At 52.2% G+C, this 143,363-nt stretch overlaps 2 protein-coding genes and 1 long non-coding RNA gene across 7 annotated transcripts; 1 reads left to right on the top strand and 2 right to left on the bottom strand.

Annotated features, from left to right (window-relative positions):
• The first annotated feature begins 46,024 nt into the window (after positions 1-46,024).
• Positions 46,025-56,490, top strand: LOC132382823 (uncharacterized). Of its 2 annotated transcripts, none has more exons than XR_009508463.1 (3): positions 46,025-46,043; positions 47,938-47,967; positions 56,275-56,490. It is a non-coding gene; the product is annotated as an uncharacterized LOC132382823 (long non-coding RNA). The 2 variants fall into 2 exon arrangements; XR_009508462.1 differs by lacking the exon at positions 46,025-46,043 and adding an exon at positions 55,904-55,963 and having other exon boundaries at positions 47,937-47,967.
• Positions 56,491-56,791: 301 nt separating this feature from the next.
• Positions 56,792-123,964, bottom strand: LOC132383222 (integrin alpha-X-like). Its single transcript, XM_059954125.1, has 30 exons — positions 123,383-123,964; positions 122,760-122,874; positions 120,341-120,447; positions 119,923-119,996; positions 118,407-118,521; positions 111,289-111,419; positions 110,469-110,614; positions 108,819-108,972; positions 107,860-108,010; positions 106,021-106,097; positions 102,611-102,731; positions 101,795-101,937; positions 100,688-100,828; positions 98,745-98,948; positions 98,136-98,266; positions 93,603-93,760; positions 88,978-89,129; positions 80,324-80,455; positions 80,063-80,136; positions 79,032-79,173; positions 71,066-71,173; positions 66,888-66,967; positions 64,004-64,087; positions 63,090-63,162; positions 61,689-61,796; positions 60,738-60,827; positions 60,401-60,514; positions 60,050-60,157; positions 58,507-58,617; positions 56,792-57,451 (listed from the first exon to the last, which is right to left on the bottom strand). Exons 1-30 carry the CDS (start codon positions 123,420-123,422, stop codon positions 57,362-57,364), a joined length of 3,474 nt encoding a protein of 1,157 aa, XP_059810108.1. The 5' UTR covers positions 123,423-123,964; the 3' UTR covers positions 56,792-57,361.
• Positions 123,965-126,430: 2,466 nt separating this feature from the next.
• nfatc2ip (nuclear factor of activated T cells 2 interacting protein) lies at positions 126,431-141,345 on the bottom strand. Of its 4 annotated transcripts, XM_059954127.1 has the most exons (11): positions 141,290-141,345; positions 140,717-140,845; positions 140,447-140,581; positions 139,826-139,966; positions 139,583-139,661; positions 132,611-132,731; positions 131,671-131,760; positions 131,322-131,490; positions 128,920-129,064; positions 128,459-128,553; positions 126,432-128,069 (listed from the first exon to the last, which is right to left on the bottom strand). In XM_059954127.1, exons 1-11 carry the CDS (start codon positions 141,299-141,301, stop codon positions 127,893-127,895), a joined length of 1,293 nt encoding a protein of 430 aa, XP_059810110.1. In that variant the 5' UTR covers positions 141,302-141,345; the 3' UTR covers positions 126,432-127,892. The 4 variants fall into 4 exon arrangements, with proteins under 4 accessions (XP_059810113.1, XP_059810110.1, XP_059810111.1 ...); XM_059954128.1 differs by lacking the exon at positions 140,717-140,845 and having other exon boundaries at positions 141,290-141,331; XM_059954126.1 differs by lacking the exon at positions 141,290-141,345 and having other exon boundaries at positions 140,717-140,954.
• Positions 141,346-143,363: the final 2,018 nt, after the last annotated feature.

The following is a 143,363-nucleotide window of genomic DNA, read 5'->3' as shown; positions in this document are numbered from 1 at the left end:
CACTCTCCAGGACCAGGTATCGGACATATTGTCCTCTCACTCTCCAGGACCAGGTATCGGACATACTGTCCTCTCACTCTCCGGCACCTGGTATCGGACATATTGTCCTCACACTCTCCGGGAACCAGGTATGTGACATATTGTCCTCTCACTCTCGGGGAACCAGGTATCGGACATATTGTCCTCTCACTCTCCGGGAACAGGTATCGGACATATTGTCCTCTCACTCTCTGGGACCAGGTATCGGACATATTGTCCTCTCACTCTCCGGGACCTGGTATGAGACATATTGTCCTCTCACTCTCCGGGAACAGGTATCGGACATATTGTCCTCTCACTCTCTGCGACCAGGTATCGGACATATTGTCCTCTCACTCTCCGGGAACCAGGTATCGGACATATTGCCCCCTCACTCTCGGGGATCTGGTTTCGAACATATTGTCTTCTCATTCTCCAGGACTTGGTATTGAACAACCTGTCCTCTCCTTCTCAGGGGCCAGGTTTCAGACGCTCAGATCTCCTCTCTCTTCTCCAGTATAAACAGTTAATGTAGCTTGCCGCTGCTGTTACATTTTCCTGCCAAGCCATCCTCAGCTGTCCAGACAGAGTGACTTTCTTGGCAGCTGTCGACAGTGAAATAAATGGTTCATTTGGATCATATCTCATCCCTAGTAGAATGAGCGTGTTGTTCCTCTACGTCACCCTTTGGCTTTGACCCACCCTTAGGAAGGTGCCTGCTCCAGGGGGGCCAAGTCCAGGGAACTGATCCGATGTACAGAGTCCTAGCTGGGGTTGTGAGATTTGTACATGTATGCATGGGTTATGGGAGGACAGGTGTTCAGACTTGAATATATATATATATATATATATATATATATACACAGACACTCTCACACAAGATTCAAGATTGTTTAATATCATTTCCAGTAGCCAAGTGAATGAAATAGTTGTTACTCCGGATCTGATGTAGCACAGAAAAACTTAATAAGATATAGAACAAAATAAATATAAATGAATAAGATAACTTATATAAATTGATTGTATGTCCATTAAGTGACACGCACAAGCCCCTGCACACCAACAAACACTTGGGCATACTTCAATACATATTGATATATAATCACCGATAAAACACAGATGTACTCGTGTACATGGAGTGTACATGTAGTTACACACAAACATATACACATACCGATGATACACACAGATTCACACACATACAAATATTTACATGCATACTTCAAATTACATGTTCACTTTGACATACATGTACACATTTAAAACACGTGTTTATCAATGTACACGTGAACACATGAGAGTCCTGGGTTGGATGTCCTGATCAGTTAGGAAGGTGAAGCGTCTCCCATCGCCTCTCCTGTCCAGGTGTAGTGATCGTCACAGGACCACAGTTTCTCCTGTCTCGCCAGAGGGGAGGCCACTCACATGTGGCCTCTTCAACACCACTGTGCCTGTAGCAATGGCTTCACGTGGCGTCCCTGTTCTTCCTGAATTTGCTACGCTATGATGTGGTCGACTGTCCAACGGTGTAACCGGGCTGATCACCCTGGGAGAAGGACATCTCCAATTCCAAACCCGGGTAGATGGGACTCGTTAGCCTTGCCAGGCCATCTGTCTCGGGGGAGGATAACTGATACTCATCCTACAGCCTTGTGGTCATTGCAGTGGAACATTCCCCCAGCCTAGAGTGGAATTGGTCCACGTGCACCAACCCTCACTATCAGCCTGTGCAGCGCAGGCAGGAAGAAAAGTTCTGCAGTAGTGGAGAACTTTTTCCCTCCTGAGTTTCGCAGCGAAGAACCAGCCAGCAGCAAAACTCTATCTGTGTCTCTTATGATCTTATAAACCTTTATCAGGTCTCCTTTCAAAGTTCAACATTCAAATTTATTATGAAAGTACGTACAGTATATGGTATGTCACCATGCACTACCCTGCCAATCATTGTCTTGCAGGCATTCAGAGTAGAACAGAGAAGGAATAGAATCAGTGAAAAACTACAAAGACTGACCATCAACCAACGCGCAAAAGACAAACTGTGCAAATAGGTCAATAAACAAGATTCTGCAGACGCTGGAAAACCAGAGCAACACACACAAAATGCTGGAGGAACTCAGCAGGTCAGGCAGCATCTAGGGAAACATATAAACAGCCGATGTTTCGGGCTGAGACCCCTCAAGGAGGGGAGAAGACACCAGAATCAAAAGCTGAGGGGAAGCGAAAGAGGACAAGCTAGAAGGTGATGGGTGAAACCAGGTGGGTGGAGGAAAGGGTTGAAGCAAGAAGCTGGAATGTGATAGGTGGAAAAAGCTGGAGAAGAAGGAATCTAATAGGAGAGGAGAGTGGTAGGAGTGAGGGAGGGAAGGAGGAGGGGCACTAGAGGAAGGTGATAGGTGGGTGAGGAGAAGACCTTTAATGGGAAAGAATGAAGGAACCCGCATGGGTTTCCTCCCACAGTCCAGAGGAGTAATGGTTGGTAGGTTAATTGGTCATTGTAGATTGTTCTGAAATTAGCACCAATGCAGTCATCAATGAAACACAAATGCATAGCCCATAGGTTGTGTATTTGGTTCAGTGTTAATGTGAATGAAGTCGGGAGCCTGGTGATTCAGAGGTAACAACTGTTCCTGAACCTGGACATGTGGGTCCCAAGGCTTCTGTACCTCCTTCCTGATGGCTGCAGTGAGAAGAGCGCATGTCCTGGATGGTGAGGGGCCCCTGATGATGGATACTGCTCTCCTGTGACAGATGCTCCTTGTAGATGTGCTCAATGGTGGGCAGGGCTTTTCCTGTGATGAACTGGGCTGGACGTTTTGTCGGCTTCGCTGCGGCCACTCCAGAAAGATCAACCCAAGTTTGTCCGATAACTCTTTCCTTCTAACTACGTTACGTTCTCTAATCAAGACAGCATCCCGATGAAGCTCACCTCCACCCTCTCTAAAGCTCCACTTTATACCATTCCCATAATGGGGTGACCAGAATTCAAGTTCAAGTTTGATTGTTATGTAACCAAACACATTAATTCGGGCAAATGAAATGGAGTTCCTCTGGGGCCAAGGTGCAAATGTACCAACACACAACACATATAGTTACAATAGCAGAAAAACATAGTCACAAAATGATATATAGTCCAAGCCCTGAGTGTTATGGCCTGTAAGAACAGCTCAGCACACGCTGGTGCAGCCGCAGACGAATGCAATGCAGCTGGTCTTCCGCTGAGCAAACACTGGAGGGCAGCACCGATAACAGGGACCCCCCGACCCAGTGTGCCCACAGAGGCCTCTGCTCTCTCCCACTCCACCTCTGGAGTCTCCTCCCCTGGGTGGCTGCAACAGGCGGCCCTGAGGCATAGGGGTCCCACAGGGATCTGTGCTGGGACCGATTCTTTTTACGTAATATGTCAACGATTTGGACAATGGAATTTATGGCTTTGTTGTAAAGTTTGCAGATGATATGAAGGTAGGTGGAGAGGCAAGTACTTTTGAGGAAGTAAGCTACAGAAGGACTTCGACAGATTAGGAGAACGGGCAAAGAAGTGGCAGATGTAAGACAGTGCTGGGAACTGTACTTTGGTAGAACAAATGAAAAGGCTGACTATTTTCTAAATGGAGAGAAAATACAAAAAGCTGAGATGTAAGGGGACTAGGGAGTCCTTGCGCAGGATTCCCTAAAGGTCAATTTGCAGGTTGAGTCTTTGGTGAGATAGGCAAATGTGATGTTAGCATTCATTTTGAAAGGACTAGAATATAAAACCAAGGATGTAATATTGGAACTTTATAAAGCACTGGTGAAGCCTCACTTGGAGTACTGTGAGCAGGTTTGGGCCCCTTAGAAAAGATGTACTGAAACTGGAGAGAGTTCAAAGGAGGTTCACGAAATTGATTCCAGGGTTGAATGGCTTATTATATGAAGACCGTTTGATGGCTCTGGGCCTGTATTCAGTAGGATTCAGAAGAATGAGGGATGACCTCATTGAAACCCATTGAATGGTAAAAGACTTTGATGGATGTAGAGAAGATGTTTCTGATGGTGGGACCATCGAAGACCAGAAGACACAGCCTCAGAATAAAAGGACATCCATTTAGAACAAAGATGAGGAATTTCTTTAACCAAGGAGTGTGAATTCATTGCCACAGGAGGCCATCTTTATGTATATTTAAGGGCAGAGCTTGATAGATCTTTGATTTGTCAGGGCATGAAAGGATACAGGGAGAAAGCAGGAGATTGGGGCTGAGGAAAAATGGATCAGCCATGATGAAATGGTGGAGCAGACTCAATGAGCCAAATGGCCTAATTCTCTTCCTATATATAATGGTGTTATGGGCTTATGAAGGCCTGGTCTGCCAAACAACCAAGGCAACGCAACTCTCCCACTGTTGGTCTTTGCCAATGAATCAGAGAACCAGACCTACAGTGTTCTGCATTACTAATATCCAATAGGGTCTTGCGATCACAATACAAATGTCCGAGACACCAGTTTGCACAATTTGCTGAACCGCACACTGCCTCTGACACTTTGTCCCTGTGTGGCCGTACTCCAAACCGCCTCCTCATCTTGCCTCTGACACTTTGTCCCTGTGTGGCCGTACTCCTCGTACTGACTCTGGTTCCTCTGCTCCTCTGTGGCCAAACTCCAAACCGCCTCCTCACCCTGCCTTTGACACTTCATCCTAGGGTGGTTGTACTCCAGATGTAGCCTGACCAGGGTTTTATGAAGCTGCAAATTGTATTTATGTATCCTTTGAGAATTACAATCTTTGGTCAAATTTACAACCAAACTAGAACAATCGTAAGAAAATAACGATTGGTGGAAGCAGCTGATAGTGTCCTGACAACACCTTACCCCCAGTGTCAGCAGTTCTGACTGACTGCAGGAAGAGGAGGGCGGTGGGGCAGTACTCGTGCTCCTGTCTATGTTAATAGTGCTGAGGTTCAGAACTTCATGATCTTAGGAGTGAACATCACCAATATCCGGACCTGGTCCGACCAATGTCATGGTCTAGAAATCTCACCAGCACCCCTACTTTCTCCAGAAGCTGAAGAAATTCAGCGTGTCCCTTTTGACCCTCATCAATTTTTAACAGAAGGCATCCTATCTAGATCCATCATGGCTCGGTACAGCAACTGCTCTGCCTGTGACCGCAAGAAATCACAGAACGTTGTGGACACGGCTCAGTGCCCCACAGAAACCACCCTCTCCTCAATAGACTTTGTCTACACTTCCTGCCACCTCAGTAAAGCATCCAGTCTCCACAGACATTCCCTGTTCTCCCTCCTCCCAGCAGTGAAAAGATACAAAAGTCTGAAAGAATGTTTTACTGAGTTCAAGGACAGTTTCTACCTGCTGTTATTAGACTATTGACAGTCCCCTGGTATGATAATCTGAGGGCATAGGTTTAGGTGAGGGGGAGAGATATAATAGGAACCTGAAGGGCAACTTTTTCACATAGAGGGTGGTCTATTTAAGGAATGGAGGGAGTGGTTGAGGCAGGAACATTAGCAATATTTAAAAAACATTCGGACAGGTACGTGGACAGGAAAGGTTTAGCCGTTATGGGCCTCGCTTGGATGGGAATATTGGTTAGCATGAACCAGCTGGGCCAAAGGGCCTGTTTTGGTGCTGTCACTCTGTAGGTACAATTTTCCACATGTGAGAGTGCTATCTCATTGCAAAGACTGCAATTCTTAAGTTAAATTTGAGAAATCATTAAATTGAACAATGGCTATATTTCATGAGGAGTTTGAGGAGATTTGGTATGTCCCAAAAGACTAGCAAATCTCTACATATATTTGGTGGGGAGCATTCTGACTGGTGGCTTCAGTGTCTGGTGTGGAGGGTCCACTGCACAGGACTGTAAGGAGCTGCAGTCATTTCCATCATGAGCACCACCCTCACCACCATCTTCAAGAGCCGACTCCTCAAGAAAGTGGCACCCATCCTCGAGGACCCTGGCCATCTGGGACATGCCCTCTTCTCGCTGAGGAGGTACAAGAGTCAGAAGACCAGTAATTCAGGAACAGCTTCTTCCCCTCTGCCATCAGATTTGTGATAGGTCCATAGTCCATGTACACGCTCTCACTACTCTTTTTCAGCACTTTTTAATAGTACAGTAATTTTTTTTAAACTTACAGTAATTTTTAGGTCTTGCTCAGCCCAGCTGCCACAAAACAAATTTGACAACATTAGTCAGTGCAATAAACCTGACTCTGATTCAGGAATTTCAGGTTTAATTATTCTCAATAACGTCACATTCCTATTTGAGGGCTTGGTTCCAAGAAACAAGGTCGTTCTCGACATGAAACATCTTCTGTTTATTCCTCTCCATAGGTGCTGCCTGGTCTGCTCAGTTCCCCCAGCATTTTGTGTGTGTGTTGCTCAGGGTTTCCAGCATCTGCAGAGTTTCCAGTGTTTTGGAGACACGGGTTTCTGAGTTGGGACACCCCATGACCTATGTGTCTGGAAACAGAATGGATGATGGTGGGCAGATGGAGAGGAATCACTATCTCCTTGGCTGCGATGTAAAACATCTGTAATTCATCAGGTGCCGAACATGTTCCAGTTGGACCCACCCTCCCTACACAGCTCTGGCACTGGCATTGAAATGGGAGCCAAGAGAATGCTTCATTCCTGTTAACGAGCTGACATGTCCCTGACTGGGGTGGTGGGGTCAGACATAGAGTGAATCTCCCTCCTCACTGACCCATCACACACTCCTGGGGTCAGACACAGACTGAAGCACTCTCAACACTGCCCATCACACACTTCCGGGGTCAGACACAGAGAGAAACTCCTTCCAGACTGAGACAGAGTGAAACATTCAGAATTCCTGAAATCCTTTAGAACAGAAGGGTGTGTGTGTGTGAGTGAGACAGAAAATGGGAGAGAGGGAGACAGAGTCAGACGAGGATTCAGCCCAGGGGGCAGGATCTGGACATGCTCCACCCTGGAGTCGTGGAGCCTGAGTGGGTGGACCTCTCCCCGGTTGGCCAGGGCGGGGGATTGAAAAGCAGCGGTGGCAGCTGCAGTTGAGCTGGCTGTTCAGGAGCTGAGAGGATCACAAGTCTCTCCCTTGTCCTTCTCATCGCCATCCGTCTGAGGAAATGATGGTGTCCACACACTGCCTCGTGCTCTGTCTCCTCATCCTTGCCCGATCCTCCCTCCAGAAAGGTGAGCCCAGGACTGGTGAGGAGAGAAACGTTGCCTTGTTTTTACTGTGCACTGTACCAGCAGTTATGGTCGAAAAGACAATAAAAAGTGACAACTTGAGAGGTGGGAGAGGGGTATAGAGTGTCACTTCAAATCCTGAACTACGAACATGGAGATCACATCCTTACCAGTAACTATGTGGGAAATTGGCAGTGTTGTGCAGGCTTGGGTCTAATGTGAGAAAAGGAACAGTTCTGGGAAAGACTGGAGGGAGTGATAAGTCAGGGAAGTGGGAGAAGGTGGATGGGAGACGGGAAAGGGGAGGTGGAAATGGGACGGGGGAGGTGGAGAGATGGGGCAGGGGAGGGGAGAGACGGGACAGGGGAGGGGAGAGATGGGACAGGGGAGGGGAGAAACGAGAGACAGGACGGGGGAGGGGAGAAACGAGAGACAGGACGGGGGAGGGGAGAGACGGGACGGGGAAGAGGAGAGACGGGGCAGGGGAGAGAGGGAGACGGGACGGGGGGATGTGGAGAGACAGGACGGGAAGGGGAGACAAGACGGGGAGGTGGTGACGGAACGGGGGGGTGGAGACGGGACGGTGGAAGCGGAGAGACGGGATGGGGGAGGCGGAGAGTCGGGACGGAGGGGTGGAGATGGGACGGAGGGGTGGAGAGATGGGACGTGGGAGGTGGAGACAGGATAGGGGAGGTGGAGATTCGGGACGGGGGTGGGAGATTGGGGAGGGGGCATTGGAGAGATGGGATGTGGGAGGTGGAGACAGGACAGGGGAGGTGCAGATTTGGGACGGGGGTGGGAGATTGGGGAGGGGGCATTGGAGAGATGGGACGTGGGAGGTGGAGACAGGACAGGGGAGGTGCAGATTTGGGACGGGGGTGGGAGATTGGGGAGTGGGCATTGGAGAGATGGGACGTGGGAGGTGGAGACAGGACGGGGAGGTGGAGAGTCGGGATGGGGGGGTGGGAGACTGGGAGGGGGAGGCGGAGAGATGGGACATGGGAGGTGGAGACGGGACGGGGGTATTGGAGACGGGACGGGGAGGTGGAGAGTCGGGACGGGGGAGTGGGAGACTGGGGAGGGGGAGGTGGAGAGATGGCACGTGGGAGGTGGAGACAGGATAGGGGGAGAGACAGGACCCGGGGAGGAGAGTTGGGACAGGGAGGATATGGACTCAATGGACTGAGCTATGGAGAGAGGTTGGACAGACTGGGATTTAATTCTTAGTGCACGGCAGACTGAGGGGACAATAATAAATTAACCAACATTCTATATTCGGGGGGAGATTAAAGGCAGACGCCATACTGATGGGATCTTTGTCTCCCTACAGGGGTTGGACCATTGCCTGATCGAGTGATTACACCCCAGATAGGTTCAGATCTGCCGAGAATCACTGTTCCAAGTGGAGATCGAGGTAGGCAGATCAGGCAGGAACACGGTCAAAATCTCACACTGAGTAACTGGCTCATGCTGTGGATCATAATGTAGACCCGGATGTCAGATGTATCCAGACTATCACTCTAATTGATGGAGGAAGATTCCTCCTCACTGTACTGTCACACACTCCCGGGGTCAGACACAGAGTGAATCTCCCTTCACACCGTCCCATCACTCACTCCCGGGGTCAGACACAGAGTGAATCTCCCTCCACACCGTCCCATCACACACTCCCAGTGACAGACACAGAGTGAATCTCCCTCCACACCGTCCCATCACTCACTCCCGGGGTCAGACACAGAGTGAATCTCCCTCCACACCGTCCCATCACACACTCCCGGGGTCAGACACAGAGTGAAGCTCCCTCCACAACTTTACAGCACATACTTCTGTGGCTACATCGTTAATAAAAGTGTTCTCTTCCTCTCCTTGAACTTGCTAAAGGATTCCAAAGAGTCCCCTTGATTAACAGTCGACAGGATGGGAAAGCACAGGTATCTGTGGGCTGTGAGAGGGTATTTGCTGAGTGGGGTAGATTGTCTCTGGACTGTGGGAGGGGATTTGGTGGGAGTGGGGTATTGGTGATGGGGGAGATTGTCTGTGTGCTGTGGGAGGGGAATTTTCTGCACCATTTCCTTACCTACACACATGAAACCAGGAGAGACCGCCACCCAGGCTTTATTTTGGGCCTTGTCCTAGAGTTCCAGGGGGAGGGGGAAAGGTATGGGCAGGGTAGGAGAGGGGAGAAATCCCGGTGAGAGAGACAGAGATTTCTCACTCTGAAATCTGTCTGAAACCTTGATCTTGTCTCCGCAGGGTATGTGATTCCTAATGGACGTGTCGGCCAGGTTCAGAACGGTGAGTTGGTGGGTGGAAAGAGAGGGAGGGGGAGATGAAAGGGCAGAGGATGTGGGAGGAGAAGAGAGGGTGGGGCAGAGGGTGTTTAGGGAAGGGGGTTTGGGGAGTGGGATTAGGGGGAGTGGGCTTTGCGGGAGAGGGGTTTGCTAGAGGGAGTGGGGAGAGGGGGAGTTCAGGAGGGGTAGAGTGTGGGAAAGAAGGGAAGGGGTATAGGCTTCAGGAGAGGGTAAAGAAGGAGAGAAAGGGAGATAGAGAAATGGGGGAGAGTGGGAGAGAGCAGGAGGGAGGGACAGAGATGGGGAAAGTGGGAGGGAGGGTCAGAGATGGGAGAGAGGGAATAAAGGGTAGGAAGTGGAGGGGAGATTGGAAAAAGGATAAGGGAGGGGAGAGATGGATAGGGAGGAGAGAGGGAAAAGGAGGAGAGAGAGAGGGAGAGAGGGAGAAGGGTGAGAGTGAGAGAAAGAAAAGGGGAAATGGTCCAGGGAGTGTGGAATGAGACCATGGCCTAGTTTATCATGTACCTCCAGGTACTCCGAACCACATACTTAAGAATTGACTCCAATATCTTCCCAACCACTGAGGTCAGTCTAACCATCCTAGAATACGTACACGATGCTGGAAGAACTCAGCAGGTCAGGCAGCATCCATGAGAAAAGAGTAGCCAATGTTTCAGGCCAAGATCAGGATTTTCCATCCTGGTCAGGATGAAGTGTCTCGGCCCGAAACATTGGCTACTCTTTTCTCATGGATGCTGCCTGACCTGCTGAGTTCTTCCAGCGTCATGTACGTATTCTTTGATCCACAGCACCTGCAGTTGTATTTTTGTGTTTTAACCATCCTAGAATCTCCTTTCTTCTGTTTCTCACCCTTCTTGAAGAGTGGAGTGAAATTTGCTATTTTTCAGACCTCTAGAACCATTCCAGAATCTGGTGATACTTCAAAGATCATTAGTAATGCCTCTGCAGTTTCTTCAGCCACCCTTTTCAAAACCCTGGGGTGTGAACCATCTGGTCCAGGTGACTTCAGATGTTTCAATTCCTCAAGAACCTTCTCCCTAGTAATGGTAACCACACTTTCATAACCCAACACTCTGGAACTTCCACCACACTGCTAGTGTCTTCCACAGTGAAGACTGATGCAAAATACTTCAGTTCGTACGCCATTACATTGACCCCCATGACTTCCTCTCCAGCATCATTTTCCAGTGATCCAATATCCACTCTCACCTCTCATTTATATTTCACGTATCTCGGTATCCCCTTTAATATTATTGGCTAACTTACTTTTGCATTCTATCTGTACCTTCTTATTTGCTCTCAGTTGGTATTTGAAAGCCTCCCAGTCCTCTAACTTCCCTCTAATTATTGTTCTATTATATGTCCTCTCTGGCTTTTATGTTGGGTTTGACTTCTCTTGTTAGCCACAGTTTTGTCACCTTGCCTTTAGAATACTTCTTCCTTTTTGGGATGTATATATCCTGTGCCTTCCAAATTGCTTCCAGAAATTCCAGCCATTGCTGCTTTGCCATCATCCCTGGCAGTGTTCTTTTCCAATTAATTCTGGCCAATTCCTCTCTCATGCCTCTGTAATTCCCGTTATTCCACTGTAATAGTGATACATCTGACTTTAGCTTCTCCTTCTCAAAATTTAGGATGAATATGATCACATGATCACTTTACCCCTAAGGGTTCTTTTACCTTAAGCACTCTAATCAATTCTGGTTCATTGCACAACACCCAATCCTGAATAGCTGATCCCCTAGTGGCCTCAACCATGAGCTGCTCTGAAAAGCCATCTGAGAGGCATTCTAGAAATTCCCTCTCCTGGAATCCAGCACCAACCTCATTTTCCCAATCTACCTGCATATTGAAATCTCCCATGACTATTGTAACATTGCCCTTTTGGCATGCATTTTCTATCTCCATTTGTAATTTGTTGACCGCATTCTTACTGCTGTTTGGGGGTCTGAATACAACTCCCATCAGGGTTTTTTTTATCCTTGAGGCAATGAATGATTCAACACCTTCTGACCCTATGTCACCCCTTTCTAATGATATAATTTCATTTTTTAACCAAAAGTGTTACGCTACCTCCTTTGTCTTCCTGCCTGTCCTTTGGTTACACTGAGTATCCTGGGACATTAAACTACCAGATATAATCTTCTTTCAGCCATGATTCAGTGATGCCCACAACATACTTGCCAAACTGTAACTGTGCTACAAGATCATCTACCTTATTCCTATACTGCACACATTCGCATATAACACCATCAGTCCTGTGTTCACCCTTTTCGATTTTGTTACCCCCTTTTACATTGCAACTCATCCTGTTGACTGCAATTTTGCCCCATCATTAGCCTCTCCTTGCATTACACATTGCCTCTGTTTGTACACCAGCTACCTCATCTTCAGCATTATCAGTTCCCTTCACCCTGCCAAATTAGTTTAAACCCACCCGAACAACTTGCCTGTAAGGATATTGGACCCGCTCGGGTTCAGATGTAACCCGTCCCTTTTGTACAGGCCATACTTCCCTCAGAAGAGATCCCAATGATCCACAAATATGAAACGCTGTCCCCTGCACCAGTTCCTCAGCCAACTCATCCTATTCTTACCCTCACGGGCAGCAATCCAGAGATGAGTTCTCTGAAGGTCTTATTTCTCAGCTTTCTACGTACTCCCTAAAATCTCTCTTCGGGATCTCCTCACCTTGACCATCTATGTCACTGGTGCCAAAATGCATCAAGTCTTCTGGCTGCTCGTCTTCACCCTTGAGAATGTCATGGGCCTGATTCGAGACATCCCTGATTCTGGCAGCAGAGAGGCAACTTACCATAGGGGTGTCTGTCACACCCACAGAACCTCATCCCTGTTCCTCTGACCATGGAATCTCCTATCAACACTGCAGTCCTCTTCACCCCTCTGCTCTTCTGAGCCACAGCACCTGACTCCGTGCCAGAGACCAGTCACTGTGTCTCCTCCCAAAAATTTGTTCCTCTCAATAGAATCTAAAGTTGAATACCTATTTTTGAGGGGATTGGTAAATAGAGAGCCACACAGAGTGGAATCTTACACAGAAAGGGGCTCACAACGTTGTCCTGGATGTCAGTGGATCATCACTCTAACTAAATGAGGGACTGTGTGAAGCTCCCTGCACACTGCCCATCACACCCCGCCGAGGTCAGGTAGAGGGTGAAGTATCCTCCACGCTGTCCCATCACACACTCCCGGGGTCAGACACAGAGTGAATATCCCTCCACACCGTCCCATCACTCACTCCCGGGGTCAGACACAGAGTGAATATCCCTCCACACCGTCTCATCACACACTCCCAGGGGTCAGACACAGAGTGAATCTCCCTCCACACCGTCCCATCATTCATTCCCGGGGTCAGACACAGAGTGAATCTCCCTCCACACCGTCTCATCATTCATTCCCGGGGTCAGACACAGAGTGAATCTCCCTCCACACCGTCTCATCACTCACTCCCAGGGTCAGACACAGAGTGAATCTCCCTCCACACTGTCCCATCACACACTCCCGGGGTCACACACAGAGTGAATCTCCCTCCGCACCGTCCCATCACACACTCCCGGGGTCAGACACAGAGTGAATCTCCCTCCGCACCGTCCCATCACACACTCCCGGGGTCAGACACAGAGTGAATCTCCCTCCGCACCGTCCCATCACACACTCCCGGGGTCAGACACAGAGTGAATCTCCCTCCACACCGTCCCATCATTCATTCCCGGGGTCAGACACAGAGTGAATCTCCCTCCACACCGTCTCATCATTCATTCCCGGGGTCAGACACAGAGTGAATCTCCCTCCACACCGTCTCATCACTCACTCCCAGGGTCAGACACAGAGTGAAGCTCCCTCCATACTGTCCCATCACACACTCTCGGGGCCAGACACAGAGTGAAGCTCCCTCCACACCGTCCCATCACACACTCCCAGGGTCAGATCCTTAATAAAAGTGATCTCTTCCTCTCCTTGGACTTGCTGAAGGGTTCCAAAGAGTCCCCTTGGGTGATGGTCGACAGGATGGGAAACCACTGGGTGAGTGTCCGAGGGCTGTGGGAGTGTATTTGGTGATGGGGGGTGAATTGGTTGATGGGGGGATGTGTCTGTGGGCTGTGGGAGGGATTTTTTTGCCCCATTCCCTAACCTATACACATGTTCGTCCCCCGGAGAAGGAAGGATTCAAAGGTGGGAAAGGGGCCACGGTGGTTGACAAAGGAAGTCAGAGACTGCATAGCATTGAAAAAAAGGAAGTATGACAGAGCTAAGGTGAGTGGGAGGACAGATGATTGGGAAATTTTTAAGGAACAACAGAACTTAACTAAAAAGGCAATACAAAAAGAAAAAATAAGGTACGAACACAAGCTAGCCAGGAATATAAAGGAGGATAGCAAAAGCTTTCTTAGGTATGTGAAGAGAAAGAAGATAGTTAAGAACAATGTTGGGCCCTTGAAGAATGAATTGGGTGAAATTGTTATGGGAAACAGAGAAATGGCAGAAGAATTTAATGATTACTTTAGATCTGTCTTCACTTGGGAAGACACAAGCAATCTCCCAGATGTATGGATGGGCCAAGGACATAGGGTAACAGAGGAAATGAAACAGATTGAGATTAGGAAGGAAACGGTGATGAGTAGACTGATGGGACTGAAGGCTGACAAATCCCTAGGTCCAGATGGTCTGCATCCTAGGGTACTAAAGGAGGTGGCCCTGGAAATTGCGGATGCATTGGTAATCATTTTCCAATGTTCCTTCGATTCAGGATCAGTTTCTGAGGATTGGAGAATGGCTAATGTTATCCCACTTTTTAAGAAAGGAGGGAGGGAGAAAACAGAGAACTATCATCCTGTCAGCCTAACATCAGTAGTGGGAAAGATGCTAGAGTTCATTATTAAAGATGAAATAGTGACATATCTAGATAGCAGTGGTAGGATTGGGCCGAGCCAGCATGGCTTTACCAAGGGCAAATCATGCTTGACTAATCCGTTGGAGTTTTTTGAGGATGTAACCAGGAAGTTAGACAAGGGAAATCCAGTGGATGTAGTGTACCTCGATTTTCAGAAGGCATTTGTTAAGGTCCCACATAGGAGATTGGTGGGTAAAATCAACGCTCAGGGCATTGGGGGGAAGATATTGACATGGATAGAAAACTGGTTGGCAGATAGAAAGCAAAGGGTAGTGGTGAATGGGTGTTTCTCGGAATGGCAGGTGGTGACTAGTGGGGTGCCACAGGGCTGGGTATTGGGACCACGGCTGTTTTCGATTTACATCAACGATTTAGATGAAGGCATTGAGAATAACATCAGCAAGTTTGCTGATGATACTAAGCTGGGTGGCAGTGTGACTTGTGATGAGGATGTTAGGAGAATTCAGGGTGACTTGGATAGGCTGAGTGAGTGGGCAGATACTTGGCAGATGACGTTTAATGTGAATAAGTGTGAGGTTATCCACTTTGAGAGTAAGAACAGGAAGGCAGATTATTATCTAACAGTGTAGAGAAATACAAAGAGATCTAGGAGTCCTTGTTCATCAGTCAGTGAAGGTGAATGAGCAAGTGCAGCAGGCAGTGAAGAAGGCTAATGGAATGTTGGCCTTTATTACAAAGGGAATTGAGTACAAGAGCAAGGAAATCCTTTTGCATTTGTACAGGGCCCTGGTGAGACCACACCTGGAGTATTGTGTACAGTTTTGGTCTCCAGGGTTCAGGAAGGACATCCTGGTTGTAGAGGAAATGCAGCATAGATTCACAAGGTTAATTCCCGGGATGTCCGGACTGTCTTACGCAGAGAGGTTAGAGAGACTGGGCTTGTACACGTTGGAATTAAGGAGATAGAGAGGAGATCTGATTGAAACATATAAGATTATTAAGGGATTGGACATGATAGAGGCAGGAAATATGTTCCAGATGCTGGGAGAGTCCAGTACCAGAGGGCATGGTTTGAGAATAAGGGATAGGTCATTTAGGACAGAGTTAAGGAAAAACTTCTCCCAGAGAGTTGTGGGGGTCTGGAATGCACTGCCTCGGAAGGTAGTGGAGGCCAATTCTCTGGATGCTTTCAAGAAGGAGCTAGATAGGTATCTTATGGATAGGGGAATCAAGGGATATGGGGACAAGGCAGGAACCGGGTATTGATAGTAGATGATCAGCCATGATCTTAAAATGGCGGTGCAAGCTCGAAGGGCCGAATGGTCTACTTCTGCACCTATTGTCTATTGAAACCAAGTGACACCCCCCACCCCAGACTTTATTTTGGGCCTTGTCCTAGAGTTCAAGGAGAAGGGGGAAAGAGGAGGGGTGGTTTAGGAGAGGGGAGAAGTCCCGGTGAGAATGGGAGAGATTTCTCACTCCACAATCTGTATGAACACTCAATCTTGTGTCTGCAGGGTTCGGGATTCCTAACGGATATGCTGGGCAATATCGGAACGGTGAGTTGTTGGGTGGAGAGAGGGAGAGAGGGAAGGGCAGTGGATGTGGGAGGGGAGGGAGGGGGAGAGTGGGTAGGCAAGGGGTGGGGGAGAGCAGGAGAAGTGGAGAGTGTGGGAAAGAGAGAATGGAAGGGGAGGGGTAGGAAGTGAGAGAGGGGGAATGAGAGATAGGGTGGAGGTCCGAGAGTAGAGAGGGAGAGAGAGACAGACATTCAGGGTAGAGGGCAGAGGGTAGAAGAGGATGGGGTAAAGAGGGGGGAACAGTAAGAGGGAGATGGAGCAGGAGAGAGCGGGTGAGAGTGAGAGAGATGGGGGGGAGAGTGTTGGGGGTCGGCGGAGGTCGGAGGGGGGTCGGTTGGGGAGAGAAGGTTGGATGGGGGAGAAAGAGGATTGGAGGAGGAGAGGGAGAGGGGGGTCGGAAGGGGGAGAGGGTTAAGGGGGGGAGAGGGTTAAGGGGGGAGAGAGGGTTGGAGGGGGAGAGAGAGGGTTGGGGGAGAAAGGGTTGGGGGTGAGAGGGTTGGAGGGGGGAGGGTCAGAGGGAGAGAGGGGTCCGGAGGAGGAGAGAGGGGTTCGGGGGGAGAGAGAGTCGGGATGGGGAGAGAGAGGGTCAGAGGGGTAGAGAGGGGGAAGAGAACAGTAAGGCAGACGAAGGCAGAAGGAGAAGGGATGACAAGTGTGAAGGATAGAGAGAGAGAGAGAGAGAGAGAGAGAGACGGGTGGACAGGGTAGGGGAAGAGAAAAGGGAGGGAGAGGAAGGGGAAGTGGAGAGAGTTCAAAGAAAGTGTAGTGAGAGAGATGGGGTGGGGGAGTGAGAAAGAGTAGGGGGAGAGGCCCAGGGGAGAATGGAACGAGAGGGGAAGAGTGGGGAACAGGTAATGTCAGCGAGAGGGGGAGCAGGAGGGGGAGACGAAGATCGAGAAGGTGAGAATGAGGAAAGGGAAGAGGTAGAGAGAGGTGGGTGATGGCAGAGGGTGAAGGCCTGTATACGCACTGGAAGTGGGATAGTGGGTGCAGGAGTGAGTGGGTGAGAGGAGAGAGGGGATGGAAGGTAGAGGGAGCAGGGGAGACTGAGGAGAAGGGAAGAGGTACAGGCAGGTGAGGGAGATGGGGAGAAATGAGGGAGTGGATGAGATGGGGAAGAAGTGGATGAGGTGGGGGAGAGGAAGTAAGAGGTCAATAATGGGAAGGGGAGAGATCCACACAGAGTGGATTCTCACATAGAACCAGGCTCACAGTGTGGTTTATAATGTTGACCCGTCAGTGGGTCATTACTCTAACTAACTGAGAGAGTGTGTGAAGGGAAATTCTTCCACACCGTCCCATCACACACTCCCGGGGTCAGACACAGAGTGAAGCTCCCTCCACACCGTCCCATCACACACTCCCGGGGTCAGACACAGAGTGAATCTCCCTCCACACCGTCCCATCACTCACTCCCAGGGTCAGACACAGAGTGGATCTCCATCCACACTGTCCCATCACACACTCCTGGGGTCAGACACAGAGTGTATCTCCCTCCACACCGTCCCATCACACACTCCCAGGGTCAGACACAGAGTGGATCTCCATCCACACTGTCCCATCACACACTCCCGGGGTCAGACACAGAGTGAATCTCCCTCCACACCGTCCCATCACACACTCCCGGGGTCAGACACAGAGTGAATCTCCCTCCACACCGTCCCATCACACACTCCCGGGGTCAGACACAGAGTGAATGTCCCTCCAAACCGTCCCATCACACACTCCCGGGGTCAGACACAGAGTGAATCTCCCTCCACACCGTCCCATCACTCACTCCCGGGGTCAGACACAGAGTCAATCTCCCTCCACACCGTCCCATCACACACCCACAGGGTCAGATCCTTAATAAAAGCGTTCTCTTCCTCTCCTTGGACTTGCTGAAGGATTCCAAAGAGTCCCCTTGGGTGATGGTCGGCAGGATGGGAAACCACTGGGTGAGTGTCCGAGGGCTGTGGGAGTGTATTTGGTGGTGGGGGGTGAATTGGTTGATGGGGGGGATGTGTCTGTGGGTTGAGGGAGGGTTTTTTTTGCCCCATTCCCTAACCTATACACATGTTCATCCCCCGGAGAAGGAAGGATTCAAAGGGGGGAAAGGGGCCACAGTGGTTGACAAAGGAAGTCAAAGGAAGCATTAAAAAAAAAGGAAGTATGACAGAGCTAAGGTGAGTGGGAGGACAAATGATTGGGAAATTTTTAAGGAACAACAGAACTTAACTAAAAAGGCAATACGGGGAGAAAAAATGAGGTACCAACGCAAGCTAGCCAGGAATATAAAGGAGGATAGCAAAAGCTTTTTTGGGTATGTGAAGAGAAAGAAAATAGTTAAGAACAATGTTGGGCACTTGAAGAATGAATTGGGTGAAATTGTTATGGAAAACAGAGAAATGGGAGAAGAATTTAATGAGTACTTTAGATCTGTCTTCACCAAGGAAGACACAAGCAATCTCCCAGATGTATGGATGGGCCAAGGACATAGGGTAACAGAGGAAATGAAACAGATTGACATTAGGAAGGAAACGGTGATGAGTAAACTGATGGGACTGAAGGCTGACAAATCCCTAGGTCCAGATGGTCTGCATCCTAGGGTACTAAAGGAGGTGGCCCTGGAAATTGCGGATGCATTGGTAATCATTTTCCAATGTTCCTTCGATTCAGGATCAGTTCCTGAGGATTGGAGAATGGCTAATGTTATCCCACTTTTTAAGAAAGGAGGGAGGGAGAAAACAGAGAACTATCATCCTGTCAGCTAACATCAGTAGTGGGAAAGATGCTAGAGTTCATCATTAAAGATGAAATAATGGCATATCCAGATAGCAGTGATAGGATAGGGCAAATCATGCTTGACTAATCTATTGGAGTTTTTCGAGGATGTAACCAGGAAGTTAGACAAGGGAGATCCAGTGGATGTAGAGTACCTCAATTTTCAGAAGGCATTTGTTAAGGTCCCACATAGGAGATTGGTGGGTAAAATCAACGCTCAGGGCATTGGGGGGAAGATATTGACATGGATAGAAAACTGGTTGGCAGATAGAAAGCAAAGGGTAATGGTGAATGGGTGTTTCTCGGAATGGCAAGTGGTGACTAGTGGGGTGCCACAGGGCTCGGTATTGGGACCACAGCTGTTTTCGATTTACATCAACAATTTAGATGAAGGCATTGAGAATAACATCAGCAAATTTGCTGATGATACTAAGCTGGGTGGCAGTGTGACTTGTGATGAGGATGTTAGGAGAATTCAGGGTGACTTGGATAGGCTGAGTGAGTGGGCAGATACTTGGCAGATGACATTTAATGTGAATAAGTGTGAGGTTATCCACTTTGAGAGTAAGAACAGGAAGGCAGATTATTATCTGAATGGTGTAGAGTTAAGTAAGGGAGAAAAACAAAGAGATCTAGGAGTCCTTGTTCATCAGTCAGTGAAGGTGAATGAGCAAGTGCAGCAGGCAGTGAAGAAGGCTAATGGAATATTGGCCTTTATTACAAAGGCAATTGAGTATAAGAGCAAGGAAATTCTTTGGTGTTTGTACCGGTCCCTGGTGAGACCACACCTGGAGTATTGTGTACAGTTTTGGTCTCCCGGGTTCAGGAAGGACATTCTGGCTATAGAGGAAGTGCAGCATAGATTCACGAGGTTAATTCCCGGGATGTCCGGACTGTCTTACGCAGAGAGGTTAGAGAGACTGGGCTTGTACACGCTGGAATTAAGGAGATAGAGAGGTGATCTGATTGTGACATATAAGATTATTAAGGGATTGGACAAGATAGAGGCAGGAAATATGTTCCAGATGCTGGGAGAGTCCAGTACCTGGTTTGAGAATAAGGGGTAGGTCATTTAGGACAGAGTTAAGGAAAAACCTCTCCCAGAGAGTTGTGGGGGTCTGGAATGCACTGCCTCGGAAGGTAGTGGAGGCCAATTCTCTGGATGCTTTCAAGAAGGAACTAGATAGGTATCTTATGGATAGGGGAATCAAGGGATATGGGTTCAAGGCAGGAACCGGGTATTGATAGTAGATGATCAGCCATGATCTTAAAATGGCGGTGCAAGCTCGAAGGGCCGAATGGTCTACTTCTGCACCTATTGTCTATTGAAACCAAGTGACATCCCCCACCCCAGACTTTATTTGGGGCCTTGTTCTGGAGTTTGAGGAGAAGGGGGAAAGAGGAGTGGTGGTTTAGGAGAGGGTAGAAGTCCCGGTGAGAATGGGAGAGATTTCTCACTCCACAATCTGCATGAACAATCAATCTTGTGTCCACAGGGTTCGGGATTCCTAGCGGATATGCTGGGCAATATCGGAACGGTGAGTTGTCGGGTAGAGAGAGGGAGAGAGGGAAGGGCAGTGGACGTGGGAGGGGTGGGTGGGGGAGAGTGGGTAGGCAAGGGGTGGTCGAGGGGAGGGGGAGAGCAGGAGAAGTAGAGAGTGTGGGAAAGAGAGAATGGAAGGGGAGGGGTAGGAAGTGAGAGAGTGGGAATGAGAGATAGGGTGGAGGTCCGAGAGTAGAGAGGGAGAGAGAGACAGACATTCAGGGTGGAGGGCAGAGGGTAGAAGAGGATGGGGTAAAGAGGGGGGAACAGTAAGAGGGAGGTGGAGCAGGAGAGAGTGGGTGAGAGTGAGAGAGATGGAGGGGGAGAGTGTTGAGTGTCCGGGGAGGTCGGAGGGGGAGTCGGTTGGGGAGAGAGGGTTGGATGGGGGAGAAAGATCAGAGGAGGAGAGGGAGATAGGGGGTCGAAAGGGGTAGAGTCAAGGGGTGTGAGAGGGTTGGAGGGGGATAAAGAGGTTCGGAGGGGAGAGAGAGGGTCGGGGGAGAGAAAAGGTCGGGGGCGAGAGGGTCTGAGACGTGAGGGTCAGGGGGAGAGAGGGGTTCGGGGGGAGGGAGAGTTGGGATGTGGAGAGAGAGGATCAGAGGGGGAGAGGGGGAAAATAACTAAGGCAGACGGACGCAGAAGAAGGGGTGACAAGTGTGAAGGATAGAGAGAGTGAGTGAGAGAGAGACGGGTGGACAGGGTAGGGGAAGAGAAAAGGGAGGGAGAAGAAGGGGAAGTGGAGAGAAAGTGTTGTGAGAGAGATGGGGTGGGGGAGTGAGAAAGAGTAGGGGGAGTTGCCCAGGGGAGAGTGGAACGAGAGGGGAAGAGTGGGGAACAGGTAATGTCAGCGAGAGGGGGAGCAGGAGGGAGAGACGAAGATCGAGAAGGTGAAAATGAGGAAAGGGGAGAGGTAGAGAGAGGCGGGTGAGGGCAGAGGGAGAAGGCCTGTATACGCACTGGAAGTGGGATAGTGGTTGCAGGAGCGAGTGGGTGAGAGGAGCGAGGGGATGGAAGGTAGAGTGAGCAGCGGAGACTGAGGAGAAGGGAAGAGGTACAGGCAGGTGAGGGAGATGGGGAGAAATGAGGGAGTGGATGAGATGGGGAAGAAGTGGATGAGGTGGGGGAGAGGAAGTAAGAGGTCAATAAAGGGAAGGGGAGAGATCCACACAGAGTGGAATCTCACACAGAACCAGGATCACAGTGTGGTTTATAATGTTGACCCGGATGTCAGTGAGTCATCACTCTAACTAACTGAGAGAGTGTGTGAAGGGAAATCCTTCCACACCGTCCCATCACTCACTCCCGGGGTCACACACAGAGTGAATCTCCCTCCACACCGTCCCATCACACACTCCCGGGGTCAGACACAGAGTGAATCTCCCTCCACACCGTCCCATCACTCACTCCCAGGGTCAGACACAGAGTGGATCTCCATCCACACTGTCCCATCACACACTCCTGGGGTCAGACACAGAGTGTATCTCCCTCCACACCGTCCCATCACACACTCCCAGGGTCAGACACAGAGTGGATCTCCATCCACACTGTCCCATCACACACTCCCGGGGTCAGACACAGAGTGAATCTCCCTCCACACCGTCCCATCACACACTCCCGGGGTCAGACACAGAGTGAATCTCCCTCCACACCGTCCCATCACACACTCCCGGGGTCAGACACAGAGTGAATGTCCCTCCAAACCGTCCCATCACACACTCCCGGGGTCAGACACAGAGTGAATCTCCCTCCACACCGTCCCATCACTCACTCCCGGGGTCAGACACAGAGTCAATCTCCCTCCACACCGTCCCATCACACACCCACAGGGTCAGATCCTTAATAAAAGCGTTCTCTTCCTCTCCTTGGACTTGCTGAAGGATTCCAAAGAGTCCCCTTGGGTGATGGTCGGCAGGATGGGAAACCACTGGGTGAGTGTCCGAGGGCTGTGGGAGTGTATTTGGTGGTGGGGGGTGAATTGGTTGATGGGGGGGATGTGTCTGTGGGTTGAGGGAGGGTTTTTTTTGCCCCATTCCCTAACCTATACACATGTTCATCCCCCGGAGAAGGAAGGATTCAAAGGGGGGAAAGGGGCCACAGTGGTTGACAAAGGAAGTCAAAGGAAGCATTAAAAAAAAAGGAAGTATGACAGAGCTAAGGTGAGTGGGAGGACAAATGATTGGGAAATTTTTAAGGAACAACAGAACTTAACTAAAAAGGCAATACGGGGAGAAAAAATGAGGTACCAACGCAAGCTAGCCAGGAATATAAAGGAGGATAGCAAAAGCTTTTTTGGGTATGTGAAGAGAAAGAAAATAGTTAAGAACAATGTTGGGCACTTGAAGAATGAATTGGGTGAAATTGTTATGGAAAACAGAGAAATGGGAGAAGAATTTAATGAGTACTTTAGATCTGTCTTCACCAAGGAAGACACAAGCAATCTCCCAGATGTATGGATGGGCCAAGGACATAGGGTAACAGAGGAAATGAAACAGATTGACATTAGGAAGGAAACGGTGATGAGTAAACTGATGGGACTGAAGGCTGACAAATCCCTAGGTCCAGATGGTCTGCATCCTAGGGTACTAAAGGAGGTGGCCCTGGAAATTGCGGATGCATTGGTAATCATTTTCCAATGTTCCTTCGATTCAGGATCAGTTCCTGAGGATTGGAGAATGGCTAATGTTATCCCACTTTTTAAGAAAGGAGGGAGGGAGAAAACAGAGAACTATCATCCTGTCAGCTAACATCAGTAGTGGGAAAGATGCTAGAGTTCATCATTAAAGATGAAATAATGGCATATCCAGATAGCAGTGATAGGATAGGGCAAATCATGCTTGACTAATCTATTGGAGTTTTTCGAGGATGTAACCAGGAAGTTAGACAAGGGAGATCCAGTGGATGTAGAGTACCTCAATTTTCAGAAGGCATTTGTTAAGGTCCCACATAGGAGATTGGTGGGTAAAATCAACGCTCAGGGCATTGGGGGGAAGATATTGACATGGATAGAAAACTGGTTGGCAGATAGAAAGCAAAGGGTAATGGTGAATGGGTGTTTCTCGGAATGGCAAGTGGTGACTAGTGGGGTGCCACAGGGCTCGGTATTGGGACCACAGCTGTTTTCGATTTACATCAACAATTTAGATGAAGGCATTGAGAATAACATCAGCAAATTTGCTGATGATACTAAGCTGGGTGGCAGTGTGACTTGTGATGAGGATGTTAGGAGAATTCAGGGTGACTTGGATAGGCTGAGTGAGTGGGCAGATACTTGGCAGATGACATTTAATGTGAATAAGTGTGAGGTTATCCACTTTGAGAGTAAGAACAGGAAGGCAGATTATTATCTGAATGGTGTAGAGTTAAGTAAGGGAGAAAAACAAAGAGATCTAGGAGTCCTTGTTCATCAGTCAGTGAAGGTGAATGAGCAAGTGCAGCAGGCAGTGAAGAAGGCTAATGGAATATTGGCCTTTATTACAAAGGCAATTGAGTATAAGAGCAAGGAAATTCTTTGGTGTTTGTACCGGTCCCTGGTGAGACCACACCTGGAGTATTGTGTACAGTTTTGGTCTCCCGGGTTCAGGAAGGACATTCTGGCTATAGAGGAAGTGCAGCATAGATTCACGAGGTTAATTCCCGGGATGTCCGGACTGTCTTACGCAGAGAGGTTAGAGAGACTGGGCTTGTACACGCTGGAATTAAGGAGATAGAGAGGTGATCTGATTGTGACATATAAGATTATTAAGGGATTGGACAAGATAGAGGCAGGAAATATGTTCCAGATGCTGGGAGAGTCCAGTACCTGGTTTGAGAATAAGGGGTAGGTCATTTAGGACAGAGTTAAGGAAAAACCTCTCCCAGAGAGTTGTGGGGGTCTGGAATGCACTGCCTCGGAAGGTAGTGGAGGCCAATTCTCTGGATGCTTTCAAGAAGGAACTAGATAGGTATCTTATGGATAGGGGAATCAAGGGATATGGGTTCAAGGCAGGAACCGGGTATTGATAGTAGATGATCAGCCATGATCTTAAAATGGCGGTGCAAGCTCGAAGGGCCGAATGGTCTACTTCTGCACCTATTGTCTATTGAAACCAAGTGACATCCCCCACCCCAGACTTTATTTGGGGCCTTGTTCTGGAGTTTGAGGAGAAGGGGGAAAGAGGAGTGGTGGTTTAGGAGAGGGTAGAAGTCCCGGTGAGAATGGGAGAGATTTCTCACTCCACAATCTGCATGAACAATCAATCTTGTGTCCACAGGGTTCGGGATTCCTAGCGGATATGCTGGGCAATATCGGAACGGTGAGTTGTCGGGTAGAGAGAGGGAGAGAGGGAAGGGCAGTGGACGTGGGAGGGGTGGGTGGGGGAGAGTGGGTAGGCAAGGGGTGGTCGAGGGGAGGGGGAGAGCAGGAGAAGTAGAGAGTGTGGGAAAGAGAGAATGGAAGGGGAGGGGTAGGAAGTGAGAGAGTGGGAATGAGAGATAGGGTGGAGGTCCGAGAGTAGAGAGGGAGAGAGAGACAGACATTCAGGGTGGAGGGCAGAGGGTAGAAGAGGATGGGGTAAAGAGGGGGGAACAGTAAGAGGGAGGTGGAGCAGGAGAGAGTGGGTGAGAGTGAGAGAGATGGAGGGGGAGAGTGTTGAGTGTCCGGGGAGGTCGGAGGGGGAGTCGGTTGGGGAGAGAGGGTTGGATGGGGGAGAAAGATCAGAGGAGGAGAGGGAGATAGGGGGTCGAAAGGGGTAGAGTCAAGGGGTGTGAGAGGGTTGGAGGGGGATAAAGAGGTTCGGAGGGGAGAGAGAGGGTCGGGGGAGAGAAAAGGTCGGGGGCGAGAGGGTCTGAGACGTGAGGGTCAGGGGGAGAGAGGGGTTCGGGGGGAGGGAGAGTTGGGATGTGGAGAGAGAGGATCAGAGGGGGAGAGGGGGAAAATAACTAAGGCAGACGGACGCAGAAGAAGGGGTGACAAGTGTGAAGGATAGAGAGAGTGAGTGAGAGAGAGACGGGTGGACAGGGTAGGGGAAGAGAAAAGGGAGGGAGAAGAAGGGGAAGTGGAGAGAAAGTGTTGTGAGAGAGATGGGGTGGGGGAGTGAGAAAGAGTAGGGGGAGTTGCCCAGGGGAGAGTGGAACGAGAGGGGAAGAGTGGGGAACAGGTAATGTCAGCGAGAGGGGGAGCAGGAGGGAGAGACGAAGATCGAGAAGGTGAAAATGAGGAAAGGGGAGAGGTAGAGAGAGGCGGGTGAGGGCAGAGGGAGAAGGCCTGTATACGCACTGGAAGTGGGATAGTGGTTGCAGGAGCGAGTGGGTGAGAGGAGCGAGGGGATGGAAGGTAGAGTGAGCAGCGGAGACTGAGGAGAAGGGAAGAGGTACAGGCAGGTGAGGGAGATGGGGAGAAATGAGGGAGTGGATGAGATGGGGAAGAAGTGGATGAGGTGGGGGAGAGGAAGTAAGAGGTCAATAAAGGGAAGGGGAGAGATCCACACAGAGTGGAATCTCACACAGAACCAGGATCACAGTGTGGTTTATAATGTTGACCCGGATGTCAGTGAGTCATCACTCTAACTAACTGAGAGAGTGTGTGAAGGGAAATCCTTCCACACCGTCCCATCACTCACTCCCGGGGTCACACACAGAGTGAATCTCCCTCCACACCGTCCCATCACACACTCCCGGGGTCAGACACAGAGTGAATCTCCCTCCACACCGTCCCATCACTCACTCCCAGGGTCAGACACAGAGTGGATCTCCATCCACACTGTCCCATCACACACTCCTGGGGTCAGACACAGAGTGTATCTCCCTCCACACCGTCCCATCACACACTCCCAGGGTCAGACACAGAGTGGATCTCCATCCACACTGTCCCATCACACACTCCCGGGGTCAGACACAGAGTGAATCTCCCTCCACACCGTCCCATCACACACTCCCGGGGTCAGACACAGAGTGAATCTCCCTCCACACCGTCCCATCACACACTCCCGGGGTCAGACACAGAGTGAATGTCCCTCCAAACCGTCCCATCACACACTCCCGGGGTCAGACACAGAGTGAATCTCCCTCCACACCGTCCCATCACTCACTCCCGGGGTCAGACACAGAGTCAATCTCCCTCCACACCGTCCCATCACACACCCACAGGGTCAGATCCTTAATAAAAGCGTTCTCTTCCTCTCCTTGGACTTGCTGAAGGATTCCAAAGAGTCCCCTTGGGTGATGGTCGGCAGGATGGGAAACCACTGGGTGAGTGTCCGAGGGCTGTGGGAGTGTATTTGGTGGTGGGGGGTGAATTGGTTGATGGGGGGGATGTGTCTGTGGGTTGAGGGAGGGTTTTTTTTGCCCCATTCCCTAACCTATACACATGTTCATCCCCCGGAGAAGGAAGGATTCAAAGGGGGGAAAGGGGCCACAGTGGTTGACAAAGGAAGTCAAAGGAAGCATTAAAAAAAAAGGAAGTATGACAGAGCTAAGGTGAGTGGGAGGACAAATGATTGGGAAATTTTTAAGGAACAACAGAACTTAACTAAAAAGGCAATACGGGGAGAAAAAATGAGGTACCAACGCAAGCTAGCCAGGAATATAAAGGAGGATAGCAAAAGCTTTTTTGGGTATGTGAAGAGAAAGAAAATAGTTAAGAACAATGTTGGGCACTTGAAGAATGAATTGGGTGAAATTGTTATGGAAAACAGAGAAATGGGAGAAGAATTTAATGAGTACTTTAGATCTGTCTTCACCAAGGAAGACACAAGCAATCTCCCAGATGTATGGATGGGCCAAGGACATAGGGTAACAGAGGAAATGAAACAGATTGACATTAGGAAGGAAACGGTGATGAGTAAACTGATGGGACTGAAGGCTGACAAATCCCTAGGTCCAGATGGTCTGCATCCTAGGGTACTAAAGGAGGTGGCCCTGGAAATTGCGGATGCATTGGTAATCATTTTCCAATGTTCCTTCGATTCAGGATCAGTTCCTGAGGATTGGAGAATGGCTAATGTTATCCCACTTTTTAAGAAAGGAGGGAGGGAGAAAACAGAGAACTATCGTCCTGTCAGCCTAACATCAGTAGTAGGAAAGATGCTGGAGTTCATTATTAAAGATGAAATAGTGACATATCTAGATAGCAGTAATAGGATTGGGCCGAGCCAGCATGGATTTACCAAGGGTAAATCATGCTTGACTAATCTATTGGAGTTTTTCGAGGATGTAACCAGGAAGTTAGACAAGGGAGATCCAGTGGATGTAGTGTACCTCGATTTTCAGAAGGCATTTGATAAGGTCCCACATAGGAGATTGGTGGGTACAATCAAAGCTCAGGGCATTGGGGGGAAGATATTGACATGGATAGAAAACTGGTTGGCAGATAGAAAGCAAAGGGTAGCGGTGAATGGGTGTTTCTCGGAATGGCAGGTGGTGACTAGTGGGGTGCCACAGGGCTCAGTATTGGGACCACGGCTGTTTTCGATTTACATCAACGATTTAGATGAAGGCATTGAGAATAACATCAGCAAGTTTGCTGATGATACTAAGCTGGGTGTCAGTGTGACATGTGATGAGGATGTTAGGAGAACTCAGGGTGACTTGAATAGGCTGGGTGAGTGGGCAGATACTTGGCAGATGATGTTTAATGTGAATAAGTGTGAGGTTATCCACTTTGGGAGTAAGAACAGGAAGGCAGATTATTATCTGAATGGTGTAGCGTTAGGTAAGCAAGAAATACAAAGATATCTAGGAGTCCTTGTTCATCAGTCAGTGAAGGTGAATGAGCAAGTGCAGCAGGCAGTGAAGAAGGCTAATGGAATGTTGGCCTTTATTACAAAGGGAATTGAGTACAAGAGCAAGGAAATCCTTTTGCATTTGTACAGGGCCCTGGTGAGACCACACCTGGAGTATTGTGTACAGTTTTGGTCTCCAGGGTTCAGGAAGGACATCCTGGCTATAGAGGAAGTGCAGCATAGATTCACGAGGTTAATTCCCAGGATGTCCGGACTGTCTTACGCAGAGAGGTTAGAGAGACTGGGCTTGTACACGCTGGAATTAAGGAGATAGAGAGGTGATCTGATTGCAACATATAAGATTATTAAGGGATTGGACAAGATAGAGGCAGGAAATATGTTCCAGATGCTGGGAGAGTCCAGTACCTGGTTTGAGAATAAGGGGTAGGTCATTTAGGACAGAATTAAGGAAAAACTTCTTCTCCCAGAGAGTTGTGGGGGTCTGGAATGCACTGCCTCGGAAGGTAGTGGAGGCCAATTCTCTGGATGCTTTCAAGAAGGAGCTAGATAGGTATCTTATGATTAGGGGAATCAAGGGATATGGGGACAAGGCAGGAACCGGGTATTGATAATAGCTGATCAGCCATGATCTTAAAATGGCGGTGCAGGCTCGAAGGGCCGAATGGTCTACTTCTGCACCTATTGTCTATTGAAACCAAGTGACATCCCCCACCCCAGACTTTATTTTGGGCCTTGTCCTGGAGTTCGAGGAGAAGGGGGAAAGAGGAGGGGTGGTTTAGGAGAGGGGAGAAGTCCCGGTGAGAATGGGAAAGATTTCTCACTCCATAATCTGTATGAACAATCAATCTTGTGTCCGCAGGGTTCGGGATTCCTAGCGGATATGCTGGGCAATATCGGAACGGTGAGTTGTCGTGTGGAGAGAGGGAGAGAGGGAAGGGCAGTGGACGTGGGGCGGGTGGGTGGGGGAGAGTGGGTAGGCAAGGGGTGGGGAGGGGGAGGGGGACAGCAGGAGAAGTAGAGAGTGTGGGAAAGAGAGAATGGAAGTGGAGGGGTAGGAAGTGAGAGAGGGGCAATGAGAGATAGGGTGGAGGTCCAAGAGAAGAGAGGGAGAGTGACATTCAGGGTGGAGGGCAGAGGGTAGAAGAGGATGGGGTAAAGAGGGGGGAACAGTAAGAGGGAGGTGGAGCAGGAGAGAGCGGGTGAGAGTGAGAGAGATGGAGTGGGAGAGTGTTGAGTGTCCGGGGAGGTTGGAGGGGGAGTCGGTTGAATGGGGGAGAAAGATCAGAGGAGGAGAGGGAGAGAGGGGGTCGGAAGGGGAAGAGTCAAGGGGGGAAAGAGGTTTGGAGGGGGATAAAGAGGTTCAGAGGGGGAGAGAGAGGGTTGGGGGGAGAAAGAGTCGGGGGCGAGTGGGTCATGGGGGGAGGGTCAGACGGAGAGAGAGGTCCGGAGGAGGAGAGAGGGGTTCGAAGTGGGGAGGGAGAGTCGGGATGGGGAGAGAGAGGGTCAGAGGGGGAGAAAGGGGGAAAATAACAGTAAGGCAGACGGAGGCAGAAGGAGAAGGGGTGACAAGTGTGAAGGATAGAGAGAGAGAGAGAGAGACGGGTGGACAGGGTAGGGGAAGAGAAAAGGGAGGGAGAGGAAGGGGAAGTGGAGAGAAAGTGTGCAGAGAAAGAGTGTTGTGAAAGAGATGGGGTGGGGGAGTGAGAAAGAGTAGGGGGAGTTGCCCAGGGGAGAGTGGAACGAGAGGGGAAGAGTGGGGAACAGGTAATGTCAGCAAGAGGGGGAACAGGAGGGGGAGACAAAGATCGAGAAGGTGAGAATGAGGAAAGGGGAGAGGTAGAGAGTGGAGGGTGAGGGCAGAGGGAGAAGGCCTGTATATGCACTGGAAGTGGGATAGTGGGTGCAGGAGTGAGTGGGTGAGAGGAGCGAGGGGATGGAAGGTAGAGGGAGCAGCGGAGACTGAGGAGAAGGGAAGAGGTACAGGCAGGTGAGGGAGATGGGGAGAAATGAGGGAGTGGATGAGATGGGGAAGAAGTGAATGAGGTGGGGGAGAGGAAGTAAGAGGTCAATAAAGGGAAGGGGAGAGATCCACACAGAGTGGAATTTCACACAGAACCAGGCTCACAGTGTGGTTTATAATGTTGACCCAGATGTCAGTGAGTCATCACTCTAACTAACTGAGAGAGTGTGAAGGGAAATTATTCCACACCGTCCCATCACACACTCCCGGGGTCAGACACAGAGTGAATCTCCCTCCACACCGTCCCATCACACACTCCCGGGGTCAGACACAGAGTGAATATTCCTCCACACCGTCCCATCACACACTCCCGGGGTCAGACACAGAGTCAATCTCCCTCCACACCGTCCCATCACACACCCACAGGGTCAGATCCTTAATAAAAGCGTTCTCTTCCTCTCCTTGGACTTGCTGAAGGATTCCAAAGAGTCCCCTTGGGTGATGGTCGACAGGATGGGAAACCACTGGGTGAGTGTCCGAGGGCTCGGGGGGGGGGTGGATTTGGAGGGTGGGGGAGAGTTGGTGACTGGGGAGGATAAGAGCCGGACTGGTCATGGGGAGAGAGAGAGTGAAAGAGAGGTGGCAGCGGAGAGGGAGTGGGGGAGTAATGAGTCTGGGTGGTGGGGTAAGTCAAGTCAAGTCAAGTCAACTTTTATTGTCATTTCGACCATAACTGCTGGTACAGTGCATAGTAAAAACTGAGACAACATTTTTCAGGGCCTTGGTGTTACGTGACACAGCACAAAAACTAGACTGAACTACGTAATTAAAAAAAAACACAGAGAAAGCTATACTAGACTACAGACCTACACTGGACTGCATCAAATGCATAAAAACAGTGCAGGCATTACAATAAATAATAAACAGGACAGTAGGGCAAGGTGTCAGTCCAGGTTTCGGGTATTGAGGAGTCTGATGGCTTGTGGGAAGAAACTGTTACATAGTCTGGTCGTGAGAGCCCGAATGCTTCGGTGCCTTTTCCCAGACGCCAGGAGGGAGAAGAGTTTGTATGAGGGGTGCATGGGGTCCTTCATATTGCTGTTTGCTTTGCGGATGCAGCGTGTAGAGTAAATGTCTGTAATGGCGGGAAGAGAGACCCCGATGATCTTCTCAGCTGACCTCACTATCCGCTGCAGGGTCTTGCGATCCAAGATGGTGCAATTTCCGAACCCGGCAGTGATGCAGCTGCTCAGAATGCTGTCAATACAATCCCTGTAGAATGCGATGAGGATTGGGGGTGGGAGATGGACTTTCCTCAGCTTTCGCAAAAAGTAGAGATGCTGCTGGGCTTTCTTGCTCTTGTCCAACAGATTCGAGGCTTTAACTCCCTTTGAGGGCAGGAGCGGGGACTGTGGGGAGGATGAGCAACCTGCCCATAGCACCCTGGAGTGGGGGGCCATTCCAGAGGGGGGAGTCAATAGAAATGTTGTAGTAATAGGGGACAGTATCGTCAGGGGGTTAGATAGGGTTCTCTGCAACCGAGAGCGAGAGTCCCGAAGTCTATGTTGCCTGCCTGGTGCCAGGGTTAAGGACATCTCTTCTGGGCTGGAGAGAAACTTGCAGTGGGAGGGCGAGGATCCAGTTGTCTTAGTACACGTCGGTACTAATGACATAGATAGGACAAGGAAGAAGGTTCTGTTACAGGAATATGAGCAGCTCGGGGTCAAATTAAAAAACGGAACCTCAAGGGTAATAATCTCTGGATTATTACCTGAGCCACGAGCAAATTTGGCTAGGTTAAATAAAATTAGGGAGTTAAACGCGTGGCTCAAAGACTGGTGTGGGAGAAGTGGTTTTTGTTTCTTGGGACACTGGCACCAGTACTGGGACAGGAGAGAACTGTTCTGGAGGGACTGGCTTCACCTGAACCGGGCTGGGGTTGGTGTCCTGGCGAATCATATAACTAGGGCTTCAGAGAGGTCTTTAAACTAACTAGTGGGGGGGGGGGAGAGGATTCTAGAGAGCAAATAATTAAAAAGACAATGGAGAAGGTAATGGATGTAGGTAAAAGTGGAGGAATAAAAAGACAGAGTGTGTCAGGAGGGGAAAGAATGTACGGAGATAAGCGTAAAGTTGTACAAAAGGAAAAGGTAGGAAATAAGTGTCAAACATATTTGAAAGTCCTTTATTTGAATGCACATAGTATTAGGAATAAAATTGATGAGTTGATGGTACAAATAATTACATATGGTTATGATATTGTGGCAATTACGGAAACATGGCTGCAGGGTGACCAGGACTGGGAATTAAACATACAAGGGTATTCGACAATTAGGAGAGACAGGCAAGAAGGAAAAGGTGGTGGGGTGGCTATGTTAATAAAGCAAGAAATCACTGCAATAAAGCGAAAGGCTCAAAGGATCAGGATAACGAAACAATTTGGGTAGAAATAAGAAATAGTAAAGGGAAAAAAGCAGTGGTGGGAGTAGTCTATAGGCCTCCAAACAGCTGTAACTCAGTTGGTCGGAGCATAAATCAGGAAATAGTTGGGGCTTGTAATAAGGGAACAGCTATAATTATGGGGGATTTTAACTTTCATATTGACTGGACTAATCAAGTCGGACACGGCAGCCTTGAAGAAGAGTTTATTGAGTGTATTCGGGATGAGCTCCTTGAACAATACGTTACTGAGCCGACAAGGGGGCAAGCAATCTTAGATCTGGTCCTGTGTAATGAGACAGGACTAATAAAAAATGTCCTAGTAAAGGATCCCCTTGGAATGAGTGACCATAACATTAGAGGATGAGAGGATTGGATCTCAAACAAGCGTACTGAACTTAAATAAAGGAGACTATGATGGTATGAGAGCGGAATTGCTTAAGATGGATTGGGAAAATAGATTAAAGGGTAGATCGGTACTTGATCAGTGGTGTATATTTAAGGAGTTATTTTACAACTATCAAGAAAAATATGTTCCACTGAAGAAAAAAGGGTGTAAAAGGAAAAATAGTTATCCGTGGCTAAGTAAAGAAATAAAGCAAAGTATACGACTAAAAAGAAAGTTATATAAGGTAGCTAAATCTAGTGGGAAGATTGAAGATCGAGAAGCTTTTAAAGATCAGCAGCAAATAACAAAAAGATTGATTAAGAAGGGGAAGATAGATTATGAAAGTAAATTGGCGAAAAACTTAAAAGCAGATAGTACGAGTTTTTATAGTTACATAAAAAGAAAAAGGGTGGCTAAAGTAAATGTTGGTCCCCTAGAAGATGAGACCGGGAAATTAATGGTAGGGGACATGGAGATGGCGGAAACGCTGAACAAATATTTTATATCAGTTTTTACAGTAGAGGACACTCAAAATATCTCAATGCTGGATAAACAGGGGGCTCTAGGGGGAGAGAAGCTAACTGCAATTCAAATCACCAAGGAAATGGTACTTGATAAATTAATGGGACTGAAGGTGGATAAATCCCCTGGACCGGATGGCTTGCATCCTAGGGTCTTAAGGGAAGTGGTGGTCATAATTGTGGATGCATTAGTGATAATTTTTCAAAACTCGCTGGACTCAGCAATGGTCCCGGCAGATTGGAAAAATGCTAATGTAACTCCTCTATTTAAAAAGGGCAATAGACGGAAGGCTGGGAATTATAGGCCAGTTAGCCTAACATCTGTGGTTGGCAAAATGTTGGAATCGATAATTAAGGAAACAGTAACAGAGCATTTGGATAAACATAGCTTAACAGGACAAAGTCAGCATGGCTTTACAAAAGGGAAGTCATGTTTGACAAATTTGTTGGAGTTCTTTGAGGACATAACATATAGGGTAGATAAAAGGGAACCAGTGGATGTGGTGTATTTGGACTTCCAAAAGGCACTTGACAAGGTGCCACACCAAAGATTATTACTTAAAGTAAAAAATCATGGGATTGGGGATAATATTCTGGCATGGGTGGAGGATTGGCTTTCTAACAGAAAACAGAGAGTTGGGATAAATGGTTTATTCTCAGACTGGCAGTTGGTGACTAGTGGTGTTCCGCAGGGGTCAGTGTTGGGACCCCAACTCTTTACAATCTATATTAATGATTTGGAGAAAGGGACTAAGTGCAACGTATCGAAGTTTGCTGATGACACAAAGATGGGAGGGAGTGTAATGAGTGCGGAGGACATTGAAACCCTGCAGGGGGACATAGATAGGCTGAGTGATTGGGCAGACACTTGGCAGATGAAATATAATACTGACAAGTGTGAGGTCTTGCACTTTGGCAGGAAAAATAATAGAGCAAGTTATTATCTAAATGGAGAGAAACTGGAAAGTGCTTCTGTGCAAAGGGATCTGGGGGTCCTGGTGCAGGAAACACAAAAAGTTAGTATGCAAGTGCAGCAGGTGGTCAAGAAGGCCAATGGAATGCTGGCTTTTATTGCTAGGGGGATGGAGTATAAGAACAGGGAGGTCTTACTGCAGTTGTACCGGGTATTGGTGAGACCACACCTGGAGTACTGCGTGCAGTTCTGGTGTCCATATTTAAGAAAGGACATACTGGCTCTCGAGGCAGTGCAGAGAAAGTTCACTAGGTTAATTCCGGGGATGGGTGGGTTGATGTATGATGAGAGGTTGAGTAGATTGGGACTCTACTCATTGGAGTTCCGAAGAATGAGAGGCGATCTTATTGAAACATTTAAGATCGTGAAGGGGCTTGATCGGGTGGATGCGGGGAGAATGTTCCCAATGATGGGTGAAACTAGGACTAGGGGGCATAATCTTAAAATAAGGGGATGCCGTTCCAGGACTGAGATGAGGAGAAATTTCTTCACTCAGAGGGTAGTGGGGCTGTGAAATTTACTGCCCCAGAGAGCTGGGGAAGCTACTACACTCAATAAATTCAAAACAGAGATAGACATTTTCCTGGATAAAAATGGCATTAGGGGATACGGTGAGCGAGCAGGTAAGTGGACATGAGGCTAGGTTTAGATCAGCCATGTGATTTCCTGGGCCAGTTTTCGATAGCCTGGATGGGTCGGAGAGGAATTTTCCAGATTTTTTCTCCTCAATTGGCAAATCGTTTTTTTTTTCCCCAGGTGATCACATGGGTTTGGGCGGGATGAATAATAAAATAAAATGGGCGGCATGGTGCCCTGTTGGTTGGCACTGTTGCCTTGTGGGATTCGGTGATAACTAGAGTTAAGATTGGATCAGCCATGATCTTGTTGAACGGCGGAGCAGGCTTGAGGGGCCGATTGGCCTACTCCCGCTCCTATCTCTTATGTTCTTATGTTATGTTCTTTGCTATGGAGCTGGTGTTGAGGGACCAGGTGAGATTCTCTGTCAGGTGAACACCAAGAAATTTGGTGCTATTTACGATCTCTACCGAGGAGCAGTCGATGTTCAACGGGGAGTGGTCGCTCCGTGCCCTCCTGAAGTCAACAACCATCTCTTTTGGCAGAGAATCTGTGATAGTCTGTGGAAGTGGGAGGGGATTCTTGACCTATTCCCTTACCTGCACAAAACCAGGTGACCCCCCCCAACCCCAGGGCTTTATTTTAGGCCAAGAATGAGAGTTCCACAGGGAGGGGGAAAGGGTAGGAGAGGGGAGAAGTCCTGATGAGAATGGGAGAGGTGTCTCACTGTGAAATCTGTCTGAATACTCACTCTTGTGTCTGAAGGATACGGGATCCCCAGTGGATATGCCAGGCAATATCAGAACGGTGAGTTGAGGGGGACTGGAGTGGGGGAAGGGGACTGGAGCGAGGGGGGGCGCGTAGAGAGTGCAGGGGAGGAGGGAATGGAGGCACAGAGAGAGCGGGAAGGAGAGAGGGAACAAGACACATGGGAGAGGGAGGGGAAGGGGAGGGGAAGAGAAGGAGGGTAAGGGTAGGTGGAAGGGGAAGAGAGGGTGGAGCAGAGATGGTGAAGGAGAGAGAAATGGAGATGCGGGGGGGCTAGAGATGAAGGGTGGGAGAGGGATAGAGGAAGAGTGAAGAAGAGGAGGAGAAAGGGGAGGAAGTGGGGAAGGGAAGGGTAGGAGCAGGAGAGGAGTCACGAGGAGAGAGAGAGAAAAAGAAATGGCAGCGGGGAGCAAGAGGGGTACAGTGGGTGAGAGCGGGCATGATGAAATGGGGAGGGCGGAGTGAGGAGAGGAGGAGGGGAGGGAGGGAGAAGGAAGTGGGTGGGAGCAGAGAGAGGAGGGGAAGGTGTGATGGGGGGATGGGGAGAGTGAATGAGGTGGGGGGAACTACTTTCTCCCCCTCCCCATCTCCCCACTCACCTCCTCTCCCTCCCCATCTCCCCAGTCACTCCTTCCCCTCCCCATCTCCACACTCATTTCCCTTTCCCCATCCCGCTCTCCCTCCCTCTCTGTCTCTCTCTCTCAGACACACACTCACTCACTCTCTGTAGAGGGGTACAAGCAGAAAGTAGGTGAAGTGCATTAGAGGGGGAATGGGACAGTATGAATATGCAGGGCTGAAGGGCCTGTTCCTGAGGAGTTTAACCCTGTACTCTCAGAAGGGATTCTGTACTCTACAGAAGGGATTGGATGGACAAGCCTCCTCCCTCAGTCCCCATTTCACCCCCTGCCCCAACACTGAGAGAACTGTGTGCTGTTCTGGTTATTCTGATACAGGAAAGAAGCCATGAAGCCCAGGGTCAGACACAGAGTGATTCTCTCTCCACACCATCCCATCACACACTCCCAGGGTCAGACACAGAGTGAAGCTCCCACCACACCGTCCCATCACACACTCCCGGGGACAGACACAGAGTGAAGCTCCCACCACACCGTCCCATCACACACTCCCAGGGTCAGACACAGAGTGAAGCTCCCACCACACCGTCCCATCACACACTCCCGGGGTCAGACACAGAGTGAAGCTCCCACCACACCGTCCCATCACACACTCCCAGGGTCAGACACAGAGTGAAGCTCCCACCACACCGTCCCATCACACACTCCCGGGGTCAGACACAGAGTGAATCTCCCTGCACACTGTCCCATCACACTCTCCCGGGGTCAGACACAGAGTGAATCTCCCTCCACACCGTCCCATCACACACTCCCAGGGTCAGACACAGAGTGAATCTCCCTGCACACTGTCCAATCACACACTCCCGGGGTCAGACACAGAGTGAATCTCCCTGCACACCGTCCCATCACACACTCCCGGGGTCAGACACAGAGTGAATCTCCCTGCACACCGTCCCATCACACACTCCCGGGGTCAGACACAAAGTGAATCTCCCTCCACACCGTCCCATCACACACTCCCGGGGTCAGACACAGAGTGAATCTCCCTGCACACTGTCCAATCACACACTCCCGGGGTCAGACACAGAGTGAATCTCCCTGCACACCGTCCCATCACACACTCCCGGGGTCAGACACAGAGTGAATCTCCCTCCACACCGTCCCATCACACACTCCCAGGGTCAGACACAGAGTGAATCTCCCTGCACACCGTCCCATCACACACTCCCGGGGTCAGACACAGAGTGAATCTCCCTGCACACTGTCCAATCACACACTCCCGGGGTCAGACACAGAGTGAATCTCCCTGCACACCGTCCCATCACACACTCCCGGGGTCAGACACAAAGTGAATCTCCCTCCACACCGTCCCATCACACACTCCCAGGGTCAGACACAGAGTGAATCTCCCTGCACACCGTCCCATCACACACTCCCAGGGTCAGACACAAAGTGAATCTCCCTCCACACCGTCCCATCACACACTCCCGGGGTCAGACACAGAGTGAATCTCCCTGCACACCGTCCCATCACACACTCCTGGGGTCAGACACAAAGTGAATCTCCCTCCACACTGTCCAATCACACACTCCCGGGGTCAGACACAGAGTGAACCTCCCTGCACACCGTCCCATCACACACTCCTGGGGTCAGACACAAAGTGAATCTCCCTCCACACTGTCCCATCACACACCCCTTTGGCCAGATCCTTAATAAAAGTGTTCTCTTCTTCTCCTTGGACTTGCTGAAGGATTCCAAAGAGTCCCCTTGGGTGATGGTCGACAGGATGGGAAACCACCGGGTGAGTGTCTGAGGGCTCTGGGGGAGGGGGGATTTGGGAGGGTGGAATTTGGTGGGTGGGGGAGAGTTGGTGACTGGGGAGGATAAGAGTAGGATGGGTCATGGGGACAGAGAGAGTGAAAGAGAGGTGGCATTGGAGAGGGAGCGGGGTAATAACAAGTTGGGGGGTATGTGGTGGCTGGGCAGATAATCTGTGATGGGGCGATAGTCTGTGGAAGTGGGAGGGGATTCTTGACCCATTTCCTTACCTGCACAAAACCAGGTGACCCCCCCCAACCCCAGGGTTTTATTTTATGTCAAGAATGAGAGTTCCACAGGGAGGGGGAAAGGGTAGGAGAGGGGAGAAGTCCTGATGAGAATGGGAGAGGTGTCTCATTGTGAAATCTGTCTGAATACTCACTCTTGTGTCTGAAGGATACGGGATCCCCAGTGGATATGCCAGGCAATATCAGGACGGTGAGTTGAGGGGACTGGAGTGAGGGGAGGTACTGGAGGGAGGGTAAGGGGAGGTGGGAGAGGAAGAGAGGGTGGAGAAGAGATAGTGAGGGAGAGGGAAAAATAGAAGGCAGAGAGGGGGTGAGAGAGGGAGGGAGATAGAGCGAATTAGAAGGGGAGGAGGAGGGAGGACGGGGGAGAGGGAGAGGAAGGTGGGTGCTCCTTCAACCGTCACAGCCGCTCACGTTCATTGGCTCCCTCAGCCTGTGCCTGTGGTATTTCTCCACATCTAAACTGTGACCGGGTCGGCTGGGGATGGTTCCCAGTGGATCAGTCACTCCCTATCCCCACTCCTGTCCGAGCCTTACTGGGGATCACACTGCACAGGGTGCTCAGCTGTGTCAGGGCTTTTAACCCCTTCGCCAGCCTCCCTCCCTCTCTCCCTGGCACTCGGTGCAGTTTCTTGTGGTCACACCTGGAGCGGTTGCGATGTGCATCTGGGTCAGGTGTTTTCTGTGACGCATCGATAAAGATTGCTGAGGGTTGCTGCCTGCTGAGGAAGCAGCATACTGGGGAGCTTTCTGGGCCGCGGTGACAACGTGGTTGGACCAGGACAGGCTATTGGTGATGTGTACTCCCGGGATCTCAATCCACAGATGAATTAAATGGGTGTGTGCACTGGGACCTGAGGGGTGAGATATTTCTCAATGAGAGTGGCTGATATTGGAACGAGCTGCCAGAGGATGTGGTGAAATTGGATACGGTCACTTTCTTTAAGAGTCAATTGGACAGATTCTTAAGCAGGTAACTTGTAAAGGGGTACAGGCAGAAAGTAGGTGAAGGGTATTAGAGTGGGAAAGGTGGCCTCCACGTTGTGGTATCGGATGGTCACCCTGGCCCCTCCTGCCCCTTTTGTTGCGAGAATGCAGTTAGTGGAGTTTTTCTGGGGTAACAGGAAACACTGGGTCTCTGCAGGGGTCTTGAGTCTCCCAGTGAGAGAGGGTGGACAGTCGCTGGTGTGTGTACGTACGTGACGACGGCTCTCCGCCTCAGGACTCTGCAGAAATTCCTGTATGCCGAGCACCCTTCCAGGTGACATGTGTTGGTGACATTCTTCCTCCAGAGGGGCTGCTGTCTTCACGGAGAGATGCAGCTACCACTGGTGGGCATCAGCTGTGCTGCTTTGCGGATTCTGCCCACCTTCTATCAGGACCTACTCCTGGAACATGGTTGCCGCAAGCCGGGAATCCCCTCCTCTGGCAGAGGGCAGAGTCCTGGCCGACCCTTGCCCTACCTCAACAGACGCGGATCAGGTGTGTAGACCGACTCAGGCCGAGCTGCTTGTCAGGCCCAGACCCTGCAATCTTATCCGAGAGCCGAGTCCACACAACTTGAGCCATCTCTCCTCGACACCCACAATCCCATTCAGGGATGCAAGTAGGAAGTATCTGTATGGGCTGCTGCTCCACACCCTCCACTTCCCTTGTCCACCATCCTGACATGCCATGGTGGTAGATCTTTCCACCCGGAGGTGAGGAGGGTCCCTACTGGAAGTCCCTTTACGAGGGGGTTCTTCCCATGCACCTAGGGGATCTCGGCTGGATGGTGCTGCATAGGGCGGTGCCTTGTATTAAGTCCTTTAGTTTGTACACGGATCTCCCACCCGCATGTCACTTCTGTGGGCTGGAGGAGACCGTGTACCACGTGTACCTGGAGTGCGTGAGGCTGCAGCTCCTTTTTGCGTATTTGCGTGGGCTGCTTCTCGCTTTCTGGTTGCACTTTCGCCCCATCCCATTTATGTACGGTCATCCAGTAAGGAGGGGGCATGGAGGGATGATGACGTCCTTGTTAATTGCTCCGTGGGTCTTGGAAACGGGTAGCAGGAGGATCTGCCCGGGCAGACTGCCTGGCAATGTTTAGGGGGTACGTCTGTGCCTGGTGTTACGAACCCCGTAACTGGGTCACTTACCAGCAAAGATAGAGAGGTCCGTTGAAGTCTGATGATATGATTTTTAACAGTATTTATTAGTAAAAATACACAAAAATAATATCAATGCAAACATACAGATAATATACGTCGTCAATAATAAATCTAAAAGTGCGGGTATAATAATAATCAATAAGAAATAGCTCTATCGTTGTCTAGGGGATAAATGTATTGTCTGATGGAAATATAAAAGTCACTCAGTTGATTCAGGCTGCAGCCTTTGGTTGGAGTCGAGAGAGAGATTTTGAGAAGCTTGCCGATTCCTTTTATGATTTCGATCTCGAGTCTCGTTGTCGTGGCCGTTCACTTGTGGCCTCTCCTTTAGCTAAACCGTTCTTCCGTGGTGAGGCCGCCACCCCAGGCAAGGGAAAAGGACGCACACGAGCCCCCACCGGCTGTCGCTATTAAATGCTGTCACGGGATTTCTAGCGTTTCTCCTGGTGCGTCTAAAGGGGTTGTTCCCCAGACCCCTCTTTTATCCTTACTCACGGGGTCTCAGATGTCAATCAGGTTGGGATGATGCAATCCCTCAACCAGACCACTCTGGTCGTCCCCGAGGGCTTCAATGAATAGTACCTTAGTCAATACACAATAGACAATGGCCGTTATCAGTGGCTTTGTTTCGCTGAGGCCAGGACACATTCCAAAACCTTGTGGATTCTCTCTCATTTCCTGGGTCCCAGACCTGAATTAATAGCGATCTTGCGATTCTCAAAGAGGAGGGGGCGACTTTGTACCCTTCGGCCCCTCAGAGTTGTGGCACATTCGTAACACTGGGTAAATATTGAAAAGGAACACGTGCAGTCTACGGCGACCTTCAAGGTGTTCCGGGACCGTTGGGCTCCATGGGGTGTAAATGCCATAATTGATAGAGATGGAAACATTTTGGTTTAATGTGCTTTGTCTATTTGTAATGAAGTAATTGTGTTAGTCACTGTTTTGTATATATTGTATAACACCGAATTTGTAATAAAGGAAGTTTTGTTAAAAAAAGGGGTCAAATACAGAGTGAATCTCCCTCCACACTGTCCCATCACACACTCCCGGCGTCAGACACAGAGTGAATCTTCCTCCACACTGTCCCATCACACACTCCCGGGGTCAGACACAGAGTGAATCTTCCTCCACACCGTCCCATCACACACTCCCGGGGTCAGACACAGAGTGAATCCCACTCCACACCGTCCCATCACACACTCCCGGGGTCAGACACAGAGTGAATCTCCCTCCACACCGTCCCATCACACACTCCCGGGGTCAGACAGAGAGTGAATCTCCCTCCACACCGTCCCATCACACACTCCCAGGGTCAGACACAGAGTGAATCTCCCTCCACACCGTCCCATCACACACTCCCAGGGTCAGACACAGAGTGAATCTCCCTCCACACCGTCCCATCACACACTCCCGGGGTCAGACACAGAGTGAATCTCCCTCCACACCGTCCCATCACACACTCCCGGGGTCAGACACAGAGTGAATCTCCCTCCACACCGTCCCATCACACACTCCCGGGGTCAGACACAGAGTGAATCTCCCTCCACACCGTCCCATCACACACTCCCGGGGTCAGACACAGAGTGAATCTCCCTCCACACTGTCCCATCACACACTCCCGGGGTCAGACACAGAGTGAATCTTCCTCCACACTGTCCCATCAGTCTCCTGGGGTCAGATCCTTAAAGAAGTGTTCCCTTCCTCTCCTTGGACTTGCTGAAGGATTCCAAAAGGTCCCTTTGAGTAATGGTTGATAGGATGGAAAACTACAGGATGAGTGTCTGTGGGCTGTGGGAGGGGATTTGGTGGGTGAGAGGAGAGTTGGTATTGGGGGAGTGTGTCTGTGGTGAGGTGTGGGGATTCTTGCCCTGTTCGCTCTCTCCCAACTCCTGCACATATAAAACCAGGTGAATTCCAGGCTTCATTTTGGGCCTAGTCCTAGAGTTCTAGGGAGAGAGGGGAAAAGGGCAGGAAAGGGGAGAGGTCGCAGTGAGAATGGGAGAGGTTTCAATCTCCAAAATCTGTCTGAACATTTGATCTTGTCTCTGCAGGGTATGGGATTTCCAGCAGATTCACCGGGCAATATCAGAACGGTGAGTTGGAGGGTGGAGGGTGAAGGGAGAAGGTAGGGGGAGAGGCAAGGAGAGGGAATGGGATGGAGAAGGAGAAAGGGTATGGGGGAGTGAGGGTAGGGAAGAGGTGAGGGAGGGAAGGAGAGAGAAGAGGGATGGATGGAAATTGGAAGGGAGGAGTGGAGGAGCAAGAGAAGGGAGGGGATAAGGAGAGGGGAATAGGGGAAGAAGAAAGATGGGAAGGGAGGAGAGAGGGGTTAGGGAGGGGGGAATGAGGGAAAGAATGGTTAGGGAAGATGGGAAAGAGGTGGAGGAAGGAAGGGGAAGGGGTAAAGGAAGGAAGAGAGAATGGGAGGGGGTACGGGAGTGAGGGGAGGGGAGGAGGGGATATGGGAGGGAGGGGAAGAAAGGGTATGGGAAGAGAAGGTATGGGAGAGGGGAGGAGGGGGCATGCATGGGAAGGAAGGGGTAAGGGAGAATGGAGGGAAGTAGAGGGAAGGAGGAATACCTGTACCCTTCAGAACACATTTCCCCTCTACCACAGGTGATGCCATTGGTCGAGGGAAGCTGGCAAAGGCCCCCGGTAGGTGATCAAGCTACTTGCCCAGGGAAGGCAGACTCCCATTCCCTGCCACCCCCACTTGTGGGGTGAAGCTGCCATTTCCCCATCACACGGTGAGCCCTCAATCCCAGGAATCCCTGGTACATGGCAGCCTGAGGAGGCTTGTTTGGGACAGAAGGGCAGTGGCTGAGTGGTGGAGAGGGGTGGGGGGACAGGGTTTATCCACTGAGGTGGAGGTTTTATTAAGGGGGGCCTGGAGTTTCCACAACCTCATCTACCAAAATGGAGACGGCTCGTTCTGGAGCCTATGAGGTTTTACTTGACGTCATCTTGTAAGGGATTGCTCATCTGCCTCGTAAATATCTGATTGCTCCCTGAGTCCACATTTGTGGGAGTGAATGCCAAGGGCTGAGGTCTTCATTCCCCATCCTAACTGGCTGTTCCCTGTCCTCACGCAGGTTATGGGAGTGGGGGCATCCCACTGCCAGGCATGGTGCAACCAGCCTACAGGAATGGACTGGCCAATGGGATCGGTAATGGTAATGTTGTCCTTCACCGGTGCTGTAATTGAATGAAAGGATATCCTGAGCCCTGATCCATTGACCTTACTCTTACAATGAACTATAACCCCTGAACCTTAACTATCCCAAACTAGAAATCTTGATCCTTACCTGTATCCCAACCTCTTCACCTTCCCTTCACCCTCAAAAACTTACTTACCTCACCCTGAACTCAACCCATGTCTTAACGCTGAATTTTCACCCCTCTCCTAACCTTGACCCCCGTCTCTCTGAGCTCAACGCGACTTTAAACCTATCGTTGACCTTGAGGAAAGGATATGAGGGAGAGGAGGAAAGAAGAGGGTGAGGGAGAGGAGAGAAGAAGAGGGCAAGGGAGGGGAGGAAAATGAGGGAAGGAAAGGGAGAGGAAAGAAGAGAGGGTGAGGGAGGGTAGGAGTGGAGACAGGGTAAGAAGGGGAGAGAGGGGAAAGAAAGGCTGGGAAGGGGAAGGGTGGGAGGATAGGAGAGGGATAATGGGAAGGAGGGGGAAGGATAAAGGGAAGGACAGGGGGAGGGATGGAGGGAAGGAGAGGGAGCGTGGGGAGGAGAGTGATGGAGGGAAAGAGTGGAGAAGGGGGGCAAGGGAAAAGGGGAGGAGGGACATATTCCGTGCCGTCCCTTCAAACCTCCTGTTCTCTCCCTCTGCCACAGGTGACGCCATTGGCCGAGGGATGTTAGCAAAGGCCCAAGGTAGGTCGTGGAGCTGCCTGCCCAGGGAGGTGGCCTCCCTTTCCCTGTCACCCCCATTTGTGGGGTGAAGCTGCCATTTCCTCATCACACGGTGACCCCTCAATCCCAGGAATCCCTGCTACATGGCAGCTGGAAGAGGCTCATTTGGGAGGGGAGTGCAGTTGTGGGGAGGGGTGGTGGAGAGGGATGGGGCAACATGGTTTACCCAGTGTCATCTACAGAGATGGAGGAGTCCTGTTCGGGGGAATCCCTGGGGTTTTCATGACCACATCTACCAAAATGGAGGAGGCTCATTCCGGAGCACCCTAGGGTGTATCTGACATCACCTACTGAGGGTTCCCTGCTTCTGTATCAGTGAGGCACCGAGGAAGCGAATGCTGGGTTTGAGGTCTCCCTCCTCCTCCCTCACTGACTGTTCCCTGTCCTCACTCAGGTTACAGAAACGGAGGGGTACCACTGCCGGGAATGGGGCCACTTGCCTACAGGAATGGGCGTGTTGTCAGGAATGGTAATCACACCTAATCCATTGACCTTACCCTAACAATGAACCTTAACCTGGACCCCTAGACCTCAACCTATCTCGAACTAGAAACCCTGACCCTTACCCATAACCCAGAATCCCAACCTCTTCAACTTTGCCTCACCTTCAAAGACTTGACCTTAACTGACCCTGAACTTTCACCCCATGTCCTAACCCTGAACCCTGTCTCTCTGAACTCGACTTCATAAGTGGAAGGCAGAGGGAGAGGAGGTGAGGGGTGGGGGTTGGGGAGAGGGGAAGAGACACAATGGGGAAAGGAGTGGAGAGGGAAGGAAGGGAATAGGGAGGGGGAAGTAGGGAGGAGAGGGGAGGCAAAGAAGGGAGGGAGGGGGAAGGAGAGGGAGAGAAGGGAGGAAGAAGAAGGGAGGAGAGGGTGAAGGGAGGGAGGAAAGGAAAGAAGGGAGGGAACGAATGGTGATAGGAATGTGTAGAGGGGAGAGGGAGGGAGGGGAGATGGTGGGAGTGGGAGCCAGAGATGCAGGGAGAGGAAGGAAGGTAGGGGGGAGGAGGAGAGAGAGGAAGGAAACAGGAAGAGGAAGGGAGGGAGCAAGAGGGATCAATTCCATGCCAAGCCTCTTCATTCTTCCATCTTCAACAGGACCGCCCAGTGATGCGATCAGCCAAGGGAAGTTGCCAAGAGCCCCAGGTAGGTCATTGAGTGGCTATTTGTCAGGGGTAGAAGCATCACTCCCCTCACCGTGTCGCCCCCCCACTGCAGGGGAGTCTGTCATTTCTCTGTGACTCCAGGCCCCCTTTCTCACTGGTGCACGACAGTGCCAGGAGGAGGCTCAATGGTGGGTTGTGAGTCTGTTTATCTCCATCTTCATTGACAGAGGTGGAGAAGGCCTGCTCAGGGTTTGGGGGCTTGTGAAGCTCTGGGTTTTGTCCAGCCTTACCTACTGAGGTGGAGGGGGCTTGCTCAGGGTGGGTAGGGTCTCTGGAGTTTACCAGATGCCATCTACTAAAATGGGGGCGGCTCATTCAGGGCGAACCCTGATTTCACCCAACATCATCCAGAGAGCTCACAAGCCATCCTGCCTGGTCCCTGGTGACCTTTCCCTGATCCCAGGGATGCCAAGGGAGGAATCAACTGGATCTGAGGTTTCCCTCGTCCTTCCCTCACTGACTGTTTGCTGCCTCACCCAGGTTATGGAAATGGGAGGATCCCACTGTCGGGCTTGGTGCAGCCTGCCTACAGGAATGGACTGGTCAACGGGATCGGGAATGGTAATGTCTTCCTCCACCTGCGCCAGGATCCCATGGGTGGATATCCTGACACCCTGACCTTTCCCCAATCTGACCTCATACTTTTAACCTTAAACCTCTGACCTTGCCCTACCCTTGAACTGTAACCCTGAGCTCCTACTCCTTGGCCTTAAATGAACCCTAACCCCTTAACCTTATTGTAACCTAACAAGTAATGTTTTTGACCTTAATTCAACTCAAAATCCTAATCCTTTGACCTTACCTGAAACCCAAAAGCCAAACCATGAACTTAGCCTGGCCCCAAATCCTTGATATTAGCCTAACCTTGACCCCAAACCCCTTGACCTTAACCCCAACTATGACCTCTGATTCTTAACCTGAGCCTAACACTATCCACTTGACCTCAACCTTGATGTCAACCCCTTGAACTTACCTAAATCCTGTGCCCATGAACTTACTTAACCTTAACCCCTTGGCTTTACACCTACCATACATCTTGCCCTTACCTTAAACATGACCACTATCCTTGAGATGAGCCTAACCGTGATCTCTAAAGGCTTGACCTTAGCCTGCCTGCAAACCCCTTGACTTTACCCTAACCTTGATAACTAACACCTTTGACCCTAGCCTCAAACTGACCCCAAAGCTTTTGACCATAGCCTAACCTTGAACCCTAATCCTTGACCTTAGCCTTACACTGACTTCTCATGCCTTGACCTCAGCCCAGTCTTTGTCCTTACTGGAACCCTGAACCCTTCAATCTAACTCTTTGAGTTTATGAACCGTAACCCCTTGACTGTACCATTTCCATCTTGATCTTATCCTCATCTCTATCTTTGACTTTAGCCTATCCCTGACCCCTTGACGTTAACCTAACGCTGACCTACCATTCCTTCATCTTAAACCCGAAAGCTAACCCTTCAATCTTGAACTTACCTGAAACCATGAATCTTAACCCCCTGAGCTTGACAACCACACTCTCACACCTAATGGGTGCGTGGTCCTCGCATTAGGACCACTAACCCTAACCCTCTCCACACAGCTGATGAATCCAAAGAATCGGCAGGAGCTGAACTCAACACAACACTGTCTCGGGGCACTGCCTCGATTTTTCCTCGGGGTTTACTCCTGAAGCCTTCCCCGTGAGTGGGTATAGTTGCAAAGCAGCAGAGGATTGAGATCAGAGTTTTCCTTGCCAACCCTTACCATAACTTTAACCACCCTTGCTGCATTCTTAGACCTAAACCCTTTGACTTAACCTAACTCCAAGCCATTGAGTGGAACCTACCTTTGAACTATAACTTCGTGACCTTATCCTAATGCCAGATCATTGACCTGAAAACTACACCCAAAGTATAACCCTTAACCCTGGCTACAATTTGAACCCCAGGTCCTAGACCTGACCCTAATACAGAAACCTATCTACTTGACCTTAATATAACCCTTGACCTTATATTAACGTTAAACCAGTGGGATGTAGATTAAGTGGGGGGGGAGTCAGTGTTGGGGGAAGAGGTGTCTGTAGGCTGTTGGGGGGGGGATTCAGTGAGTGAGGGAGTGTAGGTGCATTCAAGGCATGTGGGAAGGGATTCAGTAGGTGGTAGGGGGGGACAGTGGGTGATTTGAGAGAGAGCGCCTGTGGGCTTTGTGAGGGGATTCAGTGGAGGAGTGGTGAGTGTACACATGGGCTGCGGTGGGAGACTCTGTGATGGAGGAGAGTATCTTTAGGATGTTGGGGGAGGGAGACTCGGTAATGGAGAGAGTGCCTGTGGGCTTTGGGGATAAAATTGGTGATGGGAGAGAACCACTGTGGGTTCTGGGAAGAGTATCTGGGCTGTGGGGAGAGAATCGGTGATATGGGGGGGAGGGGAAGTGCCCATGGGTAACACTGTATGTCCTGTGCTTTCTACAACAGGTTACATTTCTCCAGCTGCACGCAAGACTGGTAAGTGTAACCACCTTCCATCTGCCACCCACACATTCTCTCACTCCCTCTCTTTGTTATCAGTTCAAGACACTGGGGGCAGGGACGAGGAGAGGGAGTGAGGGAGGGTTTGGCAGTGAAGGAGGGACTGAGTGGGTATGATCCTCTCATGGGCGAAGACTCACTCTGGGTTCCTGGGCCCCTCCCGAGGTCCTGACACTACAATTGCCTGGAGACTGCAGGTGACTCCCAGTGGCTCCTTGGTATCCGAGAGCGGTGCTGATTCCAGATTCCCAATACAGTGACTGTTCCCAGGGGATCAGGGTGTGAGTGTGTGTGTGTGAGTGAGAGTGAGTGACTGTGTGTGTGAGTGAGTGTGTGTGTGTGTGTGAGTGTGTGAGAGTTCAAGTGCGTGTGAGTGTGTGAGAGTGAGTGAGTGTGTGTGATTGTGAGAGTGTGAGTGTGTGTGTGAGTGAGTGTGTGTGTGAGAGAGAGAGTTCAAGTGTGTGCGCATATCTCCGTCTATGAGGACTTATGCGCAGGATAGATAGATACCAGTGTCCGTGTATTTGTGTCTGCGTCTGTGTGAGTGTGTGATGGGACAGTATAGAGGGAACCTCAGCCTGTGTCTGACACCAGGAGTGTGTGATGGGATGGTATGGATGGAGATTCGCTCTGTGTCTGACCCTGGGGGTGTGTGATGGGATGGTGTGGAGGGAGATTCACTCTGTGTCTGACCCCGGGAGTGTGTGATGGGACGGTGTGGAGGGAGATTCACTCTGTGTCTGACCCCGGGAGTGTGTGATGGGACGGTGTGGAGGGAGATTCACTCTGTGTCTGACCCTGGGAATGTGTGATGGGATGGTGTGGAGGGAGATTCACTCTGTCTGACCCTGGGAGTGTGTGATGGGACGGTGTGGAGAGGGATTCACATTGTCTGACCCCGGCAATATGTGATGAGATGGTATAAAGGGAGATTCATTAAGTGTCTGAACTATGAAGTGAGTGAAGGGATGATGTGGAGGGAGCTTCAGTCTGTACGTTTGCAATGTCGCATTAGAGCTGTACAAAATGTCGGTGAGACCACACTTGGAGTACTGGTTTTCCAGGTGTAGGAAGGTGGGATTAGGCCGGAAAGATTCTGGGATTGGAGGGCTTCTGTTACAGAGAGAGATGAGACAGGGCTGAAACTGTTTTCCCTGGAGTGAAAGAGACTGAGGTGTGGCCCGACAGAGGTTTGTAAAATCACAAGGGGTGTGGATAAGTATTGTGGTCATGGTCTCTCTCCCCCAGGAGAGGGGAGTCTAGAACGAGAGGGTACAGCTTTAAGGTGAGAGGGGAAGTTTTTAAAGGGGCAGGTTGCCACACAGAAGACAATGAGGATATGAAACGAACTGCCTGAGCAAGTGGGAGAGGCGGCTACAATTAAAAGGCACTTGGACAGGGTCATGGGAAAGTTTCAGAGGATATGGACCAAATGTAGACAAGTGGGATAAGCTGAGGATCAGTACAAATGAGCTGGGCTAAGGCTTTTCATTCCAGGATGAAGGAGATGTCTTCCTTTTTTAAACAAAGGGGCTTCCCTTCTTCCACCATCAACTCTGCTCTCAAACACACCTCTCCCATTTCCCGTACATCTGCCCGCCTCCCCACTCAGGATAGGGTTCCCCTTGTCCTCACCTACCACCCCACCAACCTCCAGCTCCAACGTATAATTCTCTGTAACTTCCGCCACCTCCAACGGGATCCCACTACCAAGCACATCTTTCCCTCCCCCACCTTTCTGCTTTCCGCAGGGATCGCTCCCTATGCGACTCCCTTGTCCACTCGTCCCCCCCAATCCCTTCCTACCAATCTCCCTCCTGGCATTTATCCTTTTAAGCGGAACAAGTGCTACACCTGCCCTTACACTTCCTCCCTCACCACCATTCAGGGCCCCAGACAGTCCTTCCAGGTGAGGCGACACTTCACCTGTGAGTCGGCTGGTGTGGTATACTGCGTCCGGTGCTCCCAGTGTGGCCTTTTATATATTGGTGAGACCTGACGCAGACTGGGAGACCATTTCGCTAAACACCTACGCTCAGTCCGCCAGAGAAAGCAGGATTTCCCAGTGGCCACACATTTTAAATCCACGTCCCATTCCCATTCTGATATGTCTATCCATGGCCTCCTCTACTGTCAAGATGAAGCCACACTCAGGTTGGAGGAACAGCACCTTGTATTTCGTCTGGGTAGCCTCCAACCTGATGGTATGAACAGTGGCTTCTCTAACTTCCGTTAATGCCCCTCCTCCCCTTCTTACCCCATCCCTGACATATTTAGTTGTTTGCCTGTTCTCCATCACCCTCTGGTGCTCCCCCACCCCTTTCTTTCTCCTGAGGCCTGCCGTCCCATGATCCTTTCCCTTCTCCAGCTCTGTATCACTTTCATCAATCACCTTTCCAGCTCTTAGCTTCATCCCACCCCCTCCGGTCTTCTCCTATCATTTCGCATTTCCCCCTCCCCCCACTACTTTCAAATCTCTTACTATCTTTCCTTTCGGTTAGTCCTGACGAAGGGTTTCGGCCCGAAACGCCGACAGCGCTTCTCCCTATAGATGCTGCCTGGCCTGCTGTGTTCCACCAGCATTTTGTGTGTGTTGTTGTTTGAATTTCCAGCATCTGCAGATTTCCTCGTGTGGGCTGTGCAACAATCTAGAACCTGAGGATGAAGAGATGTCCCTTTAAAACTCGTAACAGTCCAACACAGGCCCTTCAGCCCATGATGTTATGCTACCCCTTAACCTTCCCTGAGATCAATCTAACCCTTCCATCCTGTATAACGCGCCATTTTACTTTCAATCAGCTGCCTTTCTAAGAGTGTCTTAATTGTCCCTAATGTATCTGCCTCTACCACCATCCTTGGCAGTGTGTTCCACACACCCACCACTCTCTGTATAGATAATAAACATATCTCTGATCTCTCTCATAAACTCTCTTCCACTCATCTGGATGTCCTCTGTTGTTTGTCATTGCTGCCCGGAAAGAAGTGTCTGGCTCTCCACTCCAATTCTGCCTCTCACTATCTTGTCTGCCTTTGTTAAGTCACCTCTCATCCTCCTTTGCTCCAAAGAGAAAAGCCCCAGCTCACTCAACCAATCCTTAAAAGACATGCTCTCTAATTCATGAAGCACCTTGGTAAATCTCCTCTGCTCCCTCTCTAAAGCTTCCACATCCTTCCTATAATGAGGCAACCGAACTTCACACAGTTTTCCTCTGGTCTAACTAGGGGTTTAGAGAGCTGCAATGTAACCTCATGGCTCTTGAACTCAATCCCTCAACTACTGAAGGGTAATATATCATAAGTTTAACACCCCCAGCAACTTTGAGGGATTTATGGACCCCTGGATCCCCCCCGTTCCTCCACGCTGCAGAGTCCTGCCATTAACCCTGAACTCTGCCTTCTAATTCGACCATCCAAGGTGAATCACTTTACATTTCTTCGGTTGAACTCCATCTGCCACCTTTCAGCCCAGCTCTGCATCATATCAATGTCCCATAGTAACCTACAACAACCTTCTACACTGTCCACAACACCCCCAACCTTTGTGTTAATTGCAAAATTACCAACTCTCCTAATTTACTTTGAACTTCATCCAAGTCAGTCATAAAAACCACAGGGCAGTGGTCCCAGACATCACTAAGTCACCGACCTGGTAGAATACGTAGCGTCTACAACCACCGTCTGGGTGAGCTTATCCAGACTCTACGTAGCCGAGCTTTCCTGGATCCCTATGCTCTTGTCTTTCTGAATAAGCCAACCATGGGGAACCTCATAAAAACCCTTTACTAAACCCACACAGCACATCCACTACTCTACCGTCATCAATTTGTTTTGGGATCTCCTTGAAAAAAGTCAACCAGCCTCATGAGGTACAGTATGACCTGCCCCTCACAAAGCCATGCAGACCCTCATAATCATCATTATGTGCTGTCGTATTGATGTGGGTAGTTACGGTCTTATCCATGACCATGGCTGTCCTGGCAGAGTTTTCCATTGCCTTCCTCTGGGCAGTGTCTCTACAGGATGGGTGACCACGGCCATTTTCAATACTCTCCAGAGATAGTCTGCTTGGCATCAGTGGTCATATAACCAGGACCTGTAATATGCACCAGCTGCTCCCATGGCTGCATGCAAACCTGATCGGGGAGGTGGGGGGGGGGGTGATAAACAGGTGCTACACCTTGCCCAGGGGTGACCTGCAGGCTAGCAGAAGGATGGAGCGCCTTACAACTCCTTTGGTAGAAATGTATCCCCAACCCATCACCCAGTAATCGGACCAGAGATGGGGTATTTCCTCTGCCAGAGGGTGGTGAATCTATGGATTTCACTGTCACACATGGCTGTGGAGGCCAAGTCATTGGTACTGGTAAAGGGGTTGAGGATCATGGGGAGAAGGGTTGGTCAATAAAAATCAGGTGTGACTGAAAGGATATCATACTCGGGCCAAATGGACTCTGTTACTTTCTGGTCGCCTCACTTATAGGAAGCACGTGGAAGCTTTAGGGAGAGATTTACCAGGATGCTGTTCGGTCTGTTGAGTGAGCGATGGCTTCTCTCTCTGGATGAAAGGAGGATGAGAGATGACTTGATAGAGGTGTGCAAGATGATAAGAGGCCCACAGTGGATAACCGGAGACTTTTTCCTTGGGTGGAAATGACTGATGTGAGGGAGGATAACTTTAAGGTGATTGGAGGAAAGTATAGGGGGGGATATCAGAGGTAGGTTTTTGTTTTACTCAGAGTGGTGGGTGTGTGGAAGGTGCTGACAGGGATAGTGGGACAGGCAGATCCATCAAGGACATTTCAGAGACTCTTAGGTAGGCCCATGTATGATTGAAAAAAGCTGAGGGCAATGTAGGAGGAAACGGTCAGATGGATCTTAGAGTAGGTCAAAAGGTCGGTGAGAGGCCTGTACTGCGTTTTTATGGGATATGCACTGTACAGGCCTCGCCCCACCCTAGTTGCCCCAGGGTGGGGCTGCTTCCTCAATGAACCACTGTTCTGTTGGGCAGGGGGAGATGGGATCCACCCCACAGTGCAATCAGGGTGATGGTGAAGGTAGGGTGAGATACTTTGCACTTGGGATGGGGTGAGGGTTCAGAGGGCAACTTCCAGGGGGTCTGTAAGCTTCTGTCGCCCTCGGAGAGGGGCTGAGTAAGGAGTGTTGGTCTTGGAGGTGGGTCAGACTCTGTGTTGGTGGAGGTGGGTGAGCTTCCCATTGAGGGTCTGTTGTGTCCTGGGTCGAGTCAAACCTCTTGCGTGTTATGGAGACTACAGAACACAGAAACAGGCCCTTCGGCCCACAATCCTATACTGGACTGAGTTAATGCCCATGCTCCAGTTTACACTGTGGTGACAGCTTCCCAGAGGGTGGACATCACCAACAGCCCGTCCATGTCCAGCCACCTAGACGCAACTGCCCCACTCCCTCAGGAGGCTAAATAAATTCAGCAAGTCTCCATTGACCCTCATTAGTTTTTACTGACTCACCACAGAACCATCTGATCTAGATCCATCGCAGCTCAGTACGGCAACTGCTCGGCCACAACCGCAGAGAGCTGTGGACACAGCTCAGCCATCCCAGAAACCAGCCTCTCCTCCTGCCTCAGTAAATGCGGAACAGCACAGGGACAGCCCTTTGCCCCACAATGTCATGCTGAATTAATGAAACTAGGAATCAAACCCCTAACTAAACAAATCTCTTCTGCTTCCATTCCCCGCACATCCGAGAGTCTCTTTAACACTTGTCCTCCACCACCCCCCCAGGCTATCACCAGTCTTCGTATAAACACATCTCCTCTAACCTCTCATCTTATACATATACCTTCTGACATTGGACATTTCGACTCCAGAGGGAAAGTACCAGATGTATCTATGCCTCTCTTAATCCTACAAACCTCTCAGATCTCTCCTCAGCTTCCATCGCTCCAGAGAAAACAACCAAAGCTTGTCCACCCTGGTGAAACACTTCTGCACTCTCTCAAACTCCCCACACCCCTTTCCTATAACGGGCTGATTGAGTTGCAATATCCTGGGATAGTGGGGTGTGTCCCGTCTCACTCCCTACTTCATGAAACATTTCAATTCCAGCCTGTGAAGCGACTTGGATCCGCTCCAATTTGCCAATCGGACAAAACAGGTCTGCTCAACCCTGGAATATCCGGACAGCAAAGATGCATATATCGGGATGCTCTTTATCGACTACAGCTTGGCATTCAATCCTATCATCCCCTCAAAAATAATCAAGAAGCTTCAAGACTTTGGCCTCAATACCTCCTTGTGTAATTGGATCCTTGATTTCCTCACTTGCAGACTCCTGTCTGTTCAGATTGGCAACAACATCTCCTCCACAATCTCCATCAACCCAGGGGTTTGCACAAAGCTTTGTGCTTAGTCCCCTGCTCTACTCACTCTATGACTGTGTGGCTAAGCACAGCTCGAATGCCATATTTAACTTTGCTGACACCGCTGTCATTGGTCGAATCAAAGGTGGTGACGAATCAACTTATAGGAGGGAGGGAGATTGAAAATCTGGCTGAGTGGTGCCACGACAACCTCTCACTCAATGTCAGAAAGACCACGCAGCCGATTCAGGAGAAGGAAATCAGAGGTCCATGAGTCCGTCCTCATCGGGGGATCAGAGGTCTGCAACTTTAAATTCCTGGGTGTTACATTTCAGAGGACCCGTATTACGAAGAAATCACGGCAGCACCTCTACTTCCTTCGTTTGCAGAGATTCTACATCTAAAACTTTGACAAACTTCTGTAGGTGTGTGGTGGAGAGCATGTTGACTGGATACATCACAGCCTGGTATGTAAACACCATTACCCTTGAATGGAAGATCCTACAAAAAGTAGTGGATACGGCCCAGTAAAGCCCTCCCCACCACCCAGGACCTCTCTCGCTGCTGCCATCAGGAAGGGGGTACAGAGTGTCAGGACCTAAACCACCAGGTTCAGGGATGGTGATTACCATTTAGTTCTTGAACCAAAGGGGACAACTTCACTTGCCCCATCCCTGAAATGTTCCTATAGCCCATGGAGTCACATTCAAGGGCTCTTCACCTCACGCCTGCTTATTTATTTATTTATTTATTTATTATTGTTTTTCTTTTTTATTTGCACTTTGGTTGAACACCCAAGTTGCTGCAGTCTTTCACTGATTCTGTTACGGTTATTATTCTATGCAGTGTGCCCACAAGAAAATTAATCTCAGGGTTGTGTATTATTGTACTTTGATCAATGATTTACTGTGAATGCCCCTGACCAACAGACGAAGCAGAGGTAATTGGCAGTGCATGAATCAACCCCACCCGGGAAGTGGGGAGTGCTCGTCACACTCCTGACCTGTAGATGAGGGAGGGGAATGGGGTGGATGTGGAGTGAATGGACCCACCCTGCCCAGGGTAAAGGGGAATGTTCCGACACACTCCTGACCTGTAGATGAGGGAGGGGAATGGGGTGGATGTGGAGTGAATGGACTAAACCCATCAGGGGATGCGGAGGAAGGAGAAGAGAAAATGGGAAGAGAAATAGTTCCTTAGAAGTGCTTTTAGTGAAGGGATCTCTGGGCATCCTGTCTCTCAGCATACGTGTCGGGAGAGTTTTACCAAAGAAGAATGGTTGCTCATCACAACTGTTGTACAGGACGTTCAGCCTACTTTAGGTGAAATATTGACTATCAGTATGTTCAGAGGGTGGGGAAACAATGGTGTGCAAGATGCTCCGTCCCTGGGGGAGGATTGGAGGGCTGGGCAGGATGGTGCGTTCGGCACCCCATCTCTGGGGGCAGGGCAGAAGGGAGAGGACGGTATGCCCGAGTGGGGTAGGTGACAGTGTGTCGATCAATGCCTGGACCCAGGGGGTGGACATTGTTGTTTACTGTTTGTATCCACCTTTTCCCTTTGCCCTTTCAGGCCCAGGTCAAGCCCCATATGGATTGGTACAGCCCCAGTACGGACTCCAGGGAGGCTACAGTGAGTGTGGGACAGAGGTGGGGAAGGAGGCGCAGAGGGAGAGAGGGAGGGGGGAGAGAGGGGGGGATGGGGAGAGAGAGAGATGGAGAGGAGGGAGAGAGGGAGGGGAGAGAGGGGGGGGCGAGTGAGGCAGTAGAGTCGACCAAACTTATGCGGAAAAGATTTGCTCGCACTTCCACTCTCCCTCTGGGATCTTGCCATGTGTTCACCACCCTTCCAACCTGCCTTTGCCTGTCCCCTCCTGCTCCCCGGGCCCCCATCAGAGCCTCCTCAGCCTAAGTGAGCTTGCTGACCCTCTGCCCTCTCCACAGGCTGCCCTTCTGGGAAGTGCTCCTACCCCGGCGCCGGGAAGAAGTGAGAGGGGTGATGGGATCCGCGGAGTGAGCGAGAAAGGCTGCGAGATACCCTGCACCCCTTCGCCGTCTCCTGCCGGCATCGTGACTTTGTGCTCACCTCGCTCCCCAGCTCCGTGTTAGGTAGACGTGTGTGTAATCTTGCTTAAGCGCAATGCTTTCTTGCTCTGGAGATTCTCCCGCACCCACCTCTCTGCTCCAGGATGTCCCACGCTGCTGGGGGCCGGGAAGGAGCTCGTCTCGTCTCGTCTCGTCCATCCTGTACCCGTGCAGGAGCAGTGCCTCGCTCAAGGACACACACGCTGAGGCTCGAACTAACGGCCTTCAGATCGCCAGCCCAAAGCCTGAACCACTCAGTCTGGGTCGAGCACTCGAACCCCGACTCTCCGGCCTCTCGAGGGTGGGGCAGGACACAGAGCGGATGGGAGGGGGAGCTGTACTGTCAATAAAACTGCATCACAACCAGAGGAGTGTCTCCTGTGTGTTTATTCAAATCTTGGGGGGGGGGGTGGGGCAGGGGTAAAGGAGGAGAGTGGAATAGGCGGTGATGGGAGTGGGGAGAGGCAGAAGAGGGCGTGGTTTGGGAAAGGGGTATGGGAGAATGGGATATGAAAAGGTGGGGAAGTGTCTGGACGGGGGAGAGGGAGGAGTGTGTGGGGGAGGGCCAGGGAAAGGGTGTGGAAGAAGGGCAGGAGTGGTGGGAGAGAGGGGGAGGGCACAGACAGAGGAGGAACAGCTAAGAGAGAGTAGTGGCGGAGTGAGGGTAGGAGACTAGAAGGTTGTGGGAGGGAGGGGAGGAGAGGGAGGGTGAAGGGGAGGAGAGGATGGGGCCAGTGTGAGGCAGGTAAAAGGTCGAAGGAGGCAGAGAGAGAGAGGAGTAAGGGAGAATGGGTAGGTCGAAGGGGAGGGGAGGATGCAGGTGACCCCGAATTAATCCTCTCGTTCTGATGTGCTGTGCCCCTTCTCCCCAATCCAGCACAGCAGTGACACAGAGGACAGAGGGAGGGTCTTCCGTCTGATCTCCACACCCCCTCACTTCTCCTGCTCATTCGGCCGCAGACTCTGCCTCATCCCCGGACCCCAGTCTCTCTCGTCCAGTGTCGCCAGAGTCCATGGAGTGCCTAAAGAACCCAAACTGGAGGGAAGGAGAGGGTAGGGTCAGACTCTGCCAGAATCCCCCACCCTAACACCCACACCCCTCTGCATCACTATCACCCCCATCCCACCTCTTTCTCCTCTTCCCCACACCCTCTGTGACTTCTTTCTTTCCCCACACCCCTCCGTTTCTGTAACTACCTTCCCCTACCCCCACCCTCCCGTGACTCGCTGTCCCCCTAGCCTTTCCAAGCTCCATTGTGCGATGAGCCCACCTGTTCGATCGGACCGGTCTATCCACTCCCCCATCCCTGAACAAGGGGAGAGGAACAGTAGCTGGTTGTTCCAGGTGTGTCCTCATTGAACTGAGACACAACCTTCTTAACCATGGATCTCCACTACTTCCTCTCCCTGCTTTGTCGATTCCGCACACCCCAGGGGCTTTTTAAATATTTCTCCCACCCTTCCTGATTACTTGCTCTCCCCGCTCACCAGACTATCGAAACTCCCTTGGACTTCAAATATTTTGTGTAATCTTTCCTGACTACTTGCTCTCACCACTGAAATAACTGTCAGAGGCCTTAACGCTTGCAGATGTTTCCCCTCAGCTTGTTTGACTGTGAGGCTTTCCCTCTGCATGATAAAGTGGTGAAAGACTCCAGGAACACAGATGTCTCCCACAAAGGTTCTTATCACTTGCAGTAGTCGCTTCCTCAACTGGCCAAGATCAGTCAGGACCATTAAGTGTTTAATTCACTTGCCCTACCCCTCTCAGTCAAAATCCATTAAACAGTAGATGTTTCCTGTGAGCTTCTGCCCTACTTGTTTACAAAATCCCTCAGGATTCTATGTTTCCAATGTTTTTACGATTACGCACGCATCACTTTGTTGACTGTCAAAATGGCTGAGGTCAACCAATGTTTCACCACAGCGTTTTGTCAACAGATGCACTTGGTCTATATTTGAAAGTCAGGACTTCTCCCCCAAGTTATAAGCCACTCTACTCTGATCTATGTCCCTTTAACCACGAGTACCCAGGGCAAACAGGTGGGACACACCCTTGACAGACATGGACATACAGGAAATCAGAACCACCTTGAAGAGGGCAAAGACGACGAGTGTGAGCAGGAGTAGGCCTCCAATTGTGCCGCCAGCGATGAGAGGGGCCAGCGAAACATTTGGGTTCACTTCGATGTCTGTCACCACCTGTGGGGCAGAGGATGGGGCAGCAGTGAGGGAGGGCTGGGGAGAGGGGAGGTCCACTCGACACTGGATCCAAGTCCCTCATTATCCCAGTGGTCCCCACCACACCCCTAACACCTCCCCGTCTCTGTGTCCACATTCTCCCCTACACCCCTCCCCGTCCCCATGACACCCACCCTCCCTGTCTCTGTCACCTACTTCCTCTGCTATACCCCTCCCATCTCCATGCCCCCACCCTCCCTTACAATCCTCCCATCTCCATGACCCCCCACCATCCCCTACAACCTCCCTCATCTCCGTCACCTACACCCTTCCCAACATCCGTCACCTACACCCTTCCCATCTCCGTCACCCACACCCCTTCATCTCCGTCACCCACACCCTTCCCATCTCCGTCACCTACACCCCTCCATCTCCGTCACCCACACCCCTCCCATCTCCGTCACCCACACCCCTCCATCTCCGTCACCCACACCCCTTCATCTCCGTCACCCACACCCCTCCCATCTCCGTCACCCACACCCCTTCATCTCCGTCACCCACACCCCTCCATCTCCGTCACCTACACCCCTCCATCTCCGTCACCTACACCCCTCCATCTCCGTCACCTACACCCCTCCATCTCCGTCACCCACACCCCTCCCATCTCCGTCACCCACACCCCTCCATCTCCGTCACCCACACCCCTTCATCTCCGTCACCCACACCCCTCCATCTCCGTCACCCACACCCTTCCCATCTCCGTCACCCACACCCCTTCATCTCCGTCACCTACACCCTTCCCATCTCCGTCACCCACACCCCTCCCATCTCCGTCACCCACACCCCTCCCATCTCCGTCACCCACACCCCTCCATCTCCGTCACCCACACCCCTTCATCTCCGTCACCCACACCCCTTCATCTCCGTCTCCCACACCCCTTCATCTCCGTCACCCACACCCTTCCCATCATCCGTCACCTACACCCTTCCCATCTCCGTCACCTACACCCTTCCCATCATCCGTCACCCACACCCTTCCCATCTCCGTCACCCACACCCCTCCATCTCCGTCACCTACACCCTTCCCATCTCCGTCACCCACACCCCTTCATCTCCGTCACCCACACCCCTTCATCTCCGCCACCCACACCCCTCCCTCATCTCCGTCACCCACACCCCTCCCCATCTCCGTCACCCACACCCCTCCCCGTCTCTGTCACTCACAGCCCTTCATCTCCGTCACCCACATCCCTCCCGTCTCCGTCACCCACACCCCTTCATCTCCGTCACCCACATCCCTTCATCTCCGTCACCCTCACCCCTCCCCATCTCAGGCACCCACACCCCTCCCCTCCCCATCTCTGTCACCCTGCCTCCTTTACACCCCTCCTTGACCCCGTCAGCCCTCCCCATCTCCGTGAGCCCCTCCCTCTGCCGGATACCGGTCTCTCACCACCGCCTGTCGGAAGTGTGCGTCTCCTGGCGATCGGTCTGCAAACCACGTCTTGTCAAATCCCACCTCGATCCTGCTCCACAGCCCCAGGCGGCCCCCCTGGTGAATCTGTGGGGTAACAGAGTGAGATGGGAGTGCTGGTGGGGTGGGACGAGGGTGAGGGCTCCTCCTTTCCATTGCCACTCCCAAGGGAGGAGGTGGCTGGGTAGGGGAGAGAACGAGAGGGGGATGAGGGGTTGGTGTGGCAGTGTGGGAAAAAGGATGGAGGGGAGGGGAGAGTGAGATGTTGAGGAGGGGAGGAGAGGGTGGGTGAGGGAAAGGTGGGGGCAATGGTGGACTGCAGGACCTTACCTCAGCTACAACTGATCCCATCACCTTCCCTTCCACGTCGAAAATAATAGCCAAACCCTCCTTCAGACTCTTAACCTGACACCGAATCTCCAGGCACAGTGCAATCCCACAGTCCTGTCAGCAGAGTGCGGAGCAGAAAAGGTGTGAGTGTGAAACCGTACAGCTTTCGATGGGTGCCCTCTCCTGAAAGAACGCGGTCCCTCCTCCCTTCGACACTCCCCACCAGTCAGTGTCTGACCTACCCTTATACATCAAAATCCCTCTGTCCCTCGATACCTCCCACCATTCACGACGTCTACCCTCATACACTGAGGAATAACAGAAAGTTGAACATTACCGGGAGAAGATAGGATTCCATGAAATTGTGGGAGGAGGACCGCACGGACACACGATTCTGTGAGGCAGGCAGGCAGGTCGAGATGGGATTCTGTGTGGAAAGAGAGAGGGTATTGTTCACACACACACACCACACAGAAAAAAAGTGAGAGCGCCTGGGTGAGGCAGTGAGGGGGAGAGTGGGTGAGAGAGTGGAGAGCGGGGGAGTGTGTTGGGGTGAGGAGGGAGGGTGGAGACAGGGAGGGACTCCAGGATGTCGTGTTTGATGACCCATCCCAGGGAGAGTGTGAGGGAGTGAGGGGGAGAGTGGGTGAGAGAGTGGAGAGCGGGGGAGTGTGTTGGGGTGAGGAGGGAGAGAGGGAGGGGAGGGTGGAGACAGGGAGGGACTCCAGGATGTCGTGCGTGATGACCCATCCCAGGGAGAGTGTGAGGGAGTGAGGGGGAGAGTGGGTGAGAGAGTGGAGAGCAGGGGAGTGTGTTGGGGTGAGGAGGGAGGGTGGAGACAGGGAGGGACTCCAGGATGTCGTGTGTAATGACCCATCCCAGGGAGAGTGTGAGGGAGTGAGGGGGAGAGTGGGTGAGAGAGTGGAGAGCGGGGGAGTGTGTTGGGGTGAGGAGGGAGAGAGGGAGGGGAGGGTGGAGACAGGGAGGGACTCCAGGATGTCGTGTGCAATGACCCATCCCAGGGAGAGTGTGAGGCAGTGAGGGGGAGAGTGGGTGAGAGAGTGGAGAGCGGGGGAGTGTGTTGGGGTGAGGAGGGAGGGTGGAGACAGGGAGGGACTCCAGGATGTCGTGTGTGATGACCCATCCCAGGGAGAGTGTGAGGGAGTGAGGGGGAGAGTGGGTGAGAGAGTGGAGAGCGGGGGAGTGTGTTGGGGTGAGGAGGGAGGGTGGAGACAGGGAGGGACTCCAGGATGTCGTGTGTGATGACCCATCCCGCCCCTTGACTCACCGAGCTTCTCTCGGACGCAGTGACATTCCATATAGGGTGGGTCCCAGTTCCCACTGGGATGGAGAAGGTCACCACGATAGGGAGGGGCCACCTCCCTGAGTTTTTCACCTGGAATGGGAGGGGCATCCAGTGTGGTGGTGGGAAGGAAGAGAGTTAGTACTTCACTGACCCTTGGTGCTCCCCAGCCCCTCCCACACCATCCCAGCTCGCAATGGGATCTTTCTGTGTCGTGCTGGTGAGGGGTTTACCTGGTGCCTCAGAGGCCCCACAGTTCAGGGATAGGAAGAGGGGACATTTTATGAGCTGGGTCCTCCCCTGTAACCTCCCTACCCAAGAGTCAGAGGCAAATCTGACTTAAAATGGATGCCGAAGGTGGGAAATGGAGACGAGGGGCAAATCTAGCTCAAAAACGTCTGAGGGAGAGAAACGGCTCAAAATGTACAGTGGAGTAAATATGGCTTCTAAAGGAATTGGAATTGGCTTTTTGTTATCATAGATACAGTGAAACGCTTTGTTCTGCACGCAGTCTGTACAGATCTGGTCACCACATCAGCGTAACAAGGTAGTGCAGGGGAAAATCAAAAGCAGAAGGCAGAATAAAGTGTTACAGTTACGGAGAAAGTGCAGTGCAGGCAGACGAGTTGCAGAGGCCACGATGAGGTAGATAGTGAGGTTGAAATCATTCTTACTGTACAAGGGGATTGGATTGTCAATAATCTTACAGCAGCACCGTAGAAGCTGTCATCGGTCCTGGTGGGACGTGCTTTCAGGCTTTTGTATCTTCTGCCCGATGGGAGGGGGAGAAGAGAGACTGTCCGGGATGGTTGTGATTGATTGTGCTGGCTGCTTTGCTGGGGCAGTGGGAAGCGTAGACAGAGTCCATGGAGGGGTTGGGGGCTGGTTTCGGTGATGTGCTGAGCTGCGACCACAACTCTCTGCGGTCACAGGCGGAGCAGTTGCCATACCGAGCCGCGATGGATCTGAATCGGATGCTTTCGGTGGTGCATCGGTAAAAACTGATGAGTGTCGATGGGGGCAGGTTTTGATAACCTCCTGAGGAAGTAAACCTGGGTCAAAATGTCTCATAAATATCTCAGTATTAACTACTGAGGGGCAAATGTAGTTCAAAATGGACCAGTGAGGGGGCAAAGCTGCCTTAAGCTGAATGCTCGATGGGGTAAAAACAGTTCAAAATAGTCACCCAAGGGCGTAAACAAGCACAAAATAGACAATCACGGCACAAACATAGCTCAAAACAAGCACCCTCAGAGAAATTTTGCTCAAAATGTTTGCCCAAGGAGTCAACTCTCAAAAATTGACATGTGGTGCAAAAGAGGGAAATGTGACTCAAAATGGAAGCCCAATGGGGCAAATTCAGGTGGGGGGGTACATTAGACTCACCTGGTATGCGTGTTTGACCAACTGGACCTCTTGCTGTCCCAGGGTGAAATGGGCATGTCTGGTGAAATTCAGCCTGGGGACAGGGAGATGGGGGGAGTGATTGGGTGAAGGGGTTAGAAAGAGGAGATTGGGGAGGGGGGAATGTGGGGGAGGATTCAAGGGTTAGAGGAAGGGGAAAAAATGGCAAAAAGGGGGAAGGATGGGGAGGGGGTGTTGGGGAGGGAGATTTGGGGAGGGGGTAGTTGGGGAGGGGTGTTGGGGAGGGAGATTTGGGGAGGGGGTGGTTGGGGAGGGGGCGTTGGGGAGGGGTGTTGCGGAGGGGTGTTGCGGAGGGGTGTTGGGGAGGGGTGTTTGGGGAGGGGTGTTGGGGAGGGGTGTTTGGGGAGGGGGTGTTGGGGAGGGGGTGTTTGGGAGGGTTGTTGGGGAGGGGGTGGTTGGGGAGAGGTGTTGGGGAGGGGGAGATTGGGAAAGAGAGGAGGGCAGAAAGGTAATGTCATATAAAGATTGGAAAAGCTGGGTAGAAACATTTCGGATCTTCAGAGGTTTGGACAGTCACAGAAACGGGGAGAGGGGAGACGGATTGAATCCACAGTTTGGGAGGTTAAGTCTCAGAATAGGAAGGGGTCGGTGCTGGACAGTCAAGGCTTGTATCAGCTGGGACCAGACTGAAATGCCTCTGCCAGGAGGGGGCTGGGGTGGGAGTTCCCTTTCCTGGGGGAGGGCAATTACAGATATGGAGGGATGGGACATTTACAAGGCTAGTGGAGATTTCCTGTCACCTTGGGACCATGTTAGAACTTCCTCCCTCGAGAGGAGGCTGGAGAAGGGTCTGACTTTCAGAGATGGGAAGTGGTGAAGGGGAGGGAGGGGGTATTGAAGGATAGGCGGGGTCTGAGGGAAAGAGAGAGACTCACTGGGCGGCGCTGACATCAGCAGCATAACGGAGAACAATCTGTCGGGAGAAGGTACTCTCGTTGGTGATATGGTGTGGTGATTGGCTGAGGAGGAAGTAGGGGAGGGGGAGGCGGGAGAGGGGAGAGTGAGAGAATGGGAAAGAGGGGGTGAGAGGAGGGAGTGGGAGTTGAGAGTGGGGTTTAAGGGGGAGAATGAGGTTTGAGAGGGGGAACAGAGGGGTTTGAGAGGGGGAGTAGGAATTGAGAGGGAGAGGTGTTTGGGGGAGAGGGGTTTGAGGCGGAGTAGGGATTGAGAGGGAGAGGGGTTTGAGGGGGTAGTGGGATTTGAGGGGGAGTGAGGTTTGAGGGGGAGTAGGGTTTGAGAGGAGGAGTCAAAAAGGGAGTGGGGGTGAGGGGGAGATGAGAGGGGGTGTGATGGGGTGTGAGAGGGTTGGTGAGAAGATGGTGGAAGAGGAGGGTGGTAAAAGGATGGAAAATGTTAGTACAACACAAAATACTTTCTTACATTGTATATCTAAACTGTACTCATGCCCTTTGCATGAGTGATGAGATGGGTTGGAAGGAGCTTCACCCTCTATCTGACCCCAGGAGTGTGTGATGGGACGGTGTGGAGGGAGATTCACTCTGTGTCTGACCCCGGGAGTGAGTGATGGGACAGAGTGGAGGGAGATTCACTCTGTGTCTGACCCCGGGAGTGTGTGATGGGACAGTGTGGAGGGAGATTCACTCTGTGACCGACCCTGGGAATGTGTGATGGGACGGTGTGGAGGGAGATTCACTCTGTCTGACCCCGGGAGTGTGTGATGGGACGGTGTGGAGGCAGATTCACTCTGTGTCTGAACCCGGGAGTGTGTGATGGGACGGTGTGGAGGGAGATTCACTCTGTGTCTGACCCTGGGAGTGTGTGATAGGACGGTGTGGAGAGAGATTCACTCTGTGTCTGACCCCGGGAGTGTGTGATGGGACAGTGTGGAGGGAAATTCACTCTGTGTCTGACCCTGGGAGTGTGTGATGGGACAGTGTGGAGGGAGATTCACACTGTGTCTGACCCCGGGAGTGTGTGATGGGACAGTATGGAGGGAGATACACTCTGTGTCTGACCCCGGGAGAGTGTGATGAGACTGTGTGGAGGGAGATTCAGTCTATATCTGACCCTGGGAGTGTGTGATGGGACGGTGTGGAGGGAGATTCACTCTGTGTCTGACCCCGGGAGTGTGTGATGGGATGGTGTGGAGGGAGATTCACTCTGTGTCTGAAGCCGGGAGTGTGTGATGGGACGGTGTGGAGGGAGATTCACTCTGTGTCTGACCCCGGGAATGTGTGATGGGACGGTGTGGAGTGAGATTCACTCTGTGTCTGACCCTGGGAGTGTGTGATGGGACAGTGTGGAGGGAGATTCACTCTGTATCTGACCCTGGGAGTGTGTGATGGGACAGTGTGGAGGGAGATTCACTCTGTGTCTGACCCCGGGAGTGTGTGATAGGACAGAGTGGAGGGAGATTCACTCTGTGTCTGAACCCTGGGAGTGTGTGATGGGACGGTGTGGAGGGAGATTCACTCTGTGTCTGACCCTGGGAGTGTGTGATGGGACGGTGTGGAGGGAGATTCAGTCTATATCTGACCCTGGGAGTGTGTGATGGGACGGTGTGGAGGGAGATTCACTCTGTGTCTGACTCCGGGAATGTGTGATGGGACGGTGTGGAGGGAGATTCACTCTGTGTCTGACCCTGGGAGTGTGTGATGGGACGGTGTGGAGGGAGATTCACTCTGTGTCTGAACCCTGGGAGTGTGTGATGGGACGGTGTGGAGGGAGATTCACTCTGTGTCTGACCCTGGGAATGTGTGATGGGACGGTGTGGAGGGTGATTCACTTTGTGTCTGACCCTGGGAGTGTGTGATGGGACAGTGTGGAGGGAGATTCACTCTGTATCTGACCCTGGGAGTGTGTGATGGGACAGTGTGGAGGGAGATTTACTCTGTGTCTGATCCTGGGAATGTGTGATGGGACGGTGTGGAGGGAGATTCGGTCTATATCTGACCGTGGGAGTGTGTGATGGGACGGTGTGGAGGGAGATTCACTGTGTGTCTGACCCCGGGAATGTGTGATGGGACGGTGTGGAGGGAGATTCACTCTGTGTCTGACCCCGGGAATGTGTGATGGGACAGTGTGGAGGGAGATTCACTCTGTGTCTGACCCCAGGAGTGTGTGATGGGACAGTGTGGAGGGAGATTCACTCTGTGTCTGACCCTGGGAGTGTGTGATGGGACGGTGTGGAGGGAGATTCACTCTGTGTCTGACCCCGGGAATGTGTGACGGGACGGTGTGGAGGGAGATTCAGTCTATATCTGACCCTGGGAGTGTGTGATGGGACGGTGTGGAGGGAGATTCACTCTGTGTCTGACCCCGGGAGTGTGTGATGGGACGGTGTGGAGGGAGATTCACTCTGTGTCTGACCCCGGGAATGTGTGATGGGACAGTGTGGAGGGAGATTCACTCTGTGTCTGACCCCGTGAGTGTGTGATGGGACAGTGTGGAGGGAGATTCACTCTGTGTCTGATCCCGGGAGTGTGTGATGGGACGGTGTGGAGGGAGCTTCACTCTGTGTCTGACCACGGGAGTGTGTGATCGGACGGTGTGGAGGGAGATTCACTCTGTGTCTGACCCCGGGAGTGTGTGGAGGGAGATTCACTCTGTGACCGACCCTGGGAATGTGTGATGGGACAGTGTGGAGGGAGATTCACTCTGTGTCTGACCCCGTGAGTGTGTGGAGGGAGATTCACTCTGTGACCGACCCTGGGAATGTGTGATGGGATGGTGTGGAGGGAGATTCACTCTGTGTCTGACCCCGGGAGTGTGTGATGGGACGGTGTGGAGGGAAGGCACCTGGTAGAGACGATGGTGAAATTCACATTCCTGTCCTCTGAGTCTGGAGTTTCGATGTCGAATTCAGCTTCGAAGGTTACCTGTGGGACAGAAATAGGAGGGTGAAGAGCTGTTAGCGGGTGAGGTGAATTCACCCCGTTTGAGAAAATGCCTCTGCTCCCAGGAGTTGGAGCGCATTGCTGATCCGTACTGGGAAGGGCAATGCAAATGGACCGAGGCATGGTGACGTTGTGATGTTTGGGGGGCGGGGGAAAGGAGGGAGAGAGAAAGTGGGAAAGAGTGGGAAGGGAGGGAGTGAAGGAGAGCGGAGGGAGGAAGAGAGGAAGAAAGAAGAAGCTGTTAGGGCAGGGAGCGAGAATGGAGAGACAAGAGGGGAGAACTGGAAATAATTCGGAGAGAACCATCAAGAGAGTGAGACAGTGTGACAGAAGGAGTCACTGGACGGATGGGAGAGAGAGAGGGAGGGAGGGCGGGATGGGAATAAAGAGATAAGGCGGATGAGGGGGTAGTGACGGGGAGAGTGGGAGGGACGGTGAGAGTGGGAGAGACAATAGACAATAGGTGCAGGAGAAGGGCATTTGGCCTTTCGAGCCAGCACCACCTTTCAATCTGACCATGGCTGTTCATCCACAATCAGTCCCTGTTCCTGCCTTCTCCCCATATCCCTTGACTCTGCTATCTTTAAGAGCTCTATCTAATTCTTTCTTGAAAGCATCCAGAGAATTGGCCTCCACTGCCTTCTGAGGCAGTGCATTCCATCGATCCACAACTCTGGGTGAAAAAGTTTTTCCGTATCTCTGTTCTAAATGGCCTACCCCTTATTCTTAAACTGTGGCCTCTAGTTCTGGACTCACCCATCAGCGGGAACATGCTTCCTGCCTCCAGCGTGTCCAATCCCTTAATAATCTTATATGTTTCAATCAGAACCCCTCTCATCCTTCTAAATTCCAGTGTATACAAGCCCAGTCGCCCCAATCTTTCAACATATGACAGTCCCGCCATCCCGAGAATTAACCTCGTGAACCTACGCTGCACTCCCTCAATAGCAAGAATGTCCTTCCTCAAATTTGGAGACCAAAACTGAACACAATAGTCCAGGTGGGATCTCACCAGGGCCCTGTACAACTGCAGAAGGACCTCTTTGCTCCTATACTCAACTCCCCTTGTTATAAAGGACAGGGAGAGGGGGAGGGAGGGGGGAGAGGGAGGGATGGGAACAGGGGGTACAGAGGGATGGGGAGAGGCAAGGGATGGGGATTTAGTTTAGTCAGGTGTTTAAATTGAAAAATTAGTTTTGATTGTCATGGTACTGGGGTACGGTGAAATGCTTTATCACACAGATCATTTCACCTTATTGGTACATCGAGCGAAAACAATAAGCGAATGAAGAATGAAGTGTTGGAGTTCCGGAGAAAGTGCAGTGCAGGCAGACAATGTACCAAAGGTAGATTGTGAAGTTACAACTCCATCTTTTAAGGGAACCATTCAATGGTCAACAGTGGGATAGGAGATGTCCTTGAGCCTGGTGGGACACGCTTTAAGGGTTTTGTACCTCCTGCCCAATCGGAGGGGAGGGGGGAGAAGAGAGGATGTCTGAGGTAGAGGGGTTTTGATTACGCTGGCTGCTTTACCGAAGTGTGGACAGAGTGCACGAGTTGGTCCTCTGGTAGAGGGAGGGGGAGGGGCGATCGTTCTGCTGTTTGTGTGTCGAAGTCGGGGGGGGGGCCTTGGGGATCTGATGTTTCTAACATCCGTTCTTGGGGGTTTCTTGTTTTGTGGGTGTCTGTGAAGTGTAAGACTTTCAGATTGTATACTGTATACATTCTCTGATATTAATAGTGGATGCATTAGTGATAATTTTTCAAAACTCCTTAGATTCTGGATTAGTTCCTGAGGATTGGAGGGTGGCTAATGTAACCCCACTTTTTAACAAAGGAGGGAGAGAGAAACCGGGGAATTATAGACCGGTTAGTCTGACATCGGTGGTGGGGAAAGTCGGTTATCAAAGATGTGATAACAGCACATTTGGAAAGGGGTGAAATCATCGGACAAAGTCAGCATGGATTTGTGAAAGAAAAATCATGTCTGATGAATCTTATAGAATTTTTTGAAGATGTAACTAGTAGAGTGGATAGGGGAGAGCCATGGATGTGGTATATTTAGATTTTCAAAAGGCTTTTGACAAGGTCCCACACAGGAGATTAGTGTGCAAACTTAAAGCACACGGTATTGGGGGTATGGTATTGATGTGGATAGAGAATTGGTTAGCAGACAGGAAGCAAAGAGTGGGAGTAAATGGGACCTTTACAGAATGGCAGGCAGTGACTAGTGGGGTACCACAAGGCTCAGTGCTGGGACCCCAGTTGTTTACAATATATATTAATGATTTAGACGGGGGAATTAAATGCAGCGTCTCCAAGTTTGTGGATGACATGAAGCTGGGCGGCGGTGTTAGCTGTGAGGAGGATGCTCAGAAGATGCAGGGTGTCTTGGATAGGTTAGGTGAGTGGGCAAATCCATGGGAGATGCAATTTAATGTGGATAAATGTGAGGTTATCCACTTTGGTTGCAAGAACAGGAAAACAGATTATTATCTGAACAGTGGCTGATTAGGAAAAGGGGAGATGCTATGAGACCTGGGTGTCATTGTGCACCAGTCATTGAAAGTGGGCATGCAGGTACAGCAGGTGGTGAAAAAGGCAAATGGTATGTTGGCATTCATAGCAAAAGGATTTGAGTACAGGAGCAGGGAGGCTCTACTGCAATTGTACAAGGCCCTGGTGAGACTGCATCTAGAATATTATGTGCAGTTTTGGTCCCCTAATCTGAGGAAAGACATTCTTGCCATAGAGGGAGTACAGAGAAGGTTCACCAGATTGTTTCCTGGGATGGCAGGACTTTCATATGAAGAAAGACTGGATCGATTAGGCTTATACTCACTGGAATTTAGAATATTGAGGGGGGATCTTATTGAAATGTATAAAATTCTAAAGGGATTGGACAGGCTAGATGCAGGAAGATTGTTTCCGATGTTGAGGAAGTCCAGAACGAGGGGTCACAGTTTAAGGATAAAGGGGAAGCCTTTTAGGACCAAGATGAGGAAAAACTTCTTCACACAGAGAGTGGTGAATCTGTGGAATTCTCTGCCACAGGAAACAGTTGAGGCCGGTTCATTGGATATATTTAAGAGGAAGTTAGATATGGCCTTTGTGGCTAAAGGGATCAGGGGGTATGGAGAGAAAGCAGGTACAGGGTTCTGAGTTGGATGATCAGCCATGATCATACTGAATGGCGGTGCAGGCTTGAAGGGCCGAAGGGCCTACTCCTGCACCTATTTTCTATGTTTCTATTAAATTGAACCATTTGGAGGGGAGACTGGTTTCTGTGATGTTCTGAGCTGTGTCCACAACTCTCTGCGCTTTCCTGCGATCACGGGCAGAGCCGTTCCTATATCGAGCGCGATGCATCCAGGTCAGAAGCTTTCTCTGGTCATCGGTAAAATTTGGTGAGGGTCAACAGGGACACACTGAATTTCACGGCTAACTCGGCGTGTTCGTGAGCTTCTTGTCTGTGACAACTGCATAGTTGTACCAGAATAGGATGTTGGTGACGTTCACTCAGGGAAGCTCTCTATTGTCTCGACCTCAGTGGAAAGAGGATTATATCCATTAACTCAGTTAGTCCAGCACAGGGTCTGTTTCAGAGCTCTCTGCCCTCCGTAACACTTGAAAGGCTCAACACTACCCAGGACCCAGCAGACCACCCCCAACACCCCCCATCCCCACAGGAAACCCAGCCACCACCGCCGATGCATGTCAACTGTATCAACTTCAGGACTGAGATTCCTCACTCAACTCCTAAACCTCACCACCTCCCCCAGGATGGCACAGGCCCAGGAAACTGCACAGAACTAGACCCCCGACCCGACCTTCTAACTGCCCGCCGAGCCCACATCCTGTCCTGACCAGGAGGTACCCACTCTACCCTCATTGTTCCTTGGTCCAAGAACTGGTACTCCCTCCTGATCGCACTGTAGGCTGGACCCTACAGCTCAGGAACTGCATGAATGAGGAGGCAGCTCCTCGTCACTACCTCCAAGGGCTGCTTGAGGATCCCAAATCCCAGAATGCACGAAAAGGAAATCCCCCTGCGAATTGTGGCAAAAGAAAGAGACTTACCCGTGATCCTCGGAGAAAAACGGGACCTCTCACAAGACAGGTGAGTGTCTCTGATTCCCCGCGCTCTCCTTTCACCTCCCCACTACAGGCAACAGGGGAACTACCTGCCTGAAGTTCAATATCACGGATCAGACACAGAGTGGATCTCCCTCCACACCATCCCATCACACACTCCCGGGGTCAGACACAGAGTGAATCTCCCTCCACACCTTCCCATCACTCACTCCCGGGGTCAGTCACAGAGTGAATCTCCCTCCACACTGTCCCATCATACACTCCCAGGGTCAGACACATAGTGAATCTCCCTCCACACTGTCCCATCACACACTCCCGGGGTCAGACACAGTGAATCTCCCTCCACACTGTCCCATCACACACTTCCGTGGTCAGACACAGAGTGAAGCTCCTTCCCCACACTGTCCCATCACATATATAGATTGAAGCTCTCTCTACAACACCCCATCACACACTCCCAGTGTCAGACAGAGGGAAGATCTCTCCACACTGTCCCATCACACACTCCCGGGGTCAGACACAGAGTGAATCTCCCTCCACACCGTCCCATCACACACTCCCGGGGTCAGACACAGAGTGAATCTCCCTCCACACCGTCCCATCACACACTCCCATGGTCAGACACAGAATGAATCTCCCTCCACACCGTCCCATCACACACTCCCGGGGTCAGACACAGAGTGCTGCTCTCTCCACACCGTCCCATCACACACACCCGGATCAGTTATAAAGTGAATCTGCCTCCACACCGTCCCATCACACACTCCCGGGGTCAGACACAGAGTGAAACTCCCTCCCCACCGTCCCATCAATCATTCCCAGGGTCAGACACAGAGTGAATCTCCCTCCACACTGTCCCATCACACACTCCCGGGGTCAGACACAGTGTGAATCTCCCTCCACAACGTCCCATCACACACTCCCAGTGTTAGACACAGTGAAGATCTCTCTACACCGTCCCATCATACACTCCCGGGTCAGACACAGAGTGAATCTCCCTCTACACCGTCCCATCACACACTCCCGGGGTCAGACACAGAGTGAAACTCCCTCCACACCATCCCATCACACACTCCCGGGGTCAGACACAGAGTGAATCTCCCTCCACACCGTCCCATCACACACTCCTGTGGTCAGACACAGAGTGAATCTCCCTCCACACCGTCCCATCACACACTCCCGGGGTCAGACACAAAGTGAATCCTCCACACCGTCCCATCACACACTCCTGGGGTCAGACACAGAATGAAACTCCCTCCACACCGTCCCATCACACACACCCTGATCAGTTATAAAGTGAATCTCCCTCCACACCGTCCCATCACACACTCCCGTGGTCAGACACAGAGTGAATCTCCCTCCACACCGTCCCATCACACACTCCTGGGGTCAGACACAGAGTGAATCTCCCTCCACACCGTCCCATCACACACTCCCGGGGTCAGACACAGAGTGAATCTCCCTCCACACCGTCCCATCACACACTCCCGGGGTCAGACACAGAGTGCTGCTCTCTCCACACCGTCCCATCACACACACCCGGATCAGTTATAAAGTGAATCTGCCTCCACACCGTCCCATCACACACTCCTGTGGTCAGACACAGAGTGAATCTCCCTCCACACCGTCCCATCACAGACTCCCGGGGTCAGACACAGAGTGAATCTCCCTCCACACCGTCCCATCACACACTCCCGGGGTCAGACACAGAGTGAATCTCCCTCCACACCATCCCATCTCTACACCTGGGTCAGACACAGAGTGAATCTCCCTCCACACCGTCCCATCACACACTCCTGGGGTCAGACACAGAGTGAGTCCCCCTCCACACCGTCCCATCACACACTCCTGCGGTCAGACACAGACTGAATCCTCCACACCGTCCCATCACACACTCCAGGGGTCAGACACATAGTGAATCTCCCTCCACACCGTCCCATCACACACTCCCGGGGTCAGACACAGAGTGAATCCTCCACACCGTCCCATCACGCACTCCCGGGGTCAGACACATAGTGAATCCTCCACACCGTCCCATCACACACTCCTGGGGTCAGACACAGAGTGAATCCTCCACACCGTCCCATCACACACTCCCGGGGTCAGACACAGAGTGAATCTCCCTCCACACCGTCCCATGACACACTCCCGGGGTCAGACACAGAGTGCAGCTCTCTCCACACCGTCCCATCACACACACCCGGATCAGTTATAAAGTGAAACTCCCTCCACACCGTCCCATCAATCATTCCCAGGATCAGACACAGAGTGAATCTCCCTCCACACCGTCCCATCACACACTCCCGGGGTCAGACACAGTGTGAATCTCCCTCCACACCGTCCCATCACACACTCCCAGTGTTAGACACAGTGAAGATCTCCCTACACCGTCCCATCATACACTCCCGGGTCAGACACAGAGTGAATCTCCCTCTACACCGTCCCATCACACACTCCCGGGGTCAGACACAGAATGAATCTCCCTCCACACCGTCCGATCACACACTCCCGGGGTCAGACACAGAGTGAATCTCCCTTCACACCGTCCCATCACTCACTCCCGGGGTCAGACACAGAGTGAAACTCCCTCCCCACCGTCCCATCAATCATTCCCAGGGTCAGACACAGAGTGAATCTCCCTCCACACTGTCCCATCACACACTCCCGGGGTCAGACACAGTGTGAATCTCCCTCCACACCATCCCATCACACACTCCCAGTGTTAGACACAGTGAAGATCTCTCTACACCGTCCCATCATACACTCCCGGGTCAGACACAGAGTGAATCTCCCTCTACACCGTCCCATCACACACTCCCGGGGTCAGACACAGAGTGAAACTCCCTCCACACCATCCCATCACACACTCCCGGGGTCAGACACAGAGTGAATCCTCCACACCGTCCCATCACACACTCCTGTGGTCAGACACAGAGTGAATCTCCCTCCACACCGTCCCATCACACACTCCCGGGGTCAGACACAGAGTGAATCTCCCTCCACACCATCCCATCTCTACACCTGGGTCAGACACAGAGTGAATCTCCCTCCCCACCGTCCCATCACACACTCCTGGGGTCAGAGACAGAGTGAGTCCCCCTCCACACCGTCCCATCACACACTCCTGCGGTCAGACACAGACTGAATCCTCCACACCGTCCCATCACACACTCCAGGGGTCAGACACATAGTAAATCTCCCTCCACACCGTCCCATCACACACTCCCGGGGTCAGACACAGAGTGAATCCTCCACACCGTCCCATCACACACTCCTGGGGTCAGACACAGAGTGTAACTCCCTCCACACCATCCCATCACACACTCCCGGGGTCAGACACAGAGTGAATCTCCCTCCACACCGTCCCATCACACACTCCTGTGGTCAGACACAGAGTGAATCTCCCTCCACACCGTCCCATCACACACTCCCGGGGTCAGACACAAAGTGAATCCTCCACACCGTCCCATCACACACTCCTGGGGTCAGACACAGAATGAATCTCCCTCCACACCGTCCCATCACACACACCCTGATCAGTTATAAAGTGAATCTCCCTCCACACCGTCCCATCACACACTCCCGTGGTCAGACACAGAGTGAATCTCCCTCCACACCGTCCCATCACACACTCCCGGGGTCAGACACAGAGTGAATCTCCCTCCACACCGTCCCATCACACACTCCCGGGGTCAGACACAGAGTGAATCTCCCTCCACACCGTCCCATCACACACTCCTGTGGTCAGACACAGAGTGAATCTCCCTCCACACCGTCCCATCACACACACCCTGATCAGTTATAAAGTGAATCTCCCTCCACACCGTCCCATCACACACTCCCATGGTCAGACACAGAGTGAATCTCCCTCCACACCGTCCCATCACACACTCCCGGGGTCAGACACAGAGTGAATCTCCCTCCACACCGTCCCATCACACACTCCCGGGGTCAGACACAGAGTGAATCTCCCTCCACACCATCCCATCTCTACACCTGGGTCAGACACTGAGTGAATCTCCCTCCACACCGTCCCATCACACACTCCTGGGGTCAGACACAGAGTGAGTCCCCCTCCACACCGTCCCATCAAAAACTCCTGCGGTCAGACACAGACTGAATCCTCCACACCGTCCCATCACACACTCCAGGGGTCAGACACATAGTGAATCTCCCTCCACACCGTCCCATCACACACTCCCGGGGTCAGACACAGAGTGAATCCTCCACACCGTCCCATCACGCACTCCCGGGGTCAGACACATAGTGAATCCTCCACACCGTCCCATCACACACTCCTGGGGTCAGACACAGAGTGAATCCTCCACACCGTCCCATCACACACTCCCGGGGTCAGACACAGAGTGAATCTCCCTCCACACCGTCCCATCACACACTCCCGGGGTCAGACACAGAGTGAATCTCCCTCCACACCGTCCCATCACACACTCCCGGGGTCAGACACAGAGTGCAGCTCTCTCCACACCGTCCCATCACACACACCCGGATCAGTTATAAAGTGAAACTCCCTCCCCACCGTCCCATCAATCATTCCCAGGGTCAGACACAGAGTGAATCTCCCTCCACACCGTCCCATCACACACTCCCAGTGTTAGACACAGTGAAGATCTCCCTACACCGTCCCATCATACACTCCCGGGTCAGACACAGAGTGAATCTCCCTCTACACCGTCCCATCACACACTCCTGGGGTCAGACACAGAGTGAAACTCCCTCCACACCATCCCATCACACACTCCCGGGGTCAGACACAGAGTGAATCTCCCTCCACACCGTCCCATCACACACTCCTGTGGTCAGACACAGAGTGAATCTCCCTCCACACCGTCCCATCACACACTCCCGGGGTCAGACACAAAGTGAATCCTCCACACCGTCCCATCACACACTCCTGGGGTCAGACACAGAATGAATCTCCCTCCACACCGTCCCATCACACACACCCTGATCAGTTATAAAGTGAATCTCCCTCCACACCGTCCCATCACACACTCCCGTGGTCAGACACAGAGTGAATCTCCCTCCACACCGTCCCATCACACACTCCTGGGGTCAGACACAGAGTGAGTCCCCCTCCACACCGTCCCATCACACACTCCTGGGGTCAGACACAGAGTGAATCCTCCATACCGTCCCATCACACACTCCCGGGGTCAGACACAGAGTGAATCTCCCTCCACACCGTCCCATCACACACTCCCAGTGTTAGACACAGTGAAGATCTCCCTACACCGTCCCATCATACACTCCCGGGTCAGACACAGAGTGAATCTCCCTCTACACTGTCCCATCACACACTCCTGGGGTCAGACACAGAATGAATCTCCCTCCACACCGTCCCATCACACACTCCCGGGGTCAGACACAGAGTGAAACTCCCTCCCCACCGTCCCATCAATCATTCCCAGGGTCAGACACAGAGTGAATCTCCCTCCACACTGTCCCATCACACACTCCCGGGGTCAGACACAGTGTGAATCTCCCTCCACACCATCCCATCACACACTCCCAGTGTTAGACACAGTGAAGATCTCTCTACACCGTCCCATCATACACTCCCGGGTCAGACACAGAGTGAATCTCCCTCTACACCGTCCCATCACACACTCCCGGGGTCAGACACAGAGTGAAACTCCCTCCACACCATCCCATCACACACTCCCGGGGTCAGACACAGAGTGAATCTCCCTCCACACCGTCCCATCACACACTCCTGTGGTCAGACACAGAGTGAATCTCCCTCCACACCGTCCCATCACACACTCCCGGGGTCAGACACAAAGTGAATCCTCCACACCGTCCCATCACACACTCCTGGGGTCAGACACAGAATGAATCTCCCTCCACACCGTCCCATCACACACACCCTGATCAGTTATAAAGTGAATCTCCCTCCACACCGTCCCATCACACACTCCCGTGGTCAGACACAGAGTGAATCTCCCTCCACACCGTCCCATCACACACTCCCGGGGTCAGACACAGAGTGAATCTCCCTCCACACCGTCCCATCACACACTCCCGGGGTCAGACACAGAGTGAATCTCCCTCCACACCATCCCATCTCTACACCTGGGTCAGACACAGAGTGAATCTCCCTCCCCACCGTCCCATCACACACTCCTGGGGTCAGAGACAGAGTGAGTCCCCCTCCACACCGTCCCATCACACACTCCTGGGGTCAGACACAGAGTGAAACTCCCTCCACACCATCCCATCACACACTCCCGGGGTCAGACACAGAGTGAATCTCCCTCCACACCATCCCATCACACACTCCCAGTGTTAGACACAGAGAAGATCTCTCTACACCGTCCCATCATACACTCCCGGGTCAGACACAGAGTGAATCTCCCTCTACACCGTCCCATCACACACTCCCGGGGTCAGACACAGAGTGAAACTCCCTCCACACCATCCCATCACACACTCCCGGGGTCAGACACAGAGTGAATCTCCCTCCACACCGTCCCATCACACACTCCTGTGGTCAGACACAGAGTGAATCTCCCTCCACACCGTCCCATCACACACTCCCGGGGTCAGACACAAAGTGAATCCTCCACACCGTCCCATCACACACTCCTGGGGTCAGACACAGAATGAATCTCCCTCCACACCGTCCCATCACACACACCCTGATCAGTTATAAAGTGAATCTCCCTCCACACCGTCCCATCACACACTCCCGTGGTCAGACACAGAGTGAATCTCCCTCCACACCGTCCCATCACACACTCCCGGGGTCAGACACAGAGTGAATCTCCCTCCACACCGTCCCATCACACACTCCCGGGGTCAGACACAGAGTGAATCTCCCTCCACACCATCCCATCTCTACACCTGGGTCAGACACAGAGTGAATCTCCCTCCCCACCGTCCCATCACACACTCCTGGGGTCAGAGACAGAGTGAGTCCCCCTCCACACCGTCCCATCACACACTCCTGGGGTCAGACACAGAGTGAAACTCCCTCCACACCATCCCATCACACACTCCCGGGGTCAGACACAGAGTGAATCTCCCTCCACACCATCCCATCACACACTCCCAGTGTTAGACACAGTGAAGATCTCTCTACACCGTCCCATCATACACTCCCGGGTCAGACACAGAGTGAATCTCCCTCTACACCGTCCCATCACACACTCCCGGGGTCAGACACAGAGTGAAACTCCCTCCACACCATCCCATCACACACTCCCGGGGTCAGACACAGAGTGAATCTCCCTCCCCACCGTCCCATCACACACTCCTGGGGTCAGAGACAGAGTGAGTCCCCCTCCACACCGTCCCATCACACACTCCTGGGGTCAGACACAGAGTGAAACTCCCTCCACACCATCCCATCACACACTCCCGGGGTCAGACACAGAGTGAATCTCCCTCCACACCGTCCCATCACACACTCCTGTGGTCAGACACAGATTGAATCTCCCTCCACACCGTCCCATCACACACTCCCGGGGTCAGACACAAAGTGAATCCTCCACACCGTCCCATCACACACTCCTGGGGTCAGACACAGAATGAATCTCCCTCCACACCGTCCCATCACACACACCCTGATCAGTTATAAAGTGAATCTCCCTCCACACCGTCCCATCACACACTCCCGTGGTCAGACACAGAGTGAATCTCCCTCCACACCATCCCATCTCTACACCTGGGTCAGACACAGAGTGAATCTCCCTCCACACCGTCCCATCACACACTCCTGGGGTCAGACACAGAGTGAGTCCCCCTCCACACCGTCCCATCACACACTCCTGGGGTCAGACACAGAGTGAATCCTCCACACCGTCCCATCACACACTCCCGGGGTCAGACACAGAGTGAATCTCCCTCCACACCGTCCCATCACACACAAATGTCCCTCTCTGCCCTCTCCCCTCCTCCCCCACACAGGAGTATCCCACAACCCCCTCACCTGGTCAAGGACGACTCTTTTGAAGTTAAGCCAGTTGGGATGGTGGAAGTTGAGCTGGGCCATGTAGGAGTCATCACCAGCGTTCTCCAAGGACACTTGTACTCTCAGCACTGTGTCCCTCCCTAGCACCAGCTCGCTTCCACTGCAAAAGCAAAGACACAGCATTGCTCCTGTCTCCCGACACCACATCATATTATCAGACTCCCGGCATTATCTCCAACCCGATGAAGCAGAGCGGACATGCCTATCGTCATCAAGGGAACAGGCCCTGCAGCCCATCGTGCCCATCCTGACCTCGTTCAGCTGGTCCTAATTGCCCATGTTTGGCCTGTTTTCCTCCAAACCTCTCAATAGACAATAGGTGCAGAAGTAGACCATTCGGCCCCTCGAGTCTGCACCGCCATTCTGAGATCATGGCTGATCATTCACTATCAATACCCAGTCCCTGCCTTGTCCCCATATCCCTTGATTCCCCTATCCATCAGATATCTATCTAGCTCCTTCTTGAAAGCTCCTATTGATTCTTTTAAATATGCCTTAATCAATTCCTCTGGGAGCTTGTTCTGTATACAGACCACTTCCCCCCCCCCCCCGGTGAAAAAGTTGCCCCTCAGGTTCTTAGTAAATCTCTCCACTCTCTTCCTAAACCTGAGCCTTCTGGTTCCTGAGTCCCCATCCCTGGGAAAAGACTGTGTGCATTCACCACACGAGGGGTGAGGGAGGGAGAAGGGGAGTGTGAGCAGGAGGGGTAGTGGAGGGGATGGAGAGGTGAAAGTGGAGGTGAGTGGCAGGTGGGGGTGGAGGGGACAGTGGTGTACAGGAGAAAGTGGGGGGGAGAACAGCAATGGGGCAGACAGCAGGACAGTGGAGCAGACGGGGGGGTGCTGGAGCAGACTGGGGGGTGGAGCAGACGGGGGGAAGAGTGGAGCAGACGAGGGGTCAGTGGAGCAGACGGGGATGGTGGAGCAGATGGGCGGGCGGTGGAGCAGACGGGAAGAGTGGAGCAGACGGGGACAGGGGTGTAGACTTACCTAGAGAAATTGAAGAGGATTCGGAGGTAGTCTGGACAAAGACTCCCCAATGCGCAGTCTCGCTCGAAGAACAGCTGATGTCAGTGAGACAGAGAGAGATCACAGTGAAAACCTGGCAGACTTTCTGGCATGCACCCACAGTGAATTTGTCCAGGAGCTAGCATCTGCCCCACTGGGCTGAATGGTCTGATGACATGAATTGAACTCTCTCACATGGTGACCCTTCTCCCCCACTGACTGATATTAAACCCGAGACTGTACCTGGCCATAATGTGTGGTGTTGCATTTGTCGTTCAATATCGGCCGCAGGCCCTCGTTCTCCACCATCTTTTCCCCTTCCAAGGTGAAGTTAACCGAAATCAGAATGGGTGTGAAATAGTCATGGACACATCTCTGAGGAGTAAAGATTCAAGATAATCGATAGAAATCTTTACATTTAAGATTAGCTTTATCAGATAATTTGTCACATGAATATTAACCAGAGTGTCTGCCAGGTTTTTACCCCATCCGCCCACCACCCCACTCGGGATAGGGTTCCCCTTGTCTTCACCTACCACCCCACCAGCCTCCAGATCCAACATATAATTCTCTGTAACTTCCGCCACCTCCAAAGGGATCCCACTACCAAACACATTCTTCCCTTCCCCCCTTTCTGCATTTCGCAGAGATCGCTCCCTACGCGACTCCCTTGTCCACTTGACCCCCACCAATCTCCCTCCTGGCACTTATCCTTGTAAATAGAACAAGTGCTACACCTGCCCTTACACTTCCTCCCTCACCACCATTCAGGGCCCCAGACAGTCCTTCCAGGTGAGGTGACACTTCACCTGTGAGTCGGCTGGTGTGGTATACTGCGTCCGGTGCTCCCGGTGCGGCCTTTTATATATTGGTGAGACCCGACGCAGACTGGGAGACCATTTCACTGAACACCTACGCTCTGTCCGCCAGAGAAAGCAGGATCTCCCAGTGGCCACACATTTTAATTCCACGTCCCATTCCCATTCTGATATGTCTATCCACAGCCTCCTCTACTGTCGAGATGAATCCACACTCAGGTTGGAGGAACAACACCTTATATACTGGCTGGGTAGCCTCCAACCTGATGTCATGAACATTGACTTCTCTAACTTCCATTAATGCCTTTCTTCCCCTTCTTACCCCATCCCTGATATATTTATTTTTTCCCCCTTTTTTCTCTCTCTCTCTCTGCCCATCACTCTGCCTGTTCTCCATCTCCCTCTGGTGTTCCCCTCCTTCTTTCTTTCTCCTGAGGCCTCCCGTCCCATGATCCTTTCCCTTCTCCAGCTCGGTATCACTTTCGCCAATCACCTTTCCAGCTCTTAGCTTTATCCCACCCCCTCCGGTCTTCTCCTATCATTTCGCATTTCCCCCTCTCCCCACTACTTTCAAATCTCTTACTGTCTTTCCTTTCAGTTAGTCCTGACGAAGGGTCTCGGCCCGAAACGTTGACAGTGCTTTTCCCTATAGGTGCTGCCTAGCCTGCTGCGTTCCACCAGCATTTTGTGTGTGTTGCACAGTGAAATGTGTTGATTGCCTCAATGACCGAGGATCCTGCAAGAGTTGTCACCCTTCTGGTGCCAACATAGCACGCCACAGCTCTCTCATCTCAACCCTTTGGACTGTGGGAGGAAATCTGAGCACCCGGAAGAAAGCCACGCGGCCACACAGACAGCGTCAGGAATTGAACCGGGGTTGCTGGTGCTGTAATTGCAATCTGCAACCAGAATGCAAGGGTACAGAGAGAGAGAGAGAGAGAGAGAGAGAGAGAGAGAGAGCAGCTCGATTCACCAGGATGGCCTCACTCGGCTGGCTGCCTGCTGGCCACCTCTGGCTGGAGAATTTACGGGCACACTCAGCCTCTGTCCAGGTGACTGGCCTCACTGACTGCCGTCCAGTGGCAGTTATATAGAACAGTACAGCGCAGGAACAGGCCCTTCAGCATCGGAGGTACTGGGCTAGTAATCAAACACCGAACTAAACTAATGCCTTCTGCCTGCACGATGTCCACACCCCTCCACTCCCTGTACATCCATATACCGATCCAAGAGCCTCTTAAACACCGACCGCATCACCACCTCTGGCGGCAGTACTCCGGGCACCCACCACTCCGTTCGACACACCTCCATCAACTTTTCCCCACTCATCTGCAATACATGCCCTCTGGTATTAAGCATTTCCACCTCGGGGTAAAAGAGACCAGCTGTCTAGTCCATCTGTGCCTCTTGTAAACTTATAAACCTCTACCAGATCTCCAGTCCGCTGCTACAGACAAACAACATGTTTTTCCAATCTCTCGTTATAGCTCATTCTCTCCAATCCAGGCAGAATCCTAGTGAATCTCTTCTGCACCCTCATATCCATTCTGTAATGGGGTGAACAGAGCTGAATGCAATACTCCAGATGTGGCCTGGCCAGTTTTAAGACGCTGCAGGGTAACTTCCCGACTTTTGAACAGTGCCTCACGCCTGCTTTACCACCATATTGGACCTATGGGGCCACTGTGAGGGAGCCATGGACTCCCATGTGGACAGTGGACACACTCCCCACTATTGCCTGTAGACACTCACTCACAGAGACTCAGACTGCTGCACTCGCTCCCACACTCTCTGATTCACCTGTGACAAGCACATTGAAACATTTGGTGAAATGCATCATTTGTGGTTAACAATCAACAAAAGACAAAAGATAGGCAGTTGTGTGGTGCAGCTGAGTCCCCAAAAGGCTGGCCACAGGCTGGAGGTGAACTGGGCACCTCTGTCGGAGGTAATGTGGGCCGGTACACCAAAGCGAGATACCCAGGTTGCAAGCAGTGCCCGGGCGCAGGATTTGGAGGTGGTGTTGGTGAGCAGGATCGCCTCTGGCCATCTTATGAACCAGTCCATGATAGTGAGGAGGTGCCGCGCTCCGCACGACACTAGCAGGGGGCCCATGATATCCACATGAATGTGGTCGAAACGCCGGTGGGTGGGGTGGAACTGCTGCGGCAGGGCTTTGGTGTGCCGCTGCACCTTGGCCATCTGGCAGTGCATGCATGCTTTGGCCCATTCACTGACCTGCTTGCAGAGACCGTGCCAAACGAACCTGCTGGAGACCATCTGGACGGTTGTCCAGATGGAGGGGTGCGCTAAGTTGTGAATGAAGTTGAAAACGCGGCGCCGCCAGGCTGTCGGGATAACGGGACGGGGCTGGCCGGTGGCGACGTCACAGAGTAGGGTCCTCTACCTGGGCCCACGGGGAGGTCCTGGAGCCGCAAACCGGAGACTGCGTTTCTGTAACTCGGGATCTCCTCGTCTGCCTGCTGTGCCTCCGCCAGCGCTTCATAGTCTACCCCCTGGGACAGGGCTTGGATGTTAGGGCGGGACAGGGCGTCCGCCATGACATTGTCCTTTCCTGAGATGTGCCGGACATCCGTCGTGTATTCGGAGATGTTGGACAGATGTCGCTGTTGGTGGGACGACCAGAGGTCGGACACCTTCGTGAACGTAAGCGGCTTGTGGTCCGTGAACGCGGTGAAGGGCCTACCTTCTAAGAAGTACCTGAAATGCCGGATTGCCAGGTATAGTTCCCGGTCGAAAGCACTGTACTTGAGCTTGGGCGGCCGCAGGTGTTTGCTGAAAAACGCCAGGGGTTGCCAGCGACCCTCGATGAGTTGTTCCAGCACTCCACTGACTGCCGTGTTAGATGCATCCACTGTGAGGGCGGTAGGGGCGTCCGTTCTGGGGTGCACTAGCATCGCAGCGTTTGCCGAGGCTTCTTTGGTTTTAACGAAAGCGGCTGCGGACTCTTTGTCCCAGGTAATGTCCTTGCCCTTACCCGATATCAGGGCGAACAGGGGGCACATGGTTTGGGCTGCTGAAAGGAGGAAGTGGTGGTAGAAATTTACCATACCTACGAATTCCTGAAGGCCTTTGATTGTGTTGGGTCGGGGGAAATGGCGGACCGCGTCTACCTTGGCAGGCAGAGGGGTTGCCCCGTCTTTAGTAATCCTGTAGCCCAAGAAGTCGATTGTGTCGAGCCCGAACTGGCATTTGGCCGGGTTGATTGTTAGGCCGCATTCACTCAGTCGGGCGTAGAGTTGACGGAGGTGGGACAGATGCTCCTGACGACTACTGCGGGCTATGAGGATGTCGTCCAAATAGATGAAAGCGAAGTCCAGGTCACGTCCCACTGCGTCCATTAACCGCTGGAACGTCTGTGCGGCATTCTTCAGGCCGAACGGCATGCAGAGGAACTCGAAAAGGCCAAACGGGGTGATGAGTGCTGTTTTGGGGACGTCATCTGGATGCATCAGGATTTGATGGTATCCCCGGACGAGGTCTACCTTGGAGAAGATCCGCGCGCCGTGCAGGTTTGCTGGAAAGTCCTGAATGTGCAGCACAGGGTAGCGGTCCAGTGTTGTAGCCTCATTCGGCCTGCGGTAGTCTCCACATGGTCTCCAGCCCCTTGTTGCTTTGGGCACCATGTGCAGGGGGGAGGCCCATGGGCTGTCGGACCGCCGGATGATCCCCAATTCCTCTATCCTCTTGAACTCCTCCTTCGCCAGTCGGAGCTTGTCCAGGGGGAAGCCTTCGAGCACGGGCGTGGAGGGGTGGTCCCTGGGTCGGGATGTGGTGCTGTACACCGTGTCTGGGCATGGCTGCCATGAACTGTGGTGCCGGAGCCAATGGGAAATCATTGTCGGACAGCGTGATGGAGTCTAGGTGTAGGGCTGGCAACTGGGCTTCACCCAGGGAGAACGTTTGAAAGGTCTCGGCGTGTACCAGTCTCTTACTTGGCAGGTCGACCAGTAGGCTGTGAGCTCGCAAAAAATCCACTCCCAGGAGCGGTTGGGCTATGGCAGCCAGTGTGAAGTCCCACATGAACTGGCTGGAGCCGAACTGTAGCCGCACCGTACGGGTGCTGTAGGTCCCTACTGTGCTGCCGTTTGCAGCCCTCAGCGTGGGACCCAGTTCTCTGTTGCGGGTGTCGTAACTCGTCAGAGGTAAGACACTGATCTCGGCACCAGTGTCGACCAAAAAGCGGCGTGTCGACCGCTTGTCCCAGACATACAGGAAGCTATCTCGATGGCCAGCCGCCGTAGCCATCAGCAGCAGCTGGCCCTGGCATTTCCCGGGAACTTGCAGGGCGGGCTACAACGGTGGGCTTCTGCGCCCCACCGCTGGTGGTAGAAGCACCATTGTCCGTTGGTCTCCTCACCCCTGCCTCTGGGGTTAGTGGGCTCTGCAGCCGGGCCTGGTCAGGTTTGCTGCTGGGAGCGTGGCCTGGTAATCTGTGCGACGGACGCCCCACTCACCTTCTTGGCGTTCCACAGCACGTCCGCCCGGGCCGCCACCTTCCGGGGGTTGCTGAAATCCGCGTCGGACGGCAGCAGGCGTATGTCCTCGGGCAGCGGCTCTAGGAACACCTGCTCAAACATGAGGCAGGGCTTGTGTCCTCCAGCCAGGGACAACATCTCGTTCATCAAAGCTGATGGCAGCTTGTCCCCCAAACCATCCAGGTGCAGTAAGCCGCGAGAGTCCGAAAGTCCTCATGAGCAAGGCTTTGAATTCCGTGTATTTGCCGTCCTCCGGGGGTGACTGTATGAACTCCTCAACCTGTCTCCTGGTCAAGGGAGCTCACCACGTAGTAGTAACGTGTGGCATCCGAGGTTATCTGCCGAATGTGGAATTGGGCTTCTGCTTGCTGGAACCATAGGTGAGGTCGCAGTGTCCAGAAGCTTGGCAGTTTTAACGAAACTGCATGAACAGATACGGCGTCGTTCATCTCCAGTCCAAATATCGTTTGGGCCGACGGGATCACCAATTGTAGTGGTGTGCTACACGCAGCGCTGAAATAATGACACGTAGTTGGTGAGCTGCAGTTGCAAAAGATGTTTATTCGAACTTCGCGGCCTCGCTTTAAAGTCTTCCTGTTCCCGCCCTCCCCGGGCGGGAATGCTGAAGGGGGTGCGTATTCACAGTTCCGTACCGCACGCGGGCTTTTCCCCTTGCTGGTTTGGCGCCCTCTTTGGGGCCGGCCTCAATGCCGGCGCGCGCCACTTTCTGAGCCGGTTCGGGTGCACGGGGAAGTGGGTCGCTACAGTATTCTGACTTCAAATTTGACCTACCAAAATGAACCACCTCACACTTATCTGGGTTGAACTCCATCTGCCACTTCTCAGCCCAGTTTTGCATCCTATTAGTATCCCGCTGTAACCTCTGACAGCCCTCCACACTATCCACAACACCCCCAACCTTTGTGTCATCAGCAAATTTACTAACCCATCCTTCCACTTCCTCACCCAGGTCATTTATAAAAATCTCAAAGAAGAGGGGTCCCAGAACAGATACCTGAAGAACATCACTGGTCACCGACTGCCATGCAGAATACGAACCATCTACAACCAGCTGTGGGCCTTCTGTGGGCAAGTCAATTCTGGATCCATAAATCAAGGTCTCCTTGGATCACATGCCTCCTTACTTTCTGAATGAGCCTTGCGTGGGGAACCTTATCAAATGCCTTACTGAAACCCATATACACTACATCCACTGCTCTACCTTCCTCAATGTGATTTGTTACATCCTCAAAGAATTCAATGAGGCTCATAAGCACGACCTGCCCTTTGTCAAAGCCATGCTGACTATCCCCAATCAAATTAGGTCTCTCCATACATTCATAAATCCTGCCTCTCAAGTTCTTCTCCAACAACCTGACCACCACTGAAGTAAGACTCTCTGGTCTATAATTTCCTGGGTTATCTCTATTCCCTCTTTTGAACAAGGGCACAACATTTGCAACTCTCCAATCCTCTGGTACTTCTCTCATCCCCATTGATGATGCAAAGGTCACCACCAGAGGCTCAGCAATCTCCTCCCCACAGTAGCCTAGGGTATATCTCATCCAGTCATGGCGACTTATCTAACAATGGTTTTCAAAAGCTCCAGTATATCCTCTTTCTTAATGTCTATAAGCTGGTGTTTCAGTCCACTGTGAGTCATCCCTAAAATCGCCAAGGTCCTTTTCCCTGGTGAATACTGAAGCAAAGTATTCATTAAGTTGCTCCACTACCTCCTCTGACTCCATGCATATGTTTCCACTATCGTTCCTAATTGGTCCTATTCTCACACCGCTCATCCTCTTGCTCTTCACAGACTTGTACAATGCCTCGGGGATTTCCTTAATCCTGCCCACCAGCCTTTTCATGGCCTCTTCTGGCTCTCCTAATTTCATTCTTAAAATCCTTTCTAGCAATCTTGCAATTTTCTAAAACTCTATCAGTGCCTAATTTCTTGAACCTTTCATAAGCTTTTCTTTTCTTCTTAACATCTTTTGTACACCATGGTTATCTTACACTACCATCTTTCCCTGCCTCAATGGAACATACTTATGCAAAATTCCATGCAAGTGTTCCTTAAGCATTTGCCACATTTCTGTTGTGCATTTCCCTGAGAGCATCTGTCCTCAATGTATGTTCTCAAGTTCCTGCCTAATAGCATCATATTTCCCCCTTTCCCAATTAAATATTTCCCCGTATCATCTGTTCCTATCCCTCTCCAGTGCTATGGTAAAGGAGATAGAGTTGTGATTACTATCTCCAAAATGCTCTCCCACTGAGAGATCTGACACCTGACCAGGTTCATTTCCCAATACCAGATCAAGTGCAAACCACACATTCCAAGACAACACAGCACGTCCACAATGTACCTGAAATTTATGCAAAAGGAAATAGAAATTATATTAGTTGGAAGAAAATGAAAAGAATACTGAAATCTCCTAATAAGATCGGGAACGGATGCCCCCTTCACTCTGTCATTTTATCAATGAGAAAGATTGAAAAGTCGCCACATTTGCACATTCTGTTCAGATGCAGGAATGATTAAATGAGTCAGTGTACACAGGTGTAGATTATTTCATTGTGATCAGAAATATTTCAAATGACTTTGAAATAAAGAAATTACGTGCGCGCACACACACACACAAACACACACACTCGCTCTCCATTTCCCTCTCACACACACACCAGTCTCGCAATCTCACTCACTCTCTCACATGCTCAAAATCTCTCTACCTTACACACACTCCCTCTCATACTGACATATTAACACACTCATGCTTCCTCACATGTGTGTACACACACTCTCACACAGAGTCTTTCCTGCACACACTCTCAGCCTCACGCTCACATCTCACACACACACACACACACAGAATGCAGGAATCTCTCTCTCTCCTCCCCCCCCCCCCAATTCCTCTCTCTCTCTCTCTCTCTCTCACACACACACATATTGCAGGAAACCCCTCTTATCTCTCACACACACACACACACCGCCAGAAACTCTCTAACACACACACAGAATGCAGGAATCTCTCTCTCTCTCTCTCTCTCTCTCACATTGCAGGAAACCCCTCTTATCTCTAACACACACACACACACACACACAGAGTCTCTCTCTATCACTCTCACACACACACACACACACACACACACAGTCTCTCTCTATCCCTCTCTCTCACACAGTCTCTCTCTATCCCTCTCTCTCTCACACACATACGCACACACACACACACACGTATAGAGTCTCTCTCTATCCCTCTCTCTCACACACACACACAGTCTCTCTCTATCCCTCTCTCTCACACACACACACACAGTCTCTCTCTATCCCTCTCTCTCACACACACACACACACACAGAGTCTCTCTCTATCCCTCTCACACACACAGTCTCTCTCTATCCCTCTCTCTCACACACACACACAGTCTCTCTCTATCCCTCTCTCTCTCACACACACACACACACAGAGTCTCTCTCTATCCTTCTCACACACACAGTCTCTCTCTATCCCTCTCTCTCACACACACACACACACACACACACAATTTGGGTGTTTCCCAAAGAAATACTGTTCTCTCACCGGGAGTAGAAGCTTGAATGGCAGACATTTCCCCCAGCCCCACACCTGGACGCTCCCATCTAGCCTTCTGGCAGACGTCTCGAAGACAGCCCTGGCGGTCTGCTGCTGGGGGTCCAGCCGCAGTGTGTAGTTGATAGTGCCTCTGGGATCACCTGGTGGGGACATAAGGGGAAGTCAAGGCATCAGCCTCAGTCCATCCACAGATCTCCCCTTCCACCATCAACATCGAAGGGAAGGGCAGTGGTGAAAGGGGCACAGGGAGGGGGACGGGGCAGTGAGTGGGGGAGGTAAGGTGAGGAGGGAGTGCCATGCCGTGGGATGGTGAGGGGAGGCAAGGAGAGAGGAATGGTAAAAAAGGAGGGGTGGAGAGGAGGGTAAGAGGGAACCCACACAAAAATTATCACTCGATGTCAGTGAAACTAACGAGCTGCTGAGTGACTCCAGGGAGAGGAAGGAGGTGAATGTGTGCCCGTCTACACTGGGGGGTCAGCGGTGCACAGAGTCAGCAGCTTTAAATCCCAGCTGAGCTGCCCTGGACCCAGCTCACTGATACAATCACACGGGAGATTTGCCAGTGTCTTTACTTCCCCAGGAACTGACCTTTTCCCATGTGTGACACCCGTCTATAGTCAGGAGTTGACGAAACTCTCCCCACTTCCTCCCATCCTACCATCAAGGACTGTTCACTGCTTCCCTTTCTTTTGTCATTTCTTTTATTGAAGTTCATCATTAAACATTTCCATAAGATGTATTTCAGACATTGTACATATATATCATATATATCACAGATCTCCACAAAGTATTTATCTGAGGTATACACTTATAGAAGAGTGGAAAGAAAAAAATAAGCAAAAGGGAAGAACTATGTACAAGTAGGGAGTGATCTTTTGTTTACAACAGATTCATTGATTTGTGAGAATAAAATCAGGCCTATGAGGCATTATGTAGTTAAACCATTTTTCCCAGTATGAATCAAATTGTTCCAATTTGGATATTCTCTTACGCTTGATTGGATTTAATAGCCTATTGACATTAAAAGATCGATCTACTCCCTGAACAAATAAGAACCAAGAAACGCAGATAATAACAAAAATGGCAACGAAAGTGTGATTCCAAGGCTGAGGTCTCTACTAGATGACCCTGCGTTGAGCTAGAGGAAATGTCCAGCTGTGAGGGATAACCCCTCCTACTTGTGAGTTGAGGACCCCCAATGCAGTATTCATAAAAGTCAGTGAACAAATCCATTACACAGAAAAGATTTCCCTGTGTACTCCTCCTATATATACACATATACACACACATACATTACATATATATATTCTCATTTTGGTGGGGAAAAAGGAGTAAGTGAGCGAATAATGAATAACAACTAAGTAATATAAAATCCACATTATAATAAGTATTTCTCGAGATAGGTATATCACCGTCTACTTTTGCTTCCATTTAGCCTCTCAACATTTTTAAAGTTAGCCAAACCTTATGGCTCTTCTGAAGGGGGTGAGGACTGTCTTTGGGAAACTCCCGGTCTCTTCCTGATATATTTCTCTCGGCCTCCTCCCGTCTCCTGCTTTCTCGAATCTCGCACTATTTCCCAAGTGGAGCGGGATATTTCCTTAGACAGGCTTTCCCTTGTTTTGGTCATGCTGATGGGCAACCCTCTGACCTTCATGTCTGTAGTCACCTCTTCCACTGTCTGGTACAACCACGTCCGTTGTCATAAAACACTCGAATTTTAGCAGGGTACGGAGTTTGAAATTTAATCTTATTTTGCTTTAGTACTCGCTTTACTTCAGAGTATTCTTTGCATTTCTACAGGACCGCGGTGGTCAAAATATATTAATTTATCGTTGAAAAACACTCTCTTCTTACCTCAGGCCCTTCGTATAATCTCCGCCTTGCTGCTGTACTGAAGGAATTTAATTATTATTGAGCTTGGCTTTCTATACTGGGCAGGTTTTGGGACTAATGCGTGGTGGGCTCCTTCGACTTCCAGCTTCATAGCCGAGGGAATATCCAGCGCGTCCCGCAGTAACTTTCTGACAAACTCTATCATAGACGAGCCCTCCGCCCCTTCGGGAACGTTGTAGATTCTGATATTTTTCCACCATGATCTTCCCTCCAGGTCAAGCAGTTTACCTTCTTGGTGATGTATTATTTTTATTGTCTTACTCAGTATCCGTTCCACATTTTGAACGCGATCTTCCACCTTTTCACAATGCAAGTCTCTGCCACCTCTATTTTTTTGATCGACGCTGGTGAGCTCTGCCTGAATATCACGGAGCTGCTGCTTTATTTCTTTCTGGACCTCCCTCATCTCTTTCAGCATTTCGAACATATTTGCTGCTTCCTCTGAACGAGGCCCGGCGGCCGCCTCGCTCGCACGCGGTCGGGTCGGAGAGCCGCTCGCTGCACTCCTCTCGGACGCAGGCTCCGCAGGGTCGCTTTTTTTATTTCCATTCTTTTTCCCCATTCTTGCCCCTCTTTTCAGTTCAAATATTTTTTGAAAAATATTATATTTGATGGGATAACAGGGCTTAATACGCATTTTATCGGAGCAGCTAGTTCTCAACGACGGCGTCACTGGAACCCCGCTCGCTGCTTCCCTGACAACAAACCAAGCGTCATCAGTGATCTAAAGGCTCTTGTCAACAACAAAATGAGGCCTTTAGATCAGGAGATGGAGGAATTGACACCTGTGCAGAGGGAGCTGAATGAGAAGATCAAGGTGGCTAAAGAGGAATACAGGAGAGTTGGAGAACTGGCTTGGGCAGGGTAGCACACGGGAGGTGTGGAGAGGCACAAAGAACATCTCTGGCTTCAATCAGCCTGGCTGTAGAACCTCAGAATTCAGCCGTGAATGGGCTAATGAGTTAAACCAATTCTTCAACAGGTTTGACAATTGCCCTCCTGTTCACACCCCCCTCAGCACACCAGTCCAGCTGCCGAGGCACCCAATGCTCCCTCAGCAATGCCTCCCCTCCTCCTTCCTACCCCCTCCAATTCAACACATGGATGTACAGAGGCTACCACATTCTACATTCCCCTCCTTGTCCTGCACCTACCATCCACAGCTCCACATACCAACTGCTATTGTCCCAATCTTCACCTCTCCCAGCCCCACCTTCCACCAATTTCACAGCCGACACAGACTGAGCAGGTGAGAAGGGCTCTGGGAAACTCTGACACAGCAAAGCAAAGCAGCGGTGTGAACCCCAGGGTGCTGGGCAGCCGTGTGGACTTCTCCAGTGCATTTCCAATCTCAGTCTCAGCCGGGAAAGGGTCCCGGCTGTGAGGAAAACACCATGTGTGGTCCCAGTACCCAAGAAAGGTCAATGTAAAGTTTTAAATGACTTCTGTCCAGTGGCCCTGACCTCACAAATCACGAAGACCCCATTGAGGCTGGTCCTGGCTCACCTCCGACCCCTGCAGTTTGGAGTCGACGATGCTGTCATCACCTGCAGAACAGAGTCTACTCCCATTGGATAAGCAGGGCAGCACAGCGAGGATCATGTCTTTTCAGTTCTGAAGTGCCTTCCCACACAGCCCTCACTGCTGGGGGAAAGCTCTGTTCAATTCAGGTTGGCACTTCCGTTGTATCCTGGATAATGGACAACAGTTTGTGTAACTTCAGAGCTGTGTGGCTATAAGAAGAACTGGGGCCCCACAGGGGACTGCATTGGCTCCCTTCCTGTTTACCCTGTATACCTTGGACTTTAGATAGAACACTGAATCGTGTCATCTGCAGAAATTCTCTGATGACTCAGCAATAGTTGGGTGTACAAAGGGAGGACAGGAGGGTGAATTATAGGGCCCTGGTGGAGGACTTTGTCAAATGGTGCAAGCTGAATCATCCGCGGCTCAGTCTCAGTAAGACAAAGGAGATGGTGGCCTGCACTGCTCCGTTACTATTGATGGTGAGGACATGGACGTGGTGAGGACCTACAGGTACCTGGGGGTCCACCTGGATGACAGACTTGAGTGGAGCACGAACTCAGAGGCTGTGTACAAGAAGGGCCGGAGTCACCTCTACCTCCTGAGGAGACTGAGGTCCTTCGGAGTGTGCAGGCCTCCCCTTCACATGTCCTACCAGTCTGTTGTCACCAGTACAATCTTCTGTGCGGTGGTGTGCTGGGGCAATGCCATCAACACGGGTGATGCCAACAGGCTTGTTAAACTGATTAGAAAGGCTGGCTCTGTTATAGGAGTCACACTGGACACACTGGGGGCTGTGACAGAACAAAGGACCCTACGGAAAATCCCGGCAATTCTGGGCAATGTTTCTCACTGTCTGCACGTCACCTTGGCTGAACAGAGGAGCACATTATAGACTAAGACAACTGCGTTGCTCCAAAGAGCACTAAATAAGGTCATTCTTACCCGCGGCCATTAGGCTCGATAATGAGTCAACCTATAGCCGGGGAAGTGATGACCCCCCCCCCACCGTCAGACTGTCTGTGGAGACTTCCTTTTTATTCTTTCTACTTCTGTTTTAATATTTTTATCTGTGCACTCGTGATGCTGCTGTGACTGGGATCAATAAAACATCTATCTACTTCTTCCCCATCTACAGCTGGGGAGCGTGACAGGACAACCCCGCAGATCGAGAGTTTGATCCCAGTACTCACCCACACTGCCAGCGGTGACTCTGGTCAGGTTGAAGCAGAGGCTGCTGTTAATTGTTGGTCCTGAGCTGAAGTAGTGCATCGAGCAGGCGTAGAGAGATGAGGGGATTCGCTGGGGGCTGGAAGTGAACCAAGGAACCACGTCCAATACTGGGCGGGAGCTGGCAGGAGTAGTGAGAGAGTGAGGGAGAGAGAGAGAGGGAGGGGAGAGAGGGAGGGGAGAGAGGGAGGGGAGAGAGGGAGGGGAGAGAGGGAGGGGAGAGAGGGAGGGGAGAGAGGGAGGGGAGAGAGGGAGGGGAGGGGGAGAGAGAGGGAGGGGATGGGGAGGGAGGGGAGGGGATGGGGAGGGGGGGGATGGGGAGAGGGGGGAGGGGATGGGGAGAGGGAGGGGATGGGGAGAGGGAGGGGATGGGGAGAGGGAGGGGATGGGGAGAGGGAGGGGATGGGGAGAGGGAGGGGATGGGGAGAGGGAGGGGATGGTGAGGAGGGAGGAGCAGGGTGGGAGAGAAGGGGGTGTGGGAAAGGGGGGGGTTATGTGTCAACAAGAGTGGAGATGATGGAGAGGATGGGGGTCAACAGGGTGTGGGGACCAAGGGTGGGGGTGGAGGTGGAGGGAGGGGTGGAAGTGAAGCGAGGGGTAGGGGTGTGGGAGTTGCAGGTGGGGTAAGAGAGCAGAGAAAGAAGGGGGTGTGGGGAGGAAACAAAAAGAGAAATCTGTGAATGAGCTTCCAGTAAAGCTCCTGTGGACATTGTGTGTGTGTCGCACGCTGGCCTTCATCAGTCGGGGCGCTCAGTACAGGAGTCGGGATGTTAGGTTGCAGTTGTACAAGACGTAGGTATGGCGCACTTGGAGAACTATGTTTGGTTTTGATCGGCCTGCTATGGGAAAGATGCTATTAAACTAGAATGATTGGTTTACAAGGATGCTGCCTACACTTGAGGGACTGAGTTATGAAGAGAGATTGGGACTTTATTCCTTGAAGCAAGGAGACCGAGGGGTGACCTTATAGGGATGTATAAATCCATGAAGAGCTGAGATAGAGAGAATGAGCACAGTCTTTTCCCTGAGATTGGGGAAATCAAGAACCAGAGGACACAGGTTTAAGGAGAGAACCTCTCCACCGTCTGTTCTGGAGCTCTGGTTCCCACCCCCCTGAACTAGATCTGCAGGGGAGTGGGAACCAGGGGGTCAGAACAGATAAAGGAGTGGTTGTGGAGACAGATGTTGCAAGCCTGCAGACAAGGTCAGGAATCAGGTTGAGCGTGCTGGGATTAACGCTCTGAGCTGGGTCTGTTTATGACAAGGTCAGGAATCAGGTTGAGCGTGCTGGGATTAACGCTCTGAGCTGGGTCTGTTTATGACAAGGTCAGGAATCAGGTTGAGCGTGCTGGGATTAACGCTCTGAGCTGGGTCTGTTTCAGTGTAAGGAGTATCGCAGGAGAGCCAGATGAGCTCAGGGAAGGATCAGCACGTGGAATTATGACATTGTGGCCGTTAGTGGGACTTGGTTGCAGGAAGGGCAGGACTGGCAGCTCAATGTTCCATTGCTCCATGGTTTTCGATGCGATAGAGTGGGAGGAATTGAAGGGGGAGGGTTGGCATTACTAATCGGGAAAATGTCACAGCAGTGCTCAGTCAGGACAGACTAGAGAAATCATCTGGGGAAGCTTTATGGAATTAAGGAATAAGAAAGGTATGACCAAGTTACTGGGAATATATTACAGACCACCCAGAATTCAGAGGAGCAGGTTTGAGATCGTAGACTTTTACAATAAACATAAGATTGTGATGGTAGGCGATTTTAAACTTTCCACATATTGACAGGGTCTCCCATACTGTAACAGGGCTGGATGAGGAAGGAACATTTCCTTAATCAGTACATTGAAGTCCCAAGTAGAGAGAGTGCAATACTGGATCTCCTATTAGGAAATGAGACAGGACAGGTGACAGAAGTTTGTGCAGGGAAACACTGCATCCTGTGATCATAATGCCATTAGCTTCAAGGTAATTATGGAAAAAGATAAGTCTGCTTCTCGAGCTGAGATACTAAATTGGAGAAAGGCCAATTTGATGGTATCAGAAAGGACCTGGCAAGTGTGGATTGGGACAGGCTGTTTTCTGGCAAAGGTGTATTTGGTAAGTGGGAGGCCTTCAAAAGTGAAACTTTGAGAGTACAAAGCTTGTATGTGCCTGTCAGAGTAAAAGGTAAAGATAACAGGTGTAGGGAACCCTAGTTTTCAGAGATTTTGAGGCCCCAGTCAGAAAAAGAAGAAATTGCAGAGCGGGAATAGGCAGGCAGGAACAAATGAGCTACTTAAGGTGTACAAGAAATGCAAGAGAACACTTGGGAAGGAAATCAGGTGGGCTTAAAGAAGACACGACCTTGCTCTAGTAGACAAGGTGAAGGAGAATTCTAAGGGCCTCTACAGATATGTGCAAAGCAAAAGGATTGCAATGGACAAAACTGGAAGATCTGGCACGGGAGGTTGGTCAAGAAGGTTCATTTACTGAGTGTTCACGATGAAGTAGTACATTGGATTAGGCATCGGCTTTGTGGGAGAAGCCAGAGAGTATAAGTAGAGGGTTGCCTCTCTGACTAGAGAAGTGCTGTAGGGATCGGTGCTGGGTCTGTAGTTGTTTGTCATCTATATCAGTGATCTGGATGATAATGTGATTAACTGGATCAGCAAGTTTGCAGATGACGCCAAGGTTAGTGGTGCAGTGGACGGTGTGGAAGGTTATCAAAGCTTTCAGAGGGATCAGCTGGTGAAATCGGCTGAAAAATGGCAGATCTAAAGTACATGCTCGGTACAGCATTGTGGGCCGAAGGGCCTGCATTGTGCTGTAGGCTTTCTATCTCTCCATGAATTTAATGCAGACACATGTGAGGTGTTGCACTTTGGGAGGACCAACAGGGTAAGTCTAACACGGTGAGTGGTAGGGCACCGAGGAGTGCGGTGGAACAGGGGGATCTGGGACCACAAGTCCATAATTCTTTAAAAGTGGCATTACAGGTACAGTAGACAGGGTCGTAAAGAAAGCTTTTGGCTCATTGGCTTTCATAAATCAAAGTATTGAGTACAGGAGATGGGATGTTATGTTGAAGCTGTATAAAGGCTGATTTATACTTCTGTGTAAGCTCTACGCCATAGCCTATGGTGTTGTGAGCATTTATACCTGTGCGTTGGGTGTGTCTGCGTCGCTCTGCAATTCACCGCCAAAACACTAGTTGGCGGTGGGGTTTCTGTGCCACTGTGTTGAGTTTCCTTGTGTACTTCAAACAATGGCGACTGAGCACATCATGTTGGAGTTGGAGCTGATAAATGTTGAACAAGGGTTACTTTTACTGAAATTACTGCAATGCAAAAAAGAGCGAAGACGTTGGAGGAGATGGTGTGTACGACCTTTGAACAGATTGAGGCAGAAGGAGGGAGAATTTCTGTGCTTGTCTGGCCACTGAGAGACATGGACGAGGAAATGCATTTCAAATATTTTCGGATGTTGACAGGTAGATTCAAGCAACGGGAAGTGCGATGCTACCAAGCAGACCAATCTTAGTTGTTGCTGTCTGTGTCGCCGCAACGTGTCGTTACATGTTTGGGGAGGTGTGCGTCAGGCTACAGCGTAGGGTACGCGGCTACGCCGTACCTAAGGCACAGATTCGAAGCAAAAGTATAAATTGGCCTTAAGACGTTGGTGAGGCCTAATTTGGAATAGTGAGTACAGTTCTGGTTACCTACCTACAAGAAAGATGCAAGGAAGGTTAAAATAGTGCAGAGAAAATTTACAAAGATGTTGCCAGGACTTGGTGCCTGAAGTTATAGGGGCAGGTTGAATAGGTCAGGACTTTATTCCCTGAAGCGTAGAAGATTGAGAGGAGATTTGACAGAGGTGTACAAAATTATCTGGGTTTAAATAGGGTAAATGCAAGCACTTTTTTAACCAATATTGGGTGAGACAAAGAACTAGAGGTCATGGGTTAAGGGAGAAAGATTAAAAAATATTAAGGGGAACGTGAGGGGAGCTTCTTCACTCGGAGGGTGGTGAGAGTGTGGAACGAGCTGCCAGTGTAAGCGCTGGATGTGGGTTCATTTTCAACATCTGGAAGTAATTTGGACAGGTACATGGATGGCAGGGGTATGGAGGGCTCTGGTCCTGGTGCAGGTCAACGGGACTAGGCAGATTTATGGTTTGGCACAGACTAGATGGACTGAAGGGCCTTTTTCTGTCCTCAAGTTTTCTGAGTCATGAGATGGGAGAGACTTAAGAGGAACTTGAGGGGCAAGGTGTCCACTGACAGGGTGGTCTGTTTCCTGCCAGGGGAAATGGTTGAGGCAGGGCCATTAACGTTTTAACGAAAACTTGAACAGGTACACGGATAGGAAAGATTTAGACAGGAATACGGGCCAAACTCAGGAATCTCAGTCAGCATGAACCAGATGGGCCGAAGGGTCCTTGCTGTGTAACTCCAGATCTGGTGTGTTCCTGGGAATTACAGTGAATTGTTTGGAAATGTAATGGAGTGCGACCCCTACCGGAACACAGCAACGGCTCCCTCACTCCCGACAACGAGATCTGTCAGGCCGTCATCTGTGACATCCATGCGCCCACTGACTGATGTTCCAAAGTATTTCAGTGTCGGAGAGACCTTCGATCCCAACAACCTCTGCCAGAGAGACAAGGAGAATCAGTCATTACAAACACCCTCCCTGTTCCCATCACCGCCTCCCCTCCTTACGTTCCTCCACACCTCTGTGACCCATTCCCAGTCTCGGTGAACCCGTTTCTCCCCTTCACCCCTCTCAGTCTCCATCACCACCTTCCCCAACGCTCCTCCACACCTTTGTGACCCGCTCCCGGTCTCCATGGTCCCTTTCCACCCCTTCAGCTCTCCCCATCTCCATCACATTCTCAACTTCCCTTTGCCACTCCGTCTCCATGAAATGCACCCCTTCATGCCCTTCCTTCCTCTCTCACCCAACTACTTTCCCCTACACTCCTCCCCATCTCAGTCACCTCCTCCATCCTTGTGAACTTCCCCATCACTCTCACCCACTCCCACCCTTACCACACCCTGTCTCCATCACCCTCCCTGTGGTCACAACACTCCCCAACCATTCCCCATCTCTGTGAACACCTCCCACCTGGCTGTACTCTGATCGGATTCCGGATTTCATTCCTTGGAAGATGTAGACACAACCTCCCATGTCATCTTCCAGGGGAGCCCCCACCGCTAGATCAGACAATCCATCTCCATTCAGGTCTTGCAGGGGGGCAAGAGCTGAGCCGAACCGCCCCAGGCTCCCGCCCCTTGCTCCCCACAGGCTGGAGGAGCAGGAGAAGATTCCCTGAGTGGGTGGGAGAGACAAGATTCATTGGCAATGAATAGACAGGGGTCAGATCTCACTGGGAGTCTAGACTGGGGTCAGATCTCACTGGGAGTCTAGACAGGAGGATTGAATGGGCAGAGGTCGGTCCATTGGGAGTGTGGATGGTGGGAATGAATGGTCAGGTCCCATTGGGAGTGTGAACAGTGGGAATGAATAGGCAAGGTCAGATCCAATTGGGAGTGTGTATGGTGGGATTGAATAGGAAGGGGTGGGTTTCCATTGGGAGTGAAGGGGACGTGGTGGGGTCCCATTGGGAGCGTGGATGGTGGGAGTGAAAGGGAAGTGGTGGAGTCCCGTAGGGAGAGTGGATCGTGGGATTCATTGGCAGTGAATAGACAGGGGTCAGATCCCATTGGAAGTCTAGACAGGAAGATTGAATGGGTAGAGGTGCGTTTCATTTGGGGTTCCGTTGTGAGTGTGGAGGGTGGGAATGAATAGGTAGGGATGGGGTCATATTGGGCGTGTGGACGGTGGAAGTGAACGGGAAGGGATTGATCCCATTGGGAGTGTGGACGGAGGAGTGAATGGGTAGGGATGAGATCCTGTTGGGTGTGTGGAGGGTGGAGTGAATGGGTAGGGGTTGGTCCCGTTGGGAGTGTGGACGGTGGAATAAATGCATAAGGAGAGGGTCCCGTTGGGAATGTGGATGGTGGAAGTGAACGGGAAGGGATTGATCTCATTGGGGGTGTGGACATTGGGAGTTAATGGGTGGGGATGGGGTCCCATTGTAAGTGTAGATGGTGGGAGTGAACGGGTAGGGATGGGATCCCATTGGGAGTGTGGACAGTGGAGTGAATGGGTAGGGATGAGATCCCGTAGGGAGTGTGGACGGTGGAGTGAATGGGTAGGGATGGGATCCCGTTGGGAGTGTGGATGGTGGAGTGAATGAGTAGGGGTGAGGTCCCATTGGGAGTGTGGATAGTGGAGTGAATGGGTAGGATTGGGATCCCATTGGGAGTGTGGATGGTGGGAGTGAATGGGTAGGGATGAGATCACGTTGGGAGTGTAGACGGTGGAGTGAATGGGTAGGGATGAGATCCCATTGGGAGTGTGGATGGTGGAGTGAATGGGTAGGGTTAGGGTCCAATTGGGAATGTGGACAGTGGAGTGAATGGGTAGGGATGGATGGGTAGGGGTTGATCTCACTGGGGGTGTGGACATTGGGAGTTAATGGGTGGGGATGGGGTCCCATTGTAAGTGTGGAAGGTGGCAGTGAATGGGTAGGGGTGAGGTCCCGTTGGGAGTGTGGATGGTGGGAGTGAATGAGTAGGGATGAGATCATGTTGGGAGTGTGGCTGGTGCAGTGAATGGGTAGGGATGAGATCCCGTTGGGAGTGTGGACAGTGGAGTGAATGGGTAGGGATGAGATCCCATTGTAAGTGTGGATTGTGGGAGTGAATGGGTAGGGATGAGATCACATTGGGAGTGTGGACGGTGGAGTGAATGGGTAGGGGTGAGATCCCATTGGGAGTGTGGATGGTGGAGTGAACGGGTAGGGATGGGACCCCGTTGGTAATGTGGACGGTGGAGTGAATGGGTAGGGATGGGATCCCGTTGGTAATGTGGACGGTGGAGTGAATGGGTAGGGATGGGATCCCGTTGGGAGTGTGGATGGTGGAGTGAACGGGTAGGGATGGGATCCCGTTGGGAGTGTGGACGGAGGAGTGAATGGGGTACAGATGGTGGTAGTCCTGTACCTCTGGGGACATGGAACAGACTTCAACCTTGCCACCTTGATCTCTCTCATGGAACATCGGGACACCGATGAGCAAAAGGTCACTCTCTCCGTCTCTCTCAAGATCCATAACACACAACTCCGCCCCAAAGTACGATCCAATCTGCAAAGCATCAGTTGCCAGGTGAATTAGGATGGTAACTGGGAACTCCATGAATTCCCCAACCTGTCACCTCTCTGGCTCTGAAGAACACAGGTCACCACATGCCCCCGTACCACTTCCCCCCTCCCCATGGCATCACCCCTCCCTCAGGAAAACATATCACACCACCACCCCACCCACCCCTTTATCACAGTCGGGTCTTCCCCACGAGCTGGCGCCACGGGAGCCCACCCCTCCCCCACGAGGCGGTGCCACAGGAGCCCAACCCTCCCCCACACTGTGGTGCCACAGGAGCCCACCACTCCCCTGCACACCGGTGCCACAGGAACCCACCCCTCCCCCACACACCGGTGACACAGGAGCCCACCCCTCCCCCACACACCGGTGCCACAGGAGCCCACCCCTCCCCCACGAGGCGGCGCCACAGGAGCCCACCCCTCCCCCACACACCGGTGCCACAGGAGCCCACCCCTCCCCCACGAGGCGGCGCCACAGGAGCCCACCCCTCCCCCACACACCGGTGCCACAGGAGCCCACCCCTCCCCCACGAGGCAGTGCTACAGGAGCCCACTCCTTCCCATGAGGCGGCGCCACAGTAGCCCACCCCTCCCCCATGAGGCGGTGCCACAGGAGCCCACCCCTCCCCCATGAGGCGGCGCCACAGGAGCCCACCCCTCCCCCATGAGGCGGTGCCACAGGAGCCCACCCCTCCCCCACGAGGCGGTGCCACAGGAGCCCACCCCTCCCCCATGAGGCGGCGCCACAGGAGCCCACCCCTCCCCCACGAGGCGGCACCACAGGAGCCCACCCCTCCCCCATGAGGCGGTGCCACAGGAGCCCACCCCTCCCCCTCGAGGCGGTGCCACAGGAGCCCACCCCTCCCCCACGAGGCGGTGAAAGGGCAATACCACATGACAATAAATGGTCCCACCATATTTCCCACGGTGCAGCCCTCCTCATTCCTACCTGTTCCCCCGGGATGTGCTGGCTGACTTGCCACAGGGCAGATTCATTCCGGAATATCACCACCTCCCCTCTGTGTTGATATCTCGGAGCACCTGCGATGTAATATGTCTTTGCTGCACGAGTGGCGAGTTGTACAGAGTAACCTGTAAAATCAACGTAGTGAGAGACAGGACAGTGTGGCGGGAGATTCACTCTGTGTCTGACCCTGGGAGTGTGTGATGGGACAGTGAGGAGGGAGATTCACTCTGTGTCTGACCCCGGGAGTGTGTGATGGGACAGTGAGGAGGGAGATTCACTCTGTGTCTGACCCCGGGTGGTGTGTGATTGGACGGTGTGGAGGGAGATTCACTTTGTGTCTGACCCCGGGAGTGTGTGATGGGATGGTGTGGAGGGAGATTCACTCTGTGTCTGACCCCGGGAGTGTGTGATGGGACGGTGAGGAGGGAGATTCACTCTGTGTCTGACCCCGGGAGTGTGTGATGGGACAGTGTGGAGGGAGATTCACTCTGTGTCTGACCCTGGGTGGTGTGTGATGGGATGGTGTGGAGGGAGATTCACTCTGTGTCTGACCCCGGGAGTGTGTGATGGGACGGTGTGGAGGGAGATTCACTCTGTGTCTGACCCTGGGAGTGTGTGATGGGATGGTGTGGAGGGAGATTCACTCTGTGTCTGACCCCGGGAGTGTGTGATGGGACGGTGTGGAGGGAGTTTCACCCTGTGTCTGACCCCGGGAGTGTGTGATGGGACGGTGTGGAGGGAGTTTCACCCTATGCCTGACCCTTGGTGTCTGTGATGAGAACGTGCAGAGGGACTCACCTAAGTAACTACTCTGGAAGTCACCGCTGGATTCGTTCAGGAAAGTCTCATTCTGTCCATTGTAGAGTAGTATACCTCCACTCCATCCATACGAACCCACACTTCCCAACACAGCCCCATCCTGCAAAACAATCATGTACGGTTCCAGTATTAATAAACCCCTGGACCCCTCCCCAGAGGGCCGTACATAGTTGCTGTCTTGGTATCACCGTGAACAATTCCCATCTCCATATCCCCCTAGGTCAGAACTACACTGGGAGCACCATGTATCCTTCTTGTCTCAATAGACAATAGACAATAGGTGCAGAAGTAGACCATTCGGCCCCTCAAGTCTGCACCGCCATTCTGAGATCATGGCTGATCATTCACTATCAATACCCAGTCCCTGCCTTGTCCCCATATCCCTTGATTCCCCTATCCATCAGATATCTATCTAGCTCCTCCTTGAAAGCATCCAGAGAATTGGCCTCCGCTGTCTTCTGAGGCAGTGCATTCCACACCTCCACAACTCTCTGGGAGAAGAAGCTCTTCCTCAACTCTGTTTTAAATAACTGACCTCTTATTCTCAATCCATGCCCTCTGGTACTGGACTCTCCCAACATCTGGAACATATTTCCTGCCTCAATCCTATCAAATCCTTTAATTATCTTAAACGTTTCAATCAGATCCCCTCTCAATCTCCTCAATTCCAGCGTGTACAAGCCCAATCTCTCCAATCTCTCTGCGTAAGACAGCCCTGCCATCCCAGGAATCAACCTAGTGAATCTACGCTGCACTTCAATTGCCAGAATGTCCTTCCTTAAACCTGGAGACCAAAACTGTACACAATATTCCAGGTGTGGTCTCACCAGGGCCCTGTACAAATGCAAAAGGACATCCTTGCTCTTGTACTCAATTCTCCTTGTAACAAAGGCCAACATTCCATTTGCCCTCTTCACTGCCTGTTGCACTTGCTCATTCACCTTCATTGACTGGTGAACTAGGACTCTGAGGTCTCGTTGCATTTCTCCCTTACCTAACTCTACACCGTTCAGACAATACTCTGCCCTCTTGTTCCTGCTTCCAAAGTGGATAACTTCACATTTATTCACATTGAATGACATCTGCCAAGTATCTGCCCACTCACCCAGCCTATCCAAGTCTCCCTGTATTCTCCTAAAGTCCTCTTCACATGTCACACTGCCACCCAGTTTAGTATCGTCAGCAAACTTGCTGATATAGTTATCAATGCCCTCATCTAAATCGTTGACGTAAATCGTAAAGAGCTGTGGTCCCAATACAGAGCCCTGTAGTACCCCACTCATCACCTCCAGCCAGTCCGAGAAACACCCATTCACTGCTACCCTTTGCTTTCTATCTGCCAACCAGTTTTCTATCCCTGTTGAAACCCTGCCCCCAATGCCATGAGCTCTGATTTTACTCACCAATCTCCTATGTGGCACCTTATCGAATGCCTTCTGAAAATCTAGGTACACAACATCCACTGCCTTACCCTCGTCTAACATCCTTGTTACACCCTCAAGAAATTCCAACAGATTAGTCAAGCATGATTTGCCCTTGGTAAATCCATGCTGGCTCGGCCTAATCCTATTTCTGCCATCAAGATGTGCCACTATTTCGTCCTTAATAATGGACTCAAGCATCTTCCCCACGACTGACGTTCTCCGTTTTCTCCTTCCCTCCCTTCTTGAAAAGTGGGATAACATTAGCCACTCTCCAATCTTCAGGAACTGATCCTGAATCTAAGGAACATTGGAAAATGATTACCGCAATTTCCTGAGCCACCTCTTTTAGAACCCTCGGATGCAGACCATCTGGACCCGGGGATTTATTAGCCTTCAGCCCTACCAGTCTACTCATCACAGTTTCTTTCCTAATGTCAATCTGTCTCAATTCCTCTGATATCTTATGATCCTGTCCCATCCATACATATGGGAGATTGCTTGTGTCTTCCTGGTGAAGACAGATCTAAAGTACGCATTAAATTCTGTTGCCATTTCCCTGTTTCCCATAACAATTTCTCCCAATTCATTCTTCAAGGGGCCAACATTGTTGTTAACTATCTTCTTTCTCTTCACATAGCTTTTGCTATCCCCTTTTATATTCCTGGCTAGACTGAGCTCATACCTGATTTTTTCTCTCCATATTGCTTTTTTAGTTAAGATCTGCTGTTCCCAAAACTTTCCCAATCATCTGTATTCCCACTCATCTTAGCCCTGTCATACTTCTTTTTCTTTAATGCTATACAATCTCTGACTTCCTTTGTCAACCACTGTGGCCCCTTCCCCCTCTTTGAATCCTTCCTTCTCATTGGAATGAACTGCTTTTGCATCTTTTGTATTATCCCCAAGAATATCTGCCACCGCTGATCCACTGTCTTTCCTGCCAGGGCATCAGCCCATTTAACTTTGGCCAGCTCTTCCCTCATGGCTCCGTAGTCTCCTTTATTTAATTGCAACACTGACACCTCTGATCTGCCCTTATCCCTCTCAAATTGTAGATAAAAACTTATGTTATGATCACTACTTCCTAATGGCTCCTTTACTTCAAGATCACTTATCATCACCAAGTCCAAAATAGCCTCGTTCCTGGTTGGCTCAAGCACAAGCTGTTCCAAAAATACATCTCTTAGACACTCCACAAACTCCCTATCCTGGGGTCCAGCACCTACCTGATTCTCCCAGTTCACCTGCATGTTGAAATCTCCCATAACGACTGCATTACCTTTAGCACATGCCAATGTTAACTCCCTAATCAACTTGTACCCAATATCCACGCTACTGTTTGGGGGGCCTGTACACAACACCCATTAGGGTCTTTTTACCCTTACTGTTCCTCAGCTCAATCCACTCAGACTCTACTTCCCCTGTTCCCAAGTCACCTCTTGCTAAGGACTGAATCTCATTCCTCACCAACAGGGCCACCCCACCCCCTCTTCCCATATTTCTGTCTTCCCATATTGTGACCCACACCAGGAGCACTGTGCATAGTTCCCATCTCCATGTCCCCCTGGGTCAGACCCACACCAGGAGCACTGTGCATAGTTCCCATCTCCATATCCCCCTGGGTCAGACCCACTCCGGGAGCACCATGTATCCTTCCTGTCTCAGTACGCCCCTGGGTGTGACCCACACCAGGAGCACTGTGCATAGTTCCCATCTCCATGTCCCCCTTGGGTCAGACCCACACCAGGAGCACTGTGCATAGTTCCCATCTCCATATCCCCCTGGGTCAGACCCACTCCGGGAGCACCATGTATCCTTCCTGTCTCAGTACGCCCTGGGTGTGACCCACACCAGGAGCACTGTGCATAGTTCCCATCTCCATATCCCCCCTGCATAGTTCCATCTCCATATCCCCCTGCATAGTTCCCATCTCCATATCCCCCTGGGTCAGACCCACTAACTCACCGAGGGAAGTAGGCAGCTGAGTCCCTCCTGACTCATTTCCATTTGGAAAGATGATGCATTCACTGTTCCGTTGGTTCCTGTTGGAAAGATGGGTGAGAGGGGAAGAGAGGGTGGCAGAGAGAGGTGTCGGGGAGAGGGATAGGAGAAGAAAAGGAAGGGTTGAGGGAGGAAGAGAGGTGAAGGGGAGAGGGAAGTGTGCGAGAGGTGGGGCAGAAAGGCAGAGGGAGTTGGTGGGAGAGGGGGAAGGAGAGGGGGGGAGGGGGAGAGGGGAGAGGGAGAGGGGGGGAGGGGAGAGAGGGGGGGAGGGGAGAGAGGGGGGAGGGGAGAGAGGGGGGAGGGGAGAGAGGGGGGGAGGGGAGAGAGGGGGGAGGGGAGAGAGGGGGGAGGGGAGAGAGGGGGGAGGGGAGAGAGGGGGGAGGGGGGACGAGAGGGGGGAGGGGGAGAGAGGCAAGAAAGAAAGAGTGAGCTGCCTGAATGTCTGTCGTCCAGTAGCACTCATGTCTATGGTGATGAAGTGCTTTGAGAGGTTGGTCATGGCTAGAATCAACTGCCTAAGCAGGGACCTGGATCTGTTGCAGTTTGCCTATCGCCACAACAGATCTACATCGGACGCAATCTCACGGCCTTGGATCACCTGGACAATAGCAATACCTACGTTTGGCTGTTGTGTCTTGATTACAGTGCAGCTTTCAGCACAATCACACCCTCAGTTCTAACCATCAAGCTTCAAAACCCAGGCCTCAGTACCTTCCTCTGCAACTGTATTCTTCACTGGGAGAGCAGTCTGTGGGGATCAGAGATAACACCTCCTCGCTAGTACTGGTGCACCTCAAGATGCATGCTTATTGATTGCACCATCAATAACTCTCTCTGAGACGTAACGGCGAGATATCTGCTTTTATTGACTGGAAGAAGGAACAAGCAGTGAGTGACCACCATACTACATCCTGGAGACTGAGAGGCCAGGCTCAGGACTCAATCACCTTTACACAGGGGTCTGTGGGAGGAGCCACAGGAGCAGTCAGCAGGGGGCGTGTCCAGACAGGTATATGTAGTTCACCACACGGGGTCAGTGGGAGGAGCCCACAGGAGCAGTCAGCAGGGGGCGTGTCCAGACAGGTACATAGTTCACCACACTTATCCCGCTGCTGTACTCCCTCTACACCCATGACCGTGTGGCCAGGCACAGCTCAAGTAGCCAGAGACACAACTATGGTGGGCAGAATCTCAGTTGGTGATGAGGAGGTGTCCAGGAGTGAGACAGACCAGCTGGTGAAGTGGTGTCACGACAACAACCTTGCACTCCATGTTAGTTAGACCAGGGAATTAAGAGGAGCAACCAATCCGGACATCGGAAGTTTTGAGAGGAGGGAACTACACTCGGGTCCACAGTCTGAGGAGAAAAGGCAGTAGCGGGTCGCTATAGCGAAAACGAGCTTTGACCAGCGTTCAGGATCGATTAGCAAGAGGCTGGGCCAAGCCCAGCAGTGCAGTGGCTGCCATCTGAATGCACTCCTGAATGATCTGGAGTTCATCCGGCTCCGGCTCCAGCTCCTTGTTGGAAGCTGCAGTCGGATGCACTCCTCGCAGTTGTAGTCGTCAGGAACACTGCCTCCCACATCCTGCAAGAGGAACATGTTAAGGAGCTGGAGCTGGAAACTGGATGAAGTCCGGATCATTTGGGAGTGAGTACTTAATTTATTATAATTTATAGTTGTTGTTATGACCGTATTGAATGTACCGCAGCCGCAGAACAACACATCCCACAACGTTTGCCGATGAAATGTGAACTGATTCCGACTCCCATCACAACCCCCCTTGGCCTGCTCCCTCTCTCACCCTCGATGCTGAAGATACGTTGCTGGAGCCTGTCCTGGATGGACACCAGGGCGCTGTAGTTGTGAATGGAGAAGATGTTTTTCTTGTCCGAGTTGGAGGCAATGATGGCGAGCTCCTTCTGTCCACCCTCACTCTGGAACACCGGACCCACCTGGGACACAGTTTGGGGGGGAAGGAGAGAGAGGGGTCAGGTCTCCCTCTTTACTCCTCACACCCCTCTACATATCCCCTCTCAACTCTTCCCTCCCCACTCTCCCTCCACCCTCATCCCCTTAACTTCCTCCATTCACTTGCTCCTCTACCTCCCACCTCATCGCTCCCTCAACACCCTCCCTTTTTCTCCCACCTCTCCTTCCTTCCCTCCCACCTCATCATTCCCTCAACACTCCCTCCCTTTTTCTCCCACCTCTCCTTCCTTCCCTCCCACCTCATCATTCCCTTAACACTCCCTCCCTTTTTCTCCTACCTCTCCTTCCTTCCCTCCCTCATGCTCTCAACTCTTCTATTTATTCATTCCTTTCCCACTCCCTCTCCGTTTCCCCCTCTCCTCCCTCTGTTCCCCCTCACTCCTCTGCAGCCCTCCATACTCAGATACATCCCCTTCACCCCTCTCAACTCTCCATCTTGCTCCTCCCCTGCCCTCTATACTCATTCCCCACTCTCCATTCCTCTATCCTACCCTCTACCCCTCCTGCCACTTCCCTCATCCTCTGTTCCCTTCTCTCATCCACACACCAATCCCCTCACTCCCTTCCACCGTCTCTCTCCCAATCTCCCTGCCCGACCTCGACTCTGCCTCACTTCCCTCAGATTTCCACACTCCATCACCACATGCCCCTCCTTCCCACTCCCTCTCATCCTCTCTCTGTCCTTCCCTCTTCGCTCTCACCCTCACTGTTCGCTTCCTCCCTTCCCTCCAGTACCCTCACTCATTCTCTCCCCCCCAGACCCCTTCTCACCCCCACAACCAGCCGGAGAAGGTGTTTGGCATCAGCAGAGGCGATGGCCTCGGAGAATGAGTTTGTGGGATCGTTGGACATCCCATCCGTGACAATCACCAGCACCCGGGTGGAATCCGGCCGCAGACCTTTCTCCTCCGAGAACAGGCTCTTCCTGTGTGTGGGGGAGTGAGAGAGGGAGAGAGTGAGGGCGGGAGGGAGGGAGGGTGAAGGTGAGAAGGGGCAGTAGTGAGTGAGAGATAGACAAAGGGAGAGTGGGAGAGAGAGCGTGGGGGAGTGTGAGCAGGGACAGGGAGACAGAGACACTCTTCCCCATCCCCCACACCCTCCCTGATACTCCTCTGTCCCTTTCTCACCCCTTCCCTCCCCTACACCCAAGCAAGAGTCGGGATATTCAGAAGGTTTGAGATCAGCCATCTTTCTTCCCTTCTTGTTGTTCTGTTAGAAGAGTAGAGATGCCAGGCAGGATGGTGGAATGCTCCTCTTGTGGGTCGTGGGGAGGCAGGGGGACGTCTGGCCAAGCAGATGATGGGAGAGGCAGGGCATCAGGTTCTTTCAGATCATTGTGCCCTCTTCCAGGGAAGGTGGGACCTGCACAGACAGGATGGCTTGCACCTGAGTGGAGGGGGACTAACATCCTGGTGGGAAGGTTCGCTCGGAGTGGGGGGTAGCAGTGGAGTTGCAGGGGAATGGGAACCAGAGCATCGGAACGGATAGTGGAGAGGATGTCGCTGGTGGGAGTCTGGAACCAAAAGATGCAGTGTGATGCAACCAATGCTCTGAGCTGGGTCTGTTTATGACAAGGTCAGGAATCAGGTTGAGCGTGCTGGGATTAACGCTCTGAGCTGGGTCTGTTTATGACAAGGTCAGGAATCAGGTTGAGCGTGCTGGGATTAACGCTCTGAGGTGGGTCTGTTTATGACAAGGTCAGGAATCAGGTTGAGCGTGCTGGGATTAACGCTCTGAGCTGGGTCTGTTTATGACAAGGTCAGGAATCAGGTTGAGCGTGCTGGGATTAACGCTCTGAGCTGGGTCTGTTTCAGTGTAAGGAGTATCGCAGGAGAGCCAGATGAGCTCAGGGAAGGATCAGCACGTGGAATTATGACATTGTGGCCGTTAGTGGGACTGGCAGCTCAGTGTTCTGGGGTTCCACTGTTACAGCCCTGGCATTACTCGTCAAGGTAAATGTCACAGCAGTGAGGAGAGACTGGAGAACCTGTCTAGTGAGGCCTGAGGGGTGGAACTGAGGAACAGGAAAGGTATGGCCCCATTAATGGGATCATATTGCAGACCACCCAACTGCTCGAGGGATTTAAAGGAACAAATTTGCAGAGGCCAGCTGAGACGTGAGCTAGAGGCCATGGGTTAAGGATGCAAGGTGAAATGTTTAAGCGGAGCTTGAGAGGGTATGTCTTCACTCAGTGTGCAACGAGCAGCCAGCAGAAGTGGCGGTTTGATTTCAACATCGAAGAGAAATTTGGATAGAAATATGGATGGGAGGGGTATGGAGGGACGGGGGGAGCAATCATTTGGCATAGTCCAGATGGGCAGAAGGGCCTGCTTTTGATCTGTAGTACTGTTTGACTCTACGACATGGCACCCCTCCCCCTCCCATCTCTGTAAGGCATACGGCAGCAGGGGAAGACGTACACAGCATATTTGATGGCAGTGGGGGTGTATGTATCACCCCTGATCTGGTCGATACGACGGACGAGCTCCTCACTGCGGTTACGCTGGATGTATTCACGGAATGTGAACTCCTGCTTCATCAAATGAGAGAACTGGCACACAGCAAACTGAGAGGGAGAGAGGGGAGAGTGAGGGAGTAAGTGACAGGAGGGAGAAGGGAGGAATGTGTAGGGGAGAGGGGGGAAGAGAGGGGAGAAGGGAGAGAGGAGGCCGGTGAGAGGGGGCGGGAGAGATTGAGCTGCGTGGTGGATGTGGGCGAGGGTGAGGGAGTTGGGGCTATTGAGAGGGGGAGGGGGAAGAGGGGAGGGGGAGAAAGCGAGTGAGGGAGAGGAGTGAGAGAGAAGGGGCAGGGGGCATGGGGGGCAAGGGGGTGGGGTGGCATTGGTGGGGGGAGGGATGAGAGGGGGAGAGTGAGCAGGAAAGAAGGAAGTAGTGTGGAGGAAGACACTGAAGCCGAGATGGAGGGTAGGGTGGTCGAGGGAGGAGAGATGAGAGAGACGATTGATGAGGGAGAGGAGGCTGATGAGTGAGGGGAGGGTGAGAAGCAGTGATTAGGGTGGGGATGAGTGACGACGGAGGAGTGACGTGGGAGGAGGATGAGGGTGAGGAGGGAGGTGGTGTGAGGTGAGGGTGAGGAGGGAGGTGGTGTGAGGAGGGAGGTGGAGTGGTGAGGGTGAGGAGGGAGGTGGTGTGAGGAGGGAGGTGGAGTGGTGAGGGTGAGGAGGGAGGTGGTGTGAGGAGGATGGAGAGGACAGAGGGTGAGACAGTGGAGCTGTGTGACCTGAACGTCCCTCTTCTTGAATCGCCACAGCATGGCAACGAGGAAATCCTTCATGCGGGAAAAGTCGTCCGGGTTTATGCTGCCTGATCCATCAATAAGGAAGGCAAGGTCCACTCGCGCTGTGAAACAGTCTGTGGAGGGCAGTGCGAGGGAGAGGGTAGGAGAGAAAATGAATGTTCACTCAGAAGGGCAAACTGTGCTCTAGGAGTGTGTGATGGGACGGTGTGGAGGGAGATTCACTCTGTGTCTGACCCCGGGAGTGTGTGATGGGACGGTGTGGAGGGAGATTCACCCTGTGTCTGACCCCGGGAGTGTGTGATGGGACGGTGTGGAGGGAGATTCACTCTGTGTCTGACCCCGGGAGTGTGTGATGGGACGGTGTGGAGGGAGATTCACTCTGTGTCTGACTCTAGGAGTGTGTGATGGGACGGTGTGGAGGGAGATTCACTCTGTGTCTGACCCCAGGAGTGTGTGATGGGATGGTGTGGACGGAGATTCACTCTGTGTCTGACTCTAGGAGTGTGTGATGGGACGGTGTGGAGGGAGATTCACTCAGTGTCTGACCCCGGGAGTGTGTGATGGGACGGTGTGGAGGGAGATTCACTCTGTGTCTGACCCCGGGAGTGTGTGATGGGACGGTGTAGAGGGAGATTCACTCTGTGTCTGACCCCGGGAGTGTGTGATGGGACGGTGTGGAGGGGGATTCTCTGTGTATCTGACCCCGCGAGTGTGTGATGGGACGGTGTGGAGGGAGGTTCACTCTGTGTCTGACCCCGGGAGTGTGCGATGGGACGGTGTGGAGGGAGATTCACTCTGTGTCTGACCCCAGGAATGTGTGATGGGACGGTGTGAAGGCGGAGTCACTCTGTGTCTGACCCCGGGAGTGTGTGATGGGACGGTGTAGAGGGAGATTCACTCTGTGTCTGACCCCGGGAGTGTGTGATGGGACGGTGTGGAGGGAGATTCACTCTGTGTCTGACCCCGGGAGTGTGTGATGGGACGGTGTAGAGGGAGATTCACTCTGTGTCTGACCCCGGGAGTGTGTGATGGGACGGTGTGGAGGGGGATTCTCTGTGTATCTGACCCCGCGAGTGTGTGATGGGACGGTGTGGAGGGAGGTTCACTCTGTGTCTGACCCCGGGAGTGTGCGATGGGACGGTGTGGAGGGAGATTCACTCTGTGTCTGACCCCAGGAATGTGTGATGGGACGGTGTGGAGGGAGATTCACTCTGTGTCTGACCCCGGGAGTGTGTGATGGGACGGTGTAGAGGGAGATTCACTCTGTGTCTGACCCCGGGAGTGTGTGATGGGACGGTGTGGAGGGGGATTCTCTGTGTATCTGACCCAGCGAGTGTGTGATGGGACGGTGTGGAGGGAGGTTCACTCTGTGTCTGACCCCGGGAGTGTGCGATGGGACGGTGTGGAGGGAGATTCACTCTGTGTCTGACCCCAGGAATGTGTGATGGGACGGTGTGAAGGCGGAGTCACTCTGTGTCTGACCCCAGGAGTGTGTTGAGGGAGATTCACTCTGTGTCTGACCCCGGGATTGTGTGATGGGACGGTGTGGAGGGAGATTCACTCTGTGTCTGACCCCGGGAGTGTGTGATGGGACGGTGTGGAGGGAGATTCACTCTGTGTCTGACCCCGGGAGTGTGTGATGGGACGGTGTGGAGGGAGATTCACTCTGTGTCTGACCCCGGGAGTGTGTGATGGGACGGTATGGAGGGAGATTCACTCTGTGTCTGACCCCGGGAGTGTGTGATGGGACGGTGTGGAGGGAGATTCACTCTGTGTCTGACCCCGGGAGTGTGTGATGGGACGGTGTGGTGGGAGATTCACACAGTCTGACCCCGGGAGCGTGTGATGGGACAGTGTGGAGGGAGATTCACTCTGTGTCTGACCCCAGGAGTGTGTTGAGGGAGATTCACTCTGTGTCTGACCCCGGGATTGTGTGATGGGACGGTGTGGAGGGAGATTCACTCTGTGTCTGACCCCAGGAATGTGTGATGGTACGGTGTGGAGGGGGATTCACTCTGTGTCTGACCCCGGGAGTGTGTGATGGGACGGTGTGGAGGGGTGTTCACTCTGTGTCTGACCCCGGGAGTGTGTGATGGGACGGTGTGGTGGGAGATTCACTCTGTGTCTGACCTCGGGAGTGTGTGATGGGACGGTGTGGAGGCAGATTCACTCTGTGTCTGACCCCGGGAGTGTGTGATGGGACGGTGTGGAGGGAGATTCACTCTGTGTCTGACCCCGGGAGTGTGTGATGGATCGGTGTGGAGGGAGATTCACTCTGTGCCTGACCCCGGGAGTGTGTGATGGGACGGTGCGGAGGGAGATTCACTCTGTGTCTGACCCCGGGAGTGTGTGATGGGACGGTGTGGAGGGAGATTCACTCTGTGTCTGACCCCGGGAGTGTGTGATGGGACGGTGTGGAGGGAGATTCACTCTGTGTCTGACCCCGGGAGTGTGTGATGGGACAGTGTGGAGGGAGATTCACTCTGTGTCTGAACCCTGGGAGTGTGTGATGGGACGGTGTGGAGGGAGATTCACTCTGTGTCTGACCCCGGGAGTGTGTGATGGGACGGTGTGGAGGGAGATTCACTCTGTGTCTGACCCCGGGTGTGTGTGATGGGACGGTGTGGAGGGAGATTGTCTGACCCCGGGAGCGTGTGATGGGACGGTGTGGAGGGAGATTCACTCTGTGTCTGACCCCGGGAGCGTGTGATGGGACGGTGTGGAGGGAGATTCACTCTGTGTCTGACCCCGGGAGCATGTGATGGGACGATGTGGAGGGAGATTCACTCTGTGTCTGACCCCGGGAGTGTGTGATGGGACGGTGTGGAGGGAGATTCACTCTGTGTCTGTCCCCGGGAGTGTGTGATGGGACGGTGTGGAGGGAGATTCACTCTGTGTCTGACCCCGGGAGTGTGTGATGGGACGGTGTGGAGGCAGATTCACTCTGTGTCTGACCCCGGGAGTGTGTGATGGATCGGTGTGGAGGGAGATTCACTCTGTGCCTGACCCCGGGAGTGTGTGATGGGACGGTGCGGAGGGAGATTCACTCTGTGTCTGACCCCGGGAGTGTGTGATGGGACGGTGTGGAGGGAGATTCACTCTGTGTCTGACCCCAGGAGTGTGTGATGGGACGGTGTGGAGGGAGATTCACTCTGTGTCTGAACCCTGGGAGTGTGTGATGGGACGGTGTGGAGGGAGATTCACTCTGTGTCTGACCCCGGGAGTGTGTGATGGGACGGTGTGGAGGGAGATTCACTCTGTGTCTGACCCCGGGAGTGTGTGATGGGACGGTGTGGAGGGAGATTGTCTGACCCCGGGAGCGTGTGATGGGACGGTGTGGAGGGAGATTCACTCTGTGTCTGACCCCGGGAGCGTGTGATGGGACGGTGTGGAGGGAGATTCACTCTGTGTCTGACCACGGGAGCGTGTGATGGGACGATGTGGAGGGAGATTCACTCTGTGTCTGACCCCGGGAGTGTGTGTTGGGACGGTGTGGAGGGAGATTCACTCTGTGTCCGACTCCGGGAGTGAGTGATGGGACGGTGTGGAGGGAGATTCACTCTGTGTCTGACCCCGGGAGTGTGTGATGGGACGGTGTGGAGGGAGATTCACTCTGTGTCTGACTCTAGGAGTGTGTGATGGGACAGTGTGGAGGGAGATTCACTCTGTGTCTGACCCCGGGAGTGTGTGATGGGACGGTGTGGAGGGAGATTCACTCTGTGTCTGACCCCGGGAGTGTGTGATGGGACGGAGTGGAGGGAGATTCACTCTGTGTCTGACCCCGGGAGTGTGAGATGGGACGGTGTGGAGGGAGATTCTCTCTGTGTCTGACCCTGGGAGTGTGTGATGGGACGGTGTGGAGGGAGATTCACTGTGTGTCTGACCCTGGGAGTGTGTGATGGGACGGTGTGGAGGGAGATTCACTGTGTGTCTGACCCTGGGAGTGTGTGATGGGACGGTGTGGAGGGAGATTCACTCTGTGTCTGACCCCGGGAGTGTGTGATGGGACGGTATGGAGGGAGATTCACTCTGTGTCTGACCCCGGGAGTGTGTGATGGGATGGTGTGGAGGGAGATTCACTCTGTGTTTGACCCTGGGAGTGTGTGATGGGACGGTGTGGAGGGAGATTCACTCTGTGTCTGACCCCGGGAGTGTGTGATGGGACGGTGTGGAGGGAGATTCACTCTGTGTTTGACCCCGGGAGTGTGTGATGGGACGGTGTGGAGGGAGATTCACTCTGTGTCTGACCCCGGGAGTGTGTGATGGGACGGTGTGGAGGGAGATTCACTCTGTGTCTGACCCCGGGAGTGCGTGATGGGATGGTGTGGAGGGAGATTCACTCTGTGTCTGACCACGGGAGAGTGTGATGGGACGGTGTGAAGGGAGATTCACTCTGTGTCTGACCCCGGGAGTGTGTGATGGGACGGTGTGGAGGGAGATTCACTCTGTGTCTGACCCCGGGAGTGTGTGATGGGACGGTGTGAAGGGAGATTCACTCTGTGTCTGACCCCGGGAGTGTGTGATGGGACGGTGAGGAGGGAGATTCACTCTGAGTCTGACCCCGGGAGTGTGTGATGGGACGGTGTGGAGGGGGATTCACTCTGTGTCTGACCCCGGGAGTGTGTGATGGGATGGTGTGGAGGGAGTTTCACTCTGTGTCTGACCCCGGGAGTGTGTGATGGGACGGTGTGGAGGGAGATTCACTCTGTGTCTGACCCCGGGAGTGTGTGATGGGACGGTGTGGAGGGAGATTCATTCTGAGTCTGACCCCGGGAGTGTGTGATGGGACGGTGTGGAGGGGGATTCTCTGTGTATCTGACCCCGGGAGTGTGTGATGGGACGGTGTGGAGGGAGATTCACTCTGTGTCTGACCCCGGGAGTGTGCGATGGGACGGTGTGGAGGGAGATTCACTCTGTGTCTGACCCCAGGAATGTGTGATGGGACAGTGTGAAGGCGGAGTCACTCTGTGTCTGACCCCGGGAGTGTGTGATGGGACAGTCTGGAGGGAAATTCACTCTGTGTCTGACCCCAGGAGTGTGTTGAGGGAGATTCACTCTGTGTCTGACCCCGGGATTGTGTGATGGGACGGTGTGGAGGGAGATTCACTCTGTGTCTGACCCCGGGAGTGTGTGATGGGACGGTGTGGAGGGAGATTCACTCTGTGTCTGACCCCGGGAGTGTGTGATGGGACGGTGTGGAGGGAGATTCACTCTGTGTCTGACCCCGGGAGTGTGTGATGGGACGGTGTGGAGGGAGATTCACTCTGTGTCTGACCCCGGGAGCGTGTGATGGGACCGTGTGGAGGGAGATTCACTCTGTGTCTGACCCCGGGATTGTGTGATGGGACGGTGTGGAGGGAGATTCACTCTGTGTCTGACCCCAGGAGTGTGTGATGGGACGGTGTGGAGGGGGATTCACTCTGTGTCTGACCCCGGGAGTGTGTAATGGGACGGTGTGGAGGGGGATTCACTCTGTGTCTGACCCCGGGAGTGTGTGATGGGACGGTGTGGAGGGAGATTCATTCTGTGTCTTGACCCCAGGAGTGTGTGATGGGACGGTGTGGAGGGGGATTCACTCTGTGTCTGACCCCGGGAGTGTGTAATGGGACGGTGTGGAGGGGGATTCACTCTGTGTCTGACCCCGGGAGTGTGTGATGGGACGGTGTGGAGGGAGATTCACTCTGTGTCTGACCCCGGGAGTGTGTGATGGGACGTTGTGGAGGGAGATTCACTCTGTGTCTGACCCCGGGAATGTGTGATGGGACAGTGTGGAGGGAGATTCACTCTGTCTGACCCCGGGAGTGTGTGATGGGACGTTGTTGGGGAAGCTCACAGTTTTTGAAACTTATGAATTTATACTTGGATCCCCATTGTCCAAAAAACTCAAGACTGTTCAGCTTTGTAAACCCTGCGGCTACGAGAACAGTCAGAGTGTGGGGACCCCGTGGAGAATGGCTTTTTCTGACACCTGATGGTCTGTCTGTCCTCCGCCCCTCAGGTCAGGAGTGTGACAGGACGCTCCCCACTTACCTGGTTATGCTGCGGCCTCTCACTCCACATCCACCACATTATCTTCCATGGACTCCTGGTGTCACACATCATCAGTACAGACACTTCAGGCCAACTGGGCCACACCAACCAATGTTCTCCTCCTATCTCATCCCGTTTGCCCACATTTGGGCTCTATCAATCTAAACTTTTCCAATCTAAGTTTCTTTTAATTGGAGCCACCCATCACACTTCCTTGAGCTGCTCCATCTTCCTCACCTCCCTCAATGTGACAAAACCTGCCCCTTGAAACCTTTCTCCTCTCACCTTCAGCCTGTTCCCTCTAGTTCTAGTCTCCCCTCCCCTGGGGCATGGAAGTTTTACCCACACCCATTCAAAACTCGGTGATGGGGTAAGGAGGAATAAATGCTCTCAAATCCCCCTCTCTTTGAGACTGATAAGGGATGGGAAATAAATACTAGCAAGTTCCCCAGCTTCTCAGTGGGGATGAGCAACAAATGCTGGCAAATCCACTGTTTCCTGCCGATTTTGTTTAATTTGTCACTATCTTCTCAACAGGTGAATAGGGAGGAGTGAGAAATGCTGGCCAGTTCTCCAACTTCTTGCGGGGGCTGTGTGATATGAAAAATGGGTGACAAAGGCTGGCAGGGGCAATTAGAGGTTGGAGATAATTGCTGGCAAGTCCCCGACCTTCCCATAGGGACAAGCATTAACTGCTGGCAAGTTCCCCCTCCTGCTTGGGGACCATTAGGAATGGGTGATAAACGCTGGCAAGTTAAGGGAAGAGGTTGTGGAGGTATGAAAAGCATGTGGGAAAGCTTTGCCAGGAATTTACCTCGGGTGGGATGAATGGTTTCTCTGGATGGAGGAGGTGGTGGGGTGGGGGGGGGGTGTTTGACAGATGTGAAGGAAGGAGAAGGCAAGGGGTTTTGAGAAAGGGAGAGGGAATAAAGAGACGAGAGAGTAATATCTTCTGAAGTGAGCAAAGATGAATGGGTTTGTTGAGGGGGGGGGGGAGAACACTCGGGGCAGAGAGGAATAGGAGCTCACTCCGCAACCCAGGAAAATAAGGATGGGATCAGAGCAGAGACCTCGTGTCCTGGAGGGAAACATGGCGGTGTGCCGGAACCGCTGGTCAAACAGGTAGCAGATGCCGTTCAGGAAAGAGTTGGATCCACAGGATTGAGAGAGGGTTGGTCCACATGCCTCGGGGGGGGAAGAGAAGAGGGTTAATACATCAGACACTCCCCAGCAGCCCCTCCCCATCTTTGTGAACTCTTCCCTCCCCATCTACATTATATCCTCCCTCTCCTACACCCTATTCCACCTCTGTAACTGCTCTACCTCCCCTATAGCCCCTCCCTGTCCTACCCCCCTCCATGCCCCATCTATTATACCTCCCTTCCGTACACCCATTCCCATCTCCGACCCCCTCCCTGTCCTACCCCCTCTCCGTGCCCCATCTATTGCACCTCCCTTCCGTACACCCATTCCCATCTCTGATCCCCTCCCTGTCCTACCCCCTCTCCGTGCCCCATCTATTACACCTCCCTTCCGTACACCCATTCCCATCTCCGACCTCCTCCCTGTCCTACCCCCTCTCCGTGCCCCATCTATTACACCTCCCTTCCGTACACCCATTCCCATCTCTGATCCCCTCCCTGTCCTACCCCCTCTCCGTGCCCCATCTATTACACCTCCCTTCCGTACACCCATTCCCATCTCCGACCTCCTCCCTGTCCTACCCCCTCTCCGTGCCCCATCTATTACACCTCCCTTCCGTACACCCATTCCCATCTCCGACCTCCTCCCTGTCCTACCCCCTCTCCGTGCCCCATCTATTACACCTCCCTTCCGTACACCCATTCCCATCTCTGATCCCCTCCCTGTCCTACCCCCTCTCTGTGCCCCATCTATTACTCCCTCCCTTCCGTACACCCATTCCCATCTCCGACCCCCTCCCTGTCCTACCCCCTCTCCGTGCCCCATCTATTACTCCCTCCCTTCTGTAGACCCATTCCCATCTCTGATCCCCTCCCTGAACTACCCCCTCTCCGTGCCCCATCTATTACACCACCCTTCCGTACACCCATTCCCATCTCCGACCCCCTCCCTGTCCTACCCCCTCTCCGTGCCCCATCTATTACACCTCCCTTCCGTACACCCATTCCCATCTCCGACCCCCTCCCTGTCCTACCCCCCTCCGTGCCCCATCTATTACACCACCCTTCCGTACACCCATTCCCATCTCTGATCGCCTCCCTGTCCTACCCCCCTCCGTGCCCCATCTATTACACCTTCCTTCCATACACCCATTCCCATCTCCGACCCCCTCCCTGTCCTACCCCCCCTCCGTGCCCCATCTATTACTCCCTCCCTTCCGTACACCCATTCCCATCTCTGATCCCCTCCCTGTCCTACCCCCTCTCTGTGCCCCATCTATTACACCTCCCTTCCGTACATCCATCCATGTTTCTGTGACCCTCCTCCCTCCCCTACAGCTCTCCGTCTCCGTGACTCCCTCCCTATCCTTACCCCTCCCCATCATCCACCGTTCCCTTCCCCCCATACACCCCTCCCCAACTCCGTGCCCATTTAGTCACTCACGAGGATCTGTGGCTTGTTGTTCTGTCTGGCATCCAGACTGAGACCAAGGGAGATGTCTCCAGCTTCTGGAGGTGCTATGCAGAAAACAGGTGGTGTCAGTTCATGCAGGCAGCAGGCGACGGTGCCTATTACCACAGTTCTGCTCTCTCCTGGGAGACTGGGAGTTAGTGGGGAGAGATACTGAAAGTGAAGGGGGTGGGAGGGAAAAGGTGGGGGGATGGGAATGAGAGGCAGGAGGAAGGGGAGGGAGATGGAATATTGAGGGAGAAGGATGGGAGGTGAGACTGGGAGGAAAGGGAGGGAGTCAGGGATATAGAGAGACTGGGGCGAAAGGACAACCCCTCCACCCACAGTACATTCTTATCACAAAAACTCCCCCAACACCCCACAAATTCTTCCTTACACCAAGGAGGCTTACATTGAACGTCCATCGCCATGCAGGTCCTGGTAGCATAGAGGCATCGGTAAATTCGCCCAGTCCTGGAACCCGTATGATTCACAGCCAGAGGGGCACTGACAATGATCCTGTTTGGAATGAATAACACGATCAGGGGGAGATGAATGACATGAACTGTGCACGATGCTCCCGGTGTGGGTCTGACTCAGGGGGATACAGAGATGGGAACTGTACACGATGCTCCTGGTGTGGGTCTGACTCACAAGGACACAGAAATGGGAACTGTACACGGTGCTCCCAATGTGGGTCTGACTCAGGGGGATACAGAGAGGGGAACTGTACAAGATGCTCCCGGTGTGGGTCTGACTCACGAGGACATAGAAATGGGAACTGTACACGGTGCTCCCGGTGTGGGTCTGACTCAGGGGGATACAGAGAGGGGAACTGTACACGGTGCTCCCAATGTGGGTCTGACTCAGGGGGATACAGAGATGGGAACTGTACACGGTGCTCCCGGTGTGGGTCTGACTCAGGGGGATACAAAGATGGGAACTGTACAAGATGCTCCCGGTGTGGGTCTGATTCACGAGGACATAGAAATGGGAACTGTACACGGTGCTCCCGGTGTGGGTCTGACTCAGGGGGATACAAAGATGGGAACTGTACAAGATGCTCCCGGTGTGGGTCTGATTCACGAGGACATAGAAATGGGAACTGTACATGGTGCTCCCGGTGTGGGTCTGACTCAGGGGGATACAGAGAGGGGAACTGTACACGGTGCTCCCAATGTGGGTCTGACTCAGGGGGATACAGAGATGGGAACTGTACACGGTGCTCCCGGTGTGGGTCTGACTCAGGGGGATACAGAGATGGGAACTGTACACGGTGCTCCCGGTGTGGGTCTGACTCAGGGGGATACAAAGATGGGAACTGTACAAGATGCTCCCGGTGTGGGTCTGACTCAGAGGGATACAGAGAGGGGAACTGTACACGGTGCTCTCAATGTGGGTCTGACTCAGGGGGATACAGAGAGGGGAACTGTACAAGATGCTCCCGGTGTGGGTCTGACTCACGAGGACATAGAAATGGGAACTGTACACGGTGCTCCCGGTATGGGTCTGACTCAGGGGGATACAGAGATGGGAACTGTACACGGTGCTCCCGGTGCGGGTCTGACTCAGGGGGATACAGAGGTGGGAACTGTAGACGGTGCTCCCGGTGTGGGTCTGATTCAGGGGGATACGGAGACAGGGTCTATGATGATGTTCCCAGTGCGTGTCTGACCCATGAGGATACAGAGACAGGAACTGTGCACGTGTAGTTTCACTCTGCAGTCTCATTTGCACACTAAGGTAGGCAGATGGGCAGAGAGAAAGGGGGAGTGAGGGAGAGAGCGAGGGCGGAGAGAGGTGGTGAGAGAGCGGGGAAGGGAGAGATGGGCAAGAGATGGGGTAATGAGAGAAACAGAGAACAGGGAGCAAGAGAGAATGGGGAAGTGAGAAAAAACAGGGGAAGGGACAGAAAGAGGAGTCTGGGAGTGAAATTGTGTCTGGGCGTGCAAGTGTGTGTGTGTGTGTCATAGTTGAAGTGTATCTGCCACTGAAAATATTTATGTATGTATGAGTGTGAGTGTAGGTGTGTGTGTCGGTGGTGAGGGTGTGACTGTGCAGGTGTGCACATGCTTGTGCATGTGTGTGAGTGTGCTTATGAGAGTGTGTGTGTATGGGGGGAGAGAGAGTGGGTGAGGGGGGAGAGGGAGAGAGAGTGGGTGAGGGGGAGGGGGAGAGAGGGAGAGAGAGAGAGGGGTGGGTGTGGTGGGAGAGGGGGAGGGTGGGAGAGGAGGAGGATGTGGTGGGAGAGGGGAAGGGTGGGTGGGAGGGGGGTGTGGCGGGACAGAGAAGGGTCGGAAGGGAGAGGTGGAGGGGGTCGGGAGGAGGGAGATAGGGAGTGGTGGGAGAGAGGGAGAGTGGCCATGGTGGGAGGGGATATAGTGGGAGAGGGGGAGGGGGTCAGGAGAGAGGGGAGGGTGGGGGGGCAGAGGGAGTGATGGGAGAGGGAGGGGGTCAGGAAGGAGGGTGTGGTGGGAGGGGGGTGAGAGGGAGTGGTGGTGGGGAGGTCAGGAGGGAGGGTGTGGTGGGAGAGGGGGAGAGAGGGAAGGTGGGTGTGAGTGAGTATGTGCAAGAGATGCAGATAACTTCATCACCTCTGTACTTCGAGGCCTCACAAGGAAGAACAGTAACTGAGTGTAGAATGAAGTGTTGGAGAAAGTGCAGTTCAGGCAGTAAGTAGGTGCAAGAGCCATCAAGAGGCAGATTGTGAGGCTGAAGCTCCATTTTATCGCACGAGGGAAGTGTTTGACTGCTTTCAGTGATGTGATTGTCCTTGTGTCTGGTGGGACATGCTTTCAGAATCTGTATCGTCTGGCCAATGCATTACTTACCATTTTCCCTGTGACTGCAGCTCGGTCACGCGATACCCAAAGCTTAACTCTCCAATTTGTTTCAAAACTCTTGGTTCCTCTGTCTCGAGGTTAAAACTTTCATAATGTTCAATGACTTTATGAGAACGAGAATGGTTTCAGTACACAGTATACATGACAAAGAAGCTCAGACATTTCAACATAAATTAACTTTCAACAATTAGTTTGTGGACTGACACAGGACAGTGGGATTAGTTTGGGGACTGACTGGGGACAGTGGGATTAGTTTGGGGACTGACACAGGACAGTGGGATTAGTTTGGGGACTGACTGGGGACAGTGGGATTAGTTTGGGGACTGACTGGGGACAGTGGGATTAGTTTGGGGACTGACTGGGGACAGTGGGATTAGTTTGGGGACTGACTGGGGACAGTGGGATTAGTTTGGGGACTGACTAGGGACAGTGGGATTAGTTTGGGGACTGACTGGGGACAGTGGGATTAGTTTGGGGACTGACACGAGGAAGTGGGATTAGTTTGGGGACTGACAGAGGGCTGTGGGGAAAGAGTCGGGGAGAGAACAGGACAGAGGGATTAGATTGGGACCAACAAGAGGCTCTGGGGAAAGATTTGGTTAGCTACTCACCACAAGCCAGTCCTGCATAGAAAACCAATAAACCTCTCATTTTACCATCTGCCGTATCGGCACAACAAAAACTGCTCAGTCACAACTTCCTGCAAAAATACTTAAGAGGAAGGAAACTTTCGCTCAACTGTCCCATCCCTCGCTCTCCCAGCAAATGACACAAAGCGAAGCCACACCGTCCCATCACACATTCCCGGGGTCAGACAGAGTGAAGCTCCCTTATCATTGCAGATTGAGGGGGTTGCCCTCACCCAGGGAAGCAATGGTGTACTGTCAGGCTCCTGAGGTGTGGATGGGAGAACAATATGGCAGAGTTTGAACAGAGACCAACTCCAATGTGTGTGCGCCTGCCTGTGTGGTGTGTGCACGTGTCTGTCTGTACATTTGTGTGCAAGCACTGTGCACGTCTGTGTGCCTGTCTTGTGTGAATGTGTTGTGTATGCCAGTGTCTATTCCTGTGTGTGTGTGTCCTGCCCTGCCCTGCTCTATAGAAAAGACACACAGTCAGGTTACTGGCAGAGACTGCTCTTCTCAAGAAAGATCTGTTTATGTGCACCATGCCTCGATCAAAATTACTTTCAGAGTATAGTACCTTAGAATTGTTGAGATGCACGAAGCTGGGAAAGGCTATAAAAGCATTTCTAAAGACCTGAGTGTTCATCAGTCCAGAGTAAGAGAAACTGTCTATAGACACGGAGGAAAGTCAGTACTGTTGGTACTCTCCTCGGGGGGGGGGGGGGGGGGCACAAAGATCACACCAAGAGCACAATGTGCAATGCTGAAGGAGGTGAAAAAGAATCCAAGTGCTACAGCAGAAGACCTGCAGAAACCTCTAGAACTTGCTAAAGTCTCTGTTCATGTGTCAAAGGAAACCACTGTTCCCCAATGAAAACATTGCTACACGTCTCAAGTTTGCAAAAGACCACCTGGATGGTCTACAATGCTTCTGGGACAACGTTCGGTGGACAGATGAGACAAAAGTTGAACTTTTTGGCAGCAATGCAGACCATTATGTTTGGAGGATAAAGGGCACTACACACCAGCACCAAAACCTCATCCCAACTGTGAAGCATGGCAAGAGGAGCATTCTGGTTTGGGGCTGCCTCACTGCCTCGTAGCCCGGACAGCTTGCAATCGTTGAGGGAAAGCTGTATCAAAACATTTTACAGGAGAATGTCAGGGTAGGGGTCTGTCACCTGAAGCTTAATAGAAGTTGGATGAAGCAACAAGACACTGATCTGAAACACAAGCATAGATCAACAACAGAATGGTTTACTAAAAAGAAAATTCATGTTTTGGAACGGCCAAGTCAGAGTCCAGACCTTAACCAAATTGAGATGCTGTGGCATGATCTGAAGAGAGCTGCTCATGCAACGTATCCCAATAATACTGATGAACAGAAACAGTTGTGTATGGAGGGATAGTCCAAAATTCCTCCTCGCCATTGTGCAAGTCTAATCAGCAGCTACAGGAAACACTGGGTGGAGGTTATTGCTGATAAAGGAGGTTCTACCCGTTATTTAAGAGTTCACATACTTTTTCCAGCCTAGACTGTGAATGATTAAACAATGTGCTTAATAAAGATATGTCTGTGCATTATTAGATTAGGTTAGGCAAATTGCTTGTCTATTATTGTGACTTAGATGAAGCTCAGACCACGTTTTATGAATGAAAATCAGGTAATTGCAAAGTCTTCGCAACCGTGTGTGTGTGTGTGTGTGTGTGTGTGTGTGTGCGCGCGCACGCGCGCGCTCAATCGGAGTGCAGAAGACAACAAACTGTGCAATAAATATCGAGAACATGACGAAAAGTCCTTGAAAGTGAGTCCATTGGTCGTGGGAACATTTCAATGATGGGGTGTATAAAGCAGGCATACAGTATGCTGGTTAAGGCACTGTGTTCAAGAGTCAGGAAATTGGTTGCAGCTTTATGAAACTCTGGTCAGGCTACATCAGTTCCTGTCGCCTGGTTACAGGAAGGGCGTGGGGGCTTTGGAGAGGGTGCCAAAGAGCTCCACTAGGACGCTGCCTGGGTTGAAGGGCATGAGCCACAAGGAGGGGTTGTGTTGATGTCTCTGGAGTGGTGCAGATTAAGGGCAGACCCGATCGAGGGTCATTAGATGACAAGAGAGACAGAGTATGCAGTTGGTAGCTGTCTCCCCCAGGAGAAAAGAAGGCTTGCCTTTAAGGCAAGGTGGGGAAAGTTCAAAGATGTGCCAGGCAAGTTTTCTTTAAAACACAGGGGATGGTGGGTACCTGGAATGGCAGTGGAGGCAGATACAACATGGGTGTTTAAGAAGCTCTTAGGCAGGCACATGGATGTGCAGGGAATGGAGGGGTATAGACATTGTGTAGGCACATGATGTGCAAGGAATGGAGGGGTACAGACATTGTGTAGGTAGAAGGAATTCGTTTAAGTTGGGTGTTAAGTAACAAGTTTCATTAGTTTGGCACAAAATTGTGGGCTGAACGTCTGTGCTGTTCCATCATCTCTCCTCCTTTCAACGCAGGCGATGGAGTGGCCAGACACATCGAGGAAGCCTTGTACTGGTTGCATAGCGGAAGGAAGATTCTGGGGGCTCGGAAAGGAGAGGGGCGAGGTGAGAAGGTGATTCCGAGGAGGAGGAAGGGTGTTCCAAAGTGACGGTGGGGGGGTGAGGTGACAAGGGATGGGGAGGTTGCCTCTGGCCCAGGGGAGGCTCCCATTTTTCTACGGGATCTCTCGCACAGCAGATAAAGAGCACAGGTACTCATTCCTATTACTACTTTGTCACCACCCAGCTGGGAGCGGCGTCAGCAGGCGAAGATGTAAATGCAGCCAGCTCCAACACAGGCACCAGTCTCCCCAGCATCGAGGACATATTCAAAGGCAAGTCCTCAAACAAGGCAGCATCCATTGCTGAGGAACCCATCACACAGGACATGCCCTCTTCTCATTGCTACCATCAGGAAGGAGGTGCAGGAGCCTGAAGGCACACACTGAGTGATTCCGGAACAGCATCTTCCATCTGCCATCCAATTTCTGATGGACATTGAACCCACGAACACTGCCTCACTACTTTGTTCTCTTGGTGCAAAATTTATTTATTTATCAATCAATCATGTGGTAAGTTCTGTAACCATAGTTTCTTTCCACATCCCAATGTGGCTGGTTGTAACTGTGGAAGTGGATGTGTGTGCATGTGGGGAGGGAGGCGGATATTGTGAAAATCTATCAGTGCATCCATCAATGGTTGCCAGGAGCTTGAAAGGCTAAAGGGCCTGTGTCCGATTCGAGGAAGGTGAGCTGCTGCCTGCATTAGGCCTCAGAAGAACAGTGGATCCAGATGCAGACAGCACTTACTGGCAGTGGATCCACAGGGGGCAGAGAAAGCCAAACCAGCACTGGATCCAGATTCTGAGGGATGCACTAGATCCAGGGGTGATCACACTTACAGGTACTGTATCCAGAGGGAAACAACTATGGAATGTAGTGGTTCCAGAATAACATCAGAGATGGCATTGTTCCCCCCCCCCCCCCACCAAAATATCACCTGAGAGCCACACTGGATCCAGAGAAGACATGGGCACCTGAAGTGGATCCAGAAGGAGGTATCAAGATTATGACACTGTCATATTCACTGAATCCACAGAACACTCGGGGAAATAGGGCATGTTCTAACAAAGGATTCAGAGACCCTGAAACACTGCACTAGGACCACCACTGAGTCCAGAGCAAAAAAGCATTAGGACCCTTGGCAGATACACATGAACCCGAGGATACAACTGCTGCATCCACTGGGTCCGGGGAGACAGTAGGAACGTGGCACTGGAAATCATCACCTGATCCAAAGGAAGCACTGGGGAACTGTGTTCCCAGAGATACACTGTGACATACTACACCCAGAGGAGACAATGAATCAATAAACAGCCCTGGATTTTAACACTGGATCAGACACCACATGAAATATTATGCTGAGATCACACTGGGGCCTCAAATTGGATCTACATGCTCTGGAAGATGTGGCCAGATCCCAATGGATCCATGGGGATGGTGGAGAGACATCAGTGGTATACACAGGTTTCAGAGTAGCCCTTGACATGGCACTGAGGAACGCACCAGATCCTGGCTGGGTACAGGGGTAAGTGTGCTGGGTGAATGGATTCAGATAATCATCCTGGGCTGAATGGGGTCCAGGGGCAGACAGCATTGGCTTGCACAGGATCAAGATGGAGATGAGCTTGCCGTCTGCACTGGATCCAGAGGGAGTAGAAGCTGGTGTCTACAGTGGATTCGGAGATGAAGCTCACTCTTGCAGTAGATCCAGAGGAACAAAAGCAGGATGACCCCCACCCGGGTATACAGAAGACGGTGTAGTTGTTCGACTGTAGGAAGCAGAAGACGGTGTAGTTGTTCGACAGTAGGAAGATGGTATAGTTGTTCGACTGTAGGAAGCAGAAGGCGCTGAGCATGTCAACTCTATCTTCAGCATCCAGGACCAGCAGAGGGTGGGGGGGAAGTGAGGAAAACCTCACAGGCAGCAAGACTCAGCTACTTGGGCATCAATGACATCGTCAGGTTCCATGTCAAGGTCACGGGGGGTGCTATTCTCAGAGAGCTCGGCGCCATCGAACAGGAAACAGACCCGGTGTCGCTGGAGACCCGTCCTCTCCTTGTACACTGTCATCAGGCTTCGCAGCACCTCCCCCTGCAGGGAGAAATGGAAAAGGAGGAAGGGAGGGAGGGGTTAGAAGGAAGGAGGGGGAACAGAGAAAAAGAATGAGTGAAGGAGTGGGCAAATCTCTCCAATCAAGATTGCAAGGGATCTGGGCAAATCTGGCTGAGATTTAATTCAGCATTTACATATAGAATAACAGATCTGTACCAATGGGTAATAGGCTGGGGTCTAAAACAGGGGTTCAGGAGGTTTATATATGGAATAATAGATCCTCAGGAAGGAATTCCAGGCTGGGATCGAATCAAGGGAAGGTTCAGAGGTTTATATTATCATGGAAGTGGGTTACAGTCTAGGATCTGTGATGAGAGCATCAGTTCAATAGTAAACTACCAAGACTTGCCCTACTCTTAAACACTGACCTTCCCAATTGTGATGGTTTGCAGCGAATCCTTCTCCCGGCCTCGGACCTGCAGCCGGATTGTGTCTGTCTGAGAATCAGACATAACATGACAGTCTGGCAATGTGGAAGGAAGCGGAAACATTAGAGAGACAGGGCCTGGGTCTGTAACCCCTCCTTCCTCGACTCCTCTCCGTCTCGACCCCCTCCCCAACCCCATGACACCCTACCTGTCACCACGACCCCTCCCTCCTCTACACTCCCCTCATCTCCTTGACCCGTTCCTTCCCTACATCCTTCTCCATCTCCTTGACCCCCTCCCTCCCCTACACTCTTCCCCATCTCAGTCACCCTTACTCTTCCCTACACCACTCACAAATCCCCATGATACCCCCCGCTTCTACACCCCTCCCATCTCCATTACTCCTCACTGCCCAGAAGCTGCCATCGGTGTCATCCCCTCCCTCTCGGCTGAGTGCTTACCCAGAATGTCAGCCACACTGAGGTTCCAGGTCTCAGGGGTCTGCTCGAGGGGAACCTCCAGGTCGTTCTGAAGCAACAGGAGGTGGCCAGGGTCCATCTGCAGCTTGTTGGCCAGCACGTGTACTGCCTTCCTGAAAGGGTCTGACTGTGGGTGGGGGAGGAGAACAGGAATGAAAAGACATGTGCAGGAGAACAGAAAGGGGCAAGTTGGAGGGATGAGGGGGTGGGTGCGGACCAGTCTATTGGGGGGGAGAGCAAAGAGTGGTGAGCCAGCCAGGGGGAGGGGGATGTACGAGGCGGTCAGGCGGGGGGACGGGGGGAACATGGGGGAATCAGGCTGGGGGGCACGGGGGAGTCAGGCTGGGGGTGCACGAGGCGGTCAGGTGGGGGGACGGGGGGAACATGGGGGAATCAGGCTGGGGGGCACGGGGGAGTCAGGCTGGGGGTGCACGAGGCGGTCAGGCGGGGGGAACACGGGGGAGTCAGGCGGGGGGAACACGGGGGAGTCAGGCGGGAGAACACGGGGGAGTCAGGCGGGAGAACACGGGGGAGTCAGGCGGGGGGAACACGGGGGAGTCAGGCGGGGGGAACACGGGGGAGTCAGGCGGGGGGAACACGGGGGAGTCAGGCGGGGGGAACACGGGGGAGTCAGGCGGGGGGAACACGGGGGAGTCAGGCGGGGGGAACACGGGGGAGTCAGGCGGGGGGAACACGGGGGAGTCAGGCGGGGGGAACACGGGGGAGTCAGGCGGGGGGAACACGGGGGAGTCAGGCGGGGGGAACACGGGGGAGTCAGGCGGGGGGAACACGGGGGAGTCAGGCGGGGGGAACACGGGGGAGTCAGGCGGGGGGAACACGGGGGAGTCAGGCGGGGGGAACACGGGGGAGTCAGGCGGGGGGAACACGGGGGAGTCAGGCGGGGGGAACACGGGGGAGTCAGGCGGGGGGAACACGGGGGCGTCAGGCGGGGGGAACACGGGGGCGTCAGGCGGGGGGAACACGGGGGAATCAGGCGGGGGGAACACGGGGGAGTCAGGCGGGGGGAACACGGGGGAGTCAGGCGGGGGGAACACGGGGGAGTCAGGCGGGGGGAACACGGGGGAGTCAGGCGGGGGGAACACGGGGGAGTCAGGCGGGGGGAACACGGGGGAGTCAGGCGGGGGGAACACGGGGGAGTCAGGCGGGGGGAACACGGGGGAGTCAGGCGGGGGGAACACGGGGGAGTCAGGCGGGGGGAACACGGGGGAGTCAGGCGGGGGGAACACGGGGGAGTCAGGCGGGGGGAACACGGGGGAGTCAGGCGGGGGGAACACGGGGGAGTCAGGCGGGGGGAACACGGGGGAGTCAGGCGGGGGGAACACGGGGGAGTCAGGCGGGGGGAACACGGGGGAGTCAGGCGGGGGGAACACGGGGGAGTCAGGCGGGGGGAACACGGGGGAGTCAGGCGGGGGGAACACGGGGGAGTCAGGCGGGGGGAACACGGGGGAGTCAGGCGGGGGGAACACGGGGGAGTCAGGCGGGGGGAACACGGGGGAGTCAGGCGGGGGGAACACGGGGGAGTCAGGCGGGGGGAACACGGGGGAGTCAGGCGGGGGGAACACGGGGGAGTCAGGCGGGGGGAACACGGGGGAGTCAGGCGGGGGGAACACGGGGGAGTCAGGCGGGGGGAACACGGGGGAGTCAGGCGGGGGGAACACGGGGGAGTCAGGCGGGGGGAACACGGGGGAGTCAGGCGGGGGGAACACGGGGGAGTCAGGCGGGGGGAACACGGGGGAGTCAGGCGGGGGGAACACGGGGGAGTCAGGCGGGGGGGCACGGGGGAGTCAGGCGGGTGGTGCACAAGGCGGTCAGGCGGGGGGTGCACAAGGCGGTCAGGCGGGGGGTGCACGAGGCGGTCAAGCGGGGGGCACGGGGGAGTCAGGCGGAGGGTGCACGAGGCGGTCAGGCGGGGGGTGCACGAGGCGGTCAGGCGGGGGGCACGGGGGAGTCAGGCGGGGGGAACACGGGGGAGTCAGGCGGGGGGAACACGGGGGAGTCAGGCGGGGGGAACACGGGGGAGTCAGGCGGGGGGAACACGGGGGAATCAGGCTGGGGGGCATGGGGGAGTCAGGCTGGGGGTGCATGAGGCGGTTATGCGGGGGGAACACGGGGGAGTCAGGCTGGGGGTGCACGAGGCGGTCAGGCGGGGGGAACACGGGGGAGTCAGGCTGGGGGTGCACGAGGCGGTCAGGCGGGGGGAACACGGGGGAGCCAGGCTGGGGGGGGGGGGAATGGGGGAGCCAGGCTGGGGGGGCAGGGGGCAGTCAGCTGGGGGAGTGTGGTAAGGGATTAAGGGACACTATATGAGGTCGGTGGTCAGGACTAAGGAGATCAGGGTTCAAGCAGAACCGGGCAACACTCACCACCCGGATGGGGATCCTGTGGACGAGACCTTGACACCGGAGCTTGAGGCTGAGCAAACGGGGACTCAGTGGGGGAGGAGAGTGAGGCTCCAGCAACAGAACATCCTCCGCCTCCCCTTCCACCATCCCTCGGAAATCATCGAGGTCCCGTAATCTCCGGTTCATCTCTCTGTACAGGATGGTGGGAGAACAGCAAGTATCAACAAAAAACATTTTCAGTGGAGATAGGGTGGGGCAGACAGTGGGGGAGGGAGGGGGACAAAGGGGTTAGATGGAAGGAGTGGTCAGAAGGGGAGACAAAGGTGGAGGGGAATGTGGGAGGGGAGGAAAGGGGAGATGGGGTGACTACCTGATTGCACTGAATGCACGCCCTTTCTGTTGAGTGGTGAGTGAGGGTGTGATGGGGGGAGAGGGAGACCGGCTTCCTGGGCTCAGCAACCTGTGGAGACAAAATTCTCAGTGTCAGCGAATCTGTACTGAGAGTGTGTGATGGGACGGTGTGGAGGGAGATTCACTCTGTGTCTGACCCCGGGAGCGTGTGATGGGACGGTGTGGAGGGAGATTCACTCTGTCTGACCCCGGGAGTGTGTGATGGGACGGTGTGGAGGGAGATTCACTCTGTGTCTGACCCCGGGAGCGTGTGATGGGACAGTGCAGAGGGAGATTCACTCTGTCTGACCCCGGGAGTGTGTGATGGGACGGTGTGGAGGGAGATTCACTCTGTGTCTGACCCCGGGAGTGTGTGATGGGACGGTGTGGAGGGAGATTCACTCTGTGTCTGACCCCGGGAGTGTGTGACGGGACAGTGCAGAGGGAGATTCACTCTGTGTCTGACCCCGGGAGTGTGTGATGGGACGGTGTGGGGGGAGATTCACTCTGTGTCTGACCCTGGGAGTGTGTGATGGGACGGTTTGGGGGGAGATTCACTCTGTGTCTGACCCCGGGAGTGTGTGATGGGACGGTGAGGAGGGAGATTCACTCCGTGTCTGACCCCGGGAGTGTGTGATGGGACGGTGCAGAGGGAGATTCACTCTGTGTCTGACCCCGGGAGTGTGTGATGGGACGGTTTGGGGGGAGATTCACTCTGTGTCTGACCCCGGGAGTGTGTGATGGGACGGTGTGGAGTGAGATTCACTCTGTGTCTGACCCCGGGAGTGTGTGATGGGATGGTGTGGAGGGAGATTCACTCTGTGTCTGACCCTGGGAGTGTGTGATGGGATGGTGTGGAGGGAGATTCACTCTGTGTCTGATCCAGGAGAATGTGTTGGGACGGTGTGGATAAGACTCACAGAGAGTGACTGTTCTCCCATTCTGACTCCGAGTCCAACGTGTGGAGTGTCTGATCGTGCTCAGGAGACACTCGCCTCCGCTTCCTCGTGCCTTGATCATCTTCCAAGTCTTCGTCCGAATCTTTATCCAGGGAACAAAAGAACGTGGCTCAGCACCCCACCCCATCTGTTCCCCCTCTGTCCTCCATCGGGCCCCCATGCCCTGTCAGTCTTTGAGGTGGACAGAGGATTATTAGTCTCACATGGTGAGACAATGAAAAGTTTGTCTTTCATGCTGCATACAGATCAAATCATTGCAATTTTCCATCGAGTTAGAAAGGAAAATGCAAAATAAAGTGTTACAGCTACAGAGAAAGTGTGCCAAGACAATAATGTACAAGCCCACTCCAAGGCACGTGGTGAGGGCAGGAGCACTTCATTCAGTCGTCTGGTAACAGCGGGGTAGAAGCTGTCTTATCGTACTGGGGGACCATTCAATAGTCTGATCACAGCGGGGTAGAAGCTGTCTTATCGTACTGGGGGACCATTCAATAGTCTGATCACAGCGGGGTAGAAGCTGTCTTATCGTACTGGGGGACCGTTCAATAGTCTGATAACAGCGGGGTAGAAGCTGTCTTATCGTACTGGGGGACCGTTCAATAGTCTGGTAACAGCGGAGTAGAAGCTGTCTTATCGTACTGGGAGACCGTTCAATAGTCTGATAACAGCGGGGTAGAAGTTGTCTTATCGTACTGGGGGACCGTTCAATAGTCTGATAACAGCAGGGTAGAAGCTGTCTTATCGTACTGGGGGACCGTTCAATAGTCTGATAACAGGGGGGTAGAAGCTGTCTTATCGTACTGGGGGACCGTTTCAATAGTCTGGTAACAGCGGGGTAGAAGCTGTCCTTGACCCTGGTGGGACATGCTTTCACTGATAACAGCGGGGCAGAAGCTGTCTTATCGTACTGGGGGGCTGTTCAATAGTCTGCTAACAGCGGGGTAGAAGCTGTCTTCTCGTACTGGGGGACCGTTCAATAGTCTGCTAACAGCGGGGTAGAAGCTGTCTTCTCGTACTGGGGGACCGTTCAATAGTCTGCTAACAGCGGGGTAGAAGCTGTCTTCTCGTACTGGGGGACTGTTCAATAGTCTGCTAACAGCGGGGTAGAAGCTGTCCTGGAGCCTGGTGGGACGTGCTTTCAGGCTTTTGTATCTTCTGCCCAACAGGAGGAGGGAGAAGGGAGAAAGTCCCGGGTGGGTGAGGTCTTCGATGATGTCAACTGCTTTACTGAGACAGTGAGAAGTGTAGACTGTGGAGGAGAGGCTAGTTTCCACGTGGCATCATCAACGCTCTTAGCCCTCTGCTTGACTTTCCCTACTCTGGGGTCAAACGTCAAGGACACTATTCATTTTTGTCAGAATCTGAGACAATGACAAGGAATCGTATAGGAGCAAGTTCAATCAGAGACCTGAGTAACATTGCAACTACACCCTTCTACTCAGTTAGTAAGACAAGGAACTGAATATGGACAGGGAAGGGGAAGTTGAGGACGCACATCAGACATTGAGGTGGAAAGGATGAACAGCTTCAGTCTTATTCATCACAAGTGCATCAAAACATACAGTGAAATGTGTTGATCATGTTAGCACCCAGCCACTTAGGGACGTCCTGGGGGAAGCCGTACAGGTGCGAATGGGTAACTATGATGTTGTTGGGATAACGGAGACATGGCTGCGAGGAGATCAGACCTGGGAAATGAATGTACAAGGGTATACGTGCTATCGTAGGGACAGAAATGTGGGCAGAGGGGGTGGGGTGGCCCTGTTGGTGAGGAATGAGATTCAGTCCTTTGCAAGGGGGGACATAGGGTCAGAAGTAGAGTCTGTGTGGATAGAACTGAGGAACTGTAAGGGCAAAAGGACCCAAATGGGTGTTGTCTACAGGCCACCAAATAGTAGCATGGATATTGGGTGCAAGTTGAATAGGGAGTTAACATTGGCATGTGGCAAAGGTAATGATGCAGTAGTTATGGGGGATTTCAACATGCAGGTGAACTAGGAGAATCAGGTTGGTGCTGGACCACAGGATATGGAGTTTGTAGAGTGCCGACGGGATGCATTCTTAGAACAGCTTGTACGAGAGCCGACCAGGGACAAGACTATTCTGGATTTAGTGTTATGTAATGAACAGGATTTGATAAGCGATCTTGAAGTAAAGGAGCCATTAGGAGGTAGTGATCACAATATGATAAGCTTTTATCTGCAATTTGAGAAGGATAAGGGCAGCTAGGAGGTGTCAGTGTTGCAGATGAACAGGGGAAGCTATGGAGCCATGAGAGAGGAGCTGGCCAAAGTTGACTGGATGGATAGCCGAGTAGAAAAGACAGTGAAACAGCAATGGCAGGTATTCTTGGGAATAATGCACAAGATGCAAAATCAGTTCATCCCCTGGAGAAGGAAGGATTCAAAGGGGGGAAAGGGGCCACAGTGGTTGACAAAGGAAGTCAAAGGAAGCATTAAAAAAAAAGGAAGTATGACAGAGCTAAGGTGAGTGGGAGGACAGATGATTGGGAAGTTTTTAAGGAACAACAGAACTTAACTAAAAAGACAATACGAGGAGAAAAAATGAGGTACAAACGCAAGCTAGCCAGGAATATAAAGGAATATAGTAAAAGCTTTTTTAGGTATGTGAAGAGAAAGAAGATAGTTAAGAACAATGTTGGGCCCTTGAAGAATGAATTGGGTGAAATTATTATGGGAAACGGAGAAATGGCAGAAGAATTTAATGAGTACTTTAGATCTGTTTTCACTAAGGAAGACACAAGCAATCTCCCAAATGTATGGATGGGCCAAGGATATAGGGTAACAGAGGAAATGAAACAGATTGACATTCGGAAGGAAACGGTGATGAGAAAACTGATGGGACTGAAGGCTGACAAATCCCCAGGTCCAGATGGTCTGCACCCTAGGGTACTAAAGGAGGTGGCCCTGGAAATTGTGGATGCATTGGTAATCATTTTCCAATGTTCCTTAGATCAGTTCCTGAGGATTGGAGAATAGCTAATGTTATCTCACTTTTTAAAAAAGGAGGGAGGGAGAAAACAGAGAACTATCGACCTGTCAGTCTGACATCGGTGGTGGGAAAGATGCTTGAGTCCATTATTAAGGATGAAATAGTGGCATATTTAGATAGCAGTAATAGGATTGGGCCGAGCCAGCATGGATTTACCAAGGGTAAATCATGCTTGACTAATCTGTTGGAGTTTTTCGAGGATGTAACCAGGAAGTTAGACAAGGGAGATCCAGTGGATGTAGAGTACTTCGATTTTCAGAAGGCATTTGATAAGGTTCCACATAGAAGATTGGTGGGTAAAATCAAAGCTCAGGGCATCGGGGGGAAGACATTGACATGGATAGAAAACTGGTTGGCAGATAGAAAGCAAAGGGTAGCGGTGAATGGGTGTTTCTCGGAATGGCAGGTGGTGACTAGTGGGGTGCCACAGGGCTCGGTATTGGGACCACGGCTGTTTACGATTTACATCAACGATTTAGATGAAGGCATTGAGAATAACATCAGCAAGTTTGCTGATGATACTAAGCTGGGTGTCAGTGTGACTTGTGATGAGGATGTTAGGAGAATTCAGGGTGACTTGGATAGGCTGGGTGAGTGGGCAGATACTTGGCAGATGGCGTTTAATGTGAATATGTGTGAGGTTATCCACTTTGGGAGTAAGAACAGGAAGGCAGATTATTATCTGAACGGTGTAGAGTTGGGCAAGGAGATACAAAGAGATCTCGGAGTCCTTGTTCATCAGTCAGTGAAGGTGAATGAGCAAGTGCAGCAGGCAGTGAAGAAGGCTAATGGAATGTTGGCCTTTATTACAAAGGGAATTGAGTACAAGAGCAAGGAAATCCTTTTGCATTTGTACAGGGCCCTGGTGAGACCACACCTGGAGTATTGTGTACAGTTTTGGTCTCCAGGGTTCAGGAAGGACATCCTGGCTGTAGAGGAAATGCAGCATAGATTCACGAGGTTAATTCCCAGGATGTCCGGACTGTCTTACGCAGAGAGGTTAGAGAGACTGGGCTTGTACACGTTGGAATTAAGGAGATTGAGAGGGGATCTGATTGAAACATAAAAGATTATTAAGGGATTGGACAAGATAGAGGCAGGAAATATGTTCCAGATGCTGGGAGAGTCCAGTACCAGAGGGCATGGTTTGAGAATAAGGGGTAGGTCATTTAGGACAGAGTTAAGGAAAAACTTCTTCTCCCAGAGAGTTGTGGGGGTCTGGAATGCACTGCCTCGGAAGGTAGTGGAGGCCAATTCTCTGGATGCTTTCAAGAAGGAGCTAGATAGGTATCTTATGGATAGGGGAATCAAGGGATATGGGGACAAGGCAGGAACCGGGTATTGATAGTAATTGATCAGCCATGATGTCAAAATGGCGGTGCAGGCTCGAAGGGCTGAATGGTCTACTTCTGCACCTATTGTCTATTGGCACAATAGTGTAGTGGGTAGCACAACGCTTGACCTGGGTTCAATTCTCATCGCTGTCTGTATGGAGTCTGTAGGGTGGCTAATGTTGTCCCACTTTTCAAGAAAGGAGGGTGTTATGAATGAGGAGCAACTCTGATGGGCAGAAGGGTACAGAATCCTCAATGCCTGCCTCCCCTCTTTTTTGAGAATCGCAAACTCACTACTATTTCGGGTCTGATACCCAGGAGAGAGATACACAGCATGTCAGTAATGAGAGAGAGAGACGCAGGATAACAGAAAAGGCAGTTGTTATTGACAATGCAGGGAATAAAAGTGGAATCGGAATGGAACTACTGATTACTGCTATTGTCTCTTGAAGGAGGAATTGTGTATTGAGTACTGTACTATTCATTGAAACCCCTCGGGGGCAGCCAGAGTGGTCTAGTTGAGGGATTGCATCATCCCAACCTGATTGACACCTGAGACCCTGTGAGTGAGGATAAAAGTAGGGTCTGGGGAACACCCCTCAGACGCACCAGGAGAGACACTACGAGACCGGTGGTGTGTGTCCCCCCTTGCCTGGGTGACGAGTCCTCCACGGAACGGTCTAGCTAAAGGACGGATACAGATCAAGATCGTACAAGGAAAGCAGGCAAGTTTCTCTCTCTCTCTCTCTCTCTCTCTCTCTCTCCAACAATTGCAACACAGTGATCAACGACGACTGCAGCCTGTATGAACTGAACTGAACTTTATATATCCATCGGACAATTCATTATTCCCTAAACAACGAGAGAGCTTATTTCTTATTATTATTATACCCGCACTTTTAGGTTTAGTATTGATGACGTATATTATCTGTATATTTGCATTGATATTATTTTTGTGTATTTTTACTAATAAATACTGTTAAAAATAGTATCACCAGACTTCAACGGATACTCCTATCTTTGCTGGTAAGATACCCAGTTATGGGGTTCGAAACAAGGGAGAGAGAAAACAGGGAATTATAGACCGGTTAGCCTGATGTCAGCGGTGGGAAAGATGCTGGAGTCAATTATAAAAGAGGAAATTACAACACATTTGGATAGCAGTAGAAGGATCAGTCCGAGTCAGCATGGATTTATGAAGGGGAAATCATGCTTGACTAATCTTCTGGAGTTTTTTGAGGATGTAACTATGAAAATGGACAAGGGAGAGTCAGTGGATGTAGTGCACCTGGACTTCCAGAAAGTTTTTGATAAAGTCCCACATAGGAGATTAGTGGGCAAAATTAGGGCACATGGTATTGGGGGCAGAGTACTGACATGGATTGAAAATTGGCTGGCTGACAGGAAACAAAGAGTAGTGATTAACGGGTCCCTTTTGGAATGGCAGGCTGTGACCAGTGGGGTACCGCAAGGTTCGGTGCTGGGACCGCAGCTGTTTACAATATGCATTAATGATTTAGATGAAGGGATTAAAAGTAACATTAGCAAATTTGCTGATGACACAAAGCTGGGTGGCAGTGTGAAATATCAGGAGGATGTTATGAGAATGCAGGGTGACTTGGACAGGTTGGGTGAGTGGGCAAATGTATGGCAGATGCAGTTTAATGTGGATAAATGTGAGGTTATCCACTTTGGTGGCAAGAACAGGAAGGCAGATTACTATCTAAATGCAGTCAAGTTAGGAGAAAAGGGGAAGTACAACGAGATCTAGGTGTTCTTGTACATCAGTCAATGAAAGCAAGCATGCAGGTACAGCAGGCAGTGAAGAAAGCTAATGGCATGCTGGCTTTTATAACAAGAGGAATTGAGTATAGGAGTAAAGAGGTCCTTCTGCAGCTGTACAGGGCCCTGGTGAGACCCCACCTGGAGTATTGTGTGCAGTTTTGGTCTCCAAATTTGAGGAAGGACATTCTTGCTATTGAGGGAGTGCAGCGTAGGTTCACAAGGTTAATTCCCGGAATGGCGGGACTGTCATATGTTGAAAGATTGGAGCGACTGGGCTTGTATACACTGGAATTTAGAAGGATGAGAGGGGATCTGATTGAAACATATAAGATTATTAAGGGATTGGACACACTGGAGGCAGGAAGCATGTTCCCGCTAATGGGTGAGTCCAGAACTAGAGGCCACAGTTTAAGAATAAAGGGTAGGCCATTTAGAACAGAGATGTGGAAAAACTTTTTCACCCAGAGAGTGGTGGTTATGTGGAATGCTCTGCCCCAGAAGGCAGTGGAGGCCAAGTCTCTGGATGCATTCAAGAGAGAGTTAGATAGAGCTCTTATGGATAGCGGGGTCAAGGGATATGAGGAGAGGGCAGGAACGGGGTACTGATTGTGCACGATCAGCCATGATCACAGTGAATGGCGGTGCTGGCTAGAAGGGCCGAATGGCCTACTCCTTCACCTGCTGTCTATTATTCTCCCCATGACCAGTGGGTTCTCTGGTTTCTCCCCACTATTCAAAGCTGTAATGGTTAATTGGCCATTGTAAATTGCAGTGGGGAGGAAGGCAGAGGTACCCCACACACCTGGCAGATTCAACTGCTTCCAGATCTGCTTGTCCACCTCTGCAGCGTTGTCTTGGTACAGTCGGAGAGTTCTGTTCACCTGGGGAGAGAGGCGACAGGTGAGGAGGTGGAGTGATGAGCGGGGGGAAAGACAGGGGACAGAAGTAGAGCAGAGGGGTGGGGTGGGGCAGAGGGGATGTCAGATGCGGAGTCGGTGGACAGGGGTGAGGTAAGAGGTGAGAATCAGAAATGGGGTCGAGTTACCCTGCCAGTGTAGACGGGGACAGTGGTTACAATGTGTGTGTCCAACACTCGCCTCCGCCGACTGCTCTCCACCCTCCGTCCTCGAGGCCCCTCCATCTCTGTCACCTCCAGCACATCGTCCTCACTCTCACTGCTCGCTTCCTGGGGGCGGGGGAGCACATCATCAATGGAGAAAAATGGATCCCAAACACTCCTCCCACCACCCCCCATATCACCGTCACCATGCACCTACTCACTGCCCATCCACCCCCCCCCGCCTCCATGCCTGCCTGCCTCCCTCCCTCCGAGACAGGGGGTTGTCAGCAACCACAACGGAGTTCACTGGTCAGAGACACTGGGGGTCACAGTGTAGATGGAGATGGTGTAGAAGGTCTGTGAGTCCAACCTCACCTCCACCATCTACTCTCCACCCTCCAGTGTCAAGGCTCCTCCACCAGCTCTCCCTCGATCCCACATCTCACTTTCTCCTGGGTAAGGGACACAGGATGCGGCAGATCCCAAACATCTCCTCCCTCCCCATCTCCCTTCCCTCCGCCTCCCTATTCAAGAGCAGTCAGGGGTCAGCGGTGAGGGCTTGGGGCAGGGTAGTGGAGGAGGGTTGGGGTCAGAGGTGGAGTTCACCTTGCTGGTGCAGGTGTTGGTGATCTGTTTGTCCAAATCTCGCCTCCGCCGTTTCCCCACCATCTTGCGTCCTCGAGGTCCTTCCACATTCATCATCTCCACCGGGTCTCCCTCACACCTGCTGCTCGCCGCCTCCTGGGGGAACAATCTTACAGTGGGGCAAACATCTCCTCCATCCTCCCGCCTCCAAACTTCCTTCCCTTTTCAGAGAGAGGGTTACGGGTCAGTGGTGAGGGTTTGGGGTGGGGTAGGGTCAGAGGTGGGGCTTACCTTGCCAGTGCAGGCAGTGACAGTCTGTGTGTACAATATTCGCCTCCGCCCTCTGCCCGCCACCCTCTGTCCTCGAGGACTCTCCACTACCGCCACCTCCACCACATCATCCTCGCTGCTGATCTCCTCCTGAAGGGACATCATCAGTGGGGAAGCTGAGTCACAAATACCTCTCTGTCACCTCATTTACCCTTCTGCAGCCTTTCTCACACCCTCCCTCCCTCACTCGGTCATCATTCATTCCTCCCTCCCTCCTCTCACTCTCCCTTACTATCTCCCTCACTCCTCACACCCATCCTCACCCACTCCTCTCCCTCCCCTCACACACACCCTCCTTCCTCACATCACTACCTCCCTCACACTTTCCCTCCCTCCTCACTCCCTCCCTCCCTCACTCACACAATTACTCCTCTCACACCCTCCCTGCCTCCTCACAACTTCCGTCACTCCCCACACACTCTCTATCCACCTTCCCCTCCCCACCCCGTTACCCTCATTCCCGTTTTTGACTCCTCCCCCGAGTTTTGCCCTCTTAATCATTCTCCTTCCCCCCTCCACTTGCTGTCTTCTCACCAGCGCCGCCATCGCCGGAGCTGAATAACTCCCGCCTCTAACGATCTCTATTGGTCGATAACTCTCAATATCCTCACCCCTATTGGCTTAGAATCCCACCACTCCCAGCAACCGTCTCCTATCACGCACCGACTTTCCCTTTCCAACCAATTAGACAAACCTATCCTCTCGGTACCGATCGGCAAGCTCCGCGCTGTCTATTGGTTGAGAAAAAAAGTCTTTGCGCGCAGCTCCCTTCTCTATAGGATCAATCTGAACCCGCCTCCTGGAACGGAACGAGGCCATCTATTAGCCAAAACGAACGTCATTCAAATTATTCTACAACTGTACTGGACAACTGTCGGAGACGGGGCCCAATGGGAAAGGCCGACCCTGAAGACAGGGCGTGTACCGGGGATAACGATTGATAAGGGTCTCGGCCCGAAACGTCGACCCTTCCCCATAGAGGCTGAGTTCCCCCAGTATTTTCTGTGTTTTTATGATAGATTAGTACACCGGCCAACTTGATTTATGAATCAAAGACTCATTAGCGAATCAGTCCTCTCATGCTTAGCTTGTGGGGACACTAACTCACTGGGACTTGACCAGACTCGGCATTCTGGGAATTGTAGTTCTATGCATTATTTCTTTAAAAGTAACAAGGAATCAGGGATGGGCTCTTGAGTGGTGACTGAAAGTCAAATTTGATGTTACCGCATGCCTCGTAATGATTCTGGTAGACACAGGCAAATCTCATGCAAATTATCAGTGACAGGACGTGTGTGTGTGGGGTGGGGGGGAGGGGGAAGGGGTTGGTAGCAGCTTCCAGGTAAGCAAGCAGGCACAGAGTGAATCTCCCTCCACACCGTCCCATCACTCACTCCCAGGGTCAGACACAGGGTGAATCTCCCTCCACACCGTCCCATCGCACACTCCCGGGGTCAGACACAGAGTGAAGCTCCCTCCACACCGTCCCATCACACACTCCCGGGGTCAGACACAGAGTGAATCTCCCTCCACACCGTCCCATCACACACTCCCGGGGTCAGACACAGAGTGAAGCTCCCTCCACAACGTCCCATCACACACTCCCGGGGTAAGACACAGAGTGAATCTCCCTCCACACCGTCCCATCACACACTCCCGGGGTCAGACACAGAGTGAAGCTCCCTCCACACCGTCCCATCACACACTCCCGGGGTCAGACACAGAGTGAAGCTCCCTCCACACCGTCCCATCACACACTCCCGGGGTCAGACACAGAGTGAATCTCCCTCCACACCGTCCCATCACACACTCCCGGGGTCACACACTGAGTGAATCACCCTCCACACTGCCCCATCACACACTCCCGGGGTCAGACACAGAGTGAATCTCCCTCCACACCGTCCCATCACACACTCCCGGGGTCAGACACAGAGTGAATCTCCCTCCACACCGTCCCATCACACACTCCCGGGGTCAGACACAGAGTGAATCTCCCTCCACACCGTCCCATCACACGCTCCCGGGGTCGGACACAGAGTGAAGCTCCCTCCACACCGTCCCATCACACACTCCCGGGGTCACACACTGAGTGAATCACCCTCCACACTGCCCCATCACACACTCGCGGGGTCACACATGGAGTGAATCTCCCTCCACACCGTCCCATCACACACTCCCGGGGTCAGACACAGAGTGAATCTCCCTCCACACCGTCCCATCACACACTCCCGGGGTCAGACACAGAGTGAATCTCCCTCCACACCGTCCCATCACACACTCCCGGGGTCGGACACAGAGTGAAGCTCCCTCCACACCGTCCCATCACACACTCCCGGGGTCGGACACAGAGTGTCTGACACTGAATAAGAGAAAGAGGGACAGAATCTGAGAAACAATGATAGAGACAGAGATGGAATCTACAAATTTCCAACTGCCCCATGTATCTATTCCCCATCTCTCCACTACCCTCACCCCAATTTCTCTCTCCTCCTCTTTGTCTCACACACAAATATATTCTCTCTCTCTCACACAAACACTCTCCCCCTCTCAATCTCACATTCTCTCTCTCCGCTCTCTCTCTCACACACACACACACACACACACACCA

Source organism: Hypanus sabinus, chromosome 29, assembly GCF_030144855.1.
Source record: "Hypanus sabinus isolate sHypSab1 chromosome 29, sHypSab1.hap1, whole genome shotgun sequence".
Taxonomy (NCBI): Eukaryota; Metazoa; Chordata; class Chondrichthyes; order Myliobatiformes; family Dasyatidae; genus Hypanus; species Hypanus sabinus.
This window is presented reverse-complemented; position numbering and strand designations above follow the sequence as displayed.

Bases quoted from the DNA above. Each gene is read 5' to 3' on its own strand.
- LOC132383222 (XM_059954125.1), bottom strand. From the start codon at position 123,422: ATGAGAGGTTTATTGGTTTTCTATGCAGGACTGGCTTGTG. The intron at 64,088-66,887 runs GTGCCTTCCCTC...CTTCCTCCTCAG, and splicing joins TTCACCATCGTCTCTACCAG to CCAATCACCACACCATATCA. The intron at 63,163-64,003 runs GTGAGTCTCTCT...CCCTGTCCCCAG, and splicing joins GCTGATGTCAGCGCCGCCCA to GCTGAATTTCACCAGACATG.
- nfatc2ip (XM_059954126.1), bottom strand. From the start codon at position 140,860: ATGATGTCCCTTCAGGAGGAGATCAGCAGCGAGGATGATGTGGTGGAG. The intron at 139,967-140,446 runs GTGAACTCCACC...CCCCGCCCCCAG, and splicing joins CCAACACCTGCACCAGCAAG to GAAGCGAGCAGTGAGAGTGA. The intron at 132,732-139,582 runs GTGTGTGGGGTA...CCCTGGATAAAG, and splicing joins GAAGCAGTTGAATCTGCCAG to ATTCGGACGAAGACTTGGAA.